Below are 140,371 nucleotides of genomic sequence, written 5' to 3'. Positions count from 1 at the left end.
ACACACACTGCTATTTTTCTAGAAAAAGAGGTGCTGTAACTCACCGCAAGCACCTCCCTCGTTCTCTTAGAACGACAATGGTGCCCACCTGAGATGTGCAGGAACTGAGTTCCAGTGAGTTCTCGCTCAAATAAAGCCCTGGTTACACATTCAGTTCACCACGGTGTTCAAGGACTGTTCATAGAATCATAGGAATGTTGGAAGGGACCATTCTAATTGCTATTTTTCTTACATACATGTGTGGTTGAATCTGTCCATTTTGGTTTCTCTTAGTTTCTCATTTTTCCAATCTTAAATTCAGTATGCATCGGTTTGCGGATATTTTTTTTTAAGTCCTCATGAAAGCTCGTTAGTCCACATTTCTCCTAATGCTATCCTTTTTTAATGCAATTTTCCGAAGGTGTGTTTGCATGTTACTTTCACTGATATAAGCATTTTAAGGCACAGTTCCCCACGGTGTGTACACACACACACTACACATTTCTGTGCATATTGTTTGTTTGGAGAACTGCACTGCAAAATCCAGAGAAGGGCGGATTTTGAAAGATTTTAGTTCATGAATTGTAGGAATCGTGAAGTGGGTAAGTTTGCATTTAAGATACAAAGCGAAACCAAATTTCTCCTCCAACCTTGTTCCTCAATGCAGATAATGTCTTCCAGAATTGCAGCGGCACTATATATTCAAAGCACCTGACTTTCCCCCAAAGAATCCTGGGAAATATAGTTTCTTGCAAGAGCTGGGAATTGTAGCTCTGTGAGGGAATAAACTACAGTTCCCAGGGTACTTGGGGAGAAGTCAGGGGTTTTAAATATATGTTAGTTAATTAAAATAACCGCATTGCTAACCTTTGACATATTGGCACACATAGACCTACTCCCATGTCTGCTGAAAAAGAAGGCTCTAGTACAACTCCTGAGATATACTATTATTATTTATTATTGTGTATTACATTTATTTATTACAGTGGTACCTCGGGTTACATACGCTTCAGGTTACAGACTCCGCTAACCCAGAAATACTACCTCGGGTTAAGAACTTTGTTTTAGGATGAGAACAGAAATCGTGCTCTGGCAGCCCGGCAGCAGCAGGAGACCCCACTAACTAAAGTGGTGCTTCAGGTTAAGAACAGACCTCTGGAACGAATTAAGTACTTATCCTGAGGTACCACTGTATTGTTTCATTAAATTTATATACCACTCTTCATCCGAGGATCACAGGGCACTGTACAGTATACAAACAAAAAAATACATAACATAATAACAAACGAAACAATCGGACCAAAAATTATTAAAAGAATGGGGATGTGCTAAAGAGTATATGAAAAAGCATTGTTCTGGAGTAAGCATATCGGTGTGTAATGAATGAAGCTTTGCAGGATTAAAGAAAGAGAAAAATGGTGCAAAAAGTATAAAGATAGAGGTAATCTACATTAGACACAACAATTTAGAAAAAGTAAAAATTTCGAGGTCTTAGAACCAAGGAAGGAAGTCAATATGTATATATGTACGTAATGATTAGAATGATATGGTTTTATTTGTAGATGTATGTTTTTGTTTTTTGTTTGTGGGTTTTTTCTCTTGTGTTTTGTTTTGGATTCAGTGTTTGTAATTTCTGTTGTAATTTTGCATTGAAAATAAAAAAAAATTAAAAAGAGATTACTGCATTGCAGGGGTTGGACTAGATGACCCACGGGGTCCCTTCCCACTCTACAATTCTATGATTCTATGCTTGTTTAATTAGCCAAAGGCCTGCGTGAAGAGGAATGTTTATGCCTGGTGCCTAAATATATGTAACAAAGGCACCAGACAGACCTCCCTGGGAAGAGCATTCCGCAAATGGGGAGCCCCCACAGAAAAGACCCTGTTCTCAGGACCTTTTGCGATGGTGGGCACACAAGGAAGAGCCTCTGATGATGGCCGCAGGGTCCAAAAGGAACTCAGAAAGAATTCTGCCTGTCTTCTGGTGGAAGTGGGTTCCCATCAATAACTCCACTCCGTACATTCTGAACATGCAACTTTTTGCATGGATATTGAAGAGTTTTCATTATGAGTTTTTGGAGAGATGATCCAATGCACTTTGGGCATTCTTGTGCTGACGAAGAGACCAGCACGGGAATTGGATCTAGGCAGCGGTCAGAGAAGGTGGGAGAGAGATGGTTAGAGAGGCTCTAGGCGGGCAGGCGAAAACACCCCTCTTGTAACTCCCTCCCTCCTCTAACCCTGCAGGGTGGATCAGGCTTTGAAGCAGCTTTCAGAGATCAAGGAATCTGAGCGGCGCCTAAGGACCCTCGAGACGCAGGTATGAAGAGTGGAGCTGAAAGGTTGGGAGGTGTCAGGCTTCAGGGAATCGGCTTCCTACCCCGTGACAGTAGATAAGCAGAAAAAGGGAAAGGGAGTCTTATTACCAGTTAAAAGGTAAAGGGACCCCTGACCATTAGGTCCAGTTGTGACCGATTCTGGGGTTGCGGCGCTCATCTCACTTTATTGGCCGAGGGAGCCGGCGTACAGCTTCCAGGTCATGTGGCCAGCATGACTAAGCCGCTTCTGGCGAACCAGAGCAGCACACGGAAACGCTGTTTACCTTCCCGCTGGGGAATAGACTAGGAAGTAGACTATTTATCTACTCGCACTTTGACGTGCTTTTGAGCTGCTAGGTTGGCAGGAGCTGGGACTGAGCAACGGGAGCTCACCCCGTCACGGGGATTCGAACCGCCGATCTTCTGATTGCCAAGTCCTAGGCTCTGTGGTTTATCCCACAGCGCCACGTGCGTCCCTCTTACCAGTTAGAAACTTTAATAATCACAGCGAGAGAACAAAGAACACATCCCCTAGAAATGGTGGTGCTCCCAATTAAGGAATCCACCCCGTTATTCCTATTAATCTGTGTCCCTCCTACATCTTGTAATCTGAGCTTGTACCCTCTGTGCTTTCTGTTCTGACACTTTCTGAGCTCTCTGTGACTTTCTAGATGGGGTGTGTGTGTGTGTGTGAATGCTGTCCAGAGACTGTGACTCTGTTAACCCTCTCCCTTCCAGTGTTTCTTCTCCCAGCTGCTCCCCATCCAGTATTTCCCAGCTTCTGCATTGTGAACTATGCCCCTCTGCAAACCACTGTTCCAAATCCATACTGTCCCTCCTGCTCCTGGGAAGATTCAGGATCCGGAGCAGGAGCAGGGGGAGGGAGAGGCTCCCACCATTGTTCCTCCATGCAGCCCTCCTCAGCACAGTCCCTGACAGGAGGAAGGAAATGGGAAGCCACTGGGAGATGATGAGGGGCACAGACATTCCAAATGGGAGTAGCCAAAAGATGGGGAGTTGAGGCAAAGGAAGGGGGGAGATTGGGCGTGTGTGTATTTGTGTTGAGGGCCTAAGATGGCAGCTTTCCTATTTGTCCCACTCCCTGTGACATCATCTTCCTGCCATTTCTTCACTTGCTTCCACTAGATGGAGTACTGCACTAATGCTCTGTCGTGGATGGTGGATGTCTTGGCCCAGAGTGACATTGCAAAAGGGAAGCAGGCTCCTCCCACTCAGAAAAAGGGTAAGTATGCAATGATCCTGCCAGTACACTAAAGCCTGGTTCTCTCTCTATAGGTGGGAGGGTGGCTGGGGGTGTAGAGGGGAAGTACTTTGGGCTTTAGTGCTCGATAACTCCCCCAAATCTCTTGGTTCTCTCTCATACTTACATGGCTTCCACATCGCCTGAACCGTTTCCTTTTTATTCCCCCTTCCCCGTCAGGTTACCATCCTTAAAACAGATGTACATATTTTTCTATCCTGTGGGGGGAAATTCTCTGGGAAAGTTCTGCATATTTCAGTAAATTTTCAATGTGGTTTAGATTCAGTTGGGGAAAAGTAGACCTGTGCTTGGTGCCTATTGGCTAGCACTCGTGACCTTATGAACACACCTCTCCAACAACTACCGCTACCTTCCCCCAGCTGCCATGGAGTTTTACAGCTGGTTTAAAATGCTCTTAATACTCTTTGATGCAAGTGGAAGGATAACTACACATAGATGCATAGAAGCATCTTTCTCTTTCTTTCTTTTAAATATGGTCAGTCTTGGAGGGTTAAGACTTTCTGTACCAAAAGCCAAAGCAGACAGTTTGCCCAGCAGACGCAGAAAGCAACTGCTGCTTAAATATAAATTTGTATCCACGCTATGTACGCTCAATCAGCAGTTGCTGTGCCCTGGAAGCACAACAACTACGTTCTAGTCAGACTATCGTATTGTTCTTCAGAAGTGAGCTCAGGGAAGAAGCCTAGTCCTGCTGTTTTGCAGCAAAATCCGGTTGTGCACAGCACTGATTGCTTGGCGGCTGTGACGTCACAGTCCCATCCAACCTTCCATCCCTTACAACATTTTAGGACTTGTTTGTGCATTTAGTTATTTTTTTAGATGCACCAAGGTGAACATGTCTGATGCTTAAAAAAGCAAAACAGAACAGCTTGCCGGACGGTGGCAAGACATAATAATGGAATCAGTGTTTAAACCACTATCTGCCATTTGAAAGTGAAGACAGCTGGGAGCTATTCTAACCCTGCAGCAGCAGAAGAAAAAACTGCAGCCACATCACAATTAGAAATTCACATGCTGCTTTCTTTCCTTGCAGCCTAAAATTCTCCATGGAACGTCCTTTTACCTGAAGAGAGGTGAATTGCTCAGAACACTTGTCACTCACAGAACTCCAGGCATATTTGCCTGGGGCCTGGGTGAAGTGGGCAGAGCCTTGGCTACCAGAGGCTTTGCCACAGATGATGGAGAAACTTGAAATTTACCAGCGTCCCGGGCAGTCTACCTGTCAACGTTTACAGTGAAACAGAAGATAGCCCAGAACCAACACCCACTTTCACTTGAAAATATTGCTATAGACTATCTACACACCCGTAACCTCTCAGACATGCTAAGGTTCTTGAATCGACAATTCTTGTTTCTGTTGAACCATTCAGGACTTCTTCCACTCAGCCTGAAGAACTTAACTAGGAGACTGTGGAGAGAGAGAGAGATGGTTCAGATTTCAAGTTGGTCATGAACGTGGCCTGTTTCAGTCTTTAATTTCTATTTCTGCAAATGGGGAAAAGAATGACCTACCTCTCAGGGTTGCTGTGAGAATGAATGATACATGGACAGTAAAAAGAAACCTCTGCAAGATGAAAGTGCAATAGACTAGATTATAATTATATTTTACATGCAGGCCAGAACATCAATCAGCTACTGACTCCTTTTGTTAGATTTTTTTTTAATGACATGCTCTTTAAGTAATTTCGTTGTCCCTGAGAGGGGGCAATGACAATAAAGATATTTCTATTTCTATTTATCCTTGTGTGTAATTAACAATGGTGGGTAGGACAATTGGATTGTTGTTTTCATTATTAAAAAATAAAATACTTGCATTATGCTTCTGGAAGACAAGCTCCCTTTCGGAGAGAATGATTATGGCAATGTGTCCTTCAGATTACAGAAAAAGAATGTTTTCATGAATGTTTTGATTTTTGAATGGTCTTCCTCCATGAACGAAAACTGTTAAGAGAGCCAGATTCACCCCCCATCAAAAATGCAGTTTTCATTGTCCAAGAATTACTACTAGAGAAGTATTGTGCAGCGGTGTTTGATCGTTCTCAGGACTGCAGCAAATAACAGAAGGAAACTGCTGTGCTCTTTCATAGATTTTGATATTTTGTAATAGATTTAAATGCATTTGATAAAAAAAATAGTGTCAATAAAACATGTTCTAGAAGCCTATGTTAGAACCTGAGTTCTTGACAATCATCATGGTAAACTTCACCGAAGTCTAAAAAGAAAAGGCTTTCGCCTTCCCGAACATGGGGCAAAATCAGTGAAAAGAGAGAAATAAAGTCTGCTTCTACTGTCAGAATTCTCAGTTTGTGAACCGCACCCTCCTCTGCTGTTAGAGATTTCTGGTGTCTCTTTGCACCCTGTCATATGCTCTATTAATCTGTCGTTTTTCTTTTGTTAAAGAAAAATATGTCTGATCTACTGTAGGCAGCCTTAGGCGCCATATGCACTTCATGTTGGGTGCATGTTTACACGGTGTGCCCTAGAAACAAGATTCACTCACCCACTCAAGAAGATTCACTTCCAGAAATGCTGGAGAGGGAATTAAATCCCAAGGTATTACGATATTAGCACATTGGAGACTGTGTACATAGCCATGCATTTTAAGCACATGACTCCCCTCCCTCACCCCCAAACCATGACACGCTGGTAATCATATCACGCTGGGGAAATTATATGGAAATATATTTTGGAAATGACTTTTATAGGGTCCATGAACCTGAAAGGGAACTTTACCCTATGGCTGTCCCCGCCATTAGGCAGAGTGAAGCAGCAGCCCCAAAGCTGTGTCCCTCAAGGCTCCTTGCCGACTTACATTCTCCTGCGCTCCTACCAGGGTAATGATGACTGGTTGTTGCTGTGCTGTCTTGCCTTGTTGCATCAGCTCTCAGTACGTTTCCAAGCACAATTCAAAGTGTTAGTGCTGACCTTTAAAGCCCTAAACAGCCTTGGCCCAGTATACCTGAAGGAGTGTCTCCACCCACATCGTTCAGCCCGGACACTGAGGTCCAGCTCCGAGGGCCTTCTGGCGGTTCTCTCCCTGTGAGAAGTGAGGGTACAGGGAACCAGGCAGAGGGCCTTCTCGGTAATGGCACCCGCCCTGTGGAACACCCATCAGATGTCAAGGAAATAATCAACTCTCTGACTTTTGGAAGACATCTGAAGGCAGCCCTGTTTAGGCACATTTTTAATGTTTGATGTTTTATTGTGTTTTTAATATTCTGTTGGGAGCGGCCCAGAGTGGCTGGGGAAACCCAGCCAGATGGACAGGGTATTATTATTACTATTATTATTATTATTATTATTATTATTATTATTATTATTATCCCAACACATCACCGACAGCAATGCCATCAGGGTCAGGCCAGTCAGCCTAGGCCACGGACTCCAGCAGCCATCTTGCACACAAACAAACATGTTGCTCTGCTCATGGGATGCTTGCCAGCCGGTGCTGTATTATTAAAGCATTTCCTTGAGCCAAGTAGGTGTCAGGCAGAGCAGCAGGTGAGCGTGACATCAACAAGCTGGGAGGATGGAGCTGTGTGGGTTATGTGGCTTGATGGAGTCAGTGTGAATGTCAAATGCAGATAGCCCAGCTGGCTTCTGCATGTGACACGGAGGGAATGGCACCTTTTTGCCTTGGGTAGCAAACAAAAAAAAAGGCGGGGAGGCGTGGTCCTGCTTTGCCCTGTGCTTTTGCAGCATCTTTGTTGGCTCCATACAGAATATCTCCTTTTCTTGTTTCCCAGGGGGTGCTTTCTTGGTCTCATAATATTGTTGTTGTTTAGTCGTTTAGTCGTGTCCGACTCTTCATGACCCCATGGACCAGAGCACGCCAGGCACTCCTGTCTTCCACTGCCTCCTGCAGTTTGGTCAATTTCATACTGGTAGCTTCGAGAACACTGTCCAACCATCTCATCCTCTGTCGTCCCCTTCTCCTTGTGCCCTCCATCTTTCCCAACATCAGGGTCTTTTCCAGGGAGTCTTCTCTTCTCATGAGATGGCCAAAGTATTGGAGCCTCAGCTTTAGGATCTGTCCTTCCAGTGAGCACTCAGGGCTGATTTCCTTCAGAATGGAGAGGTTTGATCTTCTTGCAGTCCATGGGACTCTCAAGAGTCTCCCCCAGCACCATAATTCAAAAGCATCAATTCTTGGGCGATCAGCCTTCTTTATGGTCCAGCTCTCACTTCCATACATCACTACTGGGAAAACCATAGCTTTAACTAAACGGACCTTTTTTGGTAAGGTGATGTCTCTGCTTTAGGGATCCTATTAAGAGGCTGCTTTTGCATTCTGACACTTCCATTGGTCTTTCTGAGGGGTGCAGAGGAAGCAAGGCACAGCAAACTGGACTAAATAAGCACAATAACAGTAACAACCAACGGATGCTATTTTGCCAGTCAGCCCCTTCCACCGGAGCAGATTCCACCTGGGCGCCCACTGGAGAGAAGAGAGGAGAGAGGCTGCCCTAGACGACCTCGGAACGCGTTCGCAACGGTCAGCGCTCAGGGACGGACCGCTTTCTGCAGAGCGCTCGCTTTGAAGCACCGTCTCTCGTTCCAAACCATAGAGATAGGAAAAATATAGAGTAATGCGCACCGCCAGCGAGCTGTCGGATTGGTTTGGAATATTTCCGCGTTGCCTCGCTAAGGTAACCTTCGCTGCTGGCTAACTTAAGATGTGCTTCTTGATGAAAAAAAGAAACCTTCCAACCACAACGGTGCCAAGGAAGGATAGCAGCCTCACGGAGCCTTGCACCGCCGTTCTAGCAGTGAATATCATTCTCATTTCCAATTCCACCCTGAGAGATGACAAACGATAGAGCGGCGCCGCTTTCTGCGCCCAAGAGAGAAACCCGGCTTTTTTAAAACCAAAAACTCAAAACGAAACCCGAAAGTTTACGCTTCATGTGACTCTATATTTTCCTGTCTCTATTCCCCGTAGCGCGTGCTTTGCGGATCAGGGCAACGTCCTGCCTCGACTTCAGCTGCCCGGGCTTGGATACACTTCCGGTTAGGCCACCAGAAAAGGCGTCATAGCCCTCCTTCAGACTTCCTGCCTAGGGACGAGCTTGCTGAATGTGGGTCCTCGTTTCTTCTGCTGCGCGTAGCAACAGCGGTGGGGTGCTCTTGCTCTTTCAGTGCAGGAGGGCCAGCTCCTCTGTCTGGACAGGAGGACCCCCTGAGAAATACAAACCTAAATTCTCCTTTCTTTCTTTTTTGTACCAGCTTATATTTGTGAAAGAGACGGGCATTTTGAGGTACCCGCTGTTTCAGATGCATTTCAGCGGGGTGCAGTTTTGCTCCTTGTGAGAAATGGTCTCCTTCCTCAACAGACATCCCATACAGACACCCAGTAGAGATGATGCGGTTTATGTCCCTCTCCTCTAAACTCTGCCACTCCCCAAAGTTAAATATAGGTTCTCTCATGACTATGGAATTCAAATATTCGATTTTCCTCTCCTTATTGGCCTTTTTAGAGCAATTCTCACAAGCCAACCCTTGTTTTCATTTCACCAATCTCTCTCACCTTCTCAAAACAATATATGATTTCTAACATAGCCCTCCCATTCGGAGTTCAGGAGCCAAGTGGAACACATTTCTTTTCGGGTGGTATCTATTATCTCTTGGAAAATAGGAAACTTTTACCCCCCCCCCCAATTATGGATAAACAATTGAGAATTGGGAAGATTTGTGAGAGTCTTCTAAGCTTTTTTAAAAAAACCAGCAAACCCCCAAACCATTCTTTTTCATCCGCAGGCTGCTCAGTGCCATGCGGTGCCTCCTCGTCAGCCAAGACAAGCGACATGATCCAGTTCTTCTGCCTGATGGTGTGACTGTGGTTCTGGGCAGGGGACCTGAGACACTCGTCACCGATAAAAAATGCTCCCGGACACAAGGTGAGTAATTTTTCTCTTGTTAGGAATTCTTCTTTTCCTGCTAGTACAATCCCCTCCAATCATTGTCTAATGTTGAACTTTCTGGGATTCTTTGTACAGCATTTGACAGATAGTTCCTTCCTGTTCATCCCTTTGATTGGGTCACTCTCAGGGGTCACAACCTTCCACGTTCCGCATGTCAGCAGTGGGCAGGGCCAGATGCAGAAACAGATACAGCAACAAATATGAATTTCAACCAGGTATAATTGACTGGTTTCCATGCAGGCTCACACTCCTCAATGCAGGCAAGCAAGAGGCCTTGTTGAGAGTCGAAGGACACATTCCAGCCAGGCAAATAGCAGTAGGCCTGGTGAGATGTGTGGCCTGAAGAGAGAGAGAAAAAATATTTAGGCTTCTGGTATATCACTAACTCAAGTGACCCTATAGCCTACACCAGACATGTTCAACCGGTCAACCGTGATCGACAGGTAGATCCCCTGGTGATCCTGGTCGATCGCAGGATCCTTATCAATCGCAAGCTTAGAAAAACTTCAGAATGAATGTTTCCGCCCACCTCACTCTGTTCCTCTGTCGCACCAAGTGGGCAGAGTTCGGTGTTTTATCATTGCAGTGTGGAATACGGCGACTGATTTAGTACTGTGTGCGTTTGTTATTGGTGGAGTGTGAGGTGAGCGAGTATTTCATTCTCCCTTAAAAAAAACTCAACAACTCTGGTCACCCCCCCAGAAAGCTCAAGAGGTCTGGTCTCCCCAAAGAAAGCTCAACAATTCTGGTCAATCCTCAATGACAATTGGTAGATCACTGCCAGTTTTTTTACACTGGGAGTAGATCACAGTCTCTTGGGGCTTGGATGGGCCTGGCCTACACTCCTTTATTAGTAATGCTCTACTTTCCTGGAACTCCTCCAAGTGAAGTTATGTGTTTTTTTCTTTTTGTTCTGCCTGACTGCACCCCATGAGTTTAATGTCTGCTGCTCTGCGGGAGCCACAGAACGAAAACAGAACTAATTGCAGATACGGATGACAAATCTGAGCACTTCCTGGGGGGAGAAGTAGTTGCAAGAGTTTCCAGGCATCAGGAACTACAGAGAGCCAGTGCGGTGTAAATGTCCACCATGCTGGACAGGTCAAGGAGACTTGGGCTCAAATCCCTGCTGGGCCAGTCATTAACTTTCCTGCCTAGAACTTGCCTTACTTGGTTGTGAAATTAAAATGGAGGTGGTGGAGATGTGAAATCCGCATATTCTACCTTGAGCACCCTTGAGGGAAAAGCTGGATGCAAGTGAGATCAATACCTACCCCTTCCTTTGCAGCTTCTAGAAATGCTACTTTCCCTGATGCCTGTGCATGCCTTTCCAGCCACTGGGGCCGGCCCTGTCATTGGGCAAAGCGAGCCAGAAGCGGGAGCAGCAATAGCACTTTTCCTACCACCACCACCCTGTCAACACACACACACATGGACACTTCACCACCTTATTGCTTCTGAGCTGGTGATCCCAATTCTTAGCTGCTCCACCCTGACAACACACACTGCAGGAAATGGAATGATTGCCACGATGGGATGGAAAGCAGGCAGTACCTTTGCCAGTGGAACTCTGCATGCAGTGCAGTAGAATGACTTTGTTTTTTGTGCCTTCCCTTCTCCTGCTTTGCCAGTGGGAGGCTTTCATCTTTCTTTCTTTCTTTCTTTCTTTCTTTCTTTCTTTCTTTCTTTCTTTTTTAAATAAATGTTTATTAAAATTTTACAAATCAAAAAGTTCATCCTTTCACATAGATCAATCCATTAGATAGAGCCCACAGAAAGAACAAAAAACAAAAATACATAACAAAAAAGAAAAAGATAAAAAAGAAAAATCCGCTTTTTAAATTATAAAATTCCATATCCCTCTGTCCTGACCTCCTCACATCTCTCTTTTTTGTGTTCCTCTTTATTCCGATCAAATTCAGCAAGCTCAAACCATTATTCAAACCATACTTAAAATTATATTTTTCTAGTTATTATGTCCCAAATTTCCCTTATCTTAGCCCATTCCTCATCTTATATACTATGACATAATATTATTCTTTTCATAACCCCCTTCTCCTTTTCAAAATTCTTCTTTTCATTCCTTTCTTTCTTTCTTTCTTTCTTTCTTTCTTTCCTTTTCCTTTCCACTGCTTTCTATCCATTTTCCATTTTGTAGATAATATGTTTTATTAAATTTCCACAAATTCCACATAAAATTCCAGTACGTAATATTTTTTTCTTTTGTCGACTTCCCATCCCATTATCCGTGATGTTTTTTTTAATAATTTCCGTGGTACTTATTTCTGTTGAATAATTAGAGATTATTGTATTATGGTTATGATATAAAAGAGTGAATATAGAATTCAGCAGAGAGATAGAATACAATAATCTTGAATTATTTCTGCTTTCTACCTATTTTAATTTCCCTCTGGTTTCTTGATACAGTGGTACCTTGGTTCTCGAATGGCTTGGATCTCGAACGCTGCAAACCCGGAAATAAGTGTTTCAGTTTGTGAATGTTTTTTGGAAGCCGAACGTCCAACGCAGCTTTCACTTGAGTGCAGGAAGCTCCTGCAGCCAATGGGAAGCCGTGCCTTAGTTTTCGTACCATTTTGGGAGTCAAACTGACTCCTGGAATGGATTAAGTTTGACAACCAAGGTACCACTGTACTGCTTTTTTTATTATTACTTCCTCCATTTTCTCTTTCCTCCTTTTGCCTTTCTTCCTCTCCCTCCCCACCCACCCACCCACCCATAACTCCTTAAAAAGAAAAAGCCCAGCACCACCAATTCCAGTTCTGATTTAGTCTTGTGTTTTGATGAATACAAGGCAAAATATTGCTCAAAAAAAGATATGCTAATATGCCTAGATTAAAATGTGAAGTACTGGATGGAAGAAAAATTAGTAAGGAAGGATAATAAGAATATATAGATGATTTGAGAAGGTTGTAGAATGCAAAGATTATTGTAAATTGTATAATGTGGAGGAAATCGAGTGGGGGCGGAGGGAAGTGGGAGGAAGGAGAAAAGAATAATATGATGGATTGAGGAAATAGAAATGTAAATGTATGGGGGGATGGGGAGGAAATGGTGTTGGCTTTGGTACATCTGTATTGTAAAGTAATATGTGAAAACCAATAATAATAATAATAATTTCTTTTTCAAAAAAAATAATAATGATTTAGTCTTGTGAATTAATGATTCCATGTGTGAAATCTGGGTCTTCTGGACCTGCCTTGCGGGTGTAACCAGCCCTGTTTTCTCTTCCTGTTTCCTCGCAGTGGAGTTGCTGGCCAATTATGCCTATAGATCCGTCCGAGTCACGCAGGTAAGATGGGGAGAGTTCAGATTGTCCCAGTTCCGAGCCTTGTGTGTGTGGCTCTGCTTCGTACGGGAGCCTTGTTTCCCTAGGAGGGTGAAGCAGCTGCTTCTGGGTGTCTGGTCGCAGTCGGGCCCCCTAATGTATTGGTGTGTTGGCAGCGAGGGGTGAACCCCACGTCAGTGGAGGAGATACACCTGCATTGTGGGGACAGCACCACGCTCCAGGAGGGAGAGACGCTGTGCTTGGTGAACGGGCTGTATCCCTACCGCATCCGTTTCGAGGAAGATTCCCGCTCCCCGAAGAAAACCCTGCTGGAGTTCTTCAGTCCCCGGCGCCCCCTGAAAAAAGAGGAGGATGGCAAGGCCCAGCCAGCCAAGCGGCCCAAGACCTCCTCGCCTTCCGAGGACGAGGAAGATGACGACGACGTCGACCCCTCGGTGGCCGAGAAATTGAGGCAGCTGCAGGAAACGGCAGCGCAAGCCCAGCGGGCGCAGAGCCAGCCTCCCCGGCAGCTGCAGCTCTCACATCTTGCTCCCCAGCCGCAGGACTCCTGGGAGGAGCATGGCAAGCTCCTGGTCTTCACAAAGAAAGGGGTGGTGCCCAGCGCCAAAGTAAGGCCTATAGCTTTCAGCGGGAGCTGGCATTGCTTCTTGTGGGCTGTGTTAGCGTGTGCTAGCTGAGGCTGATGGGAATTGTAGTCCAAAACACCAGGTGGCAGGAGGCTGCTTTGGGAAAACGTTCTGTTCCATCTTGCGCCCCACCCTGTCCCCGTCTTTAATGTAAGAAGGGCAAATTTTGGCATCAGTTGCCTGGAACCGTGGGCTGAAAGCCAGCTTAAAATAGTTAAAACATCAGAAAATGGTTAAACAGGATAAATAACCAGCGCTGAATAAAACTCAACTCTCTGTCAAATTAACTCTCTAATTGTTAACATTGAGGTCTGTTTATTGTATTTTGTAGCCTATTCTTTTTGCCACAAGATTCTTTGGGTACTTTTTTTTTTTAGAAAGACGTGATACAAATGTCTAAAGTAAAACGTCTACAGGACATCATCTGGGCAGGTTGGGCAATACAGTGGTACCTCGGGTTAAGTACTTAATTCTTTCTGGAGGTCTGTTCTTAACCTGAAACTGTTATTAACCTGAAGCACCACTTTAGCTAATGGGACCTCCTGCTGCTGCTGCGCCACCACAATTTCTGTTCTCATCCTGAAGCAAAGTTCTTAACCCGAGGTACTATTTCTGGGTTAGCGGAGTCTGTAACCTGAAGCGTATGTAACCTGAAGCGTATGCAACCTGAGGTACCACTGTATACTCTTCAACCAGGCCTTTGTTTAATTAATATTCTCCAGCCTTTAAAACGTGTTGTCCTGTGCAGACTCACCTGAGAGATCTCAGTAGGGCTACTCTAAACCAGGAAGTGGGGAAGCAATGTTGCTTTGGCGGATAGTTGGAAGTTGAGGCTTGACGCCAGCCTAGATGATCCTTGGCCCTCTTTCTGCCTCTCTGCCCAGGTTGCAGGTTTCGATCTGGATGGGACCATAATCACCACGCAGTCTGGGAAGGTGTTTCCTACGAGCCCCGATGACTGGAGGTGAGTGTGGGGTGAAATACCAGGGGGGAGGGGAGGGAATTATGGGCGGCCGGGGTGGTCCATGGCAAAACCTGTGTTGATCTAGGTGCAGAGAGACCCGGGTTCAAATCCCCCGCAACCATGAAGCTCATTCTGTCAGCCCAGTGCACCTCCCAACAGTTATTGTGTAGGTCAGGCATTGGGGGGGGGGGGGAAGTCACCACATATGCCACCATGGGCTGCTTGGAGGAAAGATGGGGGGGAGTAATAAAAGTGAGACTGTGACCTAGTGGTTAGAGCACCAGGCTCGGACAAGGGAGACCTGTGTTCGTTTCTTTATTTTAATCCATTTCACAACACGTATATACCACTTTATCGTAATAAAACCTCAAAGTGGTTTATGAAAAGAAGCCCAGACACACACACACAGACACACACTTTCTTTGGCCTACTTTACAGGGTTGCTGTAAGAATAAAGGGTGGGGAGGAAAGCCGAGGACACTGCCTTAATTTCCTTGGAGAAAGGGAAGCTAAGGAATATAATAAATAGAAGGGAGAATATTCCTACTTATATGGGGGAAAGTGAGAAGAGCTCCCTGGTTGTGGTTGTGATCCTGCATTGCAGGGGGCTGGACTGGATGATCCTTGGGGTTCCCTTCCAACTCTACATTCCTGTGATTCTATAAGAGTGACATCAGGCTTTTGTAGGGCGAAGGCACTAAAACGGGGGCTTGTGCTGGTGTTTCAGGGTTGTGCTTTGCACTCTAATGTCATCAACATGCCATCAGTATTGGGATCAAACTTGGGCCTCCAGCTGTTTTTTTGGACTATAACTCCCATAATCCCTAGCTAGCAGGACAAGTGGTAAGGGATGATAGGAACTGTAGTCCAGAAACAGCTGGAGACCCAAGTTTGGGAAGCCCTGCTCTAGATGGAGTTGGACTACAATTCCCATCATCCCTGAATGGCCAGGCTGGCTGAGGCTGATGGGAGTTGGTATCCATCAATACAGAACAACAGACCCCTGTGTTGCAAACTTAACACAACAAACAATACAAGCAACACGAAGACCAGTATACTAGATAGCACTGCAATTCTTATTGCGTGATATACATGATTTAGTACAACAAAAACAGAATATGTACACTTGTAAATTCTCTAATGTATTTGAAATCAAATGAGCACACGTCTGTCAATCTTTGAAAGTCCGTGAAAGTATGATAAGTCTATAGTTGAAACAAAGGAATAGATGCTATCCTGTGGGCTAAGCGGTAAAACATTTTTAGGCATTCATGGTGCCGAAGTGTTGTTGTTGTTTAGTCGTGTCCAACTCTTTGTGACCCCATGGACCAGAGCACGCCAGGCACTCCTGTTTTCCACTGCCTCCTGCAGTTTAGTCAAACTCATGCTGGTAGCTTCAAGAACACTGTCCAAACATCTCGTCCTCTGTCATCCCCTTCTCCTTGTGCCCTCCATCTTTCCCAACATCAGGGTCTTTTCCAGGGAGTCTTCTCTTCTCATGAGGTGGCCAAAGTATTGGAGCCTCAGCTTCAGGATCTGTCCTTCCAGTGAGCACTCAGGGCTGATTTCCTTCAGAATGGAGAGGTTTGTTCTTCTTGCAGTCCATGGGACTCTCAAGAGTCTCCTCCAGCACCATAATTTACTGTTCTGACTGGAATCTTCTTCAGTACAACCCATAGATTAGAAAAATGCACATGGAGCAGTCGTCACGAGGATATGCATCTATTACTTTGTTTTTGTTGTACTAAATCATGTATATCATGGAATAAGAATTGCAGTGCTATCTAGTATACTGGTCTTCGTGTTGCTTGTATTGTTTGTTGTGGGAGGTGGTACTCAGCAACCCCTGGGGCATCACAGGCTGCCTGGGTTAGGTGAGGCGTTCTCAAAGTAAAGGAAGGATTGAATTCTGATTAATAAGAATACACACAGAGGCTTGAACCAGCAAGACTCTGGGAAGGGTGCGTATAATATCTCTGTCTCCAGCCCCTGGCCCAGGTCGTTTTATTCACAAAAGAGCTTCTTACAGAGTGTTCGTAAGAACCAATCAGATTTCTTCTGAGCATTTCAACAAACCCCACGTGGGGACAAAGTTCACCTACAAACACTAGTTAAGCATGCATACTTTTGGAGTAAATGAATGAAAACTACAAAGGAGTGCATTCAGCAATCCTGGAGGTCAGAAACAATCAATACACATGATAAGAAGGACAGCGATCATTATCACCTTCATGTGAAGCCTGTTTCCTGGCCCTAAGATTAACATATCAGAAAAGCTACAGCAAAGAAACTGCCCACTGTCTTTGATGACCCAGGACATCTGCCTGTCTGTGTATGTGATTTGTCAAGAAAGAGAAATGGAACAGGAATGCAGAGGTGTGGATTGATCAAGACTCATATCAAAATAGTTTAAACCCAGTCAATGCAATGCTTTCATAGCTGACACAGATGACTTACTCTATATTTGTTATAATTCCTCATAGCATTCCCACCTGATCACTACAGTTAGGGAGATCAGCACTCAGTCATTGCCCTTCACCCCTTTCTGTTTTGCAGAATCCTGTACCCCGAGGTTCCCCGCAAGCTGAAGCAGCTTCAGAGCGAGGGGTACAAGGTAATGCACCTTCCCCAAACCATGTTACTCGCTCCAGCTTCTCCTCTCCTCTCCTCACCTCTGTGTTCTTCTCTCCTGCATCTCTGCCCTCTCTTCCCCACGCCTCCCCAACCCGGCAGGTTGTGATCTTTACCAACCAGATGGGCATCAGTCGCGGGCGCCTCAGGCCCGAAGTTTTCAAAGCCAAGGTGGAAGCAGTGGTGGAGCGGCTTGGCATCCCCTTGCAGGTGAGTCGGGGCAAGGAGGACGGTGTATCTCCCAGAATGCTTTGCAAAAAGGAAGTTGCCCATTGAGCAGGGAAAGTGGAGTGGGATTTGGAAGCAAACATTTTATGGTATAAATGCCACCTGCAAAATAGAAGAGGGTGGGTTTGTTTGTGTATGTGTGTGACAGAGAAAGAGGAAGCATGGAAATGGTTTATCTAATATTTACGGATAATAGAAACATTAGCAGGATTATTGTAATAACCGGCAGTTTCATAAGAGTGTATATTTAAGGTAGATAATTAAATGAGCAAATTAAATGAATTTAGATATGCAGAAGATATTAAAAAAATAAATTTAAGGAACCGTGGAAAGAGGGGAAGGAAGTCCAATTTTGAAATGTTAAATTGATTGTAAAACTAATGAAACGTATAAACTCGAAAAGTATAAGTAAAAACTTTTAAGAGAGAGAGAGAAAGAGGAAATGAAGCTGAAAGAGTTAAAAACAGATTAAGGGCTTTGGGGGCTCCAAGGGCCTTGTGGGTAACTGCCCAGGGGCCACGTCCTGGTAGTAGACAGGGACAAAGTTAATCCACATGCATACATGCATCCACATGCTCTCCCCAACATTCACAGAGCAGCCATTGAATCGTAGAATTGTAGAGTTGGAAGAGACCACGAGGGTCATCTAGTCCAACTCCCTGCGATGCAGGAATCTTTTGCTTAATGTGGGACTTGAACCCACAACCCACAACAATTAAGAGTCTCATGTTCTACCAGCTGAGCTATCTATTTAAACCTCCTCTCGCCCAGCGCACTCTTTCTTTCTTTCTTTCTTTCTTTCTTTCTTTCTTTCTTTCTCTCTCTCTCTCTCTCTCTCTCTCTCTCTCTCTCTCTCTCTCTCTCTCTCCTCCCTAATCTCTCTCTCTCCTCTCCCCATCCCAGCCCCCCCAAATTTGCAATTAGGGGAGAAAAGATCTCATTCCCAAGCCTAAGTCCCTCAGTTGCTGTTCTACTGTAGTTTCCAGGGATTTGCAGCCACGCGCAAAGATCAAGGCGATGCAGAAATCGAAACAGTGAACTGTTCCCATTTCCCGTTCTCCAGCAAGTTTTATATATCTCGCCTCGTCCCCCATTAGGCACGAGATGGGGCTCAGCCAAAGTTGCCGGGTGTCAGTAGAGACACCCCAGACTTTGGCCCAGAGATGTTTGATCAAGGAAGGGAAGGAGAGATTGAAAACACTATGAAAATAAAATGCCAGGATGTATTTTATCTGGATAAGGATGGGATAATCTCACCCTGTTGCCATCCTTCCCCTCCCAGGTCTTCGTGGCGACTGCTTCTGGCGTTTACCGCAAACCTGTCCTTGGCATGTGGGAGCACCTGTGCAAGAAGGTGACTTGAGACTTCACGTATTATGACTTTGCTGTTAGTTTTATTTTCCCGTACTCTGGTCATTTTGCATTGTGATTGGTTGGGAGCGAATTTTCCGTCATCTGCTTATTTTGGTTCCACCGTGCCTCATATTTCAAATACATTGGTTGTCAAATGGCTTGGCTCCCGAACAAATCGGCTCTCAAACGCCACAAACCCAGAAGTAAGTGTTCCAGTTTGCGAACAGTTTTTGGAAGCTGAACGTCCGACGGGGCTTCCGCGGCTTCCGATTGAGCGCAGGGAGCTCCTGCAGCCAATCGGAAACCACGCCTTGGTTTGCAAACGGTCTCCCAGAACGGATTAAGTTCGACAACCAAGGTACCACTGTAGGTTGCTGAAGGTTACTTTAATCGGTTTAAGTTTGAAAGGTTACATTTTTTCCAGTGTGGCTGGAGCAGATTGTTACGGGGGGGGTAGGGGGTGGTCTTTGTTGTGGATCTTGTCATCCGCCTTTTGTATCACGATGTAGAAAGGTAGCATACAAATTTGAAAGGAAAGGAAGAAGGTATAAGGGTGCAGAGGGATGGGAAGTAGAGAGAGAGAGAGAGAGAGAGATCTGTATCACTACACGTCTTGACTTCCCACCCCTCATTCCCAAACTCTCTTCCAAGGCAAACGGTGGCCTAGAAGTCTCTTTGCAGCAAAGCGTCTACATTGGAGGTGAGTAAAACACTCAGGCTCAGCTGGGAATCCTAAGAGCTGGTGGCACTTACAGGGAACTAGAGCACAGAGGCTGCAATGTTGCGCAGTTCCATTTCTCACTCTCTGCACAAGCCCATCCTTTCTCTACCTCTTGTGCTTGTTTTATTTATTACATTATATACTGTCTTCATCTTGCAAGATCTCAAGGTGGTGTGACTGGTTCCCCTCCTTCACCCCATCACAACAAACAACCCTGCGAGGTAAAAGGTAAAGGGACCCCTGACCATTAGGTCCAGTCACGGACGACTCTGGGGTTGCGGTGCTCATCTCGTTTTATTGGACGAGGGAGCTGGCGTACAGCTTCCGGGTCATGTGGCCAGCATGACTAAGCCACTTCTGGCAAACCAGGGCAATGGACGGAAACGGCGTTTACCTTCCCGCCGGAGCGGTACCTATTTATCTACTTGCACTTTGACGTGCTTTCGAACTGCTAGGTTGGCAGGAGCTGGGACCGAGCAACGGGAGCTCACACTGTCACGGGGGTTCGAACCGCTGACCTTCTGATTGGCAAGCCCTAGGCTCTGGTTTAACCCACAGTGCCACCTGCATCCCACCCTGCGAGGTGGGTTAGGCTAAGAGACGGTGGCTGCCCCAAGGTCACCCATGGCGGAGCGGGGATTCGAACCCTGGTCTCCCAGGCCCTAGTCCAACACTCTTAACCGTTTCGCCACACTGGCAATTCATAGGCAACCCGGAGAGCAAGAACATGCAGAGGGCCACATGAAATTAGGCCGAGGGCCACACTCCCCACTCCAATGCTATGGGATGCTATTCACAGTACAGTGGTACCTCGGGTTAAATACTTAATTCGTTCTGGAGGTCCGTTCTTAACCTGAAACTATTCTTAACCTGAAGCACCACTTTAGCTAAAGGGGCCTCCCGCTGCCGCTGCACCGTGGAAGCACGATTTCTGTTCTCATCCTGAAGCAGTTCTTAACCCAAGGTACTATTTCTGGGTTAGCGGAGTCTGTAACCTGAAGCATATGTAACTCGAGGTACCACTGTATAATGAGAGAATGGGTGCAATTTGCTTAGTACCTTCATTTGGTGGGAGCGAGGAACAATTTCAGGCTTGTGCATCTTCACTGCAGGCAAAGTTGTTTCTGTGCTTCCCCTACTCCGAATTTACATGCCCCAGTTGTGAGCGTTAGCAATGGTCTGTTGAGTTTTCCACCTTGTGCTGCTGGATGTGTTTTCATAGCTCCTTTCTGTCCATAGATGCAGCTGGGCGACCACCAAACTGGGCCCCGGGACACAAGAAGAAGGATTTCTCATGCAGCGACCGCTTGGTATGGGATCAATTCTTCTCTATCCTGTCTTCTCCTTCAGTTTCCCTTAACCACGAAGCAGAAAATTTGGCCCCCCTGGATTAAAGAACAGCTGCTCTGGTTTAGCACTCACTATTCCCCCTCTTCTCTTTCGCCAGCGTTTTTTTATTTATTTCAAAAAGAATTTACATACTGCCATTTATATGCTGCAATATCAGGGCAGAAAACATAATTGAAACAAGTGTGTAATCATTAAACAGTGCAGAACAGTCATTGCCATCAACCTGGTTGTCAACGTTGACCGAAGGGTCCCTCCTGTTTTTATTTAGGCAAGATGTGATTGCTGTCATGGAAATGCTGTTCAGGACTGTATTTTGTGCCCAGGTAAATACTAGATACACAGAACTTGCCCTCTAGCATCCTTAGAATACAGTGGTACCTCAGGTTAAGTACTTAATTCGTTCTGGAGGTCCGTACTTAACCTGAAACTGTTCTTAACCTGAAGCACCACTTTAGCTAATGGGGCCTCCCGCTGCCACCGTGCCGCCAGAGCACGATTTTTGTTCTCATCCTGAAGCAAAGTTCTTAACCTGAAGCACTATTTCTGGGTTAGAGGAGTCTGTAACCTGAAGCGTCTGTAACCTGAAGCGTGTATAACCTGAGGTACCACTGTATCAGCATTCAGTCAAAAGCCAAGTTTTTAGCACTCATGGAATTCCTCCTTTAAAAAAAAAATTAAAAGCAAACTTTTTGTGTATTTAAAACATTTCTATCCCACCTCTCCTTCAAAAGTTCAAGGTGGCAGGTTTTAATAAAGTCCTCCACTGAATCTAGGGAGGGGGGATGAAACCATGGCCTTTCACCTCATTTTCTCCCTCTACCACCTTTCTTGATGTCCTCAAATCCCACAGATAATTTGGAAACCTCACATCACTAGTCTTAGGAATGTTTTGGCCATGGGTAGGCAAACTTAGGCTCGGGGGCCGGATCCTGCCCAATCGCCTTCTAAATCCGGCCGGCGGACGGTCCAGGAATCAACGTGTTTTTACATGAGTAGAATGTGTCCTTTTATTTAAAATGCATCTCTGGGTTATTTGTGGGGCATACGAATTTCCCCCCCCAAAAAAAAATATAGTCCGGCCCTCCACAAGGTCTGAGGGACAGTGGACTGGCCCCCAGCTGGAAAAGTTTGCTGACCCCTGGTTTTGGCTATTTGAGGAAGTGGTGCCTTGCAGTGAAACGTTTGAGCTGGAAAAAGGAAAAAAGTTGTACCGATGTGCTTTCTACACAAAAATCTGGGCTGGTATCGGCAGCCCACATCGAGCACCTAGCAGCCAGCTACTAGCCAAGCGGCTTACTTGCGCTACTGCTGCCTTCGGTGACCAGTTGTGCACCAGATGTTTTAGAAACACAAAATGATGTGTTTGATTTGTGTATGGTAAGGAACTCACGGGCCCGAGAATACAGTGGTACCTCAGGTTAAGTACTTAATTCATTCCGGAGGTCCGTTCTTAACCTGAAACTGTTCTTAACCTGAAGCACCACTTTAGCTAATGGGGCCTCCCGCTGCCACCACGCCGCTGGAGCCTGATTTCTGTTCTTATCCTGAAGCAAAGTTCTTAACCTGAAGCACTTTTTCTGGCTTAGTGGAGTGTGTAACCTGAAGCGTATGTAACCTGAAGTGTATGTAACCTGAGGTACCAATGTATCTGCTTTCTCTTTTTGAAATGAGTTTCTAGCCCTCATGGTGCAGAGGGCGGCGGGGCGGACCTGAAAATGTGTAGGCAGCGAAATCTTAGAAGTTAGCGGGGGACTAAGAAGGGAAGCAAAGGCAGAGCTTCAATGCCCCTTATCCCTTCCTGGTGGCACACCTATCGGGAATATTTTATTATAATTCTCCTCGCTCTTTCAATCGTAGACGGGATTTCAAACTCTTAGGCGAGTTTGGAAGCAAATGACACAAGATGAACAGGCCGAGATGCAAATTGCATGTACTGGGTGTACTTTTGTTGTGGCCACGGAGTGTGTGCGTTCTGGCTGCCAAGAGTACAAGTCGTTCTCATCAGCTCACACTTTTCCTTGGCTCCTTTCCCCACGTTAACAGCTCTCCCTTCTGCCCGTCCTCACAGTTCGCTCTGAATGCTGGGCTTCCCTTCCGCACCCCCGAAGTGTATTTCCTGGGCTGGAAAGAGCCACCGTTTGCACTCCCCAACTTTGATCCGGTGAATGATTTCTCTTTCTTTTAGAGCTGGGCTCGCTTTTGGTTTCTGTTCATATAGAACCGGGTGTTCCCTTTTTGCATGCCATTAATTTGACTCTGAGAGGGACGCGGGTGGCGCTGTGGGTTAAACCACAGAGCCTAGGGCTTGCCGATCAGAAGGTCGGCAGTTCGAATCCCCGCGAATCCTGTTGTTCGGTCCCTGCTCCTGCCAACCTAGCAGTTCAAAAGCACATCAAAGTGCAAGTAGATAAATAGGTACCGCTCCAGCGGGAAGGTAAACGGCGTTTCCGTGCGCTGCTCTGCTTTGCCAGAAGCGGCTTAGTCATGCTGGCCACATGACCCGGAAGCTGTACGCCAGCTCCCTCGGCCAATAAAGCGAGATGAGCGCCACAACCTCAGAGTCAGCCACAACTGGACCTAATGGTCAGGGGTTCCTTTACCTTTACCTTTAATTTGAGTCTGAATTGATTTTAGAATGAATTGATTTTAGAATGTATTTCAATTAAATGATTATGATTTTATGTAAACTGTGTTATTTTTACTGTTGTTAGCTGCTCTGAGCCCGGCTTCGGTTGGGAGGGCAGGATATAAATAAAAAATTATTATTATTATTATTATTATATTTATTTATTTATTTATTTATTTATTTATTTATTTAGTGATCTGCAAAACGATCTTTGCAGGTTGGTATTTGGAGGAGGAGGGGGGGCTTTTGAGTCTGACAGAGAATGGGCTTCCCTGGGACCACCTAATGAGCTCATGGCAGAGGGTGAGATTCAAATTGGGGGATTTTGGATTCTCGCCAGCAGTCTCTTAGGCCTGGGATGGGGAAACCCTCTGCATATTATTGGACTCCACCTCCCATCAGCCCCATCTAACAGGGCCAGTCAATGGTCAGGGACTATAGCAGTTTAGTTCATCAACATCTGGAGGGCTACGGGTTCCTCATTCCTGCTCTAGGGCATCTTTGCTCAATAATGTGACTGAACCCAGGTCCTCTTTATGGGGGACAAGTGGCGGGAGCAGGGGGAATGATTGCTGAACAAAAGATCACCTTTAATAAACCTCCAAAGAAAGTTACTGAAAAGGTTTGCCTGTTGCTGCTTGTGGTTCCCCACTTCCAAATTTTGTGGGAAGCCGAAGGCAAAAAAAGTGTTACATGCCAGCATGTTCTCTGCCTACTCAGAACACCGTTTAAAAAAGGAAAGCCATGTGGGTGGCAGGACCAGAACTTTATCCTAAACTGTGGCTGAGCAGTGGGCTTGCCTGCTAGTCAGTTACGCAGCTTTTGAGTCAGCAACTGTGATTTATTTATTTTTTGCTCAGAAAACCTGCACGTAGTCACCTGGCTATTCTTGCAGAGTTTTACAGTCGCATTATTTTAGCACCTTATTCCAATTTAGAGTGTGCATTTCCCCCCTTTTCTCTGCCCCCACTGAAATTGGGCCCGGCGAGATCTGCAAAAGCAGAGGGTTTAATAGGCACAGCTGACAGACGCGCCTAACACTATTACCTACAATGTCTGAGTCTCTGTGTCTGTTATATTCATACATTTGCCATTATTGTCTCCTCTTACACAGCGAACGCTGGACCCCAAGGCACGGCTGTACGATCCTCCAGACGCTTGCCTGACCTCTTCCTCCCCAGAGGTGGTTGTAGCTGTTGGCTTCCCTGCTGGTGAGTGGCCATTCAAACCTTCCTTATCCAAGCTTCATTTTCCAAAACTTTGTGCAAAAGGTCCCTCCAGTCTCAAAAAGTGTGCATGGGCAACAGATGCCCTTCCCTGGGGAGTTTCCATGTGCTTCAGTTCCCAACTTTTTCCTCCCTTGGTTGGTCAAAAGCAGGGGTCAGCAACCTTTTTCAGCCGTGGGCCGGTCCACCGTCCCTCGGACCATGTGGTGGGCCGGACTATATTTTGAAAAAAAATATAAATGAATTCCTATGCCCCACAAATAACCCAGAGATGCCTTTTATATAAAAGCACACATTCTATTCATGTGAAAATGCCAGGCAGGCCCCACAAATAACCCAGAGATGCATTTTAAATAAAAGGACACATTCTACTCGTGTACAAACACGCTGATTCCTGGACCGTCTGTGGGCCGGATTTAGAAGGTGATTGGGCCGCATCCGGCCCCCAGGCCTTATGTTGCCCACCCCTGGTCAAAAGTCTGGGGGAATTAGGCTCGGAATGATGGGGCTGTGCTTTCACTAGAGAGGCTTATGCTACAGAGCAGGAGAATTGTGAAATAAGGCACGTTTCCCAAGAGCCCAATTGGATGTCAGGCTTCAGGGAACCAGCTTCCTCCCCCATGGCCATAGATAAGCAGAACAAAGGAAAAGGAGTCTTCTTACCAGTTGGAAATTTTAATAATCACAGCGAGAGAACAAAGAACACATCTCCTAGTAATGGCGGCGCTCTCAATTAAAGAGCCCACCCCTTTCGGTCCCTATGAACCTATGCCACTTCTATGTCTCGTAATCTGAGCTTGTCCCCTCTGTGCTTTCTGTTCTGCCACTTTCTGAGCCCTTGTCAACTTTGGGGAGGGCGGTGGAGAAATGCGGTCTAGAGACTGTAAATCTGTTAACCTTCTCCCTTCTAGTGTTTCTTCTCCCAGCTGCTCCCCATCCAGTATTCCCCAGCTTCTGCCTTCTGAACTATGCCCCTCTGCAAACCATTATTCCAAATCTATATTGTCCTCCTGCTCCTGCGAAGATTCAGGATCTGGAGCAGGAGCAGGGGGAGGCTCCTCAGTGCAGCCCTCCGCAGCACGGTCCCTGACATTGGATCAGGCCCATGATCTACTTAGTCCAGCATCCTGCTCTCACAGTGGCCAACCCAGGTGCCTGCAGGAAACCCGCAAGCCGGACCTGAGCCAAGAGCAGCATTCTCCCCTCTGTAGTTTCTCGAAACTGGTATTCAGAAGCAAACTTCCCCTGACAACAGAAGCAGAACACTGGGTTAGTAGCCATTGGCGTCTGGCTGCTAACCAGAAGGTTGGTGGTTCGAGCCTAGCCAAGGACAACTTTCAGCAGGATTCCTGAATTGTAGGTGGTTGATGAACCTCAGGGTTACCTTCCAACTATACGATTCTAAAATTCTATAGCCTTTCACAAATTCATATTTTAAAGCCGTTCAAGTATGCACTTCTCTGAAAAGAGCAAGGTAGTTAAGGCTGAAGCTGTTTCTCTTTTCTTTGGTGGGCACTTCCAGTAGTCGTTAAGGCAGGGAAATCGGCTAGTTCAGAAAGAAAAGGAGGGCCTTGTGATAGGGATGTTGGGAGGACAATGAAGGGAGCTGAGTATCAAAGCTGTGTCTGCAACAGGGACCTTTGAGATGGATGCAAATATTTCTAGCAAAGTGTTCGGTGCCACAGCTGACATTGGGTCAAAATGCCTGGGAAACGCTGCTCTACCCTGTTTTATCTTTTAACCAGAGTTCGAAACTCCCATTGCTCTCAGCGCATTTTGCGACAGGGAATTTCATTAGCGCGAGCAGTTTCTGAGCGTCTTAGTACTGCGCCTAAGATTTCAGATTAAAACTGCAGAGTGGAAGGAAAGAAGGACCTTTTTCTGCCTCCCCACTTGCAGCCTCTTTCTGAAGACTGGAGAAGAGACCCTCTTAAGAATATGAGGGGGGTGGGCAGGAGAAGGAGGACTAGACCATGTGAAAAAACGTACATAATATTTTAGCTGCAGTTCATTCATTTTCAGCTATGTATTCTAGTTATAAAAAAAAGTGCGCCTCGACATCCCACTGTTGCGGCCACAACCTAGGCTTAAGGTGCCATTTAGCTCCTAGCTTTCATATCTCAGATTTTAACACTGCTTTTAACACCGTCTTCTTTTCTCACTCCAGCTGGCAAGTCAACCTTTTTGAAGCGACATTTGGCCTCTGCTGGTTACGCCTATGCCAACCGTGTAAGTAGGAGACAGTGGCTGCCTGGGAGTAAGCCTTGAGGATGGCCCTGCCTGTCTTCTTCTTCCTCTTCCTCCTCCTCCTCCTCCTCTCCTCCCTCCTCTCTTCTCTTGTAACCCATCTTCTCCCACTCCCCTTTACAGGACATTCTTGGCTCGTGGCAGAAGTGTGTGGCTACATGCCAAGCAGCACTGCAGGCAGGGAAGAGCGTAATAGTGGACAACACCAATCCGGACTTGGAATCGAGATCCAGGTAAGGCTTCTCTGGTCAGCAAATGTGGTGATGTTACTCATCCAGCAGGCAGGAGGCTTCCGAAGTTCTCTAAAAAACCATTGTGCCTTTCCCCCCACACCAGATATATTGAGTGTGCCAAGGAAGCCGGCGTTCCCTGCCGCTGTTTTCTGTTCACTGCTTCGTTGGAACAAGCCAAGCACAACAACAGAGTGAGTAGTTTGTTAGGAAAGTTACCAAAAAGTTTCTGCCTCTTTTTCTCCAGAGGAGGGACCAGATCACTCATGTTCCCCACTCTTCTGCTTTCACCCCGGTTCTGGAGAAATAAATCAAGACTGAAAAAGGATTTCTCTGTCTCTCTCGTATAGTCAGCCTTATCATTAGCCAAACTGCCAGGCTGCCCCTTCCGAGAGCTGGAGATGATGCCTGCTTCTCTGAGAGCTGTTCCACAAAGTGACCCATGGGAGACCTTGGTTTGTTAGGGAGCCCTGAAACGAGCCACCTGTCTTTGGAGAAGTGCCCTGATGGACAGTATCAATAGTTTAGTAAATGAGAGCCCTGGGATTTAGGAGAGATGGCTGGATTTGAGCCCCTGCATTTCCAAATTGTTAAGGGTTGAGGCATCTGCGACCCTCGACCTAATGTCATGTGACATGGAGGGAGCACCCATTACTGGCACATCACTGGCATGTGGCCCACCGCTAAAAAAGTTACTTCATCCCTGCTCTAACTCAGCAACCTAAGACTGTGACGTGTACCTCTTCTGTTTATGAATGGCCTCTCTCAGAAGTGATGTACAGCATTCTTAACCCGCCGTATCTTATACAGCCGTACCTTGGTTCTCGAACGGAGCCCGTTCTGGAAGTCCGTCCGACTTTTGAAAACAAAAAAGCGGCTTCCGATTGGCTGCAGGAGCTTCCTGGACTCAACTGGAAGCTGTGTTGGACGTTCAGCTTCTGAAAAACGTTCGCAAACTGGAACACTCACTTCCGGGTTTGCAGCACCCGGGAGCCAAAACATTCCGAGTCATAAGGCGTTTGAGAACCAAGGTACAACTGTAGCCGAAACTACTCTGAAAGTGAAGTCTGGATTTCTGTTTACTCTGATGTGTTGTGGGAGGGTTGGGACACATTTTAAATAGAGTGCTACTTGACATGTGCCCCCAAGCTCCTGGAGTTTCCCTTTGTCTCTTTCCAGTTAGTGCTGCCTCCCCTGTGTTTTGTTTTGTTTTCTTCTGTCTTTCTGTTGTGCCTAATAATCAAAGCACATCCTTCATGAACTTACCCAGTCCTCTTTGATAGCTGTGTAGGCTGTTGGCCAGTGCAGATAAACTGTGTGCTGTGGGAAGCACTTCTGAAGTGGATCCTCCTCGTTTCTTCATGCTCTGACGTCAGCCAGCTTGCCCCAAAGGGGAACATCCCCATGTCTTGTTCAAATAAGCAGCCCCCAGAATGACTAGGGAGCAACCTCTTTTTCTTCTTCATTTCAGTTCCGGGAAATGACGGAAAAGGGGCATGTGCCCGTGAATGATATCGTCCTGAACACTTATAAGTGAGTTTCTGAATTACTTATAGGAGGGAGGGAAGCTTGTAGTGGCATGGGGAGGGGAAAAGGGTGCAGCTCCTATGAAATAATGAATCTTAAGCTTTGGGGGCCCTAATCCCAGTGGCCCCATAAGCGACTTTAGGCCACGTTGCTTAACATTTCTAGTAGACCCAATCTGAGTCGAACAACTCAAATTGATTTTTTGTTGTATATTCTTCAGCAGTCCCAAAGTTTTGAGAGTCAGTAGCACAGATATTGTAAAGGTGTGGCGATCTGTTGTGGAACAATCCCATTGAAGAAGATAGCAGTGGTGGTTGCCCATACCTTGTTGCTGCTTGCGAGGCCGGCCCCCCATAACAGTTCAAGCTTCAGGGGCCCCCAAATGTAGGTCCGGCCACTGATGGGGAAGGCTGTTTCTGTATCGCCACCCTGATTTCCTTGGCACCTCTCCAGCACCCTCTACAGAATGCCGAAAGCAGTATTGTACACTTGTGTTAGAACAAACTGTTTTTTGTGTTTGCTATGCACAAATATTGCATGTTCCCGTCACCCAGCTCTCACTTGGTAAAAACAAGCGAACTACTAGCTCTCAAGGTGGTTTGTGTAGAAACAAAGGGGAAATGGCCTGTTTTGAACTTCAACCCTGAGATGAACTGTGGGGGATTAGATCACTTCTCCCCACGTCCATTTTCATTTTTAAGTTTCACCATGAAACACCCAAGTAAAAATATATGCACTTAACACTAACTTAGTTCCAGAAAATAGGCTGAGGACTGAATAGGCTGCATCTCTGAAACATCACTTAAAACTGGCTCTCTCTCTCTCTCTGCTAGGAATAAGTTTGTTGAACCATCGTTGGATGAGGGTTTCTCTGAAATCCTCAAGATTCACTTTGTGCCTCAGTTTGCAGATTCTCAACTAGAGTCACTTTACCGGCAATTTTCTGAGGGATGACACTGTCCTACTATTTGCACCCATCTGACAGAGCCTTTTTTTTCGAAATGTACCTCTCTGTTGCCAAAGAAAGGTATACTTATGAAGTGTGATGGCTCCCCCTGCTGGTCAAAGGGGAACCTCGCTTTGGGCTGTAGAACGTCCTCAGGCTGTTTGAAAATGGGAGTGGAGACTATATAATAGGATTCCCTTTTCCCCTGTGAAAAGGCATTTTAGAAAACCATGAGAAATAAAAGTTTTGGAACCCAAACAGTTGTCCTCTTATTTTTCAGGTGAGAGCTATAGATCTCTTTGTCACCCAAATAAAGCCAGAATGGGGAATTTACATTAAGACTTGTTTTTGGAAACAATTCTGCTCTTGGGCTAGCATGCTTAGAACTACAGTTGGAGACAGATAAAAGACTGGTGACAAATTAGCTCTTCCTGCAGAAAAGCTCTAGTCTGGTTATACTTATTCCCTGACCCTCAGCAGAGCCAACGTTGCACACCAGATAAGGAAGGGTGACAAAATTAAATGTGAAGTTTAGAACTGAAATGTACTTGAAAGCATCACCTTTTTATGTATGAGCCACAGATTATGCAGCTCCAAAGAGGCCCTTTCCATTTACTGCACAAGGCAAAGAAGGCTAAAACGTTTGCTGAAACACCAGACCGCCCCTCATTCTGCTGCTGCTTGCCCTACCACTGTAATCACAGCAGGAATTCTCCAAAAGGTTTATTTTACAAAATAATAATACAAGAACATCCATTCACACACACAACCTGAGGCAGGTACTACGAGGACGCCCTTCAAGACGTGTCCATGGTCTCTCCCTCTGGAAAACAAAAAGCGGGTGCAAGAGTTCAAGATGGAAGAACACACTCCCCGCTTCCCCGAAAAAGAGGATCTCAAAGAGGTCTTCCTCTGTAAAACAAAGAACACCATCCCTGCCACTCGTGAATTTTAAGAGTCCCCAGTTGTAACCTTTCAAGCTGACAGAAACCCTGCACAGAGGACGTGAAACAATCTCTCTGCAAGCCTGTGCTGTAGGCTGAACTGCCTTCCTGGCAAAGGCGGCTAATAGCATTGATCACAAGATGGTCAACACATGAGTGGGATGGTTAACTCCTCCCCAGTAGCTGGCTGAATGCCGCTAGCTTGGCATTCCACTCTGGCCTAGAAAGCTGTAGGGCACAAATGGGGGACCTCTGGGCAAGGAGAGGGAGCAGAAAACCCTCAAGGGCAAGTACAACTGCAAAGCTCCCAGAGCAGGCAGGAAGTCTACTGAAATGCAGGGGGGAGGGAATGCACCACCACAATTTTTGGAAGTTCCTGCTACTTCTCTGCCACCCCCAGCCCAAATTGGGTTACTCGCTAGGCTACCGGGGGAGCAACTGCTGCACTCCGTGCTTTCAAACTAAAAGCAAACGCTGCTTTACTCACACTTTCATTATTTTCCTACTTGCATGCGTCTCTTGCAGGTACTGAGGACAGAGGATTGGGAGGAATAGGAGGGGATTAAAAGCAGGAAGGCCTACCCTATGTAGTGCACAACAATCGAACAGTCGAGGATTATCCTCTACCCGCCCCACAGGTTCTTCATAATTCTGATCCTATGAAAGTCGCCCAGTGTCACCACCACTCATCCCCAGAAGAACCAACTTTCTGGGTCCCAAGCCACTAGCATACGTTGGGCAATGAACACTGCACGAATAACCGCGGAACGAAAAGCAAAAACCAGGCTTATTCTTGCCCCTTTTCAATTATGAGAAGCATCATGATCATTACTGTTGTGCAACTTGACTTTTCAGTGGATTTGCAGATACAGTACTGAACCCGTCCTGTGAATGAGTTTGTACGCTGCGACGGGCTTGACGTCCTTTGAAGATTTCTCAGCATGGATTGAAGGCAGAATCATATGCTCAGTGCTGCTACCCATTGCCAAGAACAGCATTCCCACGTCAAGTATCCTTCCTTGCCTGCTTTTTCAAGTCAGACTTGCCTGGGAAGTTTTCTCCACTCTGCACTGCGTTATTGGCTGACCGAGAGGCAGCAACGCTAAAAAGTCTGCCCAAACATTTTGGGAAGGGGGTGGGGGAAGAAGAGGACTCAACCCATGCCTGTCATTTTTGACAGAAGCGCTGCAATAGACATTTTGAAGTTACGTCTTAACAAACCGGAATGTGCATTTGAGGATCGCCTCAAAACAAGGATCTAAAGCAGGGGGCGGCAGTGGTTTTCTGCCTGAGAAGCACAACCTTATGGGGGCCACATACCACTTGGTGGTCAAAGCCAGAGGGGAAATTGGTCAGGCAAGAGGCAATATCACAGTTGCAGAATGTATTCAAGTGAAGCAAAAAAAAAGAGCACAGTTCGAAGTGTTGGTGCTGACCTTTAAAGCCCTAAACGGCCTCGGTCCTGTATACCTGAAGGAGCGTCTCCACCCCCATCGTTCAGCCTGGACACTGAGATCCAGCGCTGAGGGCCTTCTGACAGTTCCCTCATTGCGAGAAGTGAGGTTACAGGGAACCAGGCAGAGGGCCTTCTCGGTAGTGGCGCCCGCCCTGTGAAACGCCCTCCCATCAGATGTCAAGGAAATAAGCAGCTATCTTATTTTTAAAAGACATCTGAAGGCATCCCTGTTTAGGGAAGTTTTTAATGTCTGATGCTGAATTGTTTTTAACACTCGATTGGGAGCCGCCCAGAGTGGCTGGGGAAACTCAGCCAGATGGGCAGGGTATAAATAGCAAATTATTTATTATTATTATTATTATTATTATTATTATTATTATTATTATTACTGGATGAAGGTGATCACAAGCAGGGCTTGTGAAGGGCCTGGCCCTGGGAGACTCCTGAGGGCCAGTGTCATAGAGTGGCTGGGTGCAGAGGAGTGGTGGAAGGCACCAGCTGGGGAACCCCTAAGGGAAGAAGGCTCAGAGCCCAGGGACGGGTGGTGAGACAACGATGAGTGGTTGGAGAAGACTGGGAAGAGGAGGCGTTGGAAGCTGAAGAGGTAACACGGCTTAGTGAGTAGGGAGAGTCTGTGGCAGAGAGCAGTCCAGAAGCAGCAAGTGGAGGCAGGAGAGGAGGGGGAGCCAGGAAGCATATCTATGGCAGGCTGGTGAAGAAGCCAAGGTGTCTCCCCCTCCACCTGGTCTCCTAGAACCCGAAGAGGGATGAAGAGGATGGAGCAGAGAAGGCAGAGAAGTCTCAGGTTGCTTGGGAGGGACCCAGGAGGAGGAAGAGACTTAGGGAGCTGTGGGAAGGCAGGGACCTTTGAATCTCTACAGCTGCCTCATTGGGGAAAGGCCTACTGGGAAGAGTTGCTGTTAATTTCACCTTGTAAGTTCTTGCTGACCTGCTCCCGACTCCCATCAGATAGAGAGGGCTTCTTTATTTGGCCCTGGGCTTGAAGTTCCCCAAACGGATCTAAAGGAATTCAACTGCTCTGTTCTTGTCCTTTACTGGCCTTGACGAAAGCAGAGCTCTCCATTTTTTCCAAGTGCCTCCTGCGTTTTTCTGCTGTGAAAGTCCTACATACACTTCAAAAGCTCTAGCGAGGATGACCCCGGCTGGAGGAGGTTTTCAACCCACACATCCCTTCGCCTCAACTTGTTACTCACTGAGTTCATTGAACATGAAGGCATCCTGGTACTCTTTCATGTACTGAGTGGAGCGTGACTCGTCCAGGAACAGCGAGTACACGCGCTTGATGTCGTCCACCTGAACCTCTGTGCCCTGTGAATGAGGAGGGAGAGAGGTCAGGGCTCCCAGCAGGAGAAGAGCACAGCACAAACTCCAGCAAAGTTTCACCACTCCAGACAACTCCCTCCAACTAGTCCTGGAAATGAAAACTGAGGACTACTCTGGGCTTCCAAACGCTTCTAGTTTTATGCCTCCCCCTCAACTCTTCTCCAAGAGCTTAGGGGTTTTGATAAAGAGATGCCACTGACTCTCTAAGCCAGGCATAGGCAAACTCCGGCCCTCCAGATGTTTGGGACTACAATTCCCATCATCCCTAGCTAACAGGACCAGTGGTCAGGGATTATGGGAATTGTAGTCCCAAACATCTGGAGGGCTGGAGTTTGCCTATGCCTGCTCTTTTTTTTAAAATATATTTATTGAAATTTTCCAAAAAATATAAAAGAAAAACAGAAAAGAAAAAAAAGAAAAAGAAAAAGCAACAGTTAAAAAAGTTTACATTACTTACTTTCCATACCCAATTTCCTTGACTTCCCCACACCTGCCCTTCTTGTATTCCAATTCCAATTTTTAGCTCAGCAAATTTTTGTCCCCACACTTTACCTTGTTTCCTCTAATTCATTTTACTTAATCAATTTTAACTTATAAACCTCAATCTTTATACATCAACACTTATTCTTAACAATCTTTTGCTAAGGTCGGCCCCAAATCCCTTCCCCAAAATCCCCATTTTTATGTTAGTGGCAGAACCAACTTAATTAAACCAAAATATATTTGTACACCCTTTGGATTCCCAAAGCCCTACCACCCCCTTTCCCGGTTTCGATCCCCAACCAAAGTCCATCAGTCCATCTGAAATCAGCCTGCCGACCTCACATCCGAGGCACTTAATTGCCTCTCAATTTCTCTCTGTCGGTTTTTTTGATAGTCCTTTATTTTAAATTCCGAATCTCGAAGAAGCTCTGTTCCAATATTGCCTATGCCTGCTCTAAGCTCCCAACACACCTCCTATCATGGGAGTTGGCAGTCCAAGACATCAGGAGGGAGCCACATGGGCAAATGCTGCCCTAATGGCACTGAAACTTTCTTGCTTCCATCTCCAATCCAGGAGCAGATGCAGTTGGTAATCTGTGCCCCTCTGCTTCTGATCGCTTTTTAAGACAGTGGGGATTTTAAATGGTTTTAAGCATAGCACACAGGCACTAGAAGGATGGGATAGACCTTTTTAGAACAATGGGATAGACGCCTGAAGAAGAGTCTCCACCCCCATCATTCAGCCCGGACACCGAGGTCCAGCTCCGAGGGCCTTCCGGCGGTTCCCTCACTGTGAGAAGTGAAGCTACAGGGAACCAGGCAGAGGGCCTTCTTGGTAGTGGCGCCCGCCCTGTGGAACACCCTCCCATCAGATGTCAAGGAAATAAACCACTATCTGACTTTTAGAAGACATCTGATTGCAGCCCTGTTTAGGGAAGTTTTTAATGTATGATGTTTTCATATGTTTTTAATATTCTGTTGGGAGCTGCCCAGAGTGGCTAGGGAGGCCCGGCCAGATGGGTGGAGTATAAGTAATAAATAATAATAATTATTATTTATGGAAAATGAAGCTCATGATATGCACACACACACATGGGCACAAGTAAGGTGTTTTTGCAAGCTGCGGGTCAGGCTGAGAAGAGAGGGAGAAAAAGTAAGGATTTATTGGCCTTCTGAAGAATGGCAGCACTGGAATGGTGCTGCCCTGTTGGAAGTCCCCGGACTCTACATAGTGCCAGAGCTCACCTTCCGCTTGCGACACACCAAGCTGGCGGCTGTGATGAGCTGGATGGCATAGCGCAGGGAGGTCTCCAAGCCGATCCGCGTCAGCACCGTGTAGGCGTCTTCGTTCATCTCGACATCCTCCTCCTCACACCTGCAAGAGATATTCCAGCTCAGAATAAGGAAAGCTTCCACAGCGCAGGGCGAGACGCCGGAACAGCAACAGCAAAACTGTGATGCGGTAAGATGGGCAGGGCGGAAGCATCCCTCCGAGGCAGGAACTGCTGCGCCCTCAAGCGCCCTCTCGCTCACCGGATTTTAAGGATCTGCTTGGTCTCCTTGTCGCTGTAAGGGGAGGTTGAGATGATGAGCATGCGGTCCAGGAGGTCAATGGGGATGCCGTGGGGGCTCTGGTAGTTGGTGCCACGAATCCTGCATCAAGGAGGACAGACCCAGAATGAGAGGCGGCTGAAGGACCTCCGTTCCTGCCAGCCTGGTGTCAGGCGTGGAGAGTCCTCCCCTCCCTTTGGTAACTTCACAGACAAGAATTAACGAGCAGTTTATATTTTATAGTCCTTTTCATTCAGTCATCTGGTTGCGAGCAAAAATCCACATCTCTCTATAAGGAGAGCAGTTGGCTACTCTAAATCCCCCACCCCTTCCGTCTCCCTCAACATCCTGGGCGCCAATGGAAAAGTTCCTCCTCCTCTGCATTCTTTGTTCTCTAATATGGACGGACTTCCTAGTTCTTGGGGAGGGAGGGTCCCCCACCATAGCTGTCAAAGTTTCCTTTTTTAAAGGGAAATTCCCTTATTCCAAATAGGATTCCTCGAAGAAAAGGGAAAAGTTGACAGCTATGTCCCCCACGCCCTCTAATGACGTCTCTGCTGGCTGTTCCCTCCCTTCTGTTTCTCTCTCCGTTATCTCATAACTAGGCAACTCCTGTTGAAGCTGCTCAGTGTCTGCGCCTCTCTCTGCTCCTGAAACCACTGGAAACGGGGGAAGCAAATCTTCCCCTTCCCCCTCCTCCTCTTCAAAGAGGAGCTTATCCACCTGAGAATGCATTCCCCAATCCTCTGGTTCAGACCATTCCCTGACACCTGGTGGCAAGGAATCTCCTCTAGGCAGCAGGCATATTCCTCTCAGCCTCTCCCTGTATGCAGGACAGGTCCTCCATATTGCTGCTGCATTCAGTCCAGTGACGTAGAGCCATGCCTTCAAAAACCACTTACTTAAATACCAACAGCTTTCCAGCAATCTAGTTGTGACTTCATCAGCGACGGCTGGCATCTCCATCACCTCCCCTCTAGAAGTGGGGTGCCGGTGCCTCTGCAGATGTCGCTCACAGTCTCCCCATCCCAACCACAAGGCATCCTCCCACTGTGCCCTTGTCTACCAACATCCTGCCTGCCTTCTTGACTGCATAGAAAAAGCCCCTCTTTAGCCCGTCTTAGGCGCCTCTGCCAGTGAATTTGGCCAGGATTTTCAGAAGCAAAAAAAGAGGTTTCGGTGTTCTGCCCAGCTTGTGTGCTCTGCCTCATGGCAGGTGCAGTTAGTTACAGGAGGCATGGAAGAATTATGTCATTGCCTGGGTCACTGAGAAATGGGATTCTGATCAGCAACTAGTCAGCCGCCAAAACGCCACCACGGCCAGTGCCCGACTGCCCGGTGATATGGTGCCATGCCCCACCCCACGGTGAACTCTGCCAACCTGGTGATGCCTCGATTGGTAGCCATGATGAGGACAGGTGCCATGTCACTCTCCAGGGCCCGGTTCAGGAAGGAGAAGCACTCAATGTCCAGCATGTGGACCTCGTCAATGAACAATACCTGGAAGGGAAATGGGGAAAAAAGGAGGAGAATGGCATTGCCCACCCAGCAAAACACTCAAACCAGAGGAAAGCATGGAAGAGAGCAGCGGAGGGTGCAACACGCACTCTAAAACAGGACTCACCCCTGGGATCACCTCGGCCTTGCCCTCCTCTCGCCACTCGGCAACCTTAGCGTTGATCTGCTCTCGCACCTCGGATTTTATCTCCCCTGTGTCACCTGGGAACATACACAAGATGAGGGAGGGGGAGGAAGAGACATGAACAGTTGCCTCTTCAAAAACAGGGCTGCCTTCAGATGTCTTCTAAAAGTCAGAGAGTTGTTTATTTCCTTGACATCTGATGGGAGGGCATTCCACAGGGCGGGTGCCACTACCAAGAAGGTCCTCCGCCTGGTTCCCTGTAACCTCACTTCTCGCAGTGAGGGAACCGCCAGAAGGCCCTCGGCTCTGGACCTCAGTGTCTGGGCTGAACAATGGGGGTGAAGATGCTCCTTCAGGTATAGAGGACCGAGGCTGTTTAGGGCTTTAAAGGTCAGCACCAGCACTTTGAATTGTGCTCGGAAACGTACTTGGAGCCAATGTAGGTCTTTCAGGACTGGTGTTATATGGTCTTGGCAGCCACTCCTAGTCCAGATACAATGATGCAGCAGCCTAAATTTCTGCAAAACCCTCCAAGTAAGGGGTCAGCAAATGTTTCCAGCAGGGGGCCGGTCCAGTGTCCCTCAAACCTTGTGGGGGGGCTGGACTATATTTTGACCAAAAAAAAAGAACGAATTCCTATGCCCCACAAATAACCCAGATATGCATTTTAAATAAAAGGACACATTCTACTCATGTAAAAACACACTGATTCCCGGACCGTCCGTGGGCCGGATTTAGGAGACTAGACCTGATCTGGCCCCTGGGCCTTAGTTTGCCTACCCATGCTCCAACTCCAGGTTTCCAATGAACTACTTCCACCCCACTCCCTCCAGTTCATCCATATCGTCATACCAGAGAAGAGTGCGAGGAAGCCCTGTGTGCGGCTGTTGATGACATCAATTTCATGCAGCGAGACTGTGTGCACCACTTCCTTGCGCTTCTGCAGCTCCCCGTCAGGGCACTGGACAAACTTGGTCTGGGACAGGGAATAATATAGGCAGTTGGAAGACCTGAATGCTTCTCATGCCTGGCACCCAAGCCCATTCGTGCTCGAGCCCAGGGGCAGAAAACTCTTATGTGAAATTAAACTGTGGGTCCATCTATCTGCTCTAACAGCCAGCAACTCTTTTAAGGCAGGGATGAGGAACCTGCGGCCCTCGGGATGTTGCTGGACTACAACTTGCATTGGCCCTAGGCAGCATGGCAGATGGTAAAGGATGATGGGAGTTGTAGTCTAAGAACATCTGGAGGACCACAGGTTCCTCATCCCTGCCCTAGGGCCTCACGTCCATCTCCCCGAGATCCTTTGAGCTGGAGATGTTGGGGAATGAGCTGGGCACTTTCGGTGTGCGAAGCAGGTGCTCCACTGAGCTATGGCATCTAACTATGGCATGCAAAGGTCGCCCCTCACAATGGAGCTTTGGGATCTCCATCACTTCTCACCCCTCACTGCAAATACCTGCGAACCCATAGCATCGTAGTCCCTTGCCCGGGTAAAGGAGCGTCCTAGTTTGGTGATCTTCCCCGTGGCTTTGTCAATGGTAATGACATCCCTGTGGACACAAAAAGGAGGAGGAAATATGAGGACTGGGCCTTTTGGCTCTGGGTGGAAGACACCTCGCAAAGGACCCACCCGCCATCGCTTCGGGAGGGCAAGTTCATTTATCTTCTCTCCTCAAAACTGATGCACGGGTTAAAGAGCGCTTAGTAGGGTGCCATTCATGGTTATGGGTGGCAAGAAGCCTAACCTACACTAACCTTCGATAGCTCCACCGGCAAGGGTAGCTCTGCCAAGGCTCTCTCTGCTCTGGGGAGAAAATGCAGAGCTAAGAAGAATCCTCAGTTTTATGATGGTTAGGGGAAATTTGAAAGGGGTGGAGCCAGAGGAAGCTGAGCTAGTTGCTCTGTTCAAGCCTGAGCTGCATAACTTCATCAGACAATATCCTTCTTGCTAAATTCATATAACGTTGCTGCACTATCAGGGTGGGATCGGACATCGCAGCCGGCAAGTGTAAATGAACACTTGGCTGCCAAACCTAGCTGTAATTTGTGGACCTCTGACATGAATGATTCTGAGTCAATGTTCTCATGTAAGTGGATACACATACTGTCTGTCTGTTCTGTAAGAGAGTCAGCAGCTTTAGAAGATATTTAGAGGCAGCCCTGTATACGGAAGCCTTTTAATGTGTAATGTTTTATGTTTTTATATATGTTGGAAGCCACCCAGAGTGGCAAGCAAGTCAGATGGGCAGGATATTATTATTATTATTATTATTAGACGCGGGCCGCACTATGGTCTAAACCGCTAAGCCACTTGGGCTTGCCGATCGGAAGGTCAGCGGTTCGAATCCCTGTGACGGGTTGAGCTCCCATTGCTCTGTCCCAGCTCCTGCCAACCTAGCAGTTCAAAAGCACACCTGTGCAAGTAGATAAAGAGATATGACTGCGGTGGGAAGGTAAACAGCGTTTCTGTGCGCTCTGGCTTCCGTCATGGTGTCCCGTTGCGCCAGAAGCGGTTTAGCCATGCTGGCCACGTGACCCAGAAAGCTGTCTGTAGACAAACGCCGGCTCCCTCGGCCTGAAAGCGAGATGAGCACCGCAATCCCATAGTCGGCTTTGACTGGACTTAACGATCCAGGGGTCTTTTACCTTTTTACCTTACTATTATTATTAATTTATGTGGGCCTGTAGGGGCAAAGTATAAAGACTGCTGAACTTCAGGCCTTCCCAAGCCATGTCCTCTCATTTCCAGGTAACGTATTAAATACTCCTGTGTGCTATTTACGAACTATGTTAACCTTTATCACTCCTTCAGTGTTATAGACATTCCCCACCCCATCCTTTCCTGGTTCGATTTGTCACTCGAGTGTGCTTCCCTGTTGTCCACAGAAACCAGCAATCCTGACTTTCTTCACAGATACCAGACAGCTCAGGAACCCTAACTCTCTGTGCCCTTCCCCACTGGCTCTCTCTTCGCACCTGTGTCCACCTGTGCCCCACCTCCACGCCCGGCCCTGGCTCACCCAGCCTGCACTTTCTCCTTGGTCAGGGACTCAATCATCTTGGTGCCCAAGTCATAGATGGTCTCCATCTCGGTTGTCTTCAGTGTCAGCTTCCCCACCTTAGCACCCTACAATGAGAAGGACACAGTCAACATCTCTCCAGCGCTTGTTACCTTGATAAATGGGCTGCTGTGTGCAGTGCTGCCATTACTGGGTAGTAGCTAGCCTGCCATCCCCCCTGCGTTATACTCCAGTCTCAACTTACAGTGCCAGTCGCCGGACGATCTATTTGGATCTCAACCACTTCACCTTCAATGATTTCTGTTTCCTCCCTGCAAGAATAAGGGGATAAAACTGATCTCAGCAGGCAAAGAGGGTAGACTGCAGAGTACCTCACTTTCATCAAAAAGAAGAGCTGGAAATATAATTTCAGAGGACTTGCTTCGCTGTGTGTGCCACTCTCCAGCCAGACAATTTAAGACACTGGCTCCTAGTTTATTTTTTGAAGACCTATTTTATCCCATTAGCCGCAAAGATGGCATTAAACGCACCCTGCAAAATGCTACAAAAGCCAAAATCAACCACCAAACATGTTGCTCCCCAGCTCTCATACTCAACAAGTTTTTTCAAAGTTTCCTAGAATCCTCCTTGTTGACTCCCCTCACTTCTGTTTGAATCCTCCAGTGCCCACCCTCAACGTCCTGTTTCAAAATCCCAAGCCACCCCCAGAGAACAAAAGACCTCCCGGCTGCTCCTCACTTGATACGGACGCCAATGGAGCGCCGGAAGGCTTGAGTCAGCGCCTCGGTCTTGCTCATCTCCAAGGAGAAGATCTCGCTGCCAGCAATGGCTGTGAAAGGGGTGTCAAGGCCCAGGGCCTGCGCCATTCCTGAGAGAAGAAATGGCAGCTTGGTTACAACACATGACTTCTCTTTTTTTCATTCTTTTATTTATATTTTATACATTTATTTACATTTTATACGTTCTTTTATACATTTAAAAAATATTTTGACAAGATTCATAAATAAAAAAGAATAAAAATGTGCACCCCGCCACCGAGACCATTTCATTGTAACTATCCAACCTCCCAAAATTTCAACACCTCTTGCGATGGTTTGACCCCTTTCCATTTTAACAGTACAAATTCTACAAACATCTTCCATATCTCTTCAAAATCATTTCTGCATATTCCCTGTCTTAACTTAATGGCACATGTTAATTTATCATTAATAGCTATATCTCACACTTCTTTATACCATTCTTCCATTTTATATTCTGCTTGCCCCTTCTACTTCCTGGCTACAGTCGTACCTCGTTACGTCAGTCTCTGGTTGCGTTTTTTCAGGATATGAACGCGGCAAATCCGGAAGTGTATACTTCTGGGTTTCACCACACGCGCATGCGCAGAAACGCTCTGAGCGTCTCGCACATGCACAAAGCGCTCTATTGCACCGTGCGCATGTGCAGAAGCGGTAGTCTACTTGCGGACTTTTCGGGATGCGAACAGCACCCCGCAACAGATCAAGTCCGTAACTAGAGGTACCACTGTATAATAATTTGTGCAGCTGTCAATAAATTTGTGAACAAGTCCTTCATAGCCTGTGAACCTTCCACTCCATTGTAAATTGATAATAATGCTACCTCTGGCACTATTCCTACTTCAAGTGTCAGCAGAAGTAGTTTTGGTGTCTGGACCTTACCCATAGCAATGGCGGTCTTCCCTGTGCCTGGTTGGCCAGCGATCAGGACGGCCCGACCAGCAATCTTCCCCTCCTTGATCATCTCCAAGATCACACCAGCAGCTCGACGGGCAGCTAGTTGGCCTACCATGCCCTGGGACACCTAGCCAGGTGGTGGGGAGAGGGAGAGAAAACAGTGAAGGAACAGGAAAACCAAAAGGCCCCACAATTTATTTATTCCCTTGGTTCAACAATCACAGATCTGTATTCCTCTCAAACACATACACAGCACCCTACCTTCCTCACTTCCTCCTCATTCCCACTCTGTACTACCCCTTATTTATTCCTTTTTATTTCACCCTGCCCCCTGTAAGCCCATTAATGCACCCACAAACATCAAAAAGCTACATAAAGGCTTATGATCCCAATGGCAACACCTATAGCTTTCATTCAAATCACTTGCATTCACCATTTCATTACCCTCCAGCAACCCACTCCCATCCCCCTCTTGCATGGAAAATGGTGGGAAAGGGGCTAATCTATATTTTTTAATGATGTTGGCAAATCTATTAATTTCCACTGCGATTGGCTGGACAAAGATAACCAGAGGCAGAGCAGGGTGAGAGCGTCAACGTTAACACCCAGGAAGCTTTAGCACTTTCAATGTTATGTGCACAGAAAACACATGATCATACTACATATGTGGCCCCAGAAACAAGCGCCTCTACATCCACAATGCATAGCAACAACCTGTGTACCACTCATCTGTTATTATATATTCTGAAAGCTCCTAGTATTCCACTTTCTATTTGATTAGATTTTACCAATTACACACACACACACACCAATCTAGCAACTCTCTGAAAGCTCTTTTTCCAGGTACCTGTCTGGGTTCCAACGTATCATCTAAGCCAAGTCCTCTAATGTGGGAGTGGGCACCTGTGTGAGAGACATGCAGACTATTATTAGATGGTCAGTGACCCACAAACCCATCTGTCCTTGTCCTGCCCCTTGATCAAATATGCTTTTTTAAAGCATTTACTTCCATGGAGAAAGCAGCATAATCTTCACTGAGGAACTTGACAAGTCCTATTCAGGCATTTGCTTCAACTCTTTGTTGTCATCTGTCTGTCTCAAGAGACAATGGAGTGTGCCCCCAGGGGTGAAGTCAAACCACTGGAGAATCACAGCGCCCGCTGTGGCTGCAGAGACTGGTAACTCGTATTGTGCCTCCCGCATTGTTTTTGCTGCGTTAACAGCACCAAAGTAACCTCTCCAGGGCGCAAACAGTGCGCATGGAGGTCCTGGGCTGCCCAGATGACATGACCCCTTTCTCAGCCTCACTGATGTGGTCCAAAAGCAAGCAGAGCAATACATTTGGCACCAGCTTGGCTGCCGGAAGGAGGTGTACGAGATGCCATCCAAGGGTTAAAGGTGTACAGTGATGGAAGACCTGCCCCAATGTCCATTGGCATGGCAGTGCTGTCCACTGAGCCCAGGAGCACCTATGCACATTCAACTGAACATGCATACAAGATTCTTGTGCAATTTAGAATCCAAATAACACAGAGTTCCCAATTGCACAAAGGCTCCTCAGCATGTTTGATCAGGCATGCGAAGTCCCTTTCATGTGCATGCCCCCAGTTCTTTATACACTTTTAACCCCCATGTGTTTAGACAAATACCTGAAAAGTGTTATAATAAATTGGAACGCCAGGCAAAAATGGGAGACAATCCCAGGTCAAGGAACAATGGAAACTCACCAATCCGTTCAATCCGGGTGACATCCCGAACTTCAGGGACCTTGGTAGCCTGAAAGAGAAAATGATTTAACGAGGCCTGCCAAAATCCTGGTATCAGTGGACACGTTTCGGAGGAAGAGTTACACTACATTTCATACCTCATCACCACAAAGCATTCTAAACACAAGCATTCTAAATCCTTTCATGTATTTGGATGTGACTTTCCACAACTACTGAATACTCGGTTTCTGAAACAATCAAGTGAGGGATATAGAAAGGGCAAAAAAGCAGGATGACGAAGATGAAGGAGAGAAAACCTTGCCTTTTTCCTTGACCGGGCCTCAAGGTTTACAAGGTAAAACCACAAAACGTAAACGTTTGCAGGCTATATCTGCAAAGCTTATATGAGAGCCCATGTGATGTCTTTAAGAGGGGTGCTGTGGTTGGCGTGACAGAAAACCCCTTACTCAGCCATTCAATGACCATCACCATCCAGCTCAGCCTTGAAATTCACTAACGACAACCAGCCTCAAATTAACTGATGCAGGGAGATGAAAGTTAAGCATGGATAAGAAGAAACTGAAGGGATATAAAGGGCTGTCACACAGAAGATGGAGCAAGCTTGTTTTCCCCCGCACTTCAGGTAAGGACCCTAATCAATAGCTTCAAGTCACAAGAAAGGAGATTCTGACTATACACCAGGAAGAATTTTCTGAGAATCACTGAACTGTAGAGTTGGACGGGATCCCCAACCACTTGCAAGGCAGGAATCCCAACAGGCAGGCCCCAATCCAATTTGAAGTCATACTAGATCCTGCTTAGCTTTGCACTTTTATCGATGCACTACACAGGGAGCTTTCTTGACAGCAAGGACTGCCCCACAGTGGAACAGGCTCCCTCCGCCAAATGACATGGATGCTTTAGTTGAGATTCCTGCATTGCCAGGAGTTGGACTAGGTGACCATTTGGGGTGGCTTTCAACTCTACAATTTTATCCCAGCTGGAGCTCCTTGGAGAAAAATCCGGATTTGAAAACGCATGAGATGGATGTATCTGTCTTCAGTAAGGGGTGGGGGTGAAACCTGTGGCCCTCCGGTTCTCCCTGGACTATGCCCATCATAGAATTGTAGATTTAGAAGGGACCCCAGGGGTCATCCAGTCCAACCCCCCCTGCAATGCAGGAATCTCAGCTAAAGCATTTATGAGACAGGCAGCCATCCAACCCCTGCTTCAAAACCTCCAAGGAAGCAGAGCCCATGACCTCCCAAGGGAGACTCCATTCCACTGTCGGAAAGTTTAGCCGGAATCTCCTTTCTTGCAACTTGAATCATCCCTGACTGCTGGCCATGGGGGGCCGGGGCTGATGGGAATCACCACAACATTGTAGGGGTTGGGAGAGACCGCGAGGGTCATCTGGCCCGACCCCCTTGCAAAGCCAGGACCATTTTTTGCCCCCACGTGGGTCTCGAACTCGCGACCCTGAAATTCAGAGTCTGCTGTTCTGACAAACTGAGCGGTCCCAGGTTGCGGTCGGGAGTCCCACAAACTTCTGAGGAGATTCCCCACCCCCACTCCCCTCAGATGGGGCCGGTGAGGCTCCGGGGGCAGCCCTAGGGCGACGCACGGAGGCAAACGGAGGGCAGGGGAGCGCCCCGGGCCCCCCTTCCTCCCCACTCAAAAAAGTTCCGAACAATCCGGGTCTCTTTCCTGGAAGGGAAAGAGGCTTGTCGCTCACCGCGGCGGTTGCCATGCTGCTGCTGCTGCTCCTCCTGCTTCAGTCTCGCGCCGTCTCTAAGCACCAGCCCGCTCCGCCCGCCCCAACAGCTTCAGCAGCCCGGGAGCAGAAGCCGGAAACAGGAAGCGGTCCTAACGGAGGGTGCCGCTCTAGCTGACCTCTATTGTCGCTCCGGTCCTCCAGCTCATTCCTCCCTGTAGAGGGGCCCTTAACGCCAGCCTTCCCGACGGATTATGAGGCTCCCGCAGCCGCGCTGGGGCTGATGGGAGTTGTAGTCCGAAACGTGGGAGGGGGGATGGTTTTGAAGGAAGATTTTAAACGTTCTCGCCATCACCTCATACTGGTTCACAGATCACTGTTTGTTTTTATTATTTTTTTGCTTGGCGTCCTCCTGTCTCTAGAGACTATTATTATTATTATTTGTTAGTCACTTTATCTTGCCCAAGGCAACCTGTCGTAGGAAAATTATGGGTTGGCTTTTGCTGCCCACCTCCCTGATGTAAACAAGACGTCATCCCCAAGTGACTTAGTGTCCCCTAAGCTCATTATCAGTCATAGAAAAATGGATGGAGGTAGGATCCAGTGAAAGCAAGACAGATCTTTATTTTTCTTTTGCAACTAGATCCGCTGACCTCCCCGCCACACACACACACCTCCATGTGAGGAAGTGAGAGACCACGAACAAAGTGTGCAGGAACCTTTAAAGACTTGGGACATCGCCCCATCCCTTAGCCAAACGCCACCCTAAAAGCATCATGCATACAAAATCAGCCTTATATGCTCAAATCATCTTGCCCCAGCAAGCAACCTGTACCAGCTGGAGTTTCCAAAGCGACTTCAAGAGGTGGCCCCACATATAACACATTGCAGTAATCTAACCTAGAAGTTACCTAGAACTCCTGCCATGTATATCCTGTGCCAGAGACACAGTTCGTTCTTCCAGGCCTCAGAAAGTTTTAGCCACACTGCCCGTAAGAACAACACACTATCAATTCAGGACTCAGATTGGTTTTATGGAACACAACAACGAAACAAAAACTGGAGGAGGGGGTGTTTTATTTTAGGTAGTTTGGTTCCCCACTCAAAAACTTGAGTCCTCTTAGAATAGCTGTCACTTTGATGCAGCAGCCAACTGCTCCTCCCTGCCAGGGAACACCTCCACTGTAAGCTATCTTGTCCAGTCCCCTTCCCCCTTTGTGTGTGTTCATATATATACCATACATAATCTATATTAACATAGTGGCTTTAGCATGGGATGGGGTTAAATCAACATAAACAGTATTGTGTAATGATGTGGGAGACTAGGGTTCAAATCTCCTCTCGGACATGAACTTCACTGGGTGACCTTGGGCCACTCACCAACTGCCTCAGTCAAACCTCACAGGGTTGATGTGATGATAATATTGGGAGAGGGGGGGAAAGGATGTAGGCCACTTTGAGCTCCTTGAGTGAAAGGTGGCATGTAAAATGTAATACAGTGGTACCTCGGGTTACATACTCTTCAGGTTACGTATGCTTCAGGTTACAGACTCCGCTAACCCAGAAATATTACCTCGGGTTAAGAACTTTGCTTCAGGATGAGAACAGAAATCGTGCTCTGGCGGCGCGGCGGCAGCAGGAGGCCCCATTAGCTAAAGTGGTGCTTCAGGTTAAGAACAGTTTCAGGTTAAGAACGGATCTCCGGAACGAATTAAGTACTTAACCCGAGGTACCACTGTAAATAGACAAGCTATACGTGGTCCCTTTCTGATAGCTCAATCCTACATATTTACTCAGATGTCCTAATGAGTTAGGGAAACCCAGCCAGATGGGCGGGGTACAAATAATAAATTATTATTATTATTATTATCACTGCCAGAGTTATGCAGGCAGGAGCTTGCATGAAGAATTTCGCAGCAGGAGTAGTGGGGGGGGGGGAGAGAGAGAGACCTCCTCAGTGGATGTTCATATTCAGGATGCTACCTGCAACAGATTATTTAAAGAGATGGGTATGGCAGAAGGTTGACGGGACAAAAGGGAACACCAAGCAAACAAAAATGCAGACACCAACCAAAGTACTTGATACTGAAATATGTATTTTCATTGAAAAGTTTTGTTTAAAAAAATAGAGTGTTTCTCAGTCACTGAAACACTTCAGTTAAGCTACTGGTACTCCATGTAAACATACTCAAATCCCTGAGTTTGAGGGTTACATTATTCTCAGAGCCTTGCAACTCAGTCTTGGAAGATGAGGCCATTGAGTTTTCATATGAACTGCTCTGCGAGCAAGTTTCACGTAGGATTTATTTATTTTGGTGTATCCTACTCTTCAACCCCCAGAGGAGGTCACAAATCAAGAAAATTTAAGAAACAAGCAACCCCCCCCCACAATAAATAATTACAAAATGGCAGAACAATAACATTAAATATCAAAACCAGAACAAAAACAGTATCTAAATATCCTTCTTTTTTTAAAAAATGTTTTCACTTGGTGCTCAAAAGATAACAGTGTCAGAACCAGGTAAGCTTTCTTTAGAAGACCATTTCAAAGATAAGGAGTCACCAATTATAAGGCCCTACGCTTGGATCTCCACCAACCTTGCCTTCAATGACCGGCATCTGAATTATAGCCTCTGTTCCCTACCAATGCCTACTTAGTTCAACTATCCTATTTTTCTCTGATCCTTATTTTCCTTTGCCAAGTTTTAAAAACAGGACTCCAAATCCCGCAGGAACAGAGCAGCAACAATTAGTGCAAAAAAATAAATAAAATCAATTTCTGCCATTTATTCCAAGTCCAGAAGTTTGGGAGTTATTAGCGTGGATTTCTAGATCCCTGGGCTAGCTTAAATGTCACATTCTGATCAGTGTTGCAAGGACATATCTTTCCTTGAGTGGCATTTACCCTGCTGGAGAGAGAAGATGGGACTTTCCTGGGAGACTTTGAAAAAAACAAACCCACCCATTAGTCAGCTTTGCCCAGGCAAGTCTCAAGAGCAATTCACTCCATCACAGTTTTAGGAGCAGTGGCACTGGCTCATGGCTAGTCAAGCTGCAGATCAAATATCTCTTCCTGGGCCACAATGCTTTCCTACAGAGAAAGAAAGAAAAATCATCAGTTGTTTCCATAGTACCTTCACTATAATGCATTTTGCATCTTTTTACTAGGGCTGTGTGATATCTGGTTTTCAGCATCGTGATATATCAGCAGCTAAATACCGCGATATGCTAATATAAGTGCCATGTCTGGAATGCATCTCGGCTGCTTCTTCCTCCCACATCGCCTGGCCTCAGCCTTTCTGTGCCTCAGTTGAGCAAGCCGCATCGTAACCAGAGGGATTTTCCCAGTCTGCGCCTGCTCTATGGCTTGCTGCCGCCTGGAGGAGGCAGGCGAGAGCTGAGCCGGCAGAGCAACAGACAAACATTCCTCTGGCCTCGAGCAGTTTATCATCAGGGCAAATATTTTGAACCGGTTATCAAGATGTGGATTTAAAACCGGTGTTCAACGATCTATCATCATATCGCCCAGACCTAACCATCACACTTCTCAGCCAGGAGCACCTCACACCTACAAACTGGGACCCCCAGAGACAGCATCCTTTTATAGCCAGCCAGAACTGAACCCTTTTATATGGTGTTCCTTACTACCTGCCCTCCAGTACAGGCAGTGTAGAAGGCAAGAACTGACTGAGAGGCAACAGTTTCCGGGTCATGTGGCCAGCGTGACTAAGCCACTTCTGGAGAACCAGAGCAGCGCACGGAAATGTCGTTTACCTTCCCGCCAGAGTGGTACCTATTTATCTACTTGAACTTTGATGTGCTTTCGAACCGCTAGGTTAGCAAGAGCAGGGACCGAGAAGTGGTTTAACCCACAGCACCACCTGCGTCCCTTCTTCTTCTTCTTTTGCTTTTTTAAAATGTTTATTACTTTTTAATACACTATCAACTGGGGCTCCAGTCCAGCCCAAGTAGAATCCATAGCCACTCATGCCATGACACTTACCCAGCCACCCTGCTGCTGTAACCAGGGCACAAACATGTCCATATACTGGAGACTGTAGCCCATGAGGGTGTGCACTGCATGGCTGTTGATACCGGCCACTTTTCGCGTGAGCTCCATGGTGAGCGCCAGCTTAGCCAGCTGGGGGCTGGGGAGACCAGGGGGGGCACGTGAGGTGAAGGCCTCGGCCAGGCGAGAGAAGCTGCGGTAGGACAAGCGGGATAAGGTGTTGCGTAGCAGTGGGTCGGCCTCAATCTGCCAATCACAGAAAGGGGGAAGAACCATTAAGAGTTGCCTGGGTGACTCGTCTGAAGGACAGCTGAGAATTCCAATCAGAAAGACGCTCCTAAGCATTCACTGAGCACCAATAATGTGCTTAAATAAGGTGTGCAGGCCAGCCTTAGGGCTGATTTGCATTTCTGCTACTTTTCAAAATTTCATGTGCTACTTGCGAGATGCTCACCCACTGTAAAGCCAAATAAAGTGAGAGGTGGTTTTCCTTACAGAGGTACAAGCAGGGACATATGAGCTATTTCCAGACCCAAACAGTTTTTGTAAATGCCTTGAGTGGAAAAGGAACAACTAGCCTGCCCCACGGGTGTAGCCAGGATTTTCGTTGGGGGTGCGCAGGCTTTTGTTAGGAGGGACAGAACCTCAGATTTATATTGATCTGTATTGATTTGTATTGGTTTGGGGGGAGCAGCTGCCCCCCCACCCCGCCTTTGGCTATACCCATGGCCTGCCCTGTTTTCTTAGGAATCAATGCCGTCAGGGCAGCTGTGCATATGTCAGGCAGAAGGAACAGGAGAAGACAATACTGCTGGCTATCAGTTGTGGGTGGCACATTCTAAGAAGTGGCATTGACAAAATTGTCTCTTGCAACAACACAGCTCCTTTGTAAACTGGTAAATAAAAGTTTAGCTCAACAATGTGAGCAAGAGAAGCTTTGCAAAAGCGGACTGGGGCATATAAAGATAGCAATGCAAAAGGCATGCGCAGAGCAATTTGAACTGTGGCTACCCAGAAGCCTGTGGCTACGATGTTCAGTGGGGCTTATTCCCAAGTAAGTGTGCCTAGGAGATTGCAGCTTCAATGTCTTCGCCTTAGGTAAGGTAAAGGTAAAGGACGCCTGGACAGTGAAGTCCAGTTAAAGGCAACTAGGGGGTGTGACACTCACCTCACTTCAGGCCTTGCAAAGGAGCCAGTGTTTGTCCACAGACAGCTTTCCGGGTCATGGGGCCACCATGACTAAACCGCTTCTGCCGCAACAGAACACTGTGACAGAAGCCAGAGCGCACGGAAATGGTGTTTACCTTCCCACCACAGCAGTACCTGTTTATCTACTTGCACTGGTGTGCTTTTGAACTGCTAGGTTGGCAGAAGCTGGGACAAAGCAACGGGAGCTCACTCCGTCGCGGGGAATCGAACCGCCGACCTTCCGATCAGCAAGCCCAAGAGGCTCAGTGGTTTAACCCACAGTGCTACATATGACAACAGGATGATTCCTAGGCTGCAATCTTATGCATACTTAACTTAATAGTAAGCCCAAAACACACTTCTAAATAAACATAGGAAGAAGGGGAGAAAACACAAGGGATGAGTTTCCTTGGAAGAAGAGGAAGAAGGTGAACTAATAGGTAGGTAGAGAGCAGGGACAACACTTGCTTTCACTTGCTGACCTTATAAAATAATAGCAAGCATCATCTCTAAGTGCTGGTCTTTCAGTAGCCATCCATTGATAAGAGGGGGATATCAGCAGGCTTGGGGAAACCCCAAGATTTGTAGAAGTACAAAAAAAGTTTAGGAAAAAGCCTGAAGGAGGGGGGAATTCTCCAAAAAGGCTAATGAGGGTTCAGTGGCCACAAAATTTTGGATAATTCTTTAGAGTTGCAGGGAGAAAACTGGGATGCAAGGCAAAGGAGCAGAATAGAACGGCATATCCTGAAAAAGGGCCGGGCCGGCAGACAGGAACATTCCACAATGCAAGAGTTTTGTCACAGGCCTGGCTTATACCTCCTTATTGATGATTCCGGCCTTCTCTTCCAGAAGGGCAACCAGTTTCTGGAGGATTTGCTCTTTCTGTTTCTCCTCCAAGTCTCCTGGCAGCTCCTCCGAAATAACTGTGAGCAGAAAAAAACAGTCCAATTCAGAGATGCAACGTGGGCCTGACAAAACAAATTGTTCCGAGGAAAGAGGGATCTGAAGATGGCTTTGGGCCTAGATAATATATTTGGAAGGTCGTTATTCATTGAAGCCTCTCTCTGAAGTGGTGGGACCTAACTATGGATTCCGTGGCTGATAAAAATCATTTTAAAAAATCATTTAAAAAAAACTTAAATTGGATTTTTAAAATAAAATGCTTTTGGAGGAAAAATCTTTCTAAAGATAGTTTTCTATTTAAGTTACATTATAGTCCAAAGGCTATTCATCAGGAAATAAGGAATTGTTTTAAGTTTTTCATGTGTGCTAAAACTCAGTCTAAGTTTTTATTTTATAAAAAAGAAAACATTTAACCACATCAGTTAACAAACATGGATACATATGCTATAATGTTATTGTTTTACTTAAATAAATTGTTTAAATTGTTATTAAGGAAATGATCATTTTTCTCCTTCCAATAAAGTACAGCAGAAAAGTTGTCCAAATATAAACAATAATTTCATAATTACCTGTCTTTGTATTTCTAATAGTATAACCAAATCAGTAATTTTTGATATACAGTGGTATCTCTGGTTGTTAACGGGATCCGTTCCAGAGGCCCGTTCACAACCTGAAAAGAACGCAACCCATGTCTGCGCATGTGCAGGTCGCGATTCGCCGCTTCTGTGCATGCGGATGACGCCATTTTGCGCGTCTGCGCATGCGCAAGTGGCAAAACCCAGAAGTAACCCTTTCCGGTACTTCCGGTTCGCCGCAGGACGCAACCTGAAAACGCGCAACCTGAAGCAAACGTAACATGAGGTATGACTAACTGTAAAAACTAATCTGAAAATTTATTATTTCAAAAGTGAAACTTTCATCTGGTTGTAAATATTAAGATTATACCAGCAAGAATGAGTCCTTCTGTAAAAAAATGATTTCAATCAAGTCTTACTGACGAGTGATTTAAATCGTAATTTAAATCGATTTGACTTAAATCAAATCCACCCTGATGGATTCCCCTTGTCACTTCCTTCCCTGCCCCTCCCCATGTGTTGCAACACCGTCCCAACACAGGGAGCACTGCACAATCTAAGAGGATGCTTGTGGGTGCTAATTCTTATGACCTATTTGGCCAGGAAAGAAGAAGGGATTAAGATGCAACCTCTATTACCCAGCGGCGAGGGCTACAAGCACAAGGAACTCAACCCCATACCTGGAGTGCTGGGTAGAGTGCCACCCGTGGGAAGTATGTTGATTTCATCTGTGGGAAAAGGCAAGCTTTTGGCCACCAAAGGGCTGGTCAGCTGTTGCTGCTTGACCAAGTGGTCCAGTTTCTGGGCCACCAAGGTATACAACTCAGCATTCTCCGCCTCACCACCTGCAACAAAAGAACAGAAAGCTGTTAAGGAGCAGAGGAAAGCCAAATTCTGCACTGCAGAGAGAGCCACCAGTCAGCAAGGCGGCAAAGGATAAGTTATGTGACATGCTAGCAGAAGCTGATTATCTGCAACAAGGCTAACTTCTGTTGGTGAAAGGATAGGCAAGCTTCTGAGTTGCACAGGAGTCTTCAATGGGCCGAAAAAGGCAAGTCAGTTCTCACCCACAGAACCAAGTAGCTACTATTAGTGAAGACATGGTTCCCCCCATTTGACAAAAAAACCACACTAGTCCTGGAAGTGTATGACCCCCCCATTGTTCAATGCAGACACTGAGGTCCAGGGCTGAGGGCCTTTTGGCAGGTCCCTCATTGCAAGAAATGAAGTTACAGGGAACCAGGCACAGGGCCTTCTCGGCAGTGGCGCCCTTCCTGTGGAATCCCCTCCCACCAGATGTCAAGGAGATAAGTAACTATACAGCCTTTAGAAGACATCTGAAGGCAGCCCTGTACAGTGGTACCTCTGGTTACGTACTTAATTCATTCCGGAAGTCTGTTCTTAACCTGAAGCACCACTTTAGCTAATGGGGCCTCCTGCTGCTGCTGCGCTGCCAAACCACGATTTCTGTTCTTATCCTGAAGCAAAGTTCTTAATCCGAGGTAATATTTCTGAGTTAGCGGAGTCGCTAACCTGAAGCACCTGTAACCTGAAGCGTATGTAACCCGAGGTACCACTGTATAGGGAAGTTTTTAATGCTTAATGATGTCTTTGCATATGCTAGAAACCGCCCAGAGTGACTGGGGAAGGGTACAAATAATAAAATTATGATTATTATGACAGCTGCTACCTACCCACTTTTTAGGGAAGCTGCTCAAAAGGGGGGTTGGCCGCTCAGCTTCAAATGCTCTTGGATAAAATTTATTATCTGAATCCATTCCAGTCTGGTTTCAGGCCTGGTTCTGAGACCAAATCAGCCTGGGTTGCCCTGACCAGGGATCTTTATTGGGAGTGGGAGAGGAGGACTGCGAACCTGTTAATTTCCCTTGATCTCTCTGCAATTTTTGATATCATTGATATCACGGTATCTTGCTGGATCAGCTTTGGAAATTAGGAGCCCAGTGGTACAGTGATTCCGCTCATGAAAGACTCATTCGAAGCAAGTTCCACTAGGTTTGATGGTGCTACCCACAAACAGGCAATAAAGAGGGAGCTTTTGTCTGTTTGTTTTTTTCCAAAAAAAAGAAACAAACTAGCACAGCTTCAAATAGCAAGAGAAAGCAACTTCGTTCTGACTACCTCTGGACTTGAAGGCTCGACATCCCAGAATCAAATCTTTGCTCAACATGGACTTTGGCAAGCAAAAACACCACTTTACCCTTCCTTCAAGAAGTCCAAGGCACCACCTCTTTAAAAATGTTTATAACTGGGTGAGGCATGGAGCCAGGACCTCCTTCTCTGAAGCAAGAAGAAACCTAGATAAGAAATGAAGGCCAGGAGAGGTGGCATTTCCTTACCACTCCCTTGGGGCACCCGTTGCTCCGACGGGTGTTTCCGACAGTAGCAGTTGACAACAGGCAGGGAGTCAGGGCGCTGGAGAGTCCCACCGGGGCTTGTCGTCTCCCCCGAGGAAGATCCCTTTTTCCGCAGGATGTTCTTGAGGGAGAAGGAGCGCTTCTGGCGGCCGCCTTCCCCAACCTCCCCTCCTGCCTTGGACCTCTTTAAGGAGCCCATAGAAGGCGGCATGTTGTCCGGCGGGGTTCGCGGACTAGGCCGCCGCTGCAGTAGACGCTTGATGCTGGTGCGGAAGCTATGCTTTTTTTCGTCGCCACAGTTATTTTCCTCATGGGCAGAGCCCCAAGCTGGACAATCCTGGAAGTGTTCTGTAGGGGAGCTGTAGGGAGTGAAGAGCAATAGAAAACGTGGTATTATGGCGAGAGTCTTAATAGCAAAAGGATGGAAGGACGAAGAAACCCCGACTAAAGAATTATGGCAAGAGAAACTGACGGACTATGCAGAACTGGCAAAATTGACACATAAACTACGGGACAAGGATAACTGTGACTTTAAAGATGAATGGGAACCTTTTACAAAGTATTTAAAGAAGCAACAAAGTGAACTGGACTCCTTGGCAGGTTTTGAATAAACAGTCACAAACTTTTTATTGATAATAATCAGTTAGATAAATTAAGGATTTATACAATTTTGTAACATGCAGAGAATAGCATTTACAGAGAAACCAGCGATGGGAACTGAGGGAAGTCAGGCGGGAAGGGGAGGGTGGATTGTTTTATGGGGGGGAATTAATGATATGTTGTAAGATAATATGTTCTGTTTAAATTCCTAATAAAAAATATTTAAAGAAAAGAAAAGAAAAGAAATGTATAATTGGCTCTCAGAGCGGTGTACAAAAAATGAACAGGTTAAATCTGTAATGAAACAACGGGCAAAAGACTTGAGACATAATATACAAATGGCAGATTGGGAGAGGCTGCGGAAACAATTGAAATTCACGGCATGTTGTTCACTGAAAGGGAATTAGATGAAAATGATGTATAGGTGGCATCTGACACCTGTCAAGTTAGCAAAAATGTACAGAAGAAGTTCAAATATTTGCTGAAAATGTAAAGAAAAAGAAGGTACCTTTTATCCTTTGTGGTGGACATGTAAAGTAATGAAAAAATTCTGGGAGATGATACACGATGAAATGAAAAAAAATGTTTAAAATAACTTTTGTTAAAAAACCAGAAGCCTTTTTACTAGGAATTATAGGTACCTAGATACCAAAGGACTAGAAAAGATTGTTTATGTATGTGACAACAGCCACACGGATGCTGCTAGCCCAGAGATGGAAGGAAGAAACTACCCCAACCAGAGAAGAACGGCAAGTTAATGGCAAAATTAACTGGGAAGCTCAGAAATCAAGAAGGCAAAAACTTTAATAAGAAATGGGAAAAGTTTATAATTTATTTACAAGACCACTGTAAGCAGGTTAAAACATTAGCTGGATTTTAACCACACTTGTAAAGAAATGGAAAGTATGGATAATTTAGAAGGATTAAAAATTTGGATAAGTATTGATATGCAGTTGTAAACAATACTGTTGGGACCCCTGGAAGGGACGGGGGGAAGTCAGGAGATTCAGAGTAACCTCGATATTTGGATTCCGAACTGTTTTTTTATTGCATGTTTATACTTTTCAAAATCAAATAAAAAAATTATAGAGAGAAAGAAAATGTGGTATCTTAAGCACATCTACTCAGAAGTAAATCCCACTTTGTTCAATGGGATTTACTCCAAGGTAAGTGGATCCAGGACTCTAGCTTTGGACCTTTGACCCACCACCAAGTACTTTCTTTTTTTCATATATTTATTTCCTTGCCAACAGGTGTTTTCCAGGATAGCTAACAATTAAACTAAAGCAGTTAAGTCTACACATTGAAACAGCAAAGCAATAAGAACGGCAGCAGCAGCAGTTATATTATTTCCCCGCCCCCCACAAAAAATAAATAGCAGTACGATAAAAAACATATTGACAGCATCTAGAAGTTTTATCTAGCAAATAAAAATGTGTTCCTTTGGTATTGAAAAGGGAACAAAGTTGGCACCACAGAGGACTCTTCAAGCAGAGGGATTTCAAGGATAGGGTGCCAACACTGAAAAGGTCCTACTTCAAGCAAGGCTGGCCCTACCATTAGACAGAGTGAGACAGTCACCTCTGGCAGCACATTCTGAGGAGCATAGAGTAGCAGCTAAATGGTGAAAGAGAGAAGTGTGTGTGTCACATGAGCCCCTAAATTAGCCTGCTACCCCTCAGATACAGCAGGGGGGTGCTGTCCCATCACCAGTAAAGTAAGTTTCAACTGTCAGTCCACTGCATCTGCATTTGGATTGGTCGGGTCCACCGCCATCTTGCCATTTTCCTCAGACAGAAAAAATGTTTCCGCTCTAGTCATAAAGATACACAGCATGGGATCTTTCGTACAAAAGGTAAAAGCTGAGAGTCACTGTACTGCAGAACAGCCTAAAACTACGAAAGTCTGCATCAGCATAATATTATGATATTAATTTGCTCTCTTAGCCCCCACACAAAAAGAAGCCGAATGCCACAGAAGATTTTGTAAATCGGAACATGAAACATCTCCATTGTAAACAGTCTTCATAATCAAGATATGAAGGTTTGGGGCAGACTACATTGGTGTGCAATTATACACAGTGTCTGAATTTCAGGGTTGCGAAGCCACATAAAATAGTTTGGTCATTATTGTGTAGTCCATTTGTCATAGACTTGTTCTGTATAAAGTTTTGAAATCTTTTCATACCTACGGTATAGGGAGGAAACACACGATGTTTATTAAGTACCTGAGGCAAGTGGTGTCTTGAAGCCAGGGTTAGGCCAGGGCATTTTGCTAAAGAACAAACAGTCCTGGGCCAGCCTTGACCTCAAGACATCCCCTGCCTTACCTCAAAGGTGACCCAAAAAAGAGCTTTTGAATGTGATATATCATGTTTTATTCTAGCTCCCACTTTTCTTACCTCCCAGATTGAAAACCACAACTTTCTTCCCAGATCTCTTCCGCCCAGGAGAATTCAATATAATTGTTTCTCCCAGGAATGCAGCCCAGATCCCAACTCAGAATCTGACACTGGAAGATACGGTGGTTTAGCATGGAGTTTTCTTTTAAGCCTTATTTTAAGACAGCTGGGAGGAACATTCATTTTTTTACAGAAAGACTCATTCTTGCTGGTACAGTGGTACCTCAGGTTAAGTACTTAATTCATTCCGGAGGTCAGTTCTTAACCTGAAACCGTTCTTAACCTGAAGCACCACTTTAGCTAATGGGGCCTCCCGCTGCCGCCGTGCCACCGGAGCACAACTTCTGTTCTCATCCTGAAGCAAAGTTCTTAACCTGAGGTACTATTTCTGGGTTAGCGGAGTCTGTAACCTGAAGCGTATGTAACCTGAAGCGTATGTAACCCAAGGTACCACTGTATAATCTTAATATTTACAACCAGATGAAAGTTTCGTTTTTGGAATAATAAATTTTCAGAGATGGGAAGTAACTATGGGGAATTGCTAAGTCTCAGTGTGCGTGATCCATATTGCTGTGGCTGCGACTTCTTAGGGGAAAAAAGTGTTTGTGGTTCACTTCTGCTGCCTTGATTCTTGGACACAACAGAAGATCTTGTCCCCTTCCAGGAAACCCAGAACCTCTGCCTGGACTCGCCCCTGAATTTTCCGCATTTCATTTCCTCCAAGCTGAACCACAACATTTCTCCTCCGAAGACTCCTTTACCTGTGCATGTAACTTGTAGGATCATAATAACTCCCGCCCACGTGACCTAGGGACTCCACCTCTCCATTTCTTAGCGCCCTTTGCAGGAATGCTTCCAGCACCCTCCGGGTCTCTTCTTCCACCTGTCTTTTTGGCGGCAGCGGGCTCCCTGCCATGAGTCTATCGTGCTGCAAAGATAGGCTGGCGTTCAAAGAGAAGAGACAAGTTTCTCGCCACACCCACCAGCAGACCTAGAAGAAGAAGAACAACACATTAGCCTTCCCTCCCTTTTTCTCACAGCCCTTTCTATCCTGCTCCTTTTCATTCATATTATTGATTGCCATACCTCCCCTCCCCCCAAACACATATCCTTTGTACAGCGGTACCTCAGGTTACATACGCTTCAGGTTACATATGCTTCAGGTTACAGACTCCGCTAACCCAGAAATAGTGCTTCAGGTTAAGAACTTTGCTTCAGGATGAGAACAGAAATCGTGGGGCAGCAGCAGGAGGCCCCATTAGCTAAAGTGGTGCTTCAGGTTAAGAACAGTTTCAGCTTAAGAATGGACCTCCGGAACGAATTAAGTACTTAACCCGAGGTACCACTGTATATACACCAAGGACCTTTCGTTCACGTTCTTCTATTCCCCACTGGAATCATACGATTTATTTCAGAGGCCTCCAATTCAGCTGCCTGCTCAAACACAAGGCAATCTATTCACCAGCCAGCCCCTCACGGATTTAACCCATGCAATCCAGACCCAAATCATGCCACCGCAGAGAACAAAATAACCCCCGACATTTCAAGCTAAGTAAGCCAAGCATGGTAAACAAGCTGTTGTCACTGTTGGGTACATCCTATGGGAAAGTACCTCACTCCAGCAAAAACAGGTGTTCTTCTTCCTTCTCCACCTAACACTTTCTTTAAAGCCAGGTTGCAATTTCTGCCCTTGCTAACCTCAACCGGCGTCTTGGGGTTTTTCCCCACTCAAGCGGCACATAATTTTAATGAAATAAATCAAAATAAACCAATAATATCATTCCTGTCCGATCCATAGAAGCACCAGCCATTCCCCGCTCCCAAACACACACACACCAGGGGTGCCAACTTGAATAAAATATTGAGGGTGGGGCAGGTTGCAAGACTTGGCACACACACAGCTTTTGAATGGCAATGCTCCATCAATGCCCCGGAACCCCTCAAATATTTTATGGGGGGCAGCCCCCAGGAATTGGCTCCTATGCCTCACACAAACACCAGCCCACCGCCTCTGCCCCCTTACCACCAGACACCCCAGTTTTTTCAGCCTGGTTGTACATTCCTAGACATGTCTACTCGGTAGTAAGCCTAAATTACTCCCACCCTCTCTGCCTAGCCCAATCCCCCCATCACTTTTCCCCATCACATCTCCCCGGAATTTGGGGGCTGCGTATGGAAGACTCCTCCACTACCTTAGAATCCCACGGTCGCGTCTCTATCCCGGAGGTTCGCTCGGTCCGCACCTGAAACAGAAGCCCGGCAAAAGCCGGAGAAAAGTTTGATGCTCCTCCAGCAAACTTCCAAGCCACTTCTGCAGCAGGAAAGATTTGCACATGCGCCTTGGCCACCTTAAGTTCAGTTTCGGTCCCGCTTTCGTCGATAGCGGCTGCGGGGGTGGGTGTGGGTGTACAGTTGCCGGGGGCGGAGCTTCGAGGACGCCCCGCCCATGGGATTTAACCCCTGCTGGGCGATGCGATGACGTGTAACGTTCTGGAATCAAAGCGGGAATCCACAGAATGAATTGTGCGCGAAAAAGGAATCCTCGGAAGCGGAGGGTGTCCTTTGCGCTTCGAGGAGAGGGCGGTGAGGAGTTTATTTGTTTATTTATTTTTGGGAAATTATTGAATTTATAGACCTCCCTATACCCGAATGTCTCAGGGCGGTTCACAGAACAAAATCAGAATATAAAACCTATGGAGCTGAGCTGGCTGGGTATCCAGAGATCAAAGCCCTGCGAAGTCCAAAAAGACTAAAACACAACAAAAAGCACTGGGTGGCCTTGAGAAAATGACGTAATTTGTCTGCCAATTGAGACGTCTCCATCTCAATCGAAGAAACCCTGGCATTTAGAACGAGCGGCAGTGATATAGTTTTATTAAATTTCCACAAATTTCACATAGAATTCCAATACACAATGCATTTTTTATTTTGTATTATCGACTTCCCATCCCTTTCCCCCCTTTTTTATTCCATCTCACACACCCTATCTTCACTTATTTATATCATAACCATAATAACAATAATCTCTCATTATTTCTCTTGCTCATAGTTCAAATCCCGCTCGCGAATTCATCATATTATAACATTTCTTTAAATAGTCCGAAAAAGGCTTCCATTCTTCCATAAAATATCATTAAGTTCTTCTATTTTAGCTTTGCTGATTCAGCACAATCCGTGACTCTGCTTCTCCATTCTTCTTTGGTGGGAACTTCTTCATCTTTCCATTTCTGTGCATAGAACAACCGGCAATAAAATAAAATCTGATGTTGCTCACTGAGGGCTTAGTAAGAGAAAGGATTGTAATAACAATAAAGCTTCTGGAAGACTTTTTGCACCATTAGGTGACTGTGAAAGACCGAATTGAACTGGAGAGAAGAGTTTTGATTTTTAATAAATCCTTCTTTTCTTCCGGGGAGCTCAGGCTGGCATGAGTCGCTCTTCCCCACCCCATTTTAAAGCAACCCTTTGAGTGTCAGGGGACTTGGCTGTTTTTGCACAATAGCAGGAACCAAGAAGTTGGAATTTCAGCAGCATAACCCGTAATAGCCCATACAGTATTATATATTTTTTCTCCCCATCATGGTGCCCATTCTTGAAGAGGGTGAATTGCTATTTACTATTATTATGAATTTTTATACCATTTAATGCCAAAACAGACTTCTAGGCAGTTTTACGAGGAGAAAAAGCAGTTACACAAACAAGGGACACGCACACATTTAAAACACACTGAATCCTGGGAACTGTAGTTTAGCCCCGTCCCAGAGCTACAACTCCCAACGCCTGCAAACTACATTTCCCAGGACTCTTTGGGAGCAAGCCATTCGCTTGCAAGGTTATGTTGTGCGCGCCGTTACACAGCCAGCGTTTTTTAGAGACGGATCCACGTGAAATCCTCGACATTATCGTAGGGAGCCACCGAATCGCCGCTTTCCTGCGTGACTGGGGAAAAATATGCAATGGCCCTTCAGGATTGCGACTTGCTCCCAATACTACTGCGGACCCGAGGAGCTCTCCTCTCCCTGTCCGGGATATTCCGGTGCGCGGAGATCACGGCTCCTTGCACTGGCCAGGAAGGTGGGGAGGCGCCTGCCGGAGAAGGGGTGGTTTCCCAGGCTGGAAAGGGAAGTGACGCCTAGCAAGGGTTCCCGGAAGCGCCTTGATCCTGTGTGCGAGACAGTGTTTTCACTTTTTTTGGATACCCAAGCGGAGAGGTTGCAGGAGAGCCAGAAAAGACAGGTAAAAGTCGGGGCTGCAACGCACGAGAGGTGGCCGCGAGGTCCGGGACGGATCCGTGGGGAGGGGGCTGGGATCGGGGCCGCCGGACACGCACACCCGCAAGTGCGTGGGTCTCCCCCGCGAGAAAGTGCCAACATCTGGCGAAGAGAGAACCCCCCCTTTTCACCCACCCCCGCACCCCGGGGGCTCGGCGCGGGCAGTCGATCTCAGCGGTTTGCTGCGCCATCGCTTGCAAGGTTTGCTCGGAGGCAACTTCCGCCGTGTCCAGAGGGGCTTTATACTTAGGATCGCAGACTCGCTGAGAAGGGCGAGCACCGAGGGTCCCTAATGATGGCACTTGTGCAGCAAGGATCTCGGGCGGGGGGCATAGGCGTAGCCGGGATTTATGTTAGGGGGCGGCAGGACACTCACCTGTCACCATCATCTTCTGTCTGGCTCGGAATGAAATGTCTCAACAACAACAGTTGTTTTGACTTACTTTCTTTTGACCCCAGGTGCTCAGAAAAATCTGTCAAAATCTTTCTACAATTTCTATTTTTTATTTACTTGATTTACCGCCACCCCCCAAGTATTCTCATGGGTGAGGAATGCCTCACTTCCAAGGAGGGCAATGGCAGCTGGGGGAGAATAGGCTTTGCCTTTTCAGTTTGATCTGCAAGAGACCACCTGCCCCTGTTTGAGACCCCCCACCACCAGCAAGCCCACTGAGGAAGTGAAAAGAAGAGACATCAATTTGTTGTTGTTGTTGTCTAGTCGTGTCCGACTCATCGTGACCCTGTGGACCAGAGCACACCAGGCACTCCTGTCTTCCACTGCCTCCCGCAGTTTGGTCAAATTCATGCTGGTAGCTTTGAGAACACTGTCCAACCATCTCGTCCTCCGTCATCCCCTTCTCCTTGTGCCCTCCATCTTTCCCAACATCAGGGTCTTTCCCAGGGAGTCTTCTCTTCTCATGAGGTGGCCAAAGTATTGGAGCCTCAGCTTCAGGATCTGTCCTTCCAGTGAGCACTCAGGGCTGATTTCCTTATAAGTCCTCAAAGGCCCTGGAGAGAGACAGAGAGTTGCTGTGGGGAATGGCAGAGCCTTTGAAAGCTATGCCCAGGGTGGTAGGCAATTGGAACCTGCTCTGGTTTGTGGCGTTGGAACAAAATGCCATGCTGAGTAGCAGCTCAGTGGTGAAGAGGCTGAGCTATGAATCTGGGAGTTCCTGCTTTGAGTCTCGCCTCTGCCACAAAGCCGCTTTACGCAAGCCCCCTCCATCTGGAATACTGGGTGTGGGTTGGAAGGAATAAGTCGGGAACTGCAACACCGTGTTGCAGTGTGAAGTACAACTTTTGTCCAGGATGTCGGCTATCTTCCAGGATAATAAATTGAACACCCTCACCCCAACATTTGTCCCTTCAACACACCCCAGCCAGTCAGCATTTCACAGCCATTGAGCACGCAGTCTTCGTTGGCCTGTTGTGATTTCCCCCCCTTCTAAAGATGTTCGTAAAGGTAAAGGGACCCCTGACCATTAGGTCCAGTCGTGGCCGACTCTGGGGTTGCGGCGCTCATCTCGCTTTATTGGCCGAGGGAGCCGGCGTACAGCTTCCGGGTCATGTGGCCAGCATGACTAAGCCGCTTCTGGCGAACCAGAGCAGCACACGGAAACGCCATTTACCTTCCCGCTGAAGCGGTATCTACCGGTATTTATCTATTTGCACTTTGCCGTGCTTTCGAACTGCTAGGTTGGCAGGAGCAGGGACTGAGAAACGGGAGCTCACCCCGTCACGGGGATTCCCTTAAATTTACTCATACCTCCCTCTTCTGCCATTTTGACTCACCTCTGAACTCACAGGGGATGGCGATAGTATTGCTGAGTTTCCTTACAGCTGGGGTAGCCAACTTTGTGCCCTCCAGATGGCTCCGATCAGTCTCAGCCGGCGTGACCAATGGCCAGGGATGATGGGAGTTGTAGTTCAGAAACAGCTGACATGTACCATATTTGCAACCCCTGCCTTGTGCATATTTCTTGAGATTGTCGGGATCTCCATAGCTAGCTGAGAACTTTGTGTACATTGTTTAACATAGCCCAGTTGGTAGAGCATGAGGCTCTCAATCCCAAGGTTGTGGGTTTGAGTCCTACATTGGGCAAAAAGATTGCTGCATAGCAGGGAGCTGGACCAGATGACCCTTTCACCTCTACATTTCGGAAAATGTAAATGGCTAGTGTGTCAAACTGGAGGAGGAAGAGGGAATTTCCCTCTTTCATCCATCGTGTGTAGAACGCATGGGAGAATGAGGGGGATATGTTGATACCTGTCTCCTCTTTCCCTTTCAGGTTGCATCCTGCCCCCAGGTTTGTTGTTTGGTCGACTGCCCCTCCTCCCCACTGCCGTGCTTCTGCCCCATAAGCCCTGCCATGTGGCTGTCAAATAGCTGAGTCTCTTCCCCACTGTGGGGAGAAAGGTGAGTTTTAAGGGCAAGTCTGTATTTTCTCATTGTACGTGGGGAAAAGTGGGTGGGAAATGTTTCAATGTGTGTGTGTGTCACAGAGAGAACACACGTGTGTGTATATATCAGTGAAAAGCTGTAAAAGATGTGAGTGAAACAGCAGGAGAGAGGAAACTTCATGGGCAGGGAAATATGGAACCAAAAGGCAACCAGAGCAATCCTAACTATAGGAAGGTGGTGTATCTTAGGCCAGTGTAAGTTAACCTGTTGCAAATTCTGTTCAGGAACCTCTGGGGCGGGGGGAGGCTGCTGCCAGCTGAGCCATCAGGCGAGTGTGGACTCAAGCGTTGAGGATTGGGTCCTTTTAGGTTGCATGGCCAAGCTGAACAGGCGTTAAGTCTCTCCTTGCATTGCCTCACCCCCACAACGCCCCTGGAACACCCCTTTTCGGGGACTCACAAAGTTGCAGTGGAGTGAGGGACTTACGGTTCAGCTGGACCCCGGCTCAGCTGGAAAAGCCCAAGGTTTTCTGAATCCAAACACGTTTAATCTCAGCTAAGAAAAGAGAAGTGGAATGAAAGGATGGGCAAGTTGCATAGTTTTTGGGTACAGACAGGTCAAAATGCATCACCTCTCTTCCCTTATAAATAATATACCTTCTGACGTTGTGCTGACCATTTTGGGGAGAAGGCTCCAGAAGTGTGTGAAAAAGACTCAGAGCCCCCTAAAAATCTTCTGGAGTAGAAAATAAGAGCGTAAGGAGAGCTTTGCCTCTGAGAAGCCCACGTGAGGTATTGCAGGCAACAGCCCTCTCCGATTGTTGACTCCCAGTAACTGAAGCTCCACAAATATATATGGAGCATGGAGGCTTCATTCAACCATCAGAGCTCAGAGATGTAAATTTGTTTGCCATGAATTTGTGCAAAATCCTCTTTTAGAGCTGTCTAAACTAGTAGCCGTCTTTGCATCTTGACGCAGCAGCCTCCCTACCTTCATTTTAGGAGAAGTTGAATGCAGAAGTACCTTCTTTAATGCCTCTTGGATCAATGGTTTTTAAAGTGCGTAGGGTGACCCAGAGTTTGAATTTATGGGTGATGGACACCAGCATGGCAGGAGATAGGACTGGCCCTACCATTGGGCAGAGAAATGTGGCCTCAGGTGGCTTCTTTTAGGTGTCATGTAAAGGTAGCAAATGTATTGTTGTTGTACTTTATGCTCCCAGGCAGAAGCCCCTATGGGATTTTTTGCCTCAGGTATCTAATAATTTGGCCAGCCTTGGGCTGCTGTGACCTTTGACTCAGAGACGGAAGTTGGTTTAATTTCCTGTGCCGCTTCAGGCAGCAAAATGCCTTGGGCTGGCCTTCGTAGGAGCTAGCAGGTGTAGGCCAGAAGAGGCCCTTCGTTCCCTCCTTGAACGTAGGAAGGTAACGGGAAGCAGGTGCTGTATTTGGACGGCTCTTTTGCCACCCCTTCAGAAATAAATGGCAGGAGGACAAATTGCAGCACCCCCAAATTTTCCCCATCAAGTTAAATCACCTCCTGCCTGCCCCCGACCCTCCAAGATGCAACATGAGGAAATGCTTCTTTTCTCCCTTTCCCATGGAAATGGAGGAGAAACGAGGAAGCAGGCTGATGGAGGCCTACATTGGCACTATCCATTTTTAAAAGTGCCATAGCACAGCCTTGGGTTTCCCCACAAAGAACTCTGAGAACTGTGGTTTGCTAAGGGTGATGAAAATGGTTAGGAGACCCCTTATTGCCCTCCCCTCCCGCAGATACAATTCCCAGAATTCCCTATAAAGAGAGACTTGAGTATTAAACCACTCTAGAAATTTGAGCTCTGAGGAGGGGAATTAGGGGTTGCTCAAAAGTTACACCACCTTTGTGAAACTTGCTGGTTAACGCTTGCTAAAGAGAGGTGCAGAAGGTCCCTGGTTCAGGAGGACTGGGAATCTCCCCTACTTGAAAGCCCAGAGAGTTGCTGAGGTAGATGGACCTGTGGTTTAACTTGGTATATAGCCGTTTCTTAAATTGGCTGAACTGCCTCTGTTTGTCTGCCTGATTCCAGGGCTGGCTATGCAATGCTGCTGTGGCTGACACCCTGAGATGGCCAAAACGGGCACCAATGAACTTCAGTTACCACTGGGTAAGCCACCTACTGAAACCTACTTACCACTTGCCTACCCCTCCCCACCGCCAAACAGCCCACTTCTACTGAATGGACAATGGGCTTTTTAAAGAAAACAATATAACTCTTTGGTTTTTCTTCACTTCCTTGCCTCATTCTCCATTGCTATTCTTTCTACCCCCCCCAAAAAAAAACACCACACCACACACACAGAAGATGGGGAGCCCGCTTCTCAGGTCAAAGACGAGTGGTCAAAGGAAAAGCCAGAGTCTCAGAGCACTGTGAAAATCGAGGTGGTTTGCACAGACGATGGAGAGAGCTCTACGCACAGTGCGGGTGAGTTTGAGAAGACTGTAGACGGCTTTGTATTTCTTTAATTGAATTTTTTTTGGCTGTTGATTCCTGCATTGAATTGCAGGGGGTTGGACGAGATGATCCTTCCAACTATGTATTTCTATGATTCTGTGGCCCCGCTGTTCCTTAAGGCCTTTACAAATGTGGGTTTAAAAATCGCTCAGTGGCAGCAAATAATAATGCCAGCGGCTTTTTACTTCAGCCTCCGGTTCTGAAGTTGGCTTGTTGGAACAAAACATAGCAATAATAATGGTAAACGGTAATAATTTTATTGTTTATACCCCGCCCATCCGCATGGGTTTCCCCAGCCACTCTGGGCAGCTCACGGCACAATAATAAAAACATGATAAAACATCAAACATTAAAAGACTTCCCTAAACAGGACTGCCTTCAGATGTTTCCTAAAAGTCAGATAGTTGTTTATTTCCTTGACATCAGAAGGGAGGGTGTTCCACAGGGGAGGGCACTACTACTAAGAAGGCCCTCTGCCTGGTTAATGTTAACCACAGCAAAACTGTGGTTAGCCAAACACAGAAGTGAAAGACCCCAAACTCCACCCTTCAGCCAAGTGGGAGGAGGAAAGCAACAGGTGAGCCTGTGAGGAGGTGAGGCTGGCTCACAACTCCATAAATAAACCAAGAATGGGGAGCCTGCAGCCCTCCAGTTGGTGCCAGGCTACAGCTCGTGTCATCATCCCTGGCCATGCCGGCAGGGACTTATGGGAGCAGAAGTTGGGCAACATCTGCAAGGCCACAGGTTCCCTGCTCCTGTGCCAGATCATAGTTTAGTGTGGTGCCTAATGTGGACATCGTAACCAACAAGCCGGGGGGGGGGCGGGTCACAGTCTTCTCTTAAGCCACTTTTCTTCCCCCTGCAGCTGAGGAGCCGACCCGGAAGCGCAAGAAGGGCCCTGCCCCCAAGATGCTGGGTGATGAAGTGTGCAGCGTGTGCGGGGACAAAGCCTCGGGATTCCACTACAACGTCCTCAGCTGTGAGGGTTGCAAGGGCTTCTTCCGGCGCAGCGTCATCAAGGGGGCGCAGTATACCTGCAAGGGCAGCGGGCAGTGCCACATGGACATGTACATGCGCCGGAAGTGCCAGGAGTGCCGTCTGAAGAAGTGCCGGCAGGCGGGCATGCGAGAGGAATGTGAGTAGTCGGCGAGAAGAGGCGGAGCTGAGATCTGTGGTGACAAAGGCTTGGGGGAAAGGGGCACAAATGGAATTTGTTTGCTTGCTTTGTTTTCTTTTTTAAGCAGGCCCAGGGAGGAAGCCTGTGGCACTCCAGGCATTGCCGGACTCCAACTCCCATCAGCCGCAGCCAGCATGGATAATGGGAGTTGGAGTCCGGCAAAATCGGGAGGACCAGAGGTTCCCCAGCCCTGTTTTAAATATTTTATATCCCACCTTTCCACTACTGTAGACTTCAGCGTAGTTTACAACTTCCAGATGATGATGATGATTATTATTATTATTACAATTTATATACCACCCTTCATCAAAAGATCCCAGGGTGATGTACAACAGAACATCAGTAATAAAAACATAAAAAAACCATTATGGCAGACAGACAAATAATAAAATAGTTACCGTATTTTTCGCTCTATAATACATACCTGACCATAAGACGCACCTAGTTTTTAGAGGAGGAAAACAAGGAAAAAAATATTCTGAATCAAATGTTTTTGAAGAGGCTTTGCACGGCTATCCCTGAAGTCAGAACAGCAAGAGGGATTGCTGTGCAGCTCTCCCTCTTGCTGTTCTGGCTTCAGCGATAGCTGTGCAGCCTGCATTTGCTCCATAAGACACACACACATTTCCCCTTACTTTTTAGGAGGGAAAAGGTGCGTCTTATAGAGCGAAAAATACGATAATAACAGTCCTCTTCCCCCACACTTTCACAGGCCATCAGATTATTTAATAGTCATAGGCCTGGGCAAAGAGGAATGTTTTTGCCTGGCCCCTAAAGACATGTAATTCTGGCACCAGACGAGCTTCTCTGTGGAGAGCATTCCGCAGTCAGGGAGCCACCACAGAAAAGGCCTGTTCTCTTGTTGCCACCCTCCAAACCTCTCTGCAGTGGGGAACATAGAAGGGCCTCAGATGACTGGCACACGGTTTGTTCAGTTTGTATGGGAAGAGGTGATACTTAAGGTATCCTTAAGGTTAAGGGCTGTATCCAAGCTTAGCCATTATCAGAGCCATTCAAGTAAATCAGCATTATTATTAGGTTTGTATGCCACCTTTCCTCCCCAAGGAGCCCAGGGCGGCAAACAGATGCTCAATTATAAAACAATTAAAACATTCTAAAAACAATCACAATTAGAAAACATCCAAAAGCAGTTAATGGTTAAAAATGTGCTTCCGTCCAACAATCTTGGGGTTGCTAGGAACAGTATTCCTCAGCCACCAAACGCCTGGGTAAACAGGAATGTTTTCAGATTCCTCCCGAAAGTGAATAGTGATGGAGACAGGCGCAACTCACCAGAGAGGGCATTCCACAAGTAGGGGGCCACCATTGAAAGGCCCTGTTGTGTGCCTAATTGGACAGTGAACAAGGCCCACGTGACAAACCTAGGTCCATTAACTTCAGTAGTTTCTGCTCTGAGTAGAACTTGGTTCGATACAACGCTAAGATTGCAAGCACTGGTTGTCAGTAACTCCTGGCAACTCTTGTTCTTGTTCTGACCCTCCCCTGCTTGTGTTCCCTCCAGAGAACAGGGGAGAACAGGGGAGACAGGGGTTTATGGCATTACGCAATGCTGTCACCCAACATAACTGGGGGGTGGGATGGGGGTTCAGTGAGCCCCTGACCTGCTCCGCAGTTGAGGAGAGAGATGGGAGTTCATCTTCCTTGTGTTACATCTCAGATGCTCAGAAAGCAGGAAGAAGTCCCACAGCTCTCCGAAGATCAGTGCAACATGAGGGAGAATTGCTGCCATTCATCTGTGGTCCTGAAACCAGCCCGTCCTCACAGACTCTGGCTTTTCTAAGCCCAGGGGAAGGGGGGGCTGTGCTCTCGTTGGAGCGAAAGTGCATCTGTAGATCCTTGATCCCAGCAATACATTATACAGTGGAGCCTCAGGTTACAGATGCTTCAGTTTACAGACTCTGCTAACCCAGAAATAGTACCTCGGGTTAAGAATTTTACCTCAGGATGAGAACAGAAATCGCGTGGTGGCGGCGCAGCAGCAGTGGGAGGCTCCATTAGCTAAAGTGGTACCTCAGGTTAAGAACAGTTTCAGGTTAAGAATGGGCCTCCAGAACGAATTAAGTTCTTAACCCAAGGTACCACTGTAAACTGCTGGCGACAAACAACTTATAAAAAAAAAAGATTTAAAACAGGCTTCCTCAAATTTGGCCCTCCAGATGTTTTGAGACTACAATTCCCCTCATCCCTGACCACTGGTCCTGCTAGCTAGGGATCATGGGAGTTGAGCCAAAAACATCTGGAGGGCCGAGTTTGAGAAAGCCTGATTTAAAATAATACAGAGCAGGGAGGGGGGAATCTGTAACCCTCCAGATATGTCGCTAAACTACAACTCCCATCAGGTGCGCCGGCTTGCCCCCACAGCAGGGGGTCCCCAAGGCTGTGCAGCGTGCTACATGGAACTTTCTGGGTGCCCGGCCCCTCTTGGAAAATTTGTGGGTGACCGGGCACCTATGGCTCCCATCATCCCTGAAAATTGGCCATGCTGGCTGGGGCACATGGGATCTGGAGTCTGAGCCACAATATGGTTACCAAAAAAACTCACTTCTAAAGGCAGTTCATGTTAATTAGAAAGTTGGACAAATAGGGAAGATGTGTCATCGTGTCTAAATGTTAGTAATGGTTGTAGGAGGCAAAGTTCAGGGAGGCATTTCACAGCCAGGGATTTCAGAGGATGAGTCAGAGGTTGAGTCAGAGGATTGGGGATGCTGATAATAATAAATTTTAATAATAATAAAAAATCTTATTTATACCCCAACTTCCCCAGCCAAGACCGGGCTCAGGGTAGCTAACAATGAATAATAAAAACAAGTTGATTAAAATACAACTTAAAAAACAAGATTAAAATACAACATTAAAATGCAGCCTCTTCACAGGAGGAGAAAGGAAAAAAGAAAGAGGGGGAGGGAATCAAATTGATTCTAAGCCAAAGGCCAGGCGGAACAACTCTGTCTTACAGGCCCTGCGGAAAGAAATCAGATCCCGCAGGGCCCTGGTCTCAAGAGACAGAGCGTTCCACCAGGCCGGAGCCAGTGTTGAAAAGGCCCTGGCTCTGGTTGAGGCTAATCATATTCCTTAGGGCCTGGGACCTCTAGGGTGTTGCTATTTATGGACCTTGAGGTCCTCCGTGGGGCATACTGGGATGTAGCAGGAACAACTGAGATGTCTTGTCTGTGATCCCATCCAATCTCAATAACTCCTCCCCTCCTTCTCTTTAGGTGTTTTGTCGGAAGAGCAGATCCGTAAGAAGAAGATCCGTAAACAGCAGGAGGGAGAAGGGGCGTCGGGAGGCGAGGGAGGTGGAGGCGAGGTTCTCCGAGTCCCGCCTCTGCCCTGCGACCCCTCTTTGCCCCAGCCCGAACCAGCTCCCCTCACGCCCCAGCAGGAGGGCATGATCCGGCAGCTGGTAGCAGCGCAACAACAGTGCAACAAGAGGAGCTTCAGTGACCAGCCCAAAGTCACGGTAATCGAAGACGATATTAGCAATGGGAGTGTTGTTGTTGTTGTTTAGTCGTTTAGTTGTGTCCGACTCTTCGTGACCCCGTGGACCAGAACACGCCAGGCACTTTTGTCTTCCACTGCCTCCCGCAGTTTAGTCAAACTCATGCTGGTAGCTTTGAGAACACTGTCCAACCATCTCGTCCTCCATCGTCCCCTTCTCCTTGTGCCCTCAATCTTTCCCAACATCAGGGTCTTTTCCAGGGAGTCTTCTCTTCTCATGAGGTGGCCAAAGTATTGGAGTCTCAGCTTCAGGATCTGTCCTTCCAGTGAGCACTCAGGGCTGATTTCCTTAAGAATGGAGAGGTTTGATCTTCTTGCAGTCCATGGGACTCTCAAGAGTCTTCTCCAGCACCATAATTCAAAAGCATCAATTCTTTGGCGATGGGAGTATAGGCATGCAAATTATGTGAAGTTCAGCTCTCGTTCGTATCGCGTCCCAGCTCTGATGCTCCAGAAATGCCTGACTTTAATAGATAGATAGATAGATAGATAGATAATTTATTACGGTCGGAGACCAGCTTATAAAACACACTTGGGGGTACAATCCCAGAAGGAAAACAAATATTTAAAACAATGTACAACAATAAATTTAAAATTTATAAATGTGATAAGCCTATAGACACTTAAAACTTTAAGATAAGCTACCACGGAGAGATGACCCGGAGTCACCCTTGGAACGAGGTTTGGGGATTTTCTTAACGAACTAGTTTGAGTTAGGGATGGTCTGCGCCTACAGATCTGTACACAGAATCTGGTGACCATCCAGGCCGTCTTATGATCTTTGCCTAACAGGAAAAGGTCAATTTTTTGCTTTTCCGGGAGGTCTGCAAGCCTCACCAGCAAGGGATCAATGGTCTCAGTATGTGCCTCTTCATAAAAGGGACACCTAAAGAACAAGTGCTCTGGGCTTCCTATATCCGCCAATAAACAGGTGCAAAGTCTCTGAGCATATGGGGCTTTTTAAAAGGATCCTTCCAGGACTGGTGAGGGCAGAGCCGAGCTTCTGGCGAGTATAAAAGCCCTTCTTGCATTTTTGGATACAAGAAAGAAGAGATATGCTGCCAGTGCGGCTATATATCTCTCGATTTCTCCGATTTTATAGTTGGGGCACCTTGAGCAGTCCTGTTGTCTCTCGGTGTCTGTGATTCTTTGCCTGGCCGTAGCTTTTGCCTGGCCCAACCCCAGACTTAGAAGGGCTTGAACCTTACTTTATTATTTCTAGCCTGGTTCTGCTCTTGAAACCTTGAACGTTGCACTTGACTCCTTCATGTAAGCCTTGTAAGGTACACTACTAAGCCCCACTGCATCTTCCAGAGAGCCCCAGAGTCCTGAGAAAGTGGAGGCCGCTATATGCTGTTCCAGGGGCTTCTTCCAATAGCTGAATGCAACACTAAACCATGGTTGCTTCTCAGCCTTTTGGCTAAGGTCAAGTTGAGGTTTTCAGGACTAGCTGCAACAGGACTTGAAGTTGTGTGCACACACACACCATCCTCTGGGACATCCACAAAGAGGAGATTAACCACCGTTTAGTGTTATATTTAAACCCTAAACAGCGGTTAGCCTTAACTATAGTCTGTGAAAACAAGCCAACTTCATAAACCATGGTTTGCATCAGATTTTGTTTCCACTAACCATAGTTACGGCTAACCATGGCTTGTCTTTGTTTGGACATCGCTGCAAGCTGTAGTTAGTCTAAAATGGGGGCAAAAGCTTCCGGACGACTCCTTTTGGCTACTCTGGACAAAATGGGGGAGCACGCAGATTTGAGGCTAATTGTGGCTTATCCCCATAACTTGCAAATGCAACCTCTGTGTCAGTCTGGGACAGGAACATGGCTTATACGCTTATACTAGTCAGGGGAAGATTGAGGTTAGTTCGGAAGCCTTCATAAATTGATAGGACAGGGGCAGTACAGTGGACGCTTGAGTTGTGAACGTGATCCATGTGTCTGCGCATGCGCGGGTTGCGATTCGGTGCTTCTGTGCATGCGCTTAGCACTTCTGGACATGCGCGACTGCCGAAACCCGGAAGTAAGCCATTCCGGTACTTCCAGTTTTCGGCGGTCCGTAACCCGAAAAAATGCAACCTAAAGTGTCTGTAACCCGAGGTATGACTGTATAAGCACTCAAAGCTGCATTTCATGCTTCCTGTCACACATACATGCCCACACTGATCCCTGGCTATGAGGATCCCTTTCTCCATATGCATGTGCCTTCCCATAGACAAGGCTTGTATTCTACAACTTGCCTGGTTGCCACAGGCGACCAAAATTCCCATGCAGGTGCATGAGAAGGGCTCCCATCACCTCATTGTTTCTGTGCTTTTTGCAGCACAAGGCAAGTCTCTTCCTCCCCAGCCAGCCCAGAAATTTAGCAGACTGGTCCCAGCAAAGGAAAAATGGATACAAAAACTTATGGAATGTGCAGAAATGGCGACTCTTACCAGAAGAATAAGAAATCAAGATAACAAACTTTTTATAAAAAGAATGGAAATGGTTTATTGAATATTTGCAGATAAATTGTAAACAGATAAGAACACTGGCAGGATTACAGTACTGTGATAGCCTGCAGTTTCATAGGGGTATACAGTGGTACCTCTGGTTGTGAAAGGGATCCATTCCGGAGCCCCGTTCGCAACATGAGCAGAATGCAACCCGCGTCTGCGCGTGCCGCGATTCGCCGCTTCTGCGCATGCGCGTGACGTCATTTTGAGCGTCTGCACATGCGCAAGCGGTGAAACCCAGAAGTAACCCTTCCCGGTACTTCCGGGTCACCGCGGGACGCAACCTGAAAAGATTTAACCTGAAGCAAACGTAACAAGAGGTATGACTGTATATTTAAAGAGGATGAAGAAATGAGCGAATGAAGTTAATTTGGATATGCAGAAGATATTAAAAATAAATTTAAGGAACCGCAGAAAGAGGGGGAAGGAAGTCAAGTTTTGAAATGTCAAAATGATTGTAAAATCAGTGAAATATAAGCCTGAAAAGTATAAAAAAGAAATTTAGCAGGCTGAAAGAAAGGGGATGAATCACTCTAATCCTCCCTGCTCCATTAGTCAGCTTGGGGGAAGGCCAGTTTTTTAATTTTATTTTTAACCAGCCTGCTAAGAGACTAGTAGTCTGCATTTCCATGCCGGTTGCTGAGCTGGCGGTTTCTTCTTCTCCACAGTCAGCATGGAAGTGCAGCAACAAACATCTATACATTGCTGGCTTGTAACTAGTGTGGTTTTATTTCTAAGGCTGCCGCCCATCTCCCAGATGCTCCCGTACACCCTGTCTGTGGAATGTCCCCCTTTCCCCAATCTTTTCCCCTTTTCCAGCTCCAACTACAATGCAATCTTCCCTGCAAATCCCGTCGCCTGTCCCAGGGCAGACTCCCGCCCCCTCATTGCTCACCGACACATGATGACTGGTACTTTTAAATTGCCTGCACCAAAGCAGGGTTATAAAAGAGATTGGGTGGGGAGAGAATGAGAGACAGACACTTCTCTGTTTCCCAGCAGGCCTTTCTGCCCCGTACTTTTGCAAAGAAAGTGGAGAGGGCTGTCAGGGAGGGGAAACCTTCTGGCAATGGGAGCAGGGCTGTGAGTTTCAAGGGGGGTGGATCTGGGCTCAGGAAAACGTCATCCTTCGTTAAAGGATGGATGCAGGAGCATGTGGCAAACATATCAACTTCCGCACCCATTTTCGCTGGTTCTAGAGACATCGGAATGGGCTCTGTAGCTGGTCTTCCTTACCCCAACGCAACACAAATAAACGTGTTCAAATGGGAATACAGTGGTACCTCGGGTTAAGTACTTAATTTGTTCCGGGGTCCGTTCTTAACCTGAAACTGTTCTTAACCTGAAGCACCGCTTTCGTTAATGGGGCCTCCCGCTGCCACCGCACGATTTCTGTTCTCATCCTGAAGCAAAGTTCTTAACCTGAGGTAATATTTCTGGGTTAGCGGAGTCTGTAACCTGAAATGTATGTAACCTGAAGCATATGTAACCCGAGGTACCACTGTAAAAGGCATGTCCTTCAGAGACGGGCCCGACTACTGAACCAGACCAGTATCCCCATTTCCTATCTTGAACCAAGATGCTTATTTATCCTGATAACAAGAAACAAAAACAAACCTTGAATTGGCCTGCCCTGCTCAATCTGCCTTGATAGGTTAGTTAAACAAGTGATGTACATAGCAAGTGCCGTGTTTAACATTGACTCGCACCTGAGCTTACTAGACGTATAGAACATCTCACATAATTTTGGGGGTCCTTGGAGCCAGGTTGTTTAAGTTTGTTTAATCTGTTTTTACCCCTGATTTCCCTCCCATTTCAATCCTCTTCCTCTGCCGCCACCCCCCATCACAAAAGATGTTTTCTTGACTCAAGAATCATAAAATCATAGAACTCTAGGTCATCTTGTCCAAACCTCTGCAGTGCAGGAATATGCAGCTGTTCCTTATGGGTATTGAACCTGCAGCCTTGACGTTATCAGCACCACGCTCTAACCAGCTGAGCTATCCAGGCCCTGTTCAATGTACTCAGAATGGGTACATTTTGCTGGATGTGTGGGGAGAGTCATGGTAATCCTGGTGGTTAAGAAGAATAACCAGGGGAGAGTTGGAGAGCATGGGTTTCTGGATCTTGTTTGGAGGGGATGCCAGGCTCTTGTCTTCTTGATTCCCACCCCCCTTGTCAATCATAGAGGGTGGTTGAGAGATGTCGGCATCTCCGCTCGGCCAAGCCAATAAGGCCTCATCTTCCTCCGAGCCAAGCCTTTGAAATCGCCTCCAACGTGTTTAATGACCTGAGCCTTTGATAAGGCCTCAAGCACATTCTATCCAGCAGAGTTTCCAGCAAGCATGCGGAAGAGACGAGAGGTTTGGGCTACATTGTAAAGAGTTTTATTTCTAAACTACGCAGAACAGAAAAGACACCCTCTCTCTAGGAAAGCAGAGAGCAACTGAACAAAGGAAACAGGAAACCACTAACGTCACATCCCGTCTCCCTTTCCCGTGAGACTGCAAGGTCTCTGGAATGTAAACAGAGTCCTGTGACTCCCAGCAGCTGCCCAGTGAGAAACAGAAACTAACAAGAGATTGTTAGATTTGGAGAGCAGTTTGGGGGTAAGGCTTAGGATTGCATCAACGAAGCCTGTGCATTGTTAAGGGTCTCCTGCCCTAGACTGACCTCATTTCTCTCTTTCTCTCTCCTTCCATGTTTCTCCTCCTGCCCCTGCCTGCCTGCCTGCCTTCTACTCACCAGCCCTGGCCTATGGGCAGCGACCCCAACAGCCGGGAAGCACGGCAACAGCGCTTCGCCCATTTCACAGAGCTGGCCATCATCTCAGTGCAGGAGATCGTGGACTTTGCCAAGCAGGTTCCTGGCTTCCTACAGCTGTCGCGGGAGGACCAGATCGCGCTGCTCAAAGCCTCCACCATCGAGGTGAGCAAGAGCGGGGTGGAGCGTCTCCTGCTTCTCCCGACTCGCTGCTTACGAATTATATGGCCGTGATCCTAACCGTATCTACTCAGAAGTAAGTCCCGCTGAATTCACTGGGGTCTGCTCCCAGGTAAGTGGGGTCAGGACTGCAGCATTAGCATCTTAAGTCAGCTAGAAACATTGCTTCCGGTCCCGGAGGTTTTGGTCCTCTTTACATAGCTGAAGAGGCTTGGAAGAACCGGCAGATCCCACAGCAGTGAAGAACCAGGAAGCAGAATCTTGGTAGGGGAGCCAGTAATTTTAATGCTAAAGTCTGCAGCTTCAGTTCCCGGCATTTGCCGGTAAAAAGGGCGGCTTAATCGATGGTGCGAATGAGTTTCCTGACGGCCTTGGTCCAGTATACCGGAAGGAGCGTCTCCACCTCCATCGTTCTGCCTGGACACTGAGGTCCAGCGCCGAGGGGCTTCTGGCAGTTCCCTCGCTACGAGAAGCCAAGTTACAGGGAACCAGGCAGAGGGCCTTCTCGGTAGTGGCACCCACCCTGTGGAATGCCTCCCATCAGATGTCAAAGAGAAAAATAACTACCAGACTTTTAGAAGACATCTGAAGGCAGCCCTGTTTAGGGAAGCTTTTAATGTCTAATAGGTTATTGTATTTTAGTGTTTTGTTGGAAACCGCCCAGAGTGGCTGGGGAAACCCAGCCAGGTGGGCGGGGTATAAATAATAAATTATTATTATTATTATTATTATTATTATTATTATTATTATTATTATTATTAAACCCTGGAGAGTCACTGCAATCCGACGAGATGCTATAGGGACAGATCTTCTGCTTTTAATATGCAGCAGTTTCCTTTATTCCTAATCCAAGTGGCAGCAGGCCTGCTGCTTCCAGAGACAAACAAGGCCTGAAATTCTACTGTGAAAGGAACTTGAGGGTAATTGCAGTGTGTGGGAGAAAAATGAGCGCAAGACAAGAGGCTGGATTTCTCACTGGTGATAGTTTTAGATTTAGCATGATGTAGGTTGGGATGCTCACGTGATTGAATCCGGGGGTGGAGGTGGGCGTGGAAAGCCAGCATTTCAGGGAGAATGGTTCTGTCTTAGCGCTAAAATGTTAGCTTTCCAAATGCATTGATTTTTTTATTATTATTATTTTGGTGGAGCACAATTCAGTCCAATGAATCTGAAGTGGTACAGTCCCCACATGTGTTTACTGGCTCAGTGAATGTCTTAAAGTTATTGTGGGAACAGAATGCCTGGATCTAGCTTTGCGCTGAACCATAGTTTAGCATAACAGGGATAAACTTCACTGCATCTGGAATCTATGAGCTCCCCCTTCACCCCCTCCTCCTCCGGCACAGCCACAAAGAGGAGTACAGCTTCCGGGTCATGTGGCCAGCAGGACTAAGCCGCTTCTGGCGAACCAGAGCAGCACACGGAAACGCCGTTTACCTTCCCACCTATTTATCTACTTGCACTTTGACGTGCTTTTGAACTGCTAGGTCGGCAGGAGCAGGGACTGAGCAATGGGAGCTCACCCTGTCGTGGGGATTCGAACCGCCGACCTTCTGATTGGCAAGTCCTAGGCTCTGTGGTTTAACCCACAGTGCCACCGATGGCACAATAAACTGTAGCAGTGAAAAACAGGAGCTTCCCAACTCCTTGCAGCTGCTCTAGAGGATTGCCATGCTAAACAATGGTCTCATGCCGCCAATGTGAATCATTGTTTGTGTTTGATAAATATTTCCACTGTTCTTATTGTGTTGATTCCAGACTGAGATGGTGGAACACAGGTCCCATTGAATCAATTAAAATCAAGTCATTACTAACGTAGTTCCCACTGAAATAAATGGGACTGAAGTTTCACTAACTCAAGCCACCTTCACACCTTACCTTTGAAAGGTCTGTGATACCACTTGCAACAGTCATTGCTTCCTGCATAGGATTCTGGGAGCTGTAGTTTGTAAAGGGTGCTGAGGGTTGTTAGGAGACCTCCATTCCCCTCACAGAACTACAGTTCTCAAGAGCAGTTTAACAATCAATCCCACTTACCAGGGAACTGTCTCTACCTTAGGATCCCAGATGGTTGTTGGACTACAACTCCCATCATCCCTAGCTGGAAAGACCAGCGGTCATGGATGATGGGTGTTGTAGTTCAAGAACATCTGAGGACCCAAGGTTGAGAAAGGCTGCTCTCGCCACTTCATCACACTGGAAATGTGGGAAACGATGAAGGAAGGAAGAGAATGGGTTTAACTTAGGGGGGGAAAGGTGCCTGGAACTTATGTGGCCTAGTCAGTTAGTCCTTATATGTCTGTGCCATGTATGCTGGACAGTTTTTTTCCAAGAGAGGGGTACAAATTCACCCCCTGCCCTGCCTCCACAGATCATGCTTTTGGAGACGGCAAGACGCTACAACCACGAGACCCAGTGTATTACGTTTCTTAAGGATTTCACCTACAGCAAGGACGACTTTCACCGTGCAGGTGAGGTGGGAAAGGAGAAGGTATGTGTGGGCTGTGAGGGGCTCCTTCCAGAAAATTCTCCCCGTTGAAGTGGCAGGCCAGAAGAATACCAAGAACCAGGAAGGAAGAACAATGCCTTTTGAGGGTGTATGTGAGCGTTTCTGTCCTACTTCACAGATCAAGGACACACCCAGACCTCCGGTCAGATTAAGCTCACACCGACGAACTGTTTTTGTGTGTTGTTGTGTCAAGCTCTCTCCAGAACAGCTGCCTCTGCTCAAGAAAGAGCTTCTTTCTAAAGAAAAGTATGTTGCACCTTTTGCTTTTTTGCCCTTGTTTTTACTTTGCCAGGGGGTCATAAATAAGCACAGCGAGGGGTTGGGGAGCCCCAGCAGTGGCCGCATCCAGGCTCTTGCCACACACAAGGCTCATTCCTCTCGCTAGATGTGAAAATGACAGGGCATCGCAGCACCCGGCATGTCTGAACAGAGTTGCAACTCCCCTCCCGAAAGAATCTCCTTGCTAGCACTGATTTTGCAGTGAGATTAGCAAAGCTTTGGCAGACTCTGGCCAAGTACAGAAGTCGTATCTTGAACGGAAAGGTAGCAGGTGCATTTTTTCTCCTTCCAATTTTTTTGGGTAGATTTGAAAGTTGAAGGGTTTTTTGTGGGGGTGGGGGGCAGTAGGACTTCTTTTGTTTTTTTAAGAAGGCAGTTTGAGGATTTTCATATGCATTCAAGGTTACACATTTGTCTGGCCTGGAGCATAAAGAGTTGGTCTGCTTTTCAGGTGATTCACGCCATTAATTCCTTTGCGTATCAACAATTATCTACTTACAAGTCAGGTGAAAGGACAGCCTAAGGATGGCTGTGTTGCCACGGCATGTTTGACAAGAGTTTACATTCCTTTTTAGTCTTCTTTCGTTCTGCAGCAGTGGGCCTGACAAGGGGGCAGTACCACTAAGAGATCTGGAATCCAGTCGGTTTCCTTACTAGGGTTGATTTGAGTTCATCTCGTATTTTGTATTTTTTTAAAGCAAATAAAGGGTGTGTCTATCTCAGACCCTCTGGCTCGGCTTCTCTCTGTTCTGCCTGTTCAATGTGCAGTTTTGTTATGCATCACACTCTGGGGAGGTCCTTTTCTGCCAGAGGGAAACAAATATGTAAATACGGCTTCACAATCTCCATGTTTCCTGTCTCTGCTTGTAGTTTGTTTCTGGCGAGGATTTGCCTGCACTGCTTTCCCAGATGTTTCCCAGGCACAAGTCTGGCTTCATCTGCACTATACATTTAAAGCAGTATCATACCACTTTAAACAGTCTCTCCCCAAGGAATCCTGGGAAGTCTAGTCCTGAGAGTTGTTAGGAGACCCTCTACTCCCCTCACAGAGCTACAATTCCTAGAGTGGTTTAACCACCAATCCCAGGGAACTCTAGGAATTGTAGCTCTGTGAGGGGCTTCCCTTACTATTGCTTTTCTTTGTCCCAGAGCTAGCAAAGTGTCGTGCTCAGGATTTTGTGCAGGGCTTTTCGGGTGCTTCTGATCAGCAGTGCCTTTTCTGCAGCGGCTCCCATTTGTGGAATGCTCTCCCCAGGGAGGTTCAGCTGGCGCCTTCATTATGCAGTCGTACCTTGGATCCCAAACGCCTTGCAAGTCGAATGTTTTGGCTCCTGAATGCTGGAAACCTGGAAGTGACTGTTCTGGTTTGCGAACTATTTTTGGAAGCTGAACATCCAACGGGGCTTCCACAGCTTCCAATCAGAAGCCACAGTTTGGTTTCCAAATGTTTTGGAAGTCAAGCGGACTTCTGGAATGGATTCCGTTCAACTTCCAAGGTACGACTGTACATCTTAAGGCGCCAGGCAAAAGCATTCCTCTTCAGCCAGGCCTTCTCCTTCTCCTCCTCCTCCTCCTCCTCCTTCGCCTTCTTATTCCTACCCCACCCATCTGGCTGGGTTCCCTGTAGCTTCACTTCTTGCCGTGAGGGAACCAGGCAGAAGGCCCTCAGAGCTAGATCTCCGTGTCTGGGAAGAACGATGGGGGTAGAGATGCTCCTTCAGGTATACAGGCCCTGATTGACAACCCATGCTCTTTTAAATGTGTTGTGAGAGAGGGGGTTACAGTCAAAACTCAGTTTTCGAACGTCTCGGCTGCCAAACGTTTCACAAGCCAAACGCCGAAAACCTGGAAGTGAATGCTTCCATTTTTGAACAGCTTCCAAAGCACGTTTCTCAATTTTCCCCATTGAACTTACTGACAGCCTTTGATCCTTGGTTTTCAAACGTTTCGGAAGTTGAACAGATTTCCGGAACGGGTTGCGTTCGAAAACCGTGGTTACACTGTATGGGTTTGTTTTTGTTATTCTTGTATATATTTTGTGTTTTTTATATTGCAATTTTATGTGGTGAACTGCCCTGAGATCTATGGATGAAGGGCAGTGTACAAATTTAATCAACAACAACAATAACACCGCCTTTAGTCCCGGCCATGTCTTTACCTGCCTCACACCTGACGGTGACATCAGCTATAGACCAGGGGGCTGTGGCTCAGTCAGAATGGCTTTGCAGGCGAATTGGGGGCGAATGGTGGGCCTAATTTGGCCTGGTGAAACCAAAGGACAACATATGTCTCTGTGTGGGCATGAGTGAGGTGAGTTCTCTTTCCCTGACACTCCAGCTTCTGTTTCCTTCCAACTCGTTTTACCATCAGGTCTGCAGGTAGAGTTCATCAACCCCATCTTCGAGTTCTCTCGAGCCATGCGGCAGCTGCAGCTGGACGATGCCGAATACGCCCTCCTCATCGCTATCAACATCTTCTCAGCCGACCGGCCCAACGTGCAGGACCACGGCCTGGTGGAAGCTCTGCAACAGCCCTACATCGAGGCCCTCAGCTCTTATATCCGCCTCCACCGCCCACAGGTGTCTGGGGGGGGTGCATGGGGAGGGGGGGAATGAATGTGCAGGGCAGGTGGTGAAGTCGCTGTGATGGGAAATTGTTTGAGCAGGCAAAAAGGCAAAAAATATTTGGACGCCTCACAGAATTTGCTCTTGGGCTGCAGCCAAATGCCGCCGAGACATCCTCTCGTTCCCTTGCTAGGTTCAAGAGAGACTCCTAAGCCTGAAACCTTTGCGTCTCCTGCACAGTGGGGAGAAAAAACCCTAATTCAAGTCACCTCCTTCCCTTTGGCTGCAGAGAAGGGAAGAGCAAGGAATGGAAAATGGCAGTGGGCCCTAAAATTGAGGTTACAGGGGAATAGGAGGAGGAGCTGCCTTGATGCACTGGTCCATTTAGCTGAGTATTATCTATTCTAACTGGTGTCACCTCTCCAGGGTTTCAGAAGGGAGCTTTTCTCAGCCCTGCCCGAGGGGGAATGAACCTGAAATAATAATAATAATAAATTTATTTATACCCCGCCCATCTGGCTGGGTTTCCCCAGACACTCTGGGCAGCTCCCAGCAGAATATCAAAAACACAATAAAACATCAAACATTAAAAACTTCCCTAAACAGGGCTGCCTTCAGATGTCTTCTAAAAGTCAGGTAGTTGTTTATTTCCTTGACATCTGATGGGAGGGTGCCACTACCAAGAAGGCCCTCTGCCTGGTTCCCTGTAACCTCACTTCTCGCAGTGAGGGAACCGCCAGAAGGCCCTCGGAGCTGGACCTCGGTGTCCCTATTACATCTCCAGCCGCTAGGTGTCTTAGATAGCCCTTCCACGTGAGTGGCGGGGTGCCTGACCAACCCTCATATTTTCCCCTCCTCTGGCTTTTTCAGGACCACCTGATGTTTCCGCGCATGTTGATGAAACTGGTCAGCCTACGGACCTTGAGCAGCGTGCACTCTGAGCAGGTCTTCGCTTTGCGTCTTCAAGACAAGAAACTTCCGCCACTTCTCTCTGAGATCTGGGATGTACACGAGTAGACATTTTTTTTTTTGGGTGGGAGGGGACAGATGGGGGAGCGTACAGACGTCTCTCCTTCTCTCTCTCTCTCTCTCTTTCTCTTTTTCTCTCTTAACGCACGTACTCCTTTTCTTGGAATCCTTCTACGGACTCTTTTGAACCTCAGCATTAGGACTTGTAACTGATGGACTCATCCCACCAGAGGAACTGCATCAAGGGGGTTACTAAGCACTTTTTCCCCGTCTCGCCCCCTCCCCAACCCCCATCTACTTGTACTTCCTACAGAGCATGCCTCCCCCGCTTCTGGTTTTGGGGAGGTGTCGGTCACATTTGTGCTTCTGGGGTGCGTAGGGGAAAGATGCAAGGGGGCTGCCCCCTCCCCACAAAGACTCATTTCTCCTGCTCTTGAAGAATGAACACACACACCCCGCCCTACGTGACATTCTAGGTGTGCCCCACTGGGGAGGGAGTGGCCTGGTATGGGGGGCTATGCCCAGAAAAAATAAAAAATAAATCCGATCATGACAAACCAAGCATCTGGCCTGGTGTTGACGGTATGTGTGAATGGAAAGAGATTAATAATAATAATAATATTTTTACTATTTGCACCCTGCTCACCTAGGCAGCTTCTAACACATATAAAAATGTAACATCAAACATTAAAAACTTCCCGATACAGGGCTGCCTTCAGGTGTCTTCTAAAGCTTGTGTAGTTCTTTATCTCCTTGACATCTGATGGGTGTTTCAACAGGGAGGGTGCCACTACCAAGAAGGCCCTCTGCCTGGTTCCCTGTAACTTCACTTCTCGCAGTGAGGAAACAGCCGCAAGGCCCTCAGAGCTGGACCTCAGTGTCTGGGCTGAACAGCTGGAGTGGAGGCGCTCCTTCAGGTATACAGGGCCGAGACCGTTTAGGGCTTTAAAGTTTTGGCCTACAGCTTTGAGGGATAGGTTGAGAGCAGAAGCCCAGACCAATTCAGAAAGTAGGGATGGGAGACATTACTAATGGCTTTAAGAGAAAATTAGATCAGTTTGTGGAGGAGAAAGCTTAAGTTCTACCTCCACTATTGGAGACGGTATGCCTCTGAATACCAGTATCTGGGAACCACAAGCCAGGAGAGAGCATTGTTGAACTTAGGTCTTCTTTGCAGACTTTGAATCTGGTTGGTCAGTGTGAGAATAGGAGGCTGGCCTAGATGGACCTTTGGTCTGATCCAACAGGGTTCTCCCTGTGTTGTTATTAAGAAATATTTGAGGCCTGTAGGCCAAAAAGGATTAGAGCCTGCCTTGGTAGTGGTGGGTGTATGTCCTCCAGAGCAGTAGCAGGTTTTCTGGCAGCTATAAGTTGATGTAGAGAATGTATATGTTAGTGCAGAGTGGAGTCTTGGACGAGTGAGATTCTGGCTGAAATCCTCACTCAGTTATGAAGCCAGTAATTTCTCTCAGCGTGAGCTTCCTCACAAGTTTGTTGCGAAGGTGCAATAGATGGAGAAAAAGAGGATTATCTCCAACTCTTGAGTTCTTTAGAGAAGAGACAAGATAAAAACTGAAATGGGATCCAGAAGTCCTAGATTTCTCAAAAAACGAAAACAAAACTTGAGTGATAAAGCTCTTAGCTTATTGGAATGGCCTTGGAGCCAGTGGCTTTGGGCCAGATTAATGATCCATCTTTAAACATACTTACTAGGGAGTAAAGGTAAAGAGACCCCTGACCATTAGGTCCAGTCATGACCGACTCTGGGGTTGTGGTGCTCATCTCGCTTTATTGGCCGAGGGAGCCGGCGTACAGCTTCCAGGTCATGTGGCCAGCATGACTAAGCCGCTTCTGGCAAACCAGAGCAGCACACGGAAATGCCATTTACCTTCCCGCTGGAGCAGTACCTATTTATCTACTTGCACTTTTTGATGTGCTTTTGAACTGCTAGGTTGGCAGGAGCTGGGACTGAACAACAGGAGCTCACCCTGTCGCGGGGATTCGAACTGCCGACCTTCTGATCGGCAAGTCCTAGGATCTGTGGTTTAACCCACAGTGCCCCCCGCGTCCCATTAAATTCAGTAAGATTTACCTGAGTAAACGTGTTTAGGATTGCATTACAGTCATACCTTGGAAGTCGAACGGAATCCATTCCAGTAGTCCGTTCAACTTCCAAGACGTTCAGAAACCAAAGCGCGGCTTCTGATTGGCTGCAGGAAGCTCCTGCAGCCAATTGGAAGCCATACCAGATGTTCAGCTTCCAAAAATCATTCAAAAACCGGAACACTCACTTCCGGTTTTCGATCATTCGGGAGCCGAAATGTCCGAGTTCCAAGGCGTTTGGCAGCCAAGGTACGATGTAATTTAGTTGAGCCCTAATGATTTCCATGGAACTCAAGTTTATGTCTTGACTAAGGCCACATCTGCACCATGCATCTAAACCACTAGCAGGCCACTTTAATCGCAATGGATTCCCCCAAAGAATTATGGGAGAGTTTGTTAATGGCGCTGGGAATTGTTAAGAGCCCCCTATTCCCTGCACAGTGTTACAGTTCCCTGAGTTCCCTGAGGATAAGGATTGATTGTTAAACCACTGCAGTTCTCTGAAGGGGAATAGGGGAGTCTCCTAACAACTCCCAGCTCCCTTTCAAACTATAGTTCCCAGGTTTCAAGGGTGGGAGCAGAGAAGTGCCATGACTATTAATTCGATAACACTGTCCAGCCATCTCGTCCTCTGCCGTCCCCTTCTCCTTGTGCCCTCCATCTTTCCCAACATCAGGGTCTTTTCCAGGGAGTCTTCTCTTCTCATGAGGTGGCCGAAGTATTGGAGCCTCAGCTTCAGGATCTGTCCTTCCAGTGAGCACTCAGGGCTGATTTCCTTCAGAATGGAGAGGTTTGATCTTCTTGCAGTCCATGAGACTCTCAAGAGTCTCCTCCAGCACCATAATTTAAAAGCATCAATTCTTTGGCGATCAGCCTTCTTTATGGTCCAGCTTTCAGCGTGGCATTATAGTGCTTTAAATGTATGATGCGGTTGTAGCCTTTCATATTGCATTTGTTTCAGTGGAACGTACTTTCCCCCATACCCCAAAGCTAAGCTAAATCCAAACCAGAATCACTTGATCACTGTTTAAGTGTTCTCCAAATCTCCAGGCTCTCAAATCACCCCTGCTGTTCCCATCCTGGAACTCCCCAGCTGGCAATGGGTGTGGAAAACCCAACACTGCCTGGGAGTTTGGGGAATTCCACTTCCTGGCTCTAACAGTGACCACCAGAAGGCACTCAAACTCCACAGTTTTTTACCAAGTCTATTGGGTTCGCATGGAGGAGGCAGCTGGGATTTCCCCCAACTCTCTAGCGGGCGCATTATTTTGTGCTAATAATTTACAACTCTTGCCAATGTAAGTGGAAAAGAAATGCCCCTAAAATTTCAGGCAGGCAGCATCTGTTCTTCTTCTGAAAAAATGAGATCAGGCTTCTAGGCTCAGCAATTGATGCAAGTAAAATACCAGTTTTTCCCCTAAAGTTGCTCAATTATTTAGAACCTTTTGAGACAGTTTTCTGCAGAATATGGAATTACTATTTGGGGGAAAGGGGACGATTTGGTGCACACAGGGAATATATGGTTTGTTAGTGGTGGGTTTAGTTATTTCCTTTCATTTTGCAAACTTTGCCTTCAGGGTTTAAAATGGGGGTGACTCACTTGCGATCCTCCAGAATTTGCTAGACTATAGCTTCCAGTGCCAGTGGTCATTGATCATGCTGGTACAATGTTTGGTTAGCTACCCCTGGTTAAGCAGCCCCTGGTTAGCTACCCCCTGGTTAAGAACGTGAGGAGTACAACCTTCCTTGGCAGGTGTCTCACACTTGAGCTGTAAACAGCTTTCATAATTTACAGTACAGTGGTACCTCGGGTTACAGACGCTTCAGGTTACAGACTCCGCTAACCCATAAATAGTACCTCGGGTTAAGAACTTTGCTTCAGGATGAGAACAGAAATCATGCGGTGGCAGAGGGAGGCCCCATTGGCTAAAGTGGTACCTCAGGTTAAGAACAGTTTCAGGTTAAGAACGGACCTCCAGAACGAATTAAGTTCTTAACCCGAGGTACCACTGTATTCATTAAAAATAGCAATAGAATCACCAGACTTTTAAAAAGAAGCAGATACAGTGGTACCTTGGTTCTCAAACTTAATCTGTTCTGGAAGTCCGTTCCAAAACCAAAGCGTTTCAAGACCAAGGCACCCTTTCCCACAGTAAGTAATGCATAACGGATTAATCCATTCCAGACTTTTAAAAACAACCCCTTTTAACATGAATTTTACTATCTAATGAGACCATTGATCCATAAAATGAAAGTAATTATCAATGTACTGTACTATAAAATAAATATGACAGTATTGTAGATGATTAAAAATTAAAATTATTATTTTTTTCTTACCTGCACTGATGATAGTCATTGTTTGGATGGGGGGCTTTTATCCATTTCCGCAGTCAATCAATCAATCGGTAGCTGAACTGGGTTCCATGCAGTCACAAAAACAAATTAACAGAAAAAGCCTCAAAAACAAAAACGCAAAATAAATAGCAAAAACAAAAGTGCCATTCTGGAAGTGTGTTTGGCTTCTGAAATGTTCAAAAACCAAAGCGCAGCTTCTGATTGGTGCAGGTGCCCCAATAAAAATAGCAGATAGCCTTATTAGACGTTTAGCTTCCAAAAAACATTCGAAAACCGGAACACTTCTGGGTTTTCGACATTTGGGAACCAAAGCATTTGAGAACCAAGGTACCACTGTAAATGCATAAAATGTTAATGGACTCCAACTCCCATCAGTTCCAGCATAGAAAATAGAGATGATAGGAGCTGGAGTCTATAACAGCCTTTGGAGGCCCACAGATTTCTCACTCTTGCCATAGAAGTGAAGCCATTTTCCTCTCTTATTTGGAGCATTTGCACCCTGCTCTTTGGCCAAAAAACCTCCCAGACAGTGGTGTGCAGTGGAATTTTTTGTAGGGGAACAGTTAGGGCAGCCATGGGCAAACTCCGGCCCTCCAGATGTTTGGGACTACAATTCCCATCATCCCTAACTAACAGGACCAGTGGTCAGGGATGATGGGACTTGTAGTCCCAAACATCTGGAGGGCCGGAGTTTGCCTATGCCTGAGTTTGGGCCAGAGGTGCCACTTGTGAGGGTGATAGGGGGTACAGATGTTGCGCATGTGAGCATCGCGTCTTCCTAGAAGCTTCCCAGCTTTGGGGAAGGAGGCAACAGGGGAACATTTAGGGAAATAGCCTAGCCCCCCTAGTTCACTTACTGCACCCCACTAGCTCCCAGTCCCAGAGTGGCTCTTATACAATCAAGACAGTCCCTGCCCCGACAGACTTACAGTCTAAAAACAAACATGGCACACAAGGGGGAAAGGACAGGGAGGGAAGAGGAAACTCAGAACTCAGACACCCCTTTCTAGACAGTGGTTCCTATAAAGAGCAGCTGGCACAGTTCAGGGGCAGGAGGTGCCCAGTGGATCTGGCCTCTCACATCAGAACTGATGAAGTGAGCGTTGCTTCTGACAGGAATTCAGAAAAAGGGGGTTTGAGCAAGTGGGGCAGTGAGTTCCTTGGGGAGGGCATTCCTCCCCCCCCCCCAGCCCCACTCTAGCACCGCAGAACAGGAGTGGGGAACCTGTGGCCGTTCAGATGATGTTTGTTAAGTTGTGGGTGAACATATCAGACGACACAGCGATTCTTCAAACAGCTCTTGTTTATTCACAGGCCAGGACAGAACTGAACTGAAGGGTTCAGCCAGCCTGCTTATATAGAGCTCCAGTACAACGTAACTGTAACAATTTTCTAAAACTATCCAATCACTGAACATCACTTTCGATCCCTTATTTGCATAACTACAGTATCCCCCTGCTGGCCCAGGGTGAGAACTTCCGTACATAACAATGTTGGACTCCAGCTCTTGGGGAATCATCCAAACTTCGTTTTGTGCTGCGTTTCTAGGCACAGGGCCAGGCCTTAAAGCTCTGAACATTTTTGGTTTTTGTTTGTTCCAACGCTTCTCCTGGGAAAACTTGTGTTTTACCCCCAAACTGGAAAATGAGGGAAATGCCGGGATAAGCAAAAAAAACCACAAAAAAACCCTGCTCACCCACAGAGCTTCAAAGCGTCAACCCGCGCCTGGAAAGCGCAGCGCAATGGGAGGTTTGGATGAGTCCTCAGTTTGTCCTCTGCCTCAGGCAGCAAAATGTCTTTGGCCAGCTCTAGTTGTTGTATAGAACTATGCAAAGTTTAAGGCCAAGACAGTGAATGGGGCAACGAGGAGAAAAAGACCCTGACCAGGAGCTCCTGCCCAAGAGAAAAGCTGCATACACAATACAGTGGTACCTCAGTTTAAGAACAGCTCTGTTTACGAACTATTCGGTTTACGAACTCTGCAAAACCGGAAGTAGTGTCCCGGTTTGCAAACTTTACCTTGGTCTAAGAATGGAAGCTGAATGGTGGAAGGGCACCGGCGATGGGAAGCCTCAGTAGGGAAAGTACACCTCAGTTTAAGAACAGTTTCGGTTTAAGAACGGACTTCCGTAATGGATTAAGTTCGTAAACCAAGGTACCACTGTACATTTAACGCATATGCCTCCACCCCATCCGAATCCTAAGTACAGTGGTACCTCGGGTTACATTCGCTTCAGGTTACATACGCTTCAGGTTACATATTCTGCTAACACAGAAATAGCGCTTCAGGTTAAGAACTTTGCTTCAGGATGAGAACAGAAATCGTGCGGCAGCAGCAGGAGGCCCCATTAGCTAAAGTGGTGCTTCAGGTTAAGAACAGTTTCAGGTTAAGTACGGACCTCCAGAACGAATTAAGTACTTAACCCGAGGTACCACTGTACTATAGTTTGTTAAGGATGCTGGGAACTGTAGCTCAGCAAAGGATAAAAGACAAGTTTTTCCCAGGGTTCTGTGGGGCGGGAGGGGAAATGTGCTTCCAATGTATGGTGTATATGCAGCCGGACTGTGAGTGCGGCACACACAGTTGTGTGTGAAGGAAAATGAGAAGAGGAAGACCTGGCCCAGGGATGGATAGAGGAAGGAGAGGGAGGGGTCAGTTAGAAAAAGGGCTTTGTTTAACCAGGAAGAGGGAAACAGAGGACAAGGGCCTAGTTAGGGAAAGTCCACAGTTTTGCGGGCCAGCTGTGAGCTCACCAACATCTACAGCCAAGCAGAATCTCATTGTTCCAGCTGTAAGGGGAAAGAAAGCACAGATATTATGGGGGGAGGAGAAGGCATTCATCCATTTGGACTTTGGTCTCTGGTCTTCTACTCTCTTCTTGGGGCATGAAAGTGAAACACCCAATCCATTATTTTCCATCTTCTAAGGCCGGGATCCTATACAGTACATACTGTACTGTACAAGGAATAAGCCCCACCGAACATACCAGGACTTAACTTCTGAGTACAATGTGTATTGGGTTGTGCTTTAAAATGTCTGGAAGGACTCCTCCTGTTATAAATATGTCTCAGACAAAGAAAAGAAGCAACTTGCACATGCATATATGCACACCATGTCTGTTGATCCAGCCAACATTGGAGTATAAAGGAGCAAAGCTGTAGACCGCTCCATTGGGCCACTGAGGGAAATGAAAATCTCTTGGCCTACCAGTGCCGTTATTGCAGCTGGGGTCCTACAGAAGTTTTGAACTACAACTTGCTGATGGGTGTTGCAGTCCATTATCATTATGAGGGTGCAAAGGCTGTTTTATTGTTGTTTAGTCGTGTCCAAGTCTTCGTCACCCTATGGAGCAGAGCACGCCAGCCACTCCTGTCTTCCACTGCCTCCTGCAGTTTAGTCAAACTCATGTTGGTAGCTTCAAGAACACTATCCAACCATCTCATCCTCTGTCGTCCCCTTCTCCTTGTGCCCTCCATCTTTCCCAACATCAGGGTCTTTTCCAGGGAGTCTTCTCTTCTTATGAGGTGGCCAAAGTATTGGAGCCTCAGCTTCAGGATCTGTCCTTCCAGTGAGCACTCAGGGCTGATTTCCTTCAGAATGGAGAGGTTTGATCTTCTTGTAGCTGTTTTATTAGGATCAACCAAAATATCACTTGTTCTTTTCTCAGGTCTTTCTAATAAAATATCAACTCCTCATGACTTTTCGGTTGGTGTTCATTTAATTCACCACATTTATATCCTGTAGTTTTTTCCAAAGTGGTCAAGGCAACACTCATAGTTCTCCCTCTGCCTCTGTTTAATGCTAACAGCAACCCTGTTAGGTATTTTAGGCTGGTCCAACATCACCCATTACATTACTCTTAACATTTCTCCAGTGGAAATAGGGAAGTCCTAAGGAAAAACAGGATATTCCAGGATCGGAAAATCGGAAACTGAGACAGCTTCTGTAAATCCGGGACTGTCCCTGGAAAATAGGGACACTTGCAGGGTCTGGCACTGTGGTCAGCTGGGGATTTGAACCTGGATTTCCCTAGTCTAAGAACTCTCTTAACTACCACAGCATATTGAATTCCTCTACTGTTAAAAATTGCTTCAAAGTATTCTCATTTGGTTTCCCTGAAAAGAAAGCCCTAGACAAAGTATACTTCAGTGCCATTACCCGCAATTTCCAGAGAACAGAAAATGGCACAAATTGTAAAATAATGCAACTACTGAAGATGGAGGACCGAAAGGGAAAGAACATAACATTCTTCTCCATGGCTGTTACAAAAGTGGTTAGGCTGCGAACATAACGTCAAAGTACATTTTCCTCCTCAAAATAATTCTGGGCACCGTATTTTGTTAAGGATGTTGCTGAGGATTGTAAACTGTGAGGGGGTAAACTACAGTGCCCATAATTCTTTGAGGGAAAAGAATGTGTTTTGATTGTCTTTTAAAGGTATAAAGTGCATGCAGCTGTACAGGTCTTTTAATGCGCATTCACCTGAATATTGGAGGAAAGGATGGAGTTGCTTTATAATGGGGGGGGGGACTTGGGCCAGGGGGCCTCCTTCCCTCATGGTCGCACGTTGGGTGTTCTGGGTAGAGTGCCAGGGGCCAGATATGCTTGGAGGGCCGCATTGCCACACCCTGTTTTATACCATTAATTTATTTACAATATTAAAATAACCCTGCTTGCTGCAGGTTCAGGAATGGACAGCAACAAACAACAACCCAAGCGGTCTGACCTTTCCCATATTAAGTAGTGCCCTTGTTCATTTCCCCAAATATCTCTTTGGAATCACTTTGATTCCTTTTCGTGGAAGTAAAACACTGTGGCATTGTACTGATTCTCTGATAAGACCTAATCAATGGCCGCCCACTCCTCTCCCTTTTTTTTTATGCAATGCCCATGTTTCGGTTTTGATCCTATGTCTTTAATCCTCTCCTACCGTTCTTAGCAATTTCTCCCTTTCTGGGAATTCAAGAAAGCAGGGGATCCCCCTCATCCCTCCCTCTTCCCTGCCCAAACTCTGCAACTTGGGACTTTCCAAACTGCTGTGCTTGTTATTTCACTTCATGGCCTTGAATGAGGTTGGCTGGGGCTTCCTAGATTCTGTGGAAAAGGTGTGGGATTAAGTGGGGCATAGTGGAGCACAGACCAGGAGCCAGAATTGATTTCTGGCAGGCTTAATATGTCTGTTGAACTATTCTAGCTTTGCTAGAAAAGGTTTGCCCTATCGGCCACTGTCTTCTATCTGGTGCACTTGCCCCTTCTGGTATCTCATCAGGGTTGAAATGAGAGTCAGCAACTGGAAGCCATAAATTACAAGCCTAGAGCCACAGGGATGGGGAAACCTGTGGCTCTTGAGGTGTTGCTGGACTACAGCTGCCATCATCCTTGATTATTGGCCAAGCCAGCTGGGGCTGATGGGAGTTGAAGTACAACAACCTCAGAAGGGCTACAGGCTGCCCACAAGATGCTTGACCAAACAGAGAAGATACTGTTGTTCAGGGGTAGGCAAACTAAGGCCCGGGAGCCGAATGCACCCAATCGCCTTTTCAATCCGGCCCGCAGACAGTCTGGGAATCAGTGTGTTTTTACATGAGTAGAATGTGTCCTGTTATTTAAAATGCATCTCTGGGTTATTTGTGGGGCCTGCCTGGTGTTTTTACATGAGTAGAATGTGTGCTTTTATTTAAAATGCATCTCTGGGTTCTTTGTGGGGCATAGGAATTGGTTCATTCCCCCCCCCAAAAAAATATAGTCCGGCCCCCCACATGGTCTGAGGGATGGTGGAGTGGCCCATGGCTGAAAAAGGTTGCTGACCCCTGCTGTTGTTGCTATCCACCAGTAAAAGTACAAGTCTGACCTGGAAACCTTTACAATCCTTCCAGGTCGGGCTTTACTGTACAGGGGGGATGCTCCTTTAAAATGTTGACCTGGAGGCTCCTGACATATAAGGGAACAGGTGAATTGTTAATGTAGTATTTATGGCAGGAGTGGGGGGCTTGTGGTCCTCCAGATGGTGCTGAACTCCAATTCCCATCAGTTTCAGCCAGCATTGCCAGTTGTCAGGGATGATGGGAGTTGGAGTCCAACAAGATAGATAGATGATAGATAGATAGAAGATAAACATCTGGCAATCCAGAGGTTCCTGGTTTACAGAAACGTTGCCTAACATTTGTCAAATTTGGGATGGTTCATTCCATTTAAAAAGTTGGTTCCGCTGTTTCACAACTTCTAATCTAAACATAACTGCCAAACCTTTTGAGGATTTGCAGTGGCTATCTACTCAGAAACAAGTCCCGCTGAATTCAACATGACCTAACTCTCAGGCAGGCATGTACAAGATTGTTTTTGTCTGCTAGGACAGAGAAACACTCTGTGCTATGCTGGTATCTACTATGCAAACAATACCAACCTAGATAATATATTCCCTGACCACTTGATAAATGCAAAAAATGAAGTCAAGATGATCAATAAATGCAAATTTTATTTCTGTACAGGACACACACAGAGAGAGACCCATTACAAGGACAATCCTATAGCCTAATAACAAGTGAAATATGCATACATTAACGAACAATAAAATGTAGCTCCACGTGAACAAAATACAAAGAATGGATGTAGTGGCACAAAACAATTGTATTCTGAAGATAATGCCTGCCCCAACCAGATACGTTCTGAAAAGAATAACTACGGCACATTACTAAAATACAATAATTGCACAGAATTGCACAAAACTATTTATTTTATTTTATTTCTTTTTCTTTGATGATCACTCGTAGCCAAGTAAAATTGTCTTCCATAAACACGGTTTTAAATTTAACTGCTTAATATATATATACCACTTGACTGTAATAAAACCTCTAAGCAGCTTACAAGAAATATTAAAATCAAAATAGTAAAAAAGATAAAATATTTAAAGATAATTAAAATTAACAGTAAAAGAGATTCACACATGTCAATACTGTATGTGAAAATACTGATTGCAGCAACCAGATGTGTTCTGAATATCCAAATGCATTTCAACATAAAGTCTTATTCAGTGGTATACAAATAAAAAGGGGCATCTCCTTGTGCCTGAGCCCAGAGTGTTATGTACTAAAGTTCTCACCCTGGGCCAGCAGGGGGATACTGTAGATAGTTATGCAAATAAGGGATCGAAAGTGACGTTCAGTGATTGGATAGTTTTAGAAAGTTGTTACAGTAACGTTGTACTGGAGCTCTATATAAGCAGGCTGACTGAACCCTTCAGTTCAGTTCTGTTCTGACCTCTGAATAAACAAGAGCTGTTTGAAGAATCGCTGTGTCGTCTGATATGTTCACCAACAACTTAACACAGAGGACCCAGTATTTAAAACTATGCAAATAAATATGTATTCAAAGCTTATATCTAGTACCACAAGTCTGGGGCCAGACTTCTGTCAGGGGGTAGGGGCAACAATAAGGGTGTTTCTCTGAAGCGGAGCGAAGTTTTGAGAAGCTCCCTCTAAAAAGAGCTGATTCCTGAGATCAACTGGTCCCGTATTATGCAATAGGCTGTCTGTTTGTGATGACCAAACTCAAAGCGCTATAATCACCAGCCTGGTCTCAACTGGTTGGCAAGGGAGAAAAATGATTAAAAGAATGAATTCAATAGTAAGGGAAATGCGATGTTAACAGCCGAGATCTTTTGATAAGGTGAATTTCAACAAGAACAAAGGCGTTCAAGCTATAAAAGAGCTACACTAGATTAACAAGGGATCTCAGGTGGGTCTGATGACAAGGTCAAGCGAGATAAGCAGAGCACAGGTGCCCACTGGGCAGAAAGCCAGGTGAAAGGAAGAGGTTGTTCTTGGCAAACACAGATTTGAGGGACTTTCTTGTCTATGACCATATTTTAATCCCCCTCTTCTGCAACAACAAGCCAACCTTTTGTGCATTCTATATTGCTAATTCTGCTTTTATTATAAGTGCTTTGTTCCATATGAGAGAGCATAGCAGTTGTCAGGTTAACCGAAACTAATCAACGGCCTCCATGGAGACCAATTCTCCCCCCCCCCATGTTTTCAACATCTTGCTAATTTGTGCGCCATCGGAGGCACTCGCCAACTCACAGCGTCCTCCCGCGGTTTTTGCCTTTGCATTATGTTGTGCTCAGTGCTTTTTTCTTTAAAAAAAATGTTTAGGGGTACTCTCGTTTTCCTACTCATATTGAAATACTGCCCCTCTATGAGGCCAAACTTAGATTCACAAAATGTTTAGGGGTATGCGTACCCCCACGTACCCCCCAGAAAAAAGCACTGGTTATGCTCTAACCAATTGAGCTATCATCCAAAACCTGTCCGAAGTCCATTACAGTGGACGCTTGGGTTGCGAACGTGATCCGTGTGGGATGCATGTTCACAACCCACAGCGTTCGTAAACCACAGTGGCGTGTCTGCGCACGCGCGGGTTGCAATTTGGCGCTTCTGCACATGCGCAAAGTGCGGTTTAGAGCTTCTGCGCATGCGCAACTGCCGAAACCCAGAAATAACCCATTCCACCATTTCCGGGTTTCGGTGGTCCGTAACCCAAAAAAACACAACCTGAAGCGTCTGTAACCCAAGGTATGACTGTACAGTGGTGCCTCAGGTTACATACGCTTCAGGTTACATACGCTTCAGGTTACAGACTCTGCTAACCCAGAAATAGTGCTTCAGGTTAAGAACTTTGCTTCAGGATGAGAACAGGAATCGTGCTCTGGCGGCGCGGCGGCAGCGTTAACAGCCCCATTAGCTAAAGTGGTGCTTCAGGTTAAGAACAGTTTCAGGTTAAGAACGGACCTCTGGAACGAATTAAGTACTTAACCCGAGGTACCACTGAACGTGATATCGGTTTCATAACTTTTTGACCTGACAGTGTGTTGCGAATCATGTTTGTGTGCTATGCAAAAATCACGAAGTGGGGAAAACCTTGGAGGCAACCAGTGTCTCTACATAGCTCCACCCTTATTTCAGACATCGTGATCTATCGGTATATTGCATGTTTAGCTGGTGATATATCATAATTTTTAAAACCAGGTATTGCCCACTCCACACAGGATAAAACGGGGAGGAAAAATTTTCCACTCCTTTGACCATCAAATGCCGCAATCCACACGAATTATGCACATCTAAACCACAACAAAGCCAGCAGAACGCAAATACCATAAATGGGTGTGGAGGCTGAGGAAAAGGACCCTTCAGGCTTCCTCTTTCGTCTTCCTGGCCTTGGTCTACAGGCCACAACTGCAAACCAGAGGAACACAGGAAGCTGCCTCATGCTGAGTCCGACCATTGGTCTATTCAGCTCAGTGTTGGCTGCACTAACTAACAGGTTTCCCGAGTCTCTCAACTCTACCTGGGAACTGCTGGGGACTGTGATCTTCTGCGCACAAAGCAAACGCTCTTCTGCTGCATCCCAGACTCTCAAATGGTTGTAACTGTCAGAATTCCAAAGCCAGATAACAAACTTTTTTAAAAAAGAATGGAAATGGCTTATCAAATATTTACAAGTATATTGCAAACAGATAAAAACATTGGCATTATTATTGTAATAACCAGCAGTTTCATAAGAGTATACAGTATATTTAAAGAAAATAATTAAATGAGCAAATTACATGAAGTTGGTTATGCAGAAGATATTAAAAAATAAATTTCAGGAACCGCAGAAAGGGGTGGGGGGAGAAAGTGTAAATATAAACTTTTTAAAAAAGGAGCCCTGGGAATTGTAAGATCTATATATAAAGGTCAGGTGTACACCTTTCGAACGCAACTAGAAATTTCCCAAAACGTCAGTTTCCTTGGTTTGTTCATTGGAGGAAACGGTGACAGTTAACTTGCTTCGAAACTGGCTTAAATGTGTTGCGTAAATGTGACCTAAGAGCTTCTGCAGACAAAGCCTGCGGTGAGGACACCGTTTGCGGCAAGGACGCTTTGCTGACAATTGCTTTATCAAATAATAATTTATCCAATAATAATTGCTTTATCAGATAATAGCGCCGTACACTATGTACCATGGAAGAGGGAAATCTACGACAGGGGCTTCCACTGGAAGCCAGTCTTTTAGAAAAACAAATCATCCATAGGCATGGGTGCTGGGGAAGGGTAGCACATAATATGGGATTCAACTAAGCTTTACTCAAAGTAGACCCATTGAAAGTAATGACCATGACACACTCAACAAAAATCCCACCCCCGCCAATATTCATCGTTGTAAAAAAGAACATGTCACTTGCAGTGAAGCATATAATAATGTAGTAATATTTTCCACCCACCCACATTTTCTGTTAGGTCAATTAATTTCAATAGGTCTACTCGAATACCGCCTATTGTGGGATAGGGTTGGAGGAATGATGGGGAGAAACACAGAGAGAATAAGCTTTTTAAAATGGGTAGGACATTAAAAAATGCCTGGGGAAACATTTAAAGCACATTCAATACACGTAGCACATGAGTTTATGTCATAGCTGTCAACTTTTTTCTTTTTTTAAGGGAAATTCCCTTATTCCGAATAGGATTACTCGCAAGAAAGGGGAAAAGTTGACAGCTATGGTTTTTGTATTCATGTGATTTGTGCCCTGCTCGGACAGGAGTTGTTGTTGTTGTTTAGTCGTTTAGTCGTGTCCGACTCTTCATGACCCCATGGACCAGAGCACGCCAGGCACTCCTGTCTTCCACTGCCTCCTGCAGTTTGGTCAAACTCATGCTGGTAGCTTTGAGAACGCCATCCAACCATCTCATCCTCTGTCGTCCCCTTCTCCTTGTGCCCTTAATCTTTCCCAACATCAGGGTCTTTTCCAGGGAGTCTTCCAGGAAGGTGGCCAAAGTATTGGAGCCTCAGCTTCAGGATCTGTCCTTCCAGTGAGCACTCAGGGCTGATTTCCTTAAGAATGGAGAGATTTGATCATCTTGCAGTCCATGGGACTCTCAAGAGTCTCCTCCAGCACCATAATTCCAAAGGATCAATTCTTTGGCGATCAGCCTTCTTTATGGTCCAGCTCTCACTTCCATACATCACTACTGGGAAAGCCATAACTTTAACTATACGGACCTTTGTTGGCAAGGTGATGTCTCTGCTTTTTAAGATGCTGTCTAGGTTTGTCATTGCTTTTCTTCCAAGAAGCAGGCGTCTTTTAATTTCGTGGCTGCTGTCACCGTCTGCAGTGATCATGAAGCCCAAGAAAGTAAAATCTCTCACTGCCTCCATTTCTTCCCCTTCTATTTGCCAGGAGGTGATGGGACCAGTGGCCATGATCTTCGTTTTTTTGATGTTGAGCTTCAAACCATATTTTGCACTCTCCTCTTTCACCCTTATTAAAAAGTTCTTTAATTCGTCCTCACTTTCTGCCATCAAGGTTGTGTCATCTGCATATTTGAGGTTGTTGATATTTCTTCCTGCAATCTTAATTCCAGCTAGGGAGCAAAGAATCATGGGAAGCGTAGTTTGCTCTCAGAGGACTACAGTTCCCAGTAGTCTTAACAAACGACCCTTCCCAGGATTCTCTGGGAGAAGTCATGTGCTTTAAATGCATCCTGTGTCTCAGCCCGAAAATGTCATTTGGTGGATACCATCCAGTTTTCCCCACTGAAAAACATTTGCATTAATTAAGAGCATAAGAATAAACTTGCTAGAACAGAACATAGGTCCTTCTGCTCCAGCATCCTTTACCCCATAGTTGCCCCCCTCCTTAGCAACTGGTCCTCAGAGATAAACAGCCTCTTCACCTTGAGGGTCCATTTTGCCATTGCTAAACGCCTCCTGCATGAATTTATCTAACACCTTCTCAAGCCATTTAAACCAGCGTCCATTGCATCATCTGTTCCCTGTTAATTCCCTAGATTAAACAGGTGGATTAACAAAGGCCCTAAATATTTGTGGGGAACCTTTTCCCCTGTAACAAAATAACCCCCAAAACCCCCCTGAACTATACCTCTTTCTAAAAAATAAATAAATTGTGTTATGTACTGAGTTGAATAGGATCCAAAAGGCAGCAGTCTGATTGGTCCTAGAACAATAGGATCCAAAAGGCAGCAGTCTGATTGGTCCTAGAACAATAGGATTCAGAATGCAGCAGCATGATTGGTCCTAGAACAATGCAGCAGTATGATTGGTTGGCAGGAACTACCCAATCATGCTCCAGATAGAAGTGAATCCACAACCTGATTGGCTTACAGTAGAATTCCGGAATTAGCCAATCATGTGCAGCCCATTGTGTAAATAATGTATATAAAGCAGGTACTTTGAGGGGACATTCATTCATTCCTCCTCACCACTACGAGCTGAATAAAGAGCATGAAATCACTTTGCGACTCTGAGTATATTTCAAATTGAAAAGTGGATTTTCAGAGCTACTTTTTTTTAAATAACCAGAGTGTCATGCCCTTCCTCTTTAACTAAGTAAGGAGGGTGATTTACAGCCTGGCAGGATAAATGTTTACACAAAGGTTAGTATGCGTAGGACCTATTCCAAGTTCTCTGGGGGAAAGGATTGCAGCATGAGCTTCCCCCACAACCATCAGGTCAGCTCCACACCATACATTTTAAACACTCCCCACTTCTTTATTTTCATTAAAACCTCTAAATTATGACAAAAGAGGGTTTTGTTTTGTTTTTACAAAAAAGCACTAAAACCACAAGTGATGTAATATGCAGAAGACAATTACCATATTTTCCATGCAAGTAGACACACAAGACTTTCCAAGTAAATGAAAAAAGAGAAGAATTAAGAGTTAGCATCCTTGTTTCCCTTGCTTCTCAGTTGCTAATAGTCCAACAGAAATATAAAGAGTATGTTGTTGTTTAGTCATTTAGTCGTGTCCGACTCTTCGTGATCCCATGGAACAGAGCTCGCCAGGCACTCCTGTCTTCCACTGCCTCCCGCAGTTTGGTCAGACTCATGCTGGTAGCTTCGAGAACACTGTCCAACCATCTCGTCCTCTGTCGTCCCCTTCTCCTTGTGCCCTCAATCTTTCCCAACACCAGGGTCTTTTCCAGGGAGTCTTCTCTTCTCGTGAGGTGGCCAAATTATTGGAGCCTCAGCTTCAGGATCTGTCCTTCCAGTGAGCACTCGGGGCTGATTTCCTTAAGAATGGATAGGTTTGATCTTCTTGCAGTCCATGGGACTCTCAAGAGTCTCCTCCAGCACCAGAATTCAAAAGCATCAATTCTTCGGTGATCAGCCTTCTTTATGGTCCAGCTCTCACTTCCATACATCACTACTGGGAAAACCATAGCTTTAACTATACGGACCTTTGTTGGCAGGGTGATGTCTCTGCTTTTTAAGATGCTGTCTAGGTTTGTCATTGCATAAAGAGTATACACCTACCTAAATGTATTTAAAACACTCTTATACTGCTTTAACCATCATGGCATCATCCAAAATATTCTGGGAATTGTAGCTCTGTTAGGGGACTTCTAAGGACTCTCAGCATCCTTAACGAACTACAGTTCCTAGAATTTATTTATTTATTGCTGGAAACCATGATGGTGATGATTTTATTTGCCCATCTGACTGGGTTGCCCCAGCTTGAGTGGTTTCATTGTATGGTGTGGATGAGAGAATGGATTGTCCAAGGACACTCGCTGCATTTTTAAAGCTGAATAGATACAAAAATTGATCACATGCACCATCCTTCATATTATGACTCTTAACCTCTGTTGCAGGAATTTATGTATAGGTTGGGGGGGTTGCCCCTCCAGCAGATATCATGCACATGCAGCCCACTACCCAAATCAGCACAATCACTTTTGTGACTTTTGTGATTTGTCCCCACAAAACACTTCATCACAGTTTCTTCCTATCTATTCAAAGGGCCTCTGCTGCACAATACCAAATGTAAGAATTCACTGATAAATGTATCTATATACTGGCTCACTGAGAAAACTTCAGAAATTCATATAGACATGTGAGCTCAGCTACTCATCAGCCCCTCTGCCTGAGTGATAATTCCTGGCACCCTGATACCTGAGTGCCAGACAGGTAGCCATTCCAGAAGTAACAAACCCAGATGAAGACAAAATGGTGTGATTAACTTGGCTGGGAAACAGGGAAATGTAAATATCTCTTTTGTTACACTTGATGGGTGTTTGGTGGAGGGCAAGGAGAACCAGGGGGCAGGGTCCAGGATGCTCAGATTACTGCCACCAGACCACCCCTTTCATGATGTAACCGTGATGTATGAGTGATGTAGTTTGGGGTGTGTGACATGGGGATTAGAAGCTAATAAAAGTTTGGGTGCTCTTTTGTTCAGGGCTTCCATCTTGTTCCACCTTGTAGCAGGTGGGAGTCCTGTCACGACAGTCTTCAATAAAGACCAAGCCTACTGGCTGCTGTTTTGCTCTGGTATTCCTGGCTGGTGTCCTTGTTTTTTGTCCAAGGGAGTCCTCAGTTTCCTCCATTAACACCTCATTTATATTTCAGCCTTCTTTCAGTGATGTTTGGGTGGCATGCATTGATAGGGGCTACCCCACTTTATCCTGACAAGAACCCTGTGAGGTTTATGATTGGAAGGGGAATCTGATTTCCCAAGCAGTTACTGCGCCATACTGGCAATCACTCAGCAACAGGGAACATCTGAACTCATAACCTTCCTACACGTAATTCTTACCAGTTAGGCCCCACCCTCACTCCGAGTACTGTAAAACTTTTCACATAAGTACACCCAAAAAGACAAAACAAAAAAGAAAGGGGAAAAAAAGGAAGTGCTTTTACTTGAAGCGGGAAATAAAAAGAAAAACCTTTGCACAATTCGGGGGTTTACACGAAAAACACACACAAATGTATTGCGTATGCAAGTCTACAAAAATTCACACCATTTATCAAAACAGGTCACGTCATGAACTTTGTTTTTTATTCCAGCAATTTATCATACTGCTTAATTACAATAATACAGTGGTACCTCGGGTCTCGAACGAAATCCGTTCCGGAAGCCTGTTCGGCTTCCGAAACATTTGAAAACCGAGGCACGGCTTCCCATTGGTTGCAAGAGCTTCTTGCACTTGGTGGAAGCTGTGCCACACATTCGGGTTCCGAAGAACGTACGAAAACAGAAGCATTTCCTTCCAAGTTTTTGGCTTGGGAACCGAAATGTATAACAACGGAGGCTTTCGGGAACCGAGGTTCCACTGTATCTAAGTCAGAGGTTTCCAAACTGTGTGTCGTGACACATTAGTGTCTCGGTTGCGGTGTTTAGGTGTGTTGCACGATATGTGTCCTTATCACTTATAAGGGGTTAGTTTAACCTCCTGGGTTGCTAGTAAAACTGAATTAAGATGTTGCAAAATGATGCACGTCTAAAAAGTGTGTCACCAGCGTGAAAAGTTTGGAAAGCTCTGCTCTAAGTGGTGTAGATCAAGCCCAACAAATGCAAGAAAGTTTTTTATTTTATTTTCTTACTCACATTAAAAACTAATTATAAAATCAGAAAGGAGTTAAAATACTTGCTGGATTTTTAAAATATATTTTTATAAGTTTCTGGTAGGTCCTGGAAGTTCAGCAAGGAGGGGTCTACACCAATCTCAGCTGTGAGGGTGTTTCACAGAAGTGGGCTCCTAATACTGAGCACAGGACTTCTAGGACTTATGAGCTCTGTGGTCCAAGCCACAGGTACTGTAGCCACCTAAGAGACTTCCCCCCAAGGCCTTGGTGATGGGGTAGGGAAATAAGGAATCAGTTGGCCCTTGAGGTAACCTGGGGCCCATGTTGTTAAGGGCAATGAAATCTGACACAAGAATCTTGATCCTGGCCCCCAGTAGCATCTGGGCAGCCAATCCATGCTTTTGAGTCATGTGCTGGCGATGGTCTGTCCCCAATCAGCAGTCCAGCTGCAGCATTTTTACCCAGCTGGAATCTCTGGAGCCATGGCTGCCCCACACAGAATGCATTCCAAGAATCAATTCTTGTGGTAGTGCATAAGAGATGCATGCTTCTCCAGAGGGTCAGGGGGGCCTGACGCAATGTCCTCTGAATATTAAGGGGGCACGGCCCTCTCATAAAAATATCCGGGGGCCCAAAACTGCCTCGCCCCTAGGAGTTGATGCCTATGCTGTGTAGAGAGGCTCCCCCATATCCAATACAGTCGTACCTTGGTTGTCAAATGCCTTGGTACTCGGACGTTTTGGCTCCCAAACGCCGCAAACCTGAAAGTGAGTTTGCAAATGTTTTTTGTAAGCTGAACGTCCGACGCCGCTTCCATGGCTTCTGATTGAGTGCAGGAAGCTCCTGCAGCCAATCAGAAGCCGTCCCTTGGTTTTTGAACTGTTCCGGGAGTCGAACGGACTCCTGGAATGGATTAAGTTTGACAATCAAGGTACCACTGTATAGACATGAAAAATGATTGTTTATAATTGGTGGGGTGTGTCTTTTGTCCAGCAAGCTCTTCGCTGGCACTGGTCTTGTGCTTCACTGCTCCTGCTTCTGAAGGGCAGCCTTAGTAAAGGTAAAGGGACCCCTGACCATTGGTCCAGTCATCACCGACTCTGGGGTTGCGGCGCTCATCTCGCTTTATTGGCCAAGGGAGCCAGCGTACAGCTTCCGGGTCATGTGGCCAACATGACTAAGCCGCTTCTGACGAACCAGAGCAGCGCAAAGAAATGCTGTTTACCTTCCCGCTGGAGCGGTACCTATTTATCTACTTGCACTTTGATGTGCTTTCGAACTGCTAGGTTGGCAGGAGCAGGGACCGAGCAACAGGAGCTCACCCCGTCGCGGGGATTCGAACCGCCGACCTTCTGATCGGCAAGTCCTAGGCTCTGTGGTTTAACCCACAGCGCCACCTGCGTCGCAGCCTTGCCAGGGCGCAAAAAAGAATCCCAATCCCAGCTTTCTGGATGAGATGCTGAGCCACGCGGTCTCCCCAACACTACATCTCCATTTCGCCTTCTTGGGATCTGTGCAAGGTCTTGTTTATACCCAGTAACTGTGTATAAAGCTGAAGGTTTGATATGAAAACTATCACAACTGAAGGGGGAAATCACGGAGCGTGTGTGCTTACACACACAAGCGTTTTGTATCTTAGCCTTAAAGTGAAAGATGTGTGCGTAAGTTGAGGAATGTGGGCTGTCAAGTGGGAAGCAGAGAGTTAGACTGGGCCAAATGCAGCCCAAGGGCTGCTAAGTTGCCGACTCCCACGTTATATGAAGCAATTCATTCAGCATTTTCAACTGAGTTACAATGTTACTACAGCACTGGGGTGGGGGGGCAGGAGAAGAGACAAAATGTGCTTTGCAATTGCTCAACTTCCTACCTAAGTGCTGTCATTTTAACCACTCAGTTGGGGGCAGGGGAGAGCAGGAAAGGGGAAAGACTGCTGGAGAGGAAGTGGAAAGACTAGCTTCCTCGAAGCTGCTTTATCTAAACCCAGGATGGGGAACATCAGTCCTGGGGGGGGGGCATGGGCATACCCAGGATTTATGTTTGGGGTGGTGGCAGGACACCCACATGTCATCATCACCCTCTGTCTGGCTCTGCCTAGCAGATTTTGAATGAAATGTCTCAACAACAGTTGTTTTAAATTACTTTCTTTTGACCCCAAGTGCTCAGGAAAATCTGTTAAAACCTTTCTACAATTTATGCTTTTAGTTAAGTATTTTATTTATACTAAATGTCGGGGGGCAAATGCAGCTCCCTACCACAGCGGGTGGTGCTGTGGGTTAAACCATTAGGTCCAGTCGTGGCCGACTCTGGGGTTGCGGTGCTCATCTCACTTTATTGGCCAAGGGAGCCGGCGTACAGCTTCCGGGTCATGTGGCCAGCTTGACTAAGCCGCTTCTGGCGAACCAGAGCAGTGCACGGAAATGCCGTTTACCTTCCCACCGAAGCAGTACCTATTTATCTACTTGCACTTTGTGCTTTCGAACTGCTAGGCTGGCAGGAGCAGGGACCGAGCAACGGTAGCTCACCCTGTTGCGGGGATTCGAACCGCCAACCTTCTGATCAGCAAGTCCTAGGCTCTATGGTTTAACCTACAGCGCCACCCGCGTCCCTCACAGGATTACTTATTGTGACAATAAAATGGGATGGGATCCATGTACACCACCCTGAGTGCCATTGGAATAAAGGCAGGATCAGAGGTGTAGTGGCACAGTATTGCAAGGGGTAATTGCTCATTGCTATTTCTACAGCAGGGTCCTTGTCTCCAGCGTTCCTAGAGGCCCCCTGCCATCAGCATGAAAGGGGAGCCTTTTAACCACTCTGCATTCGTCCAGTGTGCTGATTGGAGGAAACATAACTCGCTTGGAAAAAAAGACATTGGAGCACTCAAAATCATTTTTCCTGTTGGATATTCTCTCTCTGTGTGTGAGAGAATCATTTGTTCCAGAAACAGAAGAATAGAGAAGAAGTTTCAAGAAGTAGGAGAAGGCTGCGATTGTTTTGTCTATGCAAGGACACCCGGCAGCAAAAGTGGTGCTGGACCCAATCCTTCTAAATCAGGGATCAGCAAACTTTTTCAGCAGGGGCCCGGTCTACTGTCCCTCAGACCTTGTGGGGGGCCAGACTATATTTTTTTGGGAGTGGGGGAATGAACAAATTCCTATGCCCCCCCCAATAACCCAGCGATGCATTTTAAATAAAAAGACACATTCTACTCATGTAAAAACACGCTGATTCCCAGACCATCCGCAGGCAGGATTTAGAAGGTGATTGGGCCAGATCCGGCCCCCAGCCTTAGTTTGCCTAAGGTAAAGGTAAAGGGACCCCTGACCATTAGGTCCAGTTGTGGCCGACTCTGGGGTTGCGGCACTCATCTCGCTTTATTAGCCGAGGGAGCAGGCATGACTAAGCCGCTTCTGGTGAACCAGAGCAGCGCACGGAAACGCCGTTTACCTTCCCGCCGGAGCGGTACCTATTTATCTACTTGCACTTTGACGTGCTTTTGAACTGCTAGGTTGGCAGGAGTTAGTTTGCCTTGTTGTTGTTATTTAGTCGTGACCGACTCTTCGTGATCCCATGGACCAGAGCACGCCAGGCACTTCTGTCTTCCACTGCCTCCCGCAGTTTAGTCAAACTCATGTTGGTAGCTTCGAGAACACTGTCTATGTCTAACCATCTCATCCTCTGTCATCCCCTTCTCCTTGTGCCCTCCATCTTTCCCAACATCAGGGTCTTTTCCAGGGAGTCTTCTCTTCTCATGAGGTGGCCAAAGTATTGGAGTCTCAGCTTCAGGATCTGTCCTTCCAGTGAGCACTCAGGGTTGATTTCCTTAAGAATGGATAGGTTTGATCTTCTTGCAGTCCATGGGACTCTCAAGAGTTTGTCTACCCATGTTCTAAAAATCATCCATCAGAGGTTGATGGATTGATCCAACATGCCCCCGTATGTACACAGAAAATAGAAGATCGAGCACGTGGAGATCTGTATATATTGTTGCAATGCATCACATTTATTCCTACTGTGCAGTTAGAAGGTTATTGTATAATATTAGAATGGGGTGTAGCTGTGACAATGATGAAGGGACCCTGCACTTCTGAATTTGCCACTACATCCCTGGGAAGGATATAAGCGTAGTTAAGTGACAATGAATGGCTGGGTGAACATGGCTATGCCCTGAACCCTTGCACCTGCTCTGTGCTCACGCAGTCAGCAACATGTCCAGACAGGAACTAAAAAGGGCAGAAGGGCTAAAGGCTGAATCTCTACAAATAGGGCGAGATCTTAAGCGCCCTTCTCAACATGCCGTTTCAGCCCACCCACCTGAAGCCACACTCCTTATGGCGCTCGCCGCGAATCATGCTACGCATGCGTATTAGCCTATGCCCAAGTCCAGTCACCCCGCCCACCCGCCGAAACCCGGCCGCAGCATTTACGCATGCTCAGTTAGGTATGGCTGCTTCCCTCCACCCCGTTTTGCCACTCCAAACATGGCGGCGGCGGCCGGCCGGAGGGTAGTAGGTCTTACGCATGCGTGTTCCATCCGACCACTCGCCGAAGGCTGAGTTTGGATTCCCGCCGCTACCCGGATGAAGAAAACACAGAGGCGGTAGCCAATGGGAAGAGGGTTGGCATGGCAACAAGGGGCTGGAGTGGCAGGCTCCTCCCCTGAACTTGTTGGCGGGAGACTGGTCGAGGGAGTAGGGGTAGTGAGGTGAGAGTGTGCGGGTTTGAAGTGGTTTTGGGGTGGGGTGGGCTGCCGGTATGGGGAGAGGGTGGGTGACGTGAGCGAGCCCATAGGGGTTCCCTGGGGGCAGAGACTGAGGCAGGGAGCCTGGGGCTGACGGTAGTTGGGGGTCCAGCAACACCTGCAGGCCCGCTTGGCTGCCCCCCCCCGGGTTAGGGGCAGTAGGAAGTGTGGTCTATTGGAGACTCTTGGAAGCAATTGGGAGTGGGGTGGGTGCTGGGTGCTGAAGGCATGGAAGGTGTGGGTGCTCCTGGGAGAAGGGTCGTGTGGAAAAGGAAATTAGAGTGACTGAGGAAACGCAGCCAGGTGGTTGGGGTATAAATAATAATAATACATTTTATTTATACCCCGCCCTCCCCAGCCAAGACCGGGTTCAGGGCGGCTAACAACCAATACAGTGGTACCTCGGGTTACATACCCTTCAGGTTACATATGCTTCAGGTTACAGACTCCACTAACCCAGAAATAGTACCTCGGGTTAAGAATTTTGCTTCAGGATAAGAACAGAAATCGTGCTCCAGCGGAGCGGTGGCAGCAGGAGGCTCCATTAGCTAAAGTGGTGCTTCAGGTTAAGAACAGTTTCAGGTTAAGAACGGACCTCCGGAACGAATTAAGTACTTAACCCGAGGTAATAAAAACAAGGGACGTGGGTGGCGCTGTGGGTAAAAGCCTCAGCGCCTAGGGCTTGCCGATCGAAAGGTCGGCGGTTCGAATCCCCGCGGCGGGGTGCGCTCCCGCTGCTCGGTCCCAGCCCCTGCCAACCTAGCAGTTCGAAAGCACCTCCGGGTGCAAGTAGATAAATAGGGACCGCTTACCAGCAGGAAGGTAAACGGCATTCCGTGTGCTGCGCTGGCTCGCCAGATGCAGCTTTGTCACGCTGGCCACGTGACCCGGAAGTGTCTGCGGACAGCGCTGGCCCCCGGCCTCTTGAGTGAGATGGGCGCACAACCCCAGAGTCTGTCAAGACTGGCCCGTACGGGCAGGGGTACCTTACCTTTAATAAAAACAAGTTGATTAAAATACAATTGAAAAAAACAAGATTAAAATACAACATTAAAACATTAGGATGCAGCCTCTTCCCAGGAGGAGAAAGGGAAAAGAAAGAGGGGGAGGGAATCAAACTGATTCTAAGCCAAGGCCAGGTGGAACAACTCTGTCTTACAGGCCCTGTGGAAAGAAATCAGATCCCTCATTATTATTATTATCATTAAACTAGAGCAGGATGCATTGAAAGAAGAGGGCAGCAGGTTAATGTGGGGGTAGGGCATAGGATCCAGCTCCTAGGGCCTAAGGTTGTTTTGGCCCCCTCAATGAAATAGTTGAGGGGGCAACCCCCTCCTCCCATTAATGAGCATTTCCTTTCAAAGGGTGATTGATTATGTGGGGCAGGACTTACCTCGCTCCCCCCCCCCATATTTTATTCAAGCTGGCACCCCTAGGGTAGGGTTGATCACAGGGAGCGGGGAAGTGGTGGGCAGGTGACAACCTTAGGTGGCCTATGGTTCTTAAGTGCTCTTGTCGGTGGTTGATTCTGGTACTGTGATTGCTCCGAAGAGCTTCCCTTCTGGATCAAACCCAATGGTTCATCAATTGCTGCTGGGAAATGGCTTTAAAAAGAATTGTGTAAAATTCATGCGGTGCAGCTTTTGTTGTGTCTTCTACCTCTGATAGCCTTGAAGGAGCAAAGTCATAGGTGGTGATGGCTGTTTCTGTCAAGCCAGCCTGTGAATTTCCCTGGGGGCATCTGGCCAGCCATTGGTGAAATAATGGTAATCTTCATGAGCCGTTACTTTGATTCAGTATGACCATCCTTATGTGCTTTAAAGAGAATTCGGAGCCAAACTCACAAAATATATATTCTCCTGAAGGTTTGCATATATGTTTGCAGGTTGGGGTGGGTGGTTGTTTTTGAAAAAACAGCTGATTGCAGCTGTCATTTTGAGCAGAGGATCAATTTGGAAGGTGAAGAGTTGCTTAACTATTTCTCTTCCTAATGTTTATCTGCCCAGAATAACCTCTACCTGGCAGGTGGGGAAACATTTTGGGGCGAGAGTTTGGAGTGGATAAATGACAGACAGGGGAAGTGTTAAACAGTCCCCTTTAGCTTGCTCATTGCAACCTCTGAGGCTGCCTTTCAGTAAAACAAACATAATTTTGTTTTTATTTATTTCATGAGTAAGGCCTTAATTATAATCACTGGCCTTTGAACTTAAGTCTTTCAGTGTGAATGCATGCAGCAGAAAGGATCTACGTATTCTTGCTGTGCATCGTTACAGGCAAAGTGTACAGATTATGGTTGTCAACATATAAGGAGAATAGGTGAAAGCTGGTGCCACATTTGTGGGTGGGTGCAGTGGGTGGGTATCATGGCAGGGAAGCACAATTCCATGAGAGTACTGGACCCTTTAGCAATGTATAATGTGAACAATGGCTGCAAAGGGGGCTATGGTGTATTCCTAGTTTAGGTCAGCGATAGCCAATGAGGGATAATCCTCCAGGCATTGTTGGACTACAGCTCCCATCATCCTTAATCAATGGTCATGGTGACTAGGACTGATGGGAGTTGTAGTCCAAGAAAATCTGGAGGGCACCACATGGGTTACCCCAGTTGACAGATCCCTGTCTGCTTTAATAGTGTAACCAGGAGTTGTGGAAGTCTTTGGGGAAGACTGTGACATTTATGAAGAACTGGTTTGGCTATTGATGTGGGACACTCTTCTCTCTCTCCTAGGAATGCCAATATGGAAAGCAAACGGAAGGCTTCTGTGGGGGAGCCTACTCTTTCCCAGCGGAAGAAATCACGAGGAGGTGATTGGGAGGAGGATGGCCCCTCACAGTTTGAAGAGGAACTGGCCTTTTTGGATGAGGTAGAGGCTGAGATGGCTCTGGAGGTGAAGGAAGCACAGTTGGTACCTGATGTCATCCCCTTTGGTGAGTTACATGGGTACCAGATATGGAGCAGACTACCTAGGCAAATGAGTCAGAAAGGTTGGGCAGCGGACCGACAAAGCAAAATGTATGCTTGGTGGTGGTATGGGGAGCCTTTGGCCTTCCAGATATTGCTGAACAGGCTCCCATCAGCCCCGTGGGCCAGTGTAGTTCAGCCACATCTAGAAGGCCCATGGTTTCCCACCTGGTTTATTGCTGTAATTCAGCATTCAATGGCACATAAAAAAAGAGAAATGCTAAATGCTGAATTACAGCAATAAACCAGGTGGGAAATCATGGGCCTTCTAGATGTGGCACTGAGTAATGTTGAGGACATTGCATATTGTGTTCAATTAAAACCACTGTGAAACTTTGCCTTTCCTTTTTTATTTTTATTTTTGGTGCTGCCCCATCTCTCTTCTTCCTACTCTTTGCAACTAGCAGTTTGAACTTGGGAGGTGCAAGATCTTTAGCCGCTCCAAATTTGTAGTTGGTCAAAAGAGAATTGATGGTTGTGATTGATGTGAGTTTCTCTGCTCCCTTCAGGTAATCTCTTCTCATCGGTGCAGAATCCAAAATGGCAGAGACCACCGCCTCCCAAAATAAACCCGAAAGAGGAAGCTCTGTGTTTCCAGCAAGTGGAACTAGATTATTATGTGGGTGAGTACATAAGCGAATAAAATGCTGACGAAAAGGTCTTGAAGGTGCTGCAGAATGGATTCCATTCCTTCTGGGAAGGGGTTTGCCAAACTAGGTATTCCCTTTGCCTTACTGAACAATAACTCTCTGCTACAGAAAGGGAAGTCTGAAGCTGTTATACTTCCTGGGGCTTTTGATAGCTACAATAGCCCCATAATATTCTTAGCCCTGTTTGCCGGACAGAGTGGATAAAGTCTGGAATTCCCCAGAGAAATTGTAGTCCTATTTTTCTGATTGTTGGGATGAGGAAAGGTATCATGGCAAGCTTGGAGGAAGGTATATTTGGAAATCTGTGTGCAAAGTATTGTGAAGTCTTTCGTTCTGAAAGAAAATAAATGTTAAGTTGCTAGCCCTTAAGGTTATGGAATGGAAAATGTACCAAAATAATGTGGGCTGATTCTGCTAAAATATACAGTGGTACCTCGGGTTCAGTACTTGATTCGTTCCGGAGGTCTGTTCTTAACCTGAAACTGTTCTTAACCTGAAGCACCACTTTAACTAATGGGGCCTCCTGCTGCCACTGTGCCGCCGCTGCACGATTTCTGTTCTCATCCTGAAGCAAAGTTCTTAACCCGAGGTACTATTTCTGGGTTAGCAGAGTCTGTAACCTGAAGCGTATGTAACCTGAAGCGTATGTAACCCGAGGTACCACTGTATATTAAAAAGTTAGAAGTGGTCTAAAAGAGCATTTTTTAAGTTCATATCATACATGGTTCACTAGAGATGTTTTTTTAGTGGAAAGACATTTGTAATTTAAATAGTTAAATACTAATTGTACATTATCAACATGCAGCAACTGATCCAGCCTCTCTCTCTTCTTGAGGCAGGCGCTCACCTCCCTGGCTTCCCAGGATCCACTCAGGGTCCAGTTCCTGTCCTGCGGATGTTTGGAGTCACTGGAGTCGGCAACAGTATCTGCTGCCACATCCATGGCTTTGCCCCCTATTTCTATGTGCCCGCCCAGGCTGGTGAGTGTTTGGCTACAGGGGGAGGGGCTCTCCCCAAACCACCCTCCTTCCTTCTGCAGCTTAGTCAGTCTCCTGCTCCCCTTCCTCCTTCTGTTAACTTTTCTCCCAGGATTCCAAGCAGAACATCTGGCTGACTTTCAGCGGGAACTGAATGCGGCTGTCATCCGGGACATGCGATCCAACAAAGACGGTCTGACCCAAGTTGTTCTGGCAGTGGAGATCTGCAACAAGCAAAGTGAGTACAAGAGAGTTTGTGTGTAGGCACCCCATTTGTCTGGAACGATGGTTGGGTTAGACCAGGGCTGCCCAAACTTGGGTCTTGGACTACAACTCCCATCATCTCTAGCTAGCAGGACCAATGGTCAGAGATGATGGGAATTGTAGTCCAAAAGCAGCTTGAGACCCAAGATTGGGAAACCCTGTGTTAGATCCAGATTTGGGATGCCTGCTGAACATTAAAATCACACCAGCCTTGCTCTTTTAGCACCCGGAACAGTGTTGCCTCTTCATTCTCAGTTCTCTGTGCTGTTTGTAGCGGTTGAGTCCGGCCTGAATAGGCAAGATTGTGTTGTATGTATAATAGGAGCAAAAGAGTTCTAAAGTTGTTGACCGATCCTGGTCCTTATGCTTGTAAGTAGCTTTATGAAACATTACAACTGTAATGTTTATGAACTTCCTGCTTGGAGTGCTTGCGGTCTCCGCCAGATGTGCAGGGTTGGAGGGAAGAAGTAAGATGCAGATCTGAAAGCTGTAGATGTCAGGAACGGGAGGAGATAGGGATTTGTGGTAAGGTTTGAGGAGTCTGAATTCACCCAGGGCCTTAAGATTCTTTCCCTGTTCACTTAGACATGTATGGCTACCACGGACAACATCTTGCACCCTTCCTGAAAATTACTATGGCGTTGCCCCGGCTAATTGCACCAGCCAAGAGGTTGCTGGAACAGGGACTACGCTGTGGGACGCTGGGAGTGCTCCACTATCAAGCCTACGAATCGAACATTGACTTTGAAATCAGGTAGGACAGTCCAACCCCTTGTTTGAATGTTTCCCTCCTCAGAAATCTGGCACTTTTCACCCTGCTCTGTTCAACCAATCAGAGCTAAACAGCTTCAGCAGAATGCAGTTTCTAGCCCTCACGGTTGCTTGGGAATGTGTGGCATATGCAGAAGCTCAGACTGCATAGGCTTGGACTACTGCAACACGCTCTACGTGGGGCTACCTTTGAAGGTGACCCGGAAACTACAACAAATCCAGAATGCAGCAGCTAGACTGGTGACTGGGAGTGGCCACCAAGACCATATAACACCGGTTCTGAGAGATCCGCATTGGCTCCCAGTACGTTTCCGAGCACAATTCAAAGTGTTGGTGCTGACCTTTAAAGCCCTAAACGGCCTCGGCCCAGGATACCTGAAGGAGCGTCTTCACCCTCATCGCTCAGCCCGGACACTGAAGTCCAGCTCCGATGGCCTTTTGGTGGTTCCCTCACTGCGAGAAGTGAGGTTACAGGGAACCAGGCAGAGGGCCTTCTCAGTAGTGACTCCCACCCTGTGGAACTCCCTCCCATCAGATGTCAAGGAAATAAACAACTATCTGACTTTTAGAAGACATCTGAAGGCAGCCCTGTTTAGGGAAGTTTTTAATGTTTGATGTTTTATTGTGTTGTTAATATTCTGTTGGGAGCCGCCCAGAGTGGCTGGGGAAACCCATCCAGATTGGGGGGGGGTAGAAATAATAAATTATTATTACTACTGTTATTATTATTATTACTACCATTATTATTATTATTATTATTTATTATGTGAGAAGACTGGGTGAGTTTTTGGTCTTAACACACATATCCAGGTATGTTTGCAGAGATGTCATTACTTCCCCATCAGAATCAAATGACTGTGATCCTGCAGTGTGGGACATAGGTAGAAGTGAGTTACAAGCACACCTGGATAGAGTCTTGAGTGTGAGGCGCCTGCTGAAACACCCTGTTTGCCTCTGTTCCCTTAACGCTCCCATCTACTTTCCCTCCTCTCCTCTCCTGCATTATATTTGAGGCAGATGGGGGAAGGTGTGATTTCTTTCCAAGTCTTTCTCTACCCAGCTCCCATCAAACCCAAGATTTCTCTCCCAACTTAGGTTCATGGTGGACCGGGATGTTGTTGGCTGCAACTGGATTGAACTGCCTGCCGGAAAGTACCGCCTGCGACAAGAACAGCCTGCTGGAGAATCCAGCAAGGATAACCCACCCAAGGTGCTGGGGTTGGGGAGAGGACAGGTTTCTGAAGGTGTAGAGTTGAGCAGGTGGAGAAAGGTGTGTTTGGGGATGTCTGAGTTGGCATAGCTTTTAGTTGGCTGGACCTGAGCAGAGTTTGGTGTTTTGTGCCTAGTGGGGGATATTTTCTTCTGGAAGATATAAACACAGTGTGTGCAGTCAGGATAGGAAATCTTCAGAGCTGAAAACTACATGTTAGCGGCTGTAGAAGGTAAAGGTAAAGGGACCCCTGACCATTAGGTCCAGTTGTGACCGACTCAGGGGTTGCGGCGCTCATCTCGCTTTATTGGCCAAGGGAGCCGGCGTACAGCTTCCGGGTCATGCGGCCACCATGACTAAGCCGCTTCTGGCGAACCAGAGCAGCGCACGGAAATGCCGTTTACCTTCCCGCCCGAGTGGTACCTATTTATCTACTTGCACTTTGATGTGCTTTCAAACTGCTAGGTTGGCAGGAGCAGGGACCGAACAACGGGAGCTCACCCCGTCGCGGGGATTTGAACTGCCGACCTTCTGATCGGCAAGTCCCAGGCTCTGTGGTTTAACCCACAGCGCCATCCGCATCCCTCAGCGGCTGTAGGAATTCCTCGTTAATTCTTCCTTTTCCTCCTCACCCCTAGGTGTCGCTGTGTCAACTGGAGGCTGATATCGCCTGGATGGATTTCGTGAGCCACCCGCCCGAGGGAGAGTGGCAGCGCATTGCCCCCTTGCGTGTGCTCAGTTTCGACATTGAATGTGCTGGACGCAAAGGTATCGAGGAAAGTTGGGGCAGAACAAGACATGATGAGAAAGTTTTTAGGTCCTGGTAGGTGGGAGGCTAGTTAACCAGGACTCTGCTGAGTAACTTCATAAGTTTTATAACAAATGACAAGGTTTTACAAATCTGAAACTTATCTTGGTCTAAATGGCCCTGTTCGGTAAGACATACATTCAACACTGAAATGTCTCTTCCTGAGGTCATTTTTGCAGGCAATCTGAGTCAGCCCACAAGAAATAGTGTATTATTATGTAGTGATTTGTGCAGTAGGCCTGACAAGCTGGGGATTCTTATTTTTCCTGGGCAGGCAGCTGTTCCTTAGATTTCAGAGCGAACAATAACTTACCTAAGTCTTACTGTAATTTCAAGGGCAGGGTGTCTAGGCTTAGAGTTGGCAAAAGACACCCTGGCAGTGTATGAACTCAGAAGAACTTGTGAGATTAACTATTGGTGTGGGCAGGTGTTAAAAGTGAAGGGGATAAACCATAACAGTGGATTCATCATTGCTACGATCCAGAACAGATAGCCAATTCCACAGTCCCTGAAAGGCAGTGGGGAGCTGTCAGTTTTTCCATTGACAGTCCCATTCTGCATTTTGTTTCGTTTCCCTGTTCAGGTATTTTCCCTGAACCGGAGAAGGACCCAGTGATCCAGATCGCCAATATGGTCCTCCGCCAGGGGGAGAAGGACCCTTTTGTGCGCAATGTCTTCACCTTGCAGAGCTGTGCCCCTATCGTGGGTTCCCAGGTGCTCTGCTTCCAAAAGGAGGCGGAGCTGCTCAAGGTAACAGGGGCGATATTGGGGCTAGAAAATGCCCTGAGAAGTGTGTGGAGGATCTGAGCAGCGGTGGGGGCCCCTGGGTGTTGCAGTGGAATGCTGTGTATGGAGATGTATGTACTAAGCTATCTGCCTTAGTCTGTGGGGATGATTGTTTGTTTTCAACAACATGTACAGTGGTACCTCTGGTTGCGAATGGTGTTGATGGTGTTACATGATTTTAAACATCCTGTATATCCTCATGAATTACATACTGGAAGCTGCCTTCAGTGGGTTTCCTATAAGTAAATTAAACATACTATACTATAATATACTATAGTAATAATTTTGGAACTAAAGGGCTCTGTCCTCTCCCCCATGCTTTTTAACATCTATATAAAGCCCCTGGGAGGGATCATCAGGGGGGTGGGGGCTGGGTGTTCACCAGTATGTGGATGATACCCAACTCTACCTCTCTTTTCAATCGGAACCAGTGAAGGTGGTGAATGTCCTGTTTGAGTATCTGGAGGGGGTTGGAGAATGGATGGCAGTTAACGGATTGAGGTTGAATCCTGACAAGACAGAAGTACTGTTTCTAGAGGGCAGGCAGGCGTGGGGGACTCCCTGGTCCTGAACGGGGTAACTCACAGCTGTCCATGGAGGCGCAGGTCATTTCCTCTGCAAACAAGTGGCAAAGCTTGGAAGGGCCTCATCCTGAGATCCTGGATTGCTGAAAGCCTCTGCCAGACAGAGGAAACAGTAGTGGGCTAGACAGACCCTATTACACGTTCTGCGTACGACAGTTCCATATAGCCAAATATCAGAACTTTCTTCCAGGCCTGGGCAGAATTCATACGGACAGTGGACCCGGACATCATCACCGGTTATAACATCCAGAACTTTGACTTCCCGTACCTCATCACCCGTGCCCAGACCCTCAAGGTGAGCCCAACTTTCCTTGGCCCTGTACGTGTTTTGCCTGCCACTGCAAGTGCAGTTCTGTGGCCATTCCTGCATTAAAACAGGCCACGCTTTGCTTTGTCTGACAGGTTGCAGGCCAGGAGTGTGGAATCTTTTGAAACTGCGGAAACTGGCCACTACCCCCCCTCCCCACTCCAAATGTGTGAACTGTCACACTGGCAAAGGCTTATCTGCATCCCTTGATAGGTTTTCCCTTTAGAGGTCTGCGTACATGAGATGGCGTTTGCCCTCTGAACTTCTTACAAATACTTACAAATGGTTTTGAAAATCTGATTCCCAGGTAATCAGGTGCACTTTCAATGAATCGAACCAGTTAACTGATTAAACGTTGCAGCCTTACGTATATGCGTCCTGCCTTTATCTTCCTACCATGGCTCACAGCTTCCTTTTCTGCATCTATTCCCACCCCAGGTCACCACATTTCCCTTTCTGGGCCGTATCCCTGCACGTAAGTCCGTCATCCGTGACTCTTCCTTCCAGTCCAAGCAGATGGGCCGGCGAGAGAATAAAGTCATTAACATGGAAGGCAGAATCCAGTTTGATCTGCTTCAGGTAAGCAAGGCTGATAGACCCATTTTGCAGATGAAGTGCTGAAAGATGGTGAGTGAGCATTTTGCCCACTGGACCATGTTCACTTCCCCATCTTAGCCATTTCTTCTCTTCCTCCCTCGCCAGGTTTTGCTGCGGGACTACAAATTGCGCTCCTACACGCTGAATGCTGTCAGCTATCACTTTTTGCAAGAGCAGAAGGAAGACGTACAGCACTCTATCATCACAGATTTGCAGGTGACAGTGAGCAGCCAGACCTTGTGGCCTAGAAGCTTTCCTCTGTAGAACAAACGTCTGGTGACTTTTATTCTTGACTGTCCATTTACAGTGGTACTTCAGGTTACATACGCTTCAGGTTACAGACTCCGCTAACCCAGAAATAGTACCTCGGGTTAAGAACTTTGCTTCAGGATGAGAACAGAAATCGTGCTCCGGCGGTGCGGCAGCAGCAGGAGGCCTCATTAGCTAAAGTGGTGCTTCAGGTTAAGAACAGTTTCAGGTTAAGAACGGACCTCTGGAACGAATTAAGTACTTAACCCAAGGTACCACTGTATTTTCTCTTCTGATGCCTGAAATATCCGGAGTGCTAGGTTTAGCCAATTCAACACACACAGCCTCCCAGAACGACCTGTTCTGGGGTTTCCTGGGCTCAAGGGATGGCATGAAGCTGTATCTGTTTAGGGTCTTTCCAAAGCCCTGTGTGACAGAATTTGAGAACTGCTCCTTTACTGAGATTCTTATCAGTGCACAAGCTAGGTTCATACTGGTTTTGTCTGAGGCAGGGTAAGTACTTAAGGTTTAGTGCCTGGTCTATGGGAGACTCTTGGAAAAGCCATTATCTTCGCAATCAATAATTTAGATTTTAGGGAAATTTAACTTTTTAAAAAGGCGATTTTTAAACCTCTCATGGTTGTGGAAATTCATTTAATTGTATGCACTGATCATCAGAAGGCCCCCTTGTTTATGGAGTGGTGTTCCTGCAGCCACCTGTTCTTTCCTGTGCTATCTCCACTTAGAAAAATTATAACCTGACTTTCCAACCAAAATGAACTTTTAAAACATTTTTAAAAATGTTTTTCCCCCAAAAGGAGCAATAAGGGTGGTGGTGAAACTCTAAATGTCGGCCAATAAGATCAAGTAAAACCAAAAGGCATATAAACTACAAGAATGGGTTGTCCAAAAGGTAGGGTTTTTTAGCCCAGGATTCTGAATCCTGTGATTCTTAACAAGCAGCTGGTTCATAATGTTGAGACCCGCCACCAAGAGTACTCTTTCTTGGTGGTCGTTAATCTACTAGATCAGTGTTTCCCAAACTTGAGTCACCAGTTGTTCTTGGACTACAATGATGGGAGCTGTAGTCCTCCCCAAAAAGCTGGAGACCCAAGTTTGGGAAACACTGTAATAGATAATGGAATCGTCAACAGCCTGTCTGCTTATAGCTCTTAAAGAGTGGGGGGAAGTATGGAACAACCAATAACTTTATCCACCTCCTGTTTCCATTTATCCAAAAGTATTTTCCTTTTTTCTGAATTTGCAAGCTTTTGCTCTCCATATCCCTCAAACAAATAACCTTTGTCTCTTCAGAGGAAGCTGCCAGTAGATACCACGTCAGCCCATAGATCCCTCTCACTCTGTGTTGTCAACTCTTGAGTGGCGGCAGCTCTGCAGATTTCCCAGGGAGGTCTTTCTCCGCCCTACCTGGAGATGTCTGAACCTGTTCTCTCGCACTGAACCTCTCCTTTGTTTCCGTTCTTCCAGAAGGAAAGGTCTCTTTCCTGCTTTTTCCAAGTCCAAAAGCCTTTTCTCTCCCCTCTCCTCTTGCAGAATGGCTCGGACCAGTCCCGTCGGCGACTAGCTGTGTACTGCCTTAAGGATGCCTACCTGCCCCTGCGGCTTTTGGAGAAGCTCATGTGTGTCATCAACTACATGGAGATGGCCAGAGTGACAGGTGTCCCTCTCAGCTATCTCCTGGCGCGTGGCCAGCAAATCAAGGTTGTCTCCCAGCTGTTGCGGCAGGTGAGAGTTCCTGGCTTTTTCTCTTGAGTTGGATGCAAGGGAAAGCTATATTCCAGAGTGAGTGGTACCAAGCATCCAGTTTTGGATTCGGGGCTGTTTTCCACGGAGTTGTAATTATTATTCAGGCTGCTAAGATCATATATATAAGACCAATTCTTCTTATATACATTGGTATCATTTAAAAAAAAAAATTAGTCAGAGAGGGGTTCACAGAAATCATTTGAGTTTTGGAAGCTTTCCATTAATAAACATCCACATGGTTGTTCTAAAATGCAAAGCACTTTGCATTCCAAGGCAGCAGTCTTATATTCCCTCACCTCAGAACAAGTCCCATTGAACTTGGTGGGGCTTACTTTTGAGTAGACGCGGATAATATTGCACTGGAACTCTCATTCTTCACAAAAACCCTGTTGATTGGCTCCTCTTTCCCTCCACCCAGACATTTTACTAGGGCCTATTCACCTAATTCATGTTTGAGCAGTGATTTTTAATTCCCTGACTCTAACCCTTACACCACACTGCTTTTCTTTTTCTTTAAATAAAGCAGGCTTGTGGAGGCTCTTCCTTGTACTGCCCTGGGCTCCTTTGGGAGGAAGGGCGGAATACAACCAAATAAATAAGAAGCAAATACTGATAACTCTCCTTTCTTTTGTCCTTTCTCTACTTTCCATTGTCACATTTTGCTCTGTAGGCAGCTTTAGGCCTCTGGCAAGCATGTGTGCTCCTGCCTTCTAAAGCATGGAGCGGGAAACCATTGGCCCTCCAGATGCTTCTAAACTACAACTCCCATCAGCCCCAGCCAGCGTAGTCAATAGCCAGGGATGGTGGAAGTTGCAGTTCAGCAATATTTGGAAGGCCAAAGCTTATTTCTGGGTCTGCTAGCCCCAGTCACCTGGAGGAAAGTGCTTGAATACTGTGTGTAGAAAACCGCATGGAGTGCCATGCATAATAGGAGGCCATTGTAGTAGCAGTATTTGTAATGTAACAAATCTGAGCAACCAGATGACTGGATAATTTTAACACTGAGCTATAGGTCTGACGAGGTCTATTTAGCCTTGCTGGAAATAGCTTTGTGACATCCGCTTGCCATCTGCACCTTACCAATGGGGAAAGGTAACAGGCCACCCCAGCCCCCAAATTATGTTAACTTCTAACGTGCTCTCTTTGTTGTTTCTATTGATATAATAAGAAGTGCAGGGATTGTCAGGCAGCACATGAGGCAAGTGGGACAGACCTACCTGGGTATAACATTGTGGTTGATGGGAGAGCACCAAGGCAAACCCCAAACTGACAACTTCTCTCTGCCCAAAGGCCATGAAACAGAATCTGGTTATGCCGGTGGTGAAGTCAGAAGGTGGGGAAGACTATGCTGGGGCTACTGTCATCGAACCTCTGAAAGGGTAAGGCCAGCAAGACCTGAAGTTGGGGAAATGTGCTTCCCCAACCTGGGGTCGAGAGTGAGGCTGGGGTTTTTTCACATCCTGTTGTGAGTTGGTGCAGGAAAGCACTGGGGTGACATCTTGGAGCAGGGATGGAGGTCAGGAGGGGAGGAAGGAGCAGGGCTGAGGATAAGGCAGCTGGAGCCCACATTATTCCACTTTGGGAGCAATGGAGGAGAAAAGATCTACATTGGCTCCCAGTACATTTTGGAGCACAATTCAAAGTGTTGGTGCTGACTTTTAACGCCCTAAATGGCTTCATCCCTGTATACCTGAAGGAGCGTCTCCACCCTCATTGTTCAGCCCGGACACTGAGGTCCAGCTCCGAGGGCTTTATGGCAGTTCCCTCACTGAGAGAAGTAAGTTTACGGGGAACCAGGTAGAGGGCCTTCTCAGTAGTGGCACCCGCCCTGTAGAACGCCCTCCCACCAGATGTCAAGGAAACAACCACCTGACTTTCAGAGGATATCTGAATGCGGCCCTGTTTAGGGAAGTTTTAAATGTTTGATGTTTTACTGTGCCTTAATGTTTTAATTTGCTGCAAGTCGCCCAGAGCGGCTGGGGCAAACCCAGTTAGATGAGCGGGGTACAAAGAATAAACTATTATTATAAGCTTTACCTTGGGAGATGGATTCTGATGAGAATGAGTCATGGGGCTGGAAGTGGGAGAGATGGAACCAAGGATTGGGGCCCAGGGTAAGGTGTACAGTTTATCGGAGGCAGGAAAGGGCCATGGCTCATAGCTTGTATGCAGAAGAACCCAGGCCCAATCCCTGGCATCTGCAAACAGGGCTGGGAGAGACCCTTGGCTAAGGTCCTGGAGAGCCAATGCCGGTCAGTTTAGGCAGTACTGAGCTTTATGGACCAGTGACCCGACTCAGTGTTACGAGGCAGCTTCCTGTGTTTCTGTGTACGAAGGTGGGGCGGAAGATAATAACAGACCCACTGTTCTCTTCTAGCTATTACGACGTGCCCATAGCGACCTTGGACTTCTCTTCCCTGTACCCTTCCATCATGATGGCTCACAACCTGTGCTATACCACGCTGCTGCAACAGGGGGCGGTTGATCGCTATGGGTGAGTAGAAAAGGATCTGACACAAAGGACTGCAGAATTAACTGAAGGGAACAACAGCCTAAACTGCAGGGAGGAGTCAAGGGACCAGCTTTGCAGCCCTGGGGCGGTGGGGGAGTGCTCCTCCCTGGTGTCTCACGCGGGGGATGCGGGTGGCGCTGTGGTCTAAGCCACCGAACCTCTTGGGCTTGCCGATCAGAAGGTCGGCGGTTCAAATCTCCCATTGCTTTGTCCCAGCTCCTGCCAACCTAGCAGTTCGAAAGCATGCCAGCGCTAGTAGATAAATAGGCACCACTGCATTGGGAAGGTAAACGGCGTTTCCACGTGTTCTGGTTTCTGTCACGGTGTCCCGTTGCGCCAGAAGCAGTTTAATCTTGCTGGCCACATGACCCAGAAAGCTGTCTGTGGACAAACGCCAGCTCCCTCGGCCTGAAAGTTAGATGAGTGACGCCAGCCCATAGTTGCCTTTGACTGGACTTAACCGTCCAGGGGTCATTTACCTTTACTTTTTTTTACATGGGGGATCCTAAGTAAGATGGAAAGTCAAGGGGGGATTATTAGGTTGACTTTATTTTTGTTTTTATTATGTAATTTGTGTTTTTTTATATTGCGATTTTATGTTGTGAACCACTCAGATCTACAGGTATAGGGCGGTATAATAATAATAATAATAATAATAATAATAATAATAATAATAATAATAATAATAATATAATTAATAATAGTGTGAGACCACCTTGGCTGTATCACTGATGTCCCAGAAGAAGGGGTAGAGCTATTCTCTTTCCTGGTTTCCTGGCATGGTCTTATGGGAGATAAAATTAGGGGAGCAGGGAACTGGGGCGAGTGACCATGGAAGCTATCCAAATGGCATATATTAGTGGACCCCAATAATAGTGGAGGGTATATAGCAGGGAGGGGCTGGAAACTGGGGTGGTGTTGTGCATCAAAGGGGGTGGCTAGGCTCTGATGGATTGTCGGTTCTTCCTACTAGGCTTTCGGCAGAGCAGTTCATCCGCACCCCGACTGGGGACCACTTTGTGAAGGAGTCCGTCCGCAAAGGGCTGCTGCCTGAGATCTTGGAGAACCTCCTGGCTGCCCGCAAGAGGTGAAGTAGGAGGCACATGTGTGGAGCGGTGGGGAAGTTTTTGGGTGTAAGGTATTTGGAAGAAGAGAGGGCAGGCCCATAACTTGGGGATCGAGCACCTTCCTTGCACACAGAGTGTTTCTGGGTCAATCCCCCAATACCTCCAGCTGATAGCAGAACCAGGACCTTGGGCAGCTGTTGGCAGTCCTAGTAGACAATACCTGACTTAGAGGGGCCGATAATCCAGCTCATAGGAGAGACCTGTGCAAGACCAGGCATCTGGAGAAGGAGTTCTGGTTTCCCTGACTGGGAAATAAGGTTTAAGCAGCCTTGTATTAAACAACTCACCTGGTAGCCACAGCTGACAAGGAATTGGATGCAGGGAAGTGCATGGAACTGTACGTGGGTGAGTGATCAGGCTGGTGGAGGAGGGACCAATTATTCTATTGCCTGCTGTCTACCCATGTGGGAGATGCCAGAGGAAAGAAGGCCCTCTCCTCCTCACACAGCCTAGAAATGCAAAAGGCTCCCATGCTGGCAGAGGAGTGGAGCTCTCCTTGCTAGTGATGTTTTGTTTCAGGCCAGTAACTTTTGTAGGCTTATTTGCAAGGGTGCTCTAGGGAAGGATGTCTGGGATGCATGGCAGGAGGGAGGAAGGTGAGATACCTTAAGTGCTTGGAACTCTGGAGGTATTTAGAGATCTAGTATGGAAGGGAGTATAGCTTGGTTTTACGGGTGGCAAGCGAAGTGCGTTTGTAGCAAAGGCATATGTCACCTAGAATTTGGCAATGGCACTTGAATAAACTTGAGACAGTGCTGGGGATTGGGGAAGGAAGGTAGGATAGCCCTATTATGATGAAAAAAGCAAACCATTGGAAGAAGGGACACTTTTTTATTTTTGCATCCTTCTCCAATGAGAATACAGTGGTACGTCGGGTTACATACGCTTCAGGTTACAGACTCCGCTAACCAGAAATAGTGCTTCAGGTTAAGAACTTTGCTTCAGGATGAGAACAGAAATCGTGCGGCGGCAGCAGCGGGAGGCCCCATTAGCTAAAGTGGTGCTTCAGGTTAAGAACCATTTCAGGTTAAGAACGGACCTCCGGAACGAATTAAGTACTTAACCTGAGGTACCACTGTATTTCACATTGGACTTCTGTTGCTTTGGGGGAAGAGAGTTTTTATTTTTCATCAAATTATGAATGCAAAACCAAGTCATACAACCTATTGTTCTAATATGCTATAAACTTTTCGGTTTTCAAATGCTGTAAACCCAGAAGTAAATGCTTCAGTTTTTGAACATGCCTCAGAACATGCCATGTGGCTTCTGTTTTGAGTTTTCTGTATTGAGGCTTCCGTATTTAGTTTTCGGTTTTCGAACGTTTCGGAACTCGAACAGTCTCCCGGAACGGATTACATTCGAAAACCGAGATACCACTGTACTCTTTTTACGTTCTTTTAACACAGGTGTGGCAGATGTAATACAGTACAGTGGTACCGCGGATTACATACGCTTCAGGTTACGGACTCCGCTAACTCAGAAATAGTACCTTGGGTTAAGAACTTCGCTTCAGGATGAGAACAGAAATCATGCTCTGGTGGCGCAGTGGCAGCGGGAGGCCCCATTAGCTAAAGTGGTGCTTCAGGTTATGCACAGTTTCAGGTTAAGTACTTAACCTGAGGTACCACTGTATCTTGTATTTTTTTTAAAAAAAAAGTTTTATTAAACTTATTACAATGATGGAAATTTAACGATGGAAATGTATATTTGAAAACTTTAATGGAAACGGTATCTTGTATTTTTAACTTGTGAACTTCCCTGAGATCTTTTGATGAAGGGTAGTATATTCATCCTCACCATCCAGAGGGCTTAGAAGGCTGTTAAAAAGAGTTTCACTTAACAGATGTGCACATTAGTGGTTGGTAGGGAGGGGCCAGTACAGAACTGTCGTGGTCATTCTTCACTCCTTCTTTGTTCTGTCCCATTTTTGGCTCAGGGCCAAGGGAGAGCTGAAGCAGGAGACCGACCCATTCAAGCGCCAAGTGCTGGACGGACGGCAGCTGGCGCTCAAGGTCAGCGCCAACTCTGTGTACGGATTCACTGGAGCCCAGGTGGGCAAGCTACCTTGCCTTGAGATCTCTCAGGTAAGCCTGCCCATCCCCTTCAAACGCAGGGGAGTTGTCAGGTTATGGTTCTATAGTACAATGCACAAATGTCAACGAAACACAGGGGAAACACCTATTACAGAGTCCCTGTTTACCAGATCGGCCAGTTGCATATCAGCCACGGGGCAGGTCAGTCGGTTATTAAGTTATCCCTCATTTGCTATCGCGAGCTGACTGGACTGAATTGTTGTGCTGATCTTTGTGGTCTGCTTATAATTTATGAAGCAAACTTTCTGACCCTTTGAAAACGAAACAAGGTTCTGCAGTTAATGGGTGGCGAGTTCAGGGAAGTCAAAAGGAAGTACTGCTTGCAAAAAGCCCAATTTAAACTTCATGGAATCCACCGCTACAAAGAGGCATTGCTTGCCAGTCGCTTAGATTAGTTTTTGGAAAGATTAGATAAACCCAGGCAGGGCAGAGAGCTGCTATCTACAGGCTAGCTATAAACTGTGACAGATAAATGGAAGCAACATATCCTAGATCTCGTGAGTGCCCAGATACTGGGAACAAACAGCAGGGTAAGCCCACTGCCCATTCGTTACCTGCTGGTCGCAGCTCAGAGGTATCCGGTTGGCTGCTTTTGGAAGCGAAATACTGAATTTCATGGATTTTCGCTTTCCTAGTTTTATTTCTGTAGGGTAGGTTAGTCAGCAGGGAAATGTTTGGGTGTAATGGGTACAGCATCTCCAACAATGCCATGTCTAAACCAGGCCTGATCCAGCCCACAAAGTATTTTCTGGTGACTTACCCACTTCCGATCCAATCTGCAGCATCTGGGGCAAATGGCATGCGTCTTCTTGCAGATTAGGGTGCCCTCGAGCACTCTGGAGACAGGAAGGGATGTTCGGATCTGCTTCTGTGGTTCTTGGCTGTTGGGAGCACTGCTTCCTGTTTCTGAAGCAATGTGACTTGGTAGCATCTGTGAGCCTCAGGAAAACCCTACAGCTAGCAAAGTATGGCTGGGGTTTCGGGTTAAGCTTTTAAGGAAGCGGTAAGCAAAAGTCTCCTTCAGCCCTTTTGTCTGTCCTCTGAAATACATCGTTTTAACCCTTCTTTTCCAGAGCGTGACTGGGTTTGGGCGTCAGATGATTGAGAAGACGAAGCAGCTGGTGGAATCCAAGTACACAATCGCCAACGGTTACAGTTCTGACGCCAAGGTTGGAGGGGGAATGCAGGATAACGTGTCTCTTTTTGGGGTGGAGCAGATTGGGGAAAGCCCTTGAAAGACATCTACAGCAGTGTTAAAGATGGCCAGTACTAAAGCTCTCTGACCTCAGTTTGGGGGCCTTGTTCTGACACCTCACACACTGTCTTTGGCGGCATTTATCCTTTTTAAATATAATTTTTGTTGAATTTTACATTTTTATCATAATAACATCATTTCAAATAACAAAAAATGCAAGTCCAAGGCTTCCCCCTCCCCCCACGACTTCCCTCTTCTGGTTTTTTTACATAATAATCTCTCCTGCTTGCTTTATTATATCTTAATATTAAATTCTTTAAATTCAATAATTTTATACTCTTGTCATTTTACCATCATCTTTATACTTCCTGTATTTGTTTTGTTAATTGTAAGTGTTTGCTCACATCCTGCTAGTGTGTCCATTTCTTTACATTGTTTCTGTAGGTACAACATAAATGGTTCCCAGTCTTTTTTAAAGTCTCTATTGTCCTCGTCTCTTAAGTCTTTCAGTTAGCTTCGCCATTTCAGCGTATTCCACCAGTTTTTCTTGCCATTCTTCTTTAGTTGGTAATTTGTCGCTTTTCCATCTTTGGGCTAGCAATATCCTAGCGGTGGTTGTAACATACATAAAAAGTTTCTTCTTCTCTTTTGGCAAATCTTGACCTGAAATGCCTAGCAAAAAAGCTTCTGGTCTTTTAACAAAAGTTGTCTCAAACATTCTTTTCATTTCATTATAAATCATTACCCAATAATTTTTAATTATTTTACAATTCCACCACATGTGAAAAAAACGTGCCTTCTTTTTTCTTTACATTTCCAACACTTATTGGAGCTTGTTCTGTACATTTTTGCAGGAGTCAATACATCGTTCTCATATAATTCTCTTTTAACAATACAGTCATACCTCTACTTACATATCCCTCTGGATACGGAACCTTCGGGTTATGATCATGGCAACCCCGGAAGTGTATACTTCTGGGTTTCGCCACACGCGCATGCACAGAAGCGTGCCTCTATTTACATAATTTTCGTGGTGCAAATGGATCCCCGGAACTAATTAAGTTCATATCTGGAGGGTCCACTGTATGTTGTTGTTTAGTCGTTTAGTCGTGTCCGACTCTTCGTGACCCCATGGACCAGAGCACGCCAGGCACTCCTGTCTTCCACTGCCTCCTGCAGTTTGTTCAAACTCATGTTGGTAGCTTTGAGAACACCGTCCAATCATCTCGTCCGCTGTCGTCCCCTTCTCCTTGTGCCCTCAATCTTTCCCAACAACAGGGTCTTTTCCAGGGAGTCTTCTCTTCTCATGAGGTGGCCAAAGTATTGGAGCCTCAGCTTCACGATCTGTCCTTCCAGTGAGCACTCAGGGCATTATACGGACAATCAGTAAATTTAAAATTGACTTTCCATAATTTCCCCCAGTCTTTCATTTGGATATTGTGTCATTTTTTAAGTCTGTTTGGCAGCATTTATCATGCTCGCAATGGCTGTTGGTAAGGGAGGAGTGGCAGCAGGGAGGCCACAGGACAGTCAGAAGGGAAAGAGATCTTGTGGCTGGGAAAGTGGCACATACAGGGAAACGGGGCAGGGGACGAGCCAGACAGAAGCTGCAAGAGGAAGAGAAAGCGACACACTGTGGGCTTGTGGTGGAGGCAGCTGGCATAGCTGGTCTGCGGCTGAGAAGCTGTGAGACGCAGAGAGATGGGTTAGCAGTTTCCAGAGTTTCATTGCGGCCTTCTCCCCTAACAGGTAGTATACGGGGACACAGACTCCGTCATGTGCCGCTTGGGCGTGCCGTCTGTCGCCGAGGCCATGGTGATAGGCAGGGACGCAGCTGCCTGGGTCTCAAGCCATTTCATTCCCCCCATCAAGCTAGAGTTTGAGAAGGTGAGTCTCAGAAAAGCCTCTCCATCTCCCTCCACCAGCCTCTGGGTTCGTAACTTAGGAAACCCTCGGCCATAAGATTCCCATATAACGCTAGGAAGTGCCTTGACGTAAAAGGTGTAAAACAGAGATAACGTTTGGAGTGGATGGGCAGTAAGGAAGGAAATGGGAAATGAAGAAGACCAAGGGCACATCCCATTACACTGGTATATGTCGAGGAAGTTTGTTAACATTGATAGCATCTTCCCTGTGATTAAAGGTAAAGGGACCCCTGACTATTAGGTCCAGTTGTGGCCGACTTTGGGGTTGCGGCACTCATCTCGCTTTATTGGCCAAGGGAGCCGGCGTACAGCTTCCAGGTCATGTGGCCAGCATGACTAAGCCGCTTCTGGTGAACCAGAGCAGCGCACAGAAACGCCGTTTACCTTCCCGCCAGAGCGGTACCTATTTATCTACTTGCACTTTGATGTGCTTTCGAACTGCTAGGTTGGCAGGAGCAGGGACCAAGCAGCGGGAGCTCACCCCGTCGCGGGGATTTGAACCGCCGACCTTCTGTTCAGCAAGTCCTAGGCTCTGTGGTTTAACCCACAGCGCCACCCGCGTCCCTCCCTATGATTGTGAGGGCCTAAACTAGACGTGATGTCTGGTGAGCAATTAGAATCATAGAGTTGGGAGAGAAAAAACCCAAGAGTTATCTAGCCCAACTTCCTGCAGTGCAGGAATCTCAACTAAAGCATCCATGACGGATTAACATACCTATCTTCCGTTAGCGTACCCCAATTAATGCACCCATCTTCCGTTAATGTAAATAAGCAGCCAAGGGGAAGCCTGAGCACCCTCGAGACCACATGAAATGGAAAAAGGGTGTGTGAACTTAATGGGGGAAATTGAGCTCTTCAAAAATGCTATTTTAATTTCAAAGCAAGCCTCCCGTAGCACTCAATCCCTGTGCAGTTACTGATCAGGTACTTGAAACATGCACTGTTTTAGCTGAAGAAGCAATCATAATTTGAAAAAGAAAGTCTGTTCATCCTAGAATCATAAAATCGCAGAATTATAGAGTTGGAAGGGACCACAGGGGCCATCTAGTCCAACCCCCACAAGGCAGGAATATTTCACTCAATGAGGGGCTCGAACCCACAACCCTGAGATTTAAGAGTCTCATGCTCCAATGACTGAGCTATTCCAGCTGCTGCCCAACAAGAACCTTCTGAAATAAGATTCAGCTTTAGTGCCTGAAGGCTCCTACGTGATAACACAGACCTTTACTGTTTTCTCAATCTGTCCGCGCGCCAGGTGTACTTTCCCTATCTCCTGATCAACAAGAAACGCTATGCTGGCCTCTATTTCTCTTCCAACCCTGACACCCACGACAAGATGGACTGTAAGGGCATCGAGACGGTGCGCCGAGACAACTGCCCCCTAGTGGCAAACCTCATCAACACCTGCCTGCAGAAGCTGCTCATAGATAGGTCTGTAGGTGTTTGTTTGAGACGAAGCCCCGTTCTGGTCTGCCGAGCGGTTGTGGGCATGATCCGAGGCTGAACAATATCTCAAATTCCTAGATGCTGGGAAAAAACTCTTAGAAACGGGCTCCTACAAATGGCAAACCCAGTTATAGCATCCCAGCTTTCTGTAGCCTGCCTGAAGGGTCAGAACCTTGATTCATTCGGGGACGGTTCTCTTCTGCGGGAAAGAGAGGAGGGGCTCAGATTATTCCACGCTTCCTTCTCTGCAGGGACCCTACAGGTGCCGTGGCCCATGCCAAGGAGGTGATCTCCGATCTGCTTTGCAACAGAGTCGACATCTCACAGCTGGTGATCACCAAGGAACTGACACGTACAGCAGATGAATACGCAGGTCGCCAGGCTCATGTGGAGCTGGCTGAGCGGTGAGTAAAGTGAAGGAGGAGGCGGCACTTTTCCCCACCTTTTCTTATTGGGTTGGGGGCAGGGGGAAAGAAATGCATCACTTCCGAAGAGAGCAAGGGGGGTGGCCCTGACACCCCACATATTTAGACCGAACATGAAACTCCCTTTATGTTGGGTCTGACCATTATTTATCTAACTGGCAGCATCTCTCTCAAGGCTCTGCACTTAGGCAGAACCAGATGCACAAATATGAGATGTGGGGGGACGACGACCTGGCTTACTAGTACTACAGCGGTACCTTGGTTCTCAAACACCTTGGTACTCAAACAGCTTGGAACCCAAACACTATAAGCCTGGAAGTAAGTGTTCCGGTTTGCGAATGTTTTTCAGAAGCAGAATGTGCTCCGTTTTGAGTGTTACGCTGAGGTCGCTCTGTTTTTGCTACTACTTTTGAGTTTTTGTGGCTTTTTGTTTTGTTTTCATGACTGTGTGGAACCCAGTTCAGCTACTGATTGATTGATTGATTGATTGATTGATTGATTGATTGATTGATTGTGTGTCTGCAGTACATTGTTTATTGCTTTCATTTTATGGATCAATGGTCTCTTTAGATAGTAAAATTCATGTTAAATTGCTGTTTTAGGGGTTGTTTTGAAAAGTCTGGAATGGATTAATCCATTTTGCCTTGGTTTTGGAATGCTTTGATTTTGGAACGGACTTCCGGAACGGATTAAGTTTGAGAACCAAGGTACCACTGTACATGTAAAAAGGATCTAGGGGGTCTTAGTAGATCACGAGCTTGAGTCAACAGTGTGATGCAGCAGCAAATAAAAGCTGGTGCTATTCCGGGCTGCATCAACAGAACTATAGTTTCCTGATCAAGGGAAGTAATAGTACCAGTCTATTCTGCCTTGGCCAGACCACACCTGGAATACTGTGTCCAGTTCTGGGCACCATAATTTAAGAAGGATGTTGATAAGCTGGAATGTGTGCAGAGGAGGGCAACCAAGATGATCAAGGATCTGGAAACTAAGCCTTATGAGGAGCGGTTGAAGGAGCTGGGTATGTTTAGCCTGCGAGAAAGGAGACATGATAGCTATCTTCAAATATTTGAAGGGCTGTCGTATGGAAGATGGAACAAGCTTGTTTTTTCCTGCTCTGGAGGATAGGACCTGAACCAGTGGCTTCAAGTTACAAGAAAGGAGATTCCAGCTATACATCAGGAAGAACTTTCTGACAGTAAGAGCTGTCTGACAATGGAACGGTCTCCCTTGGGATGCTGCGGACTCTCCTCCCTTGGAGGTTTTAAAGCAGAAGTTGGATGGGGCCATCTGCATTGAGATTCCTGCATTGCAGGGGGTTGGACTAGATGACCCTTGGGGTACCTTCCAACTACACAATTCTATGAATCTAGGTTTTCAAGCAGTCTTTTCCAGCCCTGCCACCTGAGATCCTCATAACGAGACGCCGTGCATTGGACCCATAGGAGCCAATACCTAGGGGCTGAGGGGTCATCGCCCTCCCCCCCAATAAAATATTTGAGGGGGGCTAGGCTTCCCCAGAGTTGACAGGCATTGCCATTCAAATGATGTGTGTGCACTGCATCATGTGATGGCTTATGTGGGGTGGTGCGTACCTGCCCCCCGCCCAGTATTTTACAGTGGTACCTCGGCTTGCAGATGCTTCAGGTTACAGACTATGCTAACCCAGAAATAGTACCTTGGGTTACGAACTTTGCTTCAGGATGAGAACAGAAATCGCATGGTGGCAGCGGGAGCCCCCATTAGCTAAAGTGGTGCTTCGGGTTAAGAACAGTTTCAGGTTAAGAACGGACCTCCGGAACGAATTAAGTTCTTAACCCAAGGTACCACTGTATTCAAGTTGGCACCCCCACTTGGACCTTTCGGAGGTTGTGTTGAGTAGCGGTTTGTCAAAACTGCAGAAGGGGAGAGTGCCCTCGATGCAGGTTTCCCATGAGGGCATGTGGTTGGTCCCTGTGAAAACTGGATGCTGGCCTAGATGCGCTACAGGCCTGATCCTGCAGGCTCTCCTTGTGTCCTTATGTTCTATGGCCGCTCTGTGGTCCCCTTTCTTGAGTTTTGAGGGCAAGAGAGTATTATGGGAGCCAGTGTGGTGTAGTGGCTAATAGCGGTGGACTCGTAATCTGGTGAACCAGGTTCGTTTCCCCGCTTCTCCACATGCAGCTGCTGGGTGACCTTGGGTTAGTCACACTTCTCTGAAGTCTCTCAGCCCCACTCGCCTCACAGAGTGTTTGTTGTGGGGGAGGAAGGGAAAGGAAGGAATGTTAGCCGCTTTGAGACTCCTTCGGGTAGTGATAAAGTGGGATATCAAATCCAAACTCCTCTTCCTCCTCCTCCTCCTCCTCCTCCTCCTCCTCCTCCTCTTCTTCTTCTTCTTCTTCTTCTTCTTCTTCTTCTTCTTCTTCTTCTTCTGTCGTCTCTCCTCTTCCCCCTCCTCCCTCCCCCTTGACTTTCTTTACCCTGAGTTATCGAGCCCCATCTGCCGTCAGGACAGCGGAAAAAGGTGTGTGGGTGTGGGGCGGCTGGTGAGGCATGACCGAAGGGAAGGGCAGAAATAGTTATGGCCAGCGCAGCTGCAAGTGGAACCTTCTGCGACGCCCACCCCTCCTGCTCTGGGCTTCCTGTCTGGCTGCCGCCACTTCATCTGCCTCGCACAGGCACACGTTCCGGTGTGACAGACCTGCTCCTTTTGCTTCGCTGCCTCTCGACAAACAAAAGTTTGGGTGGTGAAAGTGTCCCCGGTGGGGCCGCCTTTGCGGGACAGGGCTGGTACCAGTTTGCCCTCGTGCTTCGTTCTGTACTGTTATCTTTTTCAAGATGTTTCTCAGCGATGCCTCCGCTGTTGGAAAATATGTTAATAGCGTTATTATCGCACCTGGGGTCGCATGTCGGGCTTTTCGGCATCTCACGTTTTAACTTCTTCCAGCTCCTTTTGAGGGACTCGTTCTGTTTTGTATGCGTCTATTTTCAGTAAAGTCACCTTTTATTAAATCTCAAAAAACATCCAGTAATCGCACCAGAAAGCTAAATATGTACACATTATAAATACCTTTAATATACATAGATTCGTGTTTTGCCATGTAGAAAAGCTGTTATACTTGTCAACACATACATTTATTCTTCATAAATGCAGCTGGAGGATTCCATAGATAATTAAAATTTTCTCTTTTTTAGTTTAGTTTATTTATAAAAATATATAGACCGCTATTTCATAAAAATATGTCAGAGCATCAGAGCAGTTCACAACAAAAATACATGAAACCATGTAAAAAGTTGTATACAGTGGTACCTCGGGTTACAGACGCTTCAGGTTACAGACTCTGCTAACCCAGAAATAGTACCTCGGTTTAAGAACTTTGCTTCAGGATGAGAACAGAAATTGCACGGCGGCAGCAGCGGGAGGCCCCATTAGCTAAAGTGGTACTTCAGGTTAAGAGCAGTTTCAGGTTAAGAACGGATCTCCGGAATGAATTAAGTTCTTAACCCGAGGTAACAATGTATCATCTCTCACTCCAATCAGTTCTGTGTGTTTATTTATCTTTGCTACCTTCCAGATTTTTGCCAGCTATTCTTTTGGTGTTTGAGGTGGCCTGGTTTTCAATTTTTGTGCATCAAGCATAAAACAAAGTTACTGCTTTTAAAGTCATGCTTCTCTCACGCACATGCACCTCCAGATCCCTTCTGGCTCTGAAAACATTCCTCAGTCCCAATCTGCAGTGCCTCTTTCTGCTTAATACATCCTTGGGGGTTGGTTCGATCCTGGCGTGCCACCTTCCAGTCTGGCTCATCATGTGACACCTCATGGCTTCTCCCCGTAGGATGCGTCGGCGGGATCCCGGCAGCGCTCCCAACCTGGGGGACCGGGTTCCGTACGTCATTATCGGCGCTGCCAAAGGCGTAGCAGCTTACATGAAATCTGAAGTGAGTAATGGGGAGAGGGGTGCAATGGGCAATAGGGACCAGTAACTCTGGGGGGGGGGAAGGATTCAGGCTTGTACATGTGCAAAGCTGCATTGAAATGTGCACCACTAGCACTGCAAAATACTTGCTGTGGGGCGGAGATGGCCACTCACCATTAGGCTTTGAGGAGGAAGAGGTTTTTGGAAGCAGGAACTCAAAGGGGGGCTCAGGAAGCCGTAGCTCAGTGATAAGAGCACCTGCTTTTGCAGGCCTGCGAGGCGCCAGGTTCAATCCCAGCTTCTCCAGCTAGTGTAGGCAATACTGAACTGGATGGACCAGTGGCCTGACTGTACAAGGCAGCTTCCGGCATTCCTAAGCAATTTCTGATTTGAGTTTTGGAGCCCCTCTTCCCCACCAGTTTTCACTAGGTTGGCTTTAATGCTTCCGCTGGATCTTGTTTGGAGTTAGTTAATATTGGGGGGGGGGGCATAACTAGGTCTGTTTCTCCCACTTTCATATCCTCTCTTCCTCCCTGCTGAACCGGGGAAGGAAGGACAAAACTTCTAGGCACTGATTGAATCAAACTGACTGCTGCTACCATGAACTTCCTATGTTATGGCCTGTGCATAGACACCCCCATACATACTGCCTACCTTCAGGTTTCCAGGGTGATTAGGCAACAAGACTGCAGAGGCAGAGAGGACTGTGCCCTGGGTGCTAAAGTGCATTCATAACCCGAAACTCACATCTTCCCTGGTTTTATGCCTTTCCCCTGTTTCTCTCTCCAGGATCCCATCTACGTGCTGGAGAATAACCTGCCCATCGACACGCAGTACTACCTGGAGCAGCAGCTTGCCAAGCCCCTCTTGCGCATCTTTGAGCCCATCTTGGGAGAGGGCAAGGCGCAGAACGTCTTGCTGAGTGAGTGTGGCCGCTGGCTCTGCTTTCTGGAGAAGAGAGAGGAAGAGATCCTGCAAAAAGGCTACAGACCCCTGAATCATTCTCATCCTAAGTTGGGATTAATTTTGGCGGCATCTGTAACCAAACCCCTGTCTCTGTGTATCTGCGTCTGGTCCACCCTCTTTGCGCTTGGTGAACTCCAAAGCAGTGTCTCACCGCCGCAGGGAAGTGATCTCAATAGGCAGCCCTACAGGCCTTCTCAGGAGGGATTGTTTATTTACTTCTTCTGTTATGTTTTTTACTCCACCAGGAACTTATCCTTCTCGAGCAGGAATTCCCAAACGTGGGTCTCCAGCTGCTTTTGGACTACAGTTCCCATCATCCCTCACCACTGGTCCTGCCAACTAGGGATGATGGGAGTTGTAGTCCAAAAACAGCTGGAGACCCACGTTTGGGAAACGCTGTTCTAGAGAAACAAGAGTCTCCCATGCTCCCACCCCCATGGATGAATTGGTAGGAAATAGCAGTGTGGGCCATCTTTTGGAAGGAGACTCTTACCCCAGACTCTTTCTTCATCTGTTTTGGCGGAAGCTATATGTTTTCCACCACCCAGTCCTGCTCCCCCTTTGCTTTCAGGCTCCCTCATGTTGTCACAGAAAAGGGGATAAAACTGTAGGTAAAACCTCCTACAACAGCAAGAGCTATTTGACAGTGGAACGGTCTCCCTTGGGAGGTTGTGGACTCTCCTTCCTTAGCGGTTTTTAAGCAGAGGTTGGGCGGCCATCTGTCATGAATGCTTTAGCTGAGATCCCTGCATTGCTGGGGGTTGGGCTAGATGACCCCTGGGTACAATTCTATGAGTATGTAGGGGCAGGTGGCTTATTCTATGGGAGGTGCTGCCAGGGAAATCTGGGTACAGTGGTACCTCGCAAGACAAATGCCTTGCAAGACGGAAAACTCGCAAGACGAAAGGGTTTCTGAGTTGCTTCGCAAGACGATTTTCCCTATGGGCTTGCTTCGCAAGACGGAAACGTCTTGCAAGTTTGTTTCCTTTTTCTTAACACCGTTAATACAGTTGCGACTTGACTTCGAGGAGCAACTCGTGGTAGCCTTTTTTGAGGTTTTTAAAGACTTTGGTGATTTTTGAAGCTTTTCCAAAACTTTCCCGACACCGTGCTTCGCAAGACGGAAAAAATCGCAAGACGACAAAACTCGCGGAACGAATTAATTTCGTCTTGCGAGGCACCACTGTACCAATCCCTTTCCATGGACAGTAATGGTGAGCAGTCCAGGGTGAGAGATGGCTGGAATACGGATCTTTACCCTCTCCTCCCCACTGCTGTAATGTATTGGAGGTGGCATACGTGCTTGACCCTTAATTTCCTTCCCTTTGCAGAGGGGGAACACACTCGCTGCAAAACAGTCCTGACAGCCAAAGTCGGAGGGCTCATGGCGTTTGCTACTAAACGGAGCACCTGCATCGGTTGCCGGGCAGTGCTCAACCACCATGGTGAGATCCTGTCCCCGCCTGTCTTTCCTGGCCTCCGCTTGGCAGAGTCTTATGTCAAAAACAAGTCCCCTCCCCTCCCCCATCACGCGCTTCTAACCAGCAGCGCATGTTGCAAGTTCCTTTTGCCGGAATTTGCCACAGAGTGGAGCGTGTGTCACAAAACGGTGCCTCTGCTGAGCTTTCGTTACCAGCAGGAAAGCCTTGCTGTACACACACACACACACACACACACACACACACACACCCTGACCTCTGGGCACCTCTGCTTACTTCCCTGTTCTCCCTCTTTCTCAAGTTTGCAGGGGGGGGGCTACTTGCAAGTTGTGGGAGAGGATCTGAAACCAAGTTTCTGGGTTTGTTTGAAGATACGTGGCGCTGTTAAAGGGGGTGGGCTCTGCCAGGATTCCTGAATACCCTGGGATGGGAGTAATTTCTCGTGGGTGGTTTGGAGAACGGCTGGGAACAGAGGGCCTTCTTGGCAGTGGCACCCTCCCTGTGGAACGCCCTCCCACCAGATGTCAAAGAAATAAGCAACTGTGACTTTTAGAAGACATCTGAAGGCAGCCCTTTTAGGGAAGTTTTTAATGTTTGATGTTTAATCATGTTTTTAATCTGTAGGGGGCTGCCCAGAGTGGCTGGGGAAACATAGCCAGATGAGCAGGGTATAAATAAGTTATTATTCTTATTCTTATTCCTGGGTTCTTTCCGGGCACTTACCGGAGATTTCCCAAAAGTCTTACATGCACTAGAGAAAGAGACAGAGGTTTTTTGTGACAAGAGCCCTCTCTGACTGCAAACCTGATCACGTTGCACCAGAAAGCAGGTGCCTAGCAGCAAGGAGATGGCAGAACGAGTAACTTTAGATCAATCCGACACAGCGAAAATTCCTCCCCGGACCCAAAGGCAGAGGAGGCCGGTCAGGTCCTGGGCATGGGCAAAAATTCATTCCACCTCATCATCTCAGCAGGAATGTAAACAGGCTCCCTTGCCATTCCATCCTGCTTGTGGCTTTCCTTTGGAATGGGGCGTCAGGGAAGGAACTCCAAAGTGGAAATGGGATAGGGAGGAAAATGGCTTTCTGATGTGCTTTCCTCCATCAGGTGCTGTGTGCAAGTTTTGCCTGGGCCGCCAGTCTGAGCTTTACCAGAAGGAGGTAAGTGGTAGGCCCACTGGGTTGGGTGGGAGAGCAAGGGACTCCACCAGCAAAGACATAGGAGGAGCCCAGGTGGCCTGCACACTGGACTGAGGCACAAGCCTCTGAATTAAACTTGTACCTTGGAAAATCCTCCCTTCACTGGGAGAGGAATGGGGATGCGAGCAAGCCACTGGGAATTTTAAGGGGATAGGAAATGGGGTTTCCTGGTGGTGTAGCCCGTGGACTGGCCTGGGAAATCTCCTGTTTGAAGCTCACTTTGCCATGAACTCACTGGGTGGCCTTAAGTATACCTTTCACCCCCATCTGCAGTAGAGAACAAATGATGCTGAACTACTTGTAGACATTGTGAGGATCCACAACCTCAGTCTGCGTGGCTTTTGAAAAAGCCATGGAACAATTGGGTCCAAGTGCCTTGGTCCTGCCACCCGCCTCTTCTTCCCTCTCTCCCCACAGGTGACCCATTTGAGCTCTCTGGAGGAGAAGTTCTCGCGCTTGTGGACGCAGTGCCAGCGGTGCCAAGGGAGCCTGCACGAGGATGTGCTGTGTACCAGGTGAGGGGCTGGCTGCTCACCACGCCTTTGCAGCCACCAGCTCTTGCCCGTTCCCACGGGATAATCGGCTAAAATATGACTTTACGCCACCCCTGGGTGTTTACAGCTGCTTATCAGGCTGGTTTGAGAACAGCAAACAGATGGCTCCCGCAGAGAGCTAGCGGGGTGCTGGTACTCCTGAAGATGTTTATTACCTTTATAAATATAACACCTGTCAGATGCTGGCAGCGGCCAGGGGTGTGGAGAGAGAGAGAGAGAGCCTTCTGCTCCGGCACATGAGATATCAGCTGGGGTTGTTTGGATATACCAGTGGGACATACTTGTGTGTAAATCGGGAAACAAGGGCCACCACGGTCTGGTGTGTACTGGTAGCAAGTCCTGAGGTTGGCAGAGTGGGTTGCACCATTTTCTTCTGCATGAATAGGGTACCGTTTCTGAATGTTCCATTTAAGCTCCCCCTCCAAACACAAATTCCTTGCAAATAGATGACACGCCCAGCGTTTTCTCCCTGCCGCACTAGTTTCCTTGCAGAGTATCGTATTTTTCGCTCTATAAGATGCACCAGACCACAAGACACACCTAGTTTTTGGAGGAGGAAAACAAGAAAAAAAATATTCTGAATCTCAGAAGCCAGAACAGCAAGAGGGATCGCTGCGCAGTGAAAGCAGCAATCCCTCTTGCTGTTCTGGCTTCTGGGATAGCTGCACAGCCTGCATTCGCTCCATAAGACGCACACACATTTCCCCTTACTTTTTAGGAGGGAAAAACTGAGTCTTATAGAGCAAAAAATACGGTATTTCTAGAGAGGAACGCTCCAAAACAAGAATCCCCGCCAAACCTGCAGCCTGAAGCAGTACGGCCTATTTTACCACCTCATACAAATTGACAGAAACAGGGAACGATTATGTGAGCCAAGATTTCTGGGTTCTGTTGCGCCTTTTTTCCTGCAGGGGAGACCCAGTTTTTTCAGCTAGTGTTTCCAAGCATCATCAGGCTCTTCTGTTAGTCTCCTAAATGCAGGCTGCCAATTAAGTGTGTGCTCCCCGTCACTCCCACCCCTGAACGAATTTTTCTCCCAACTCCTTTCAGCCGCGACTGCCCCATCTTTTACATGAGGAAGAAAGTGCAGAAGGACCTTGATGACCAGGAAGTGCTGATCTCACGCTTTGGCCCTCCCACGTGGTGATACCTCTTTGCCTTCCGTTCATCCGACTGAAACCCGCCACCACCCATTATTCCCTTTTAAAGGCGCAGCAAGGCCCGGTTATGCTGCAGGGGAAATTGCTCCCTCCCCTTGCCCAGTTCTGCTCTGGGCATCGCTTCTGTTGCCAGGATCAATGGCTGATACCATCAGGAAAGCTCCCTGGAGATGATTGTGGGGGCTACGTTTTATATGAATTTCTACCAATAAAGATTTCTTTTTTTCTACATGAGAGTGGCTTATGTGGCGTAACCTGAGCTGCTCTTGAGCTCTACAGGAGGAGGACTAAAGGATAGCAGAAGCCATGTGTTTTAGGATAGAAACCAGTGGAAAAAAGACAGTCACGGAACCAAAAAATTACACAAAACAAATGAAATGCCGTGAAAATCCCTGATGTTATTTGTTGGCTATGAAAGTGAGTTGTAAACTTAATATTAGGATGAATGTTCTGACACCATATAAAAACATTATTGATATTACTAACGTTCCTAAATACTAAGAAAAGGTCTTCCACAAATCTCTTATATATGAGTATTTCATCAAAATAAGGATTAGCCATTCGGTTATAAAAGAAATCTTCCTCAATTTGATTAGTTCAGTGAAACGAGTTTTGTAGCCGGCATCTCGTTAAGTCTTTGTTTTATTCTAGGTTAATTTTTTCCCTTAAACTTTTTAATTTTTGTTATTTACTTTAACTCTATAGTCGATTACGTCTCATTTCAGGGATTTTCATAGCGTTTCATTTGTTTTGTGTAATTAGATGTGTTTTAGGAGCAGGTGACTGCAGGGACCACTAGGCTCAAGAAACACCTGCCATATGGAAGCTATAAAGGTGGCACCACTGACCTCTATTGCCGGGTGTTGCATTAACGTTTTGGGGTTTGCTTTTGTTTTATTCCTAGGAGAACTGTACCTGAGACTCTTAATCTGAGGGTCATGGGATTGAGCCTCGCATTAGTAAAAGGTTCCTGCATTGCAGAGGGTTGGACTAGATGACCCTGGTGGTCCGCTCTGACCCTACAATTCTATGATCAGAATGCATTCAACAAGCAAACGTAAAAGGGGTCCTTCTGCATCATGCCAAAGACCTATCTAGTTTCCCACAGCATTCAGAGACTTGTGAGAATCCCACAAGCAAAACAAGAGGGCAGTGGCCCTCTCCCACTTTCCATGCCCTAGCAGGATGAAATCAGATTTGTGCATGCAACTTTATTGT

At 46.8% G+C, this 140,371-nt stretch overlaps 6 protein-coding genes across 9 annotated transcripts in view; 4 read left to right on the top strand and 2 right to left on the bottom strand.

The window, feature by feature from the left end:
• TRPM4 (transient receptor potential cation channel subfamily M member 4) overlaps nt 1-4,636 on the top strand; it is a 44,957-nt gene extending 40,321 nt beyond the window's left edge. The window contains exons 23-25 of the mRNA XM_053362755.1: nt 2,227-2,299; nt 3,444-3,540; nt 4,613-4,636. Of these exons, the coding sequence (XP_053218730.1) occupies nt 2,227-2,299; nt 3,444-3,540; nt 4,613-4,617 (175 nt within the window). The 3' untranslated portion in view covers nt 4,618-4,636. The remainder of the gene's footprint in view (nt 1-2,226; nt 2,300-3,443; nt 3,541-4,612) is intronic.
• Nucleotides 4,637-8,573: 3,937 nt separating this feature from the next.
• On the top strand, nt 8,574-29,740 carry PNKP (polynucleotide kinase 3'-phosphatase). 2 transcript variants are annotated; one of them, XM_053362762.1, is made up of 17 exons: nt 8,574-8,657; nt 9,337-9,476; nt 12,764-12,810; nt 12,963-13,415; nt 14,318-14,397; nt 16,954-17,011; nt 17,131-17,238; nt 18,539-18,610; nt 19,261-19,309; nt 20,570-20,640; nt 22,749-22,841; nt 24,421-24,517; nt 26,700-26,761; nt 26,903-27,012; nt 27,116-27,203; nt 28,481-28,542; nt 29,370-29,740. In XM_053362762.1, coding segments are annotated over exons 1-17 (1,713 nt in total). In that variant the 5' UTR covers nt 8,574-8,655; the 3' UTR covers nt 29,491-29,740. The 2 variants fall into 2 exon arrangements, with proteins under 2 accessions (XP_053218737.1, XP_053218736.1); XM_053362761.1 differs by having other exon boundaries at nt 8,614-8,837.
• A 450-nt stretch (nt 29,741-30,190) lies between these two features.
• Nucleotides 30,191-45,178, bottom strand: RUVBL2 (RuvB like AAA ATPase 2). Of its 2 annotated transcripts, XM_053362767.1 has the most exons (16): nt 45,061-45,178; nt 43,347-43,395; nt 42,467-42,522; nt 41,605-41,746; nt 40,664-40,793; nt 40,170-40,236; nt 39,926-40,032; nt 38,362-38,455; nt 37,755-37,878; nt 36,885-36,979; nt 36,642-36,760; nt 35,243-35,362; nt 34,955-35,084; nt 33,097-33,211; nt 30,914-30,954; nt 30,191-30,305 (listed from the first exon to the last, which is right to left on the bottom strand). In XM_053362767.1, the coding sequence occupies exons 1-15, from the start codon at nt 45,073-45,075 to the stop codon at nt 30,929-30,931; spliced, it is 1,389 nt and encodes a 462-aa protein (XP_053218742.1). In that variant the 5' UTR covers nt 45,076-45,178; the 3' UTR covers nt 30,191-30,305; nt 30,914-30,928. The 2 variants fall into 2 exon arrangements, with proteins under 2 accessions (XP_053218742.1, XP_053218741.1); XM_053362766.1 differs by lacking the exon at nt 30,914-30,954.
• A 2,339-nt stretch (nt 45,179-47,517) lies between these two features.
• Nucleotides 47,518-59,488, bottom strand: BCL2L12 (BCL2 like 12). The gene is made up of 7 exons (XM_053362770.1): nt 59,334-59,488; nt 57,852-58,081; nt 54,072-54,448; nt 52,395-52,559; nt 51,053-51,159; nt 49,043-49,294; nt 47,518-48,130 (listed from the first exon to the last, which is right to left on the bottom strand). Exons 2-7 carry the CDS (start codon nt 58,004-58,006, stop codon nt 48,083-48,085), a joined length of 1,104 nt encoding a protein of 367 aa, XP_053218745.1. The 5' UTR covers nt 58,007-58,081; nt 59,334-59,488; the 3' UTR covers nt 47,518-48,082.
• A 1,700-nt stretch (nt 59,489-61,188) lies between these two features.
• Nucleotides 61,189-83,279, top strand: NR1H2 (nuclear receptor subfamily 1 group H member 2). Of its 2 annotated transcripts, none has more exons than XM_053362769.1 (10): nt 61,189-61,326; nt 63,650-63,777; nt 65,831-65,908; nt 66,107-66,226; nt 67,122-67,391; nt 70,670-70,914; nt 76,203-76,382; nt 78,769-78,868; nt 81,556-81,764; nt 82,620-83,279. In XM_053362769.1, the coding sequence occupies exons 3-10, from the start codon at nt 65,869-65,871 to the stop codon at nt 82,764-82,766; spliced, it is 1,311 nt and encodes a 436-aa protein (XP_053218744.1). In that variant the 5' UTR covers nt 61,189-61,326; nt 63,650-63,777; nt 65,831-65,868; the 3' UTR covers nt 82,767-83,279. The 2 variants fall into 2 exon arrangements, with proteins under 2 accessions (XP_053218744.1, XP_053218743.1); XM_053362768.1 differs by having other exon boundaries at nt 61,191-61,326; nt 66,104-66,226.
• Nucleotides 83,280-107,133: 23,854 nt separating this feature from the next.
• POLD1 (DNA polymerase delta 1, catalytic subunit) lies at nt 107,134-139,382 on the top strand. Its single transcript, XM_053362758.1, has 27 exons — nt 107,134-107,246; nt 110,011-110,210; nt 110,754-110,867; nt 111,734-111,874; nt 111,984-112,109; nt 112,721-112,889; nt 114,002-114,116; nt 114,755-114,884; nt 115,508-115,674; nt 116,485-116,589; nt 117,040-117,180; nt 117,304-117,414; nt 119,002-119,193; nt 120,505-120,593; nt 121,592-121,708; nt 122,700-122,813; nt 124,790-124,937; nt 126,020-126,115; nt 127,891-128,028; nt 129,322-129,497; nt 129,764-129,916; nt 133,756-133,858; nt 134,626-134,758; nt 136,134-136,247; nt 137,348-137,400; nt 137,857-137,954; nt 139,044-139,382. The coding sequence occupies exons 1-27, from the start codon at nt 107,149-107,151 to the stop codon at nt 139,138-139,140; spliced, it is 3,438 nt and encodes a 1,145-aa protein (XP_053218733.1). The 5' UTR covers nt 107,134-107,148; the 3' UTR covers nt 139,141-139,382.
• Nucleotides 139,383-140,371: the final 989 nt, after the last annotated feature.

This window comes from Podarcis raffonei, chromosome 13 (assembly GCF_027172205.1).
Source record: "Podarcis raffonei isolate rPodRaf1 chromosome 13, rPodRaf1.pri, whole genome shotgun sequence".
NCBI classification, from domain to species: Eukaryota; Metazoa; Chordata; class Lepidosauria; order Squamata; family Lacertidae; genus Podarcis; species Podarcis raffonei.
The sequence above is the reverse complement of the archived record's forward strand: the minus strand, read 5'-3'. Positions and strand labels throughout refer to the sequence as shown.

Excerpts from the sequence above, each read along its gene's own strand:
- BCL2L12 (XM_053362770.1), bottom strand. The coding sequence starts at position 58,006 with ATGGCAGGGAGCCCGCTGCCGCCAAAAAGACAGGTGGAAGAAGAGACC. Across the intron at positions 52,560-54,071 it reads ACGGGTGCCCCAAGGGAGTG|GTGGTGAGGCGGAGAATGCT; the intron begins GTAAGGAAATGC and ends CTTTTGTTGCAG. Across the intron at positions 48,131-49,042 it reads TACAGCAGCAGGGTGGCTGG|GAAAGCATTGTGGCCCAGGA; the intron begins GTAAGTGTCATG and ends CTTTCTCTGTAG.
- NR1H2 (XM_053362768.1), top strand. The coding sequence starts at position 65,869 with ATGGCCAAAACGGGCACCAATGAACTTCAGTTACCACTGG. Across the intron at positions 70,915-76,202 it reads GTGACCAGCCCAAAGTCACG|CCCTGGCCTATGGGCAGCGA; the intron begins GTAATCGAAGAC and ends TCTACTCACCAG. Across the intron at positions 81,765-82,619 it reads TCCGCCTCCACCGCCCACAG|GACCACCTGATGTTTCCGCG; the intron begins GTGTCTGGGGGG and ends TGGCTTTTTCAG.
- PNKP (XM_053362761.1), top strand. The coding sequence starts at position 8,656 with ATGTGGGTCCTCGTTTCTTCTGCTGCGCGTAGCAACAGCGGTGGGGTG. Across the intron at positions 17,239-18,538 it reads GGCTTGGCATCCCCTTGCAG|GTCTTCGTGGCGACTGCTTC; the intron begins GTGAGTCGGGGC and ends TTCCCCTCCCAG. Across the intron at positions 27,204-28,480 it reads AAGCCAAGCACAACAACAGA|TTCCGGGAAATGACGGAAAA; the intron begins GTGAGTAGTTTG and ends TCTTCATTTCAG.
- RUVBL2 (XM_053362767.1), bottom strand. Across the intron at positions 37,879-38,361 it reads ACGATGCTATGGGTTCGCAG|ACCAAGTTTGTCCAGTGCCC; the intron begins GTATTTGCAGTG and ends TCCCTGTCCCAG. Across the intron at positions 36,980-37,754 it reads CTTCCTCGCACTCTTCTCTG|GTGACACAGGGGAGATAAAA; the intron begins GTATGACGATAT and ends GTATGTTCCCAG.
- POLD1 (XM_053362758.1), top strand. The coding sequence starts at position 107,149 with ATGGGAAGAGGGTTGGCATGGCAACAAGGGGCTGGAGTGGCAGGCTCC. Across the intron at positions 119,194-120,504 it reads TCTCCCAGCTGTTGCGGCAG|GCCATGAAACAGAATCTGGT; the intron begins GTGAGAGTTCCT and ends CTCTGCCCAAAG. Across the intron at positions 136,248-137,347 it reads GGCAGTGCTCAACCACCATG|GTGCTGTGTGCAAGTTTTGC; the intron begins GTGAGATCCTGT and ends TTCCTCCATCAG.